Raw genomic sequence first — 144,179 nt, 5'->3', positions numbered from 1 at the left:
TTTTATTTCTTAATTTTAGAATCAAATGTGGGATCACATCATAAATATTCATCAAAGTGAGTTATTAAGCACAAAAACCAAAGAGTCTAGAATAAATTAATCGTAAAAAAAAAATTCCTTCACAATAATTTAAAAAAATGGACAATTTATATTTTATACTTAATAATATCCTTATAACTTTTTTTAAAGAATTAAAAAAAAAATGACTATCAATAATATTTAAATTATATATATAAGAATTATATTATACATCTTATTGTATATCTTTAAGTGTATCTATATATATACATAGGGTTACAAGCTAGTCTATATATATAATAATAGGTGAAACTGAGAGAAACTCAAAATAGAATTCCAAATTAAAGTTTTAATTTTGCACTATGTGTCCTAAATTATTTATTCTTCAAGAGTTTTATTTCTTAATTTTAGAATAAAATGTGGGACTACATTATAAATATTCATCCAAAAGTGAGTTATTAATTTCAAAAACCAAATATTCTAGAATAAATGAATCATAAAAAAAGAGTACTTCACAATAATAAATAAATAAATAGCAGAGACAATTAACATTTTATACCTAATAATATCCAAACAAAATTTTTTAAAGAGTTAACCAAATATAAAAATGATAATCAATAGTATTTAAATTATATATATATAGGAATTATATTATGCATCTTATTATATATTTTTAAGTGTATCCATGTATATACATAGGATTACAAGCTAGTCTATATATATAATAATAGGTGAAGCAGAGAGAAAATCCAATTAGATTTCAATTGGATTCTCAATTTTGCGCCACTTGTCCTAACCAAAACTCAAAAAAAAATTTAATTAGATTATAAATTTGACTTCAATTTTGTGTCATGTATCTTATCTAAATTTTCTAATTGTTGTGCCCAAATAAATGATGCATTAACATTTAACACAGAAGCCAATAAAACCACAATAATAATGCTCATTGGCCTAAGCAAAAACATCTTACCTGCACACTTTCATGGAGATTATAAATTGGACTCCAATTTTGTGTCATGTATCTTATCTAAATTTTCTAATTTTTGTGCCCAAATAAATGATGCATTAACATTTAACACGGAAGCCAAGAAAACCACAATAATAATACTCATTGGCCTAAGCAAGAACATCTCACCTGCACACTTTTATGGGTGATCTCAATAGAGTCTGGAGCTCTTCTAATCCCACAACCAGAACCAAGGAGTCCAACGAGAAAGACTATAAAAGTAAAACATCATCTCCTCCTAATTCCATATCTTCATCCCATGTCTCCTCCTCTCTCAACCTCTACCAACTAGATCCACACACTGCCCTCTCCTCCTCCTTACGGATTTTTTAGAGCAAGGCCGGGTTCAAACACAATGTTCAATCCCACTCTTCCTTGCTTCACACTCTCATACATTAGCGCTTCATTGGCGCCTCCAAGAAGATTCCAAACTCAATGATTAGTTCTTATTTTTTAATAGTTTTTAGTGTGTCTGGATTAAGATTTTGTTAATTTGTTAAAAGTGACAAAAATATAATCATATATATTATATTAAGTTGAAGTTCAATTTTAGAATTCAAATTGAATCAAATTGATTTCTAATTGTAGTTTAATTTTGTGCTATGTGTCCAATTTGATTTTTAAATGTTGGTGTTAAGTTACTTCCATTCATAATGCTCAATGTGAAAATTGAATCTACTAAGATAAACATCTTATCATCACAATTGTTAATATTTCCGTGCGTAAGCACGGACTACATGCTAGTATATATTAATAGGTAAAGCTTAGAGAAAATCTAATTAGATTCTACAATTGAAATCCAATTTTGTGCCATGTGTCCTAAATTAATTATTTTTAGAGAATTTTATTTCTTAATTTTGGAGCCAAATATAGGACCACATCATAAATATTCATCCAAGTGAATTGTTGAATATAAAAACCAAAGAGTTTAGAATTAATGAACTGTAAAAAAATAAGAAAAAAAAGTGCTTCACAATATCAAAAATTAAGAATTAATAAAAAAAATTAAGAATATGGAAAATTTATATTTTCTACCTAATAATATTGTTACAAGATTTTTTAAAGAGTTAACAATATATAGGAATGACTATATATTAATAGTATTTAAATTATACATATAGGAATTATACTATGTATGGGGTCAAAGAACTTAGCAACCCCGACCCACTTTATACTAAGCCCAAGGCCCACGCCGAGAAGGAAGAAATGCCCGAGGACGAACGAAGAAAGTCCAAATTGCCAAGAAACATCATCGAGGACAATCCTGTTCTTGGCCAACCAAGATCATAGAAGGGAAGAGCGGCACGCCATCAAAGGCAGTCTCCCAGGGCATCCCAAGAAAAAAGACAAGTGCAGTAGGTCAGCCATGAGAGCATGGTGGAGGAGCCATTCAATGAGAAACTGTCACCTCTGCATTAAATGCTCACAACTAACGTTCTAGCCACATTAATAAGGAAATGACCCCTGAACAATGCTGCCTTGATTGCTACAACTCACAGAAGGCTTGGGAAGGCGGTTGATGGGACAAGCACTCGAGTAGTGACCTGCATAATCAACAAATGGAGGGTCAAGATCAACTGAAATAGGATATATAATGTAAGAAATCATCCAAGAAGAGGAAAAGGGGGGGGGGGGGGAGAATGAGAGAATACGGTAGCAATTTGTATGATCTTTGAAACTTTTGTAACCAAGCACTGAAGAATAATAAGAACAACAAGTTCCTCGGATATGGGCCGAAGACAGAATTTCATATTTTAGTCCACGTCCTTGTTATTCAATCCGCTCATAACCATGTCTAGTTGTTGTAATCCTCACTAAGGCTTAGTTCTTAAACCCATTCTCTATAAATTTATTGTATTTGGATAGTTGGACTTGAGTCTCCTCATCTAATAGAAGAAGTGCTCAAACCCAATCCCTACACTATATATTTTAATGTGTATTTTTTAAATATATTTATACATATGTATGAGGATACAAGCTAGTTTTATATAAAGAATCACATGTCAATGTTCAAATATAAATTTTAATAAGAAGAGGTGAAAGTTGAAATCTACACTCCAATTTTTTATTTTTGTTTTGAGAGAGAGAGAGAGAGAGAGAGAGAGAATTTGGTAAGGTTTTTTTTTTTTTTTAATTTTTAATTTTTTTAATATTAAAGTAGAAGTCACATGGAAAATTATGTGGCTAATATTGACAATTTTCTGCTTAGAAATTTAAGTTATAAAAATTGAAACGTCAAGACCTTATCAAAATTGATCATTAATCATAATTCGACGCACTTGGAGACAATTCATTTTTCATTTATAAAGTGGTTGATTTTAATCAGCTGTAACAATTCTTTTTTACAGTTGACTTGAAATCAGATTTCATTTTACCTTGGTTGAGTTTGTTCGTAGTGTAGTCATTTTTTTAATCTTAAGAGTTGAATAAATAAATTACATTTGAATTATATCATGTCATTTTGCAACAAGGTAATTAATGTTGTAAAATTGAGATTGTTGTTGTCAATGGTGTTTCGGTATGGTCAAGCAACTATAAAAGAAGGTAAAAAAAACCCATCAGAACCCATTTCTATTGGGTTCGGGTTTGACCAATGCTTTCGTGTAAGTTTTTTAATAATAAAAAAGTTGTCATATCAACAAAAAAAAAAAAAAAATGCCACATTATTTCTCCCATAGACACATGAATAAAGATATTATTGAAAGTAAACTGAGGGACTAATAATGCACATTTTTTAAACTTTAAGGATTAATAATGCTCATTTGAGATTGTATCATCTCTTGCGTATGAAAATTAATACAAATTTTGAGATTGTGGGACGTCTTATTCTAGCTTCTTTAGAGATTGTACTGAAAATTTGAAACGTGAATATTGGGCTCAATTGACTGAGAAGACTTTGAATTTATGGTTAACAAGAGGAATCGAAGTATCCAACACATCTTCCCAAATTCAAGGTGGTTCTATATATCTTGGAAATAGTCGTTTCCATAATGAAATATATTATTAATTGCAAGTCAAGTCTAGAACAAAGAGTATTGTGGTTCTGTCAAGTGTCATCTTTTTCTCTCCTCTTGCCAAATTCAAGGTGGTCCTATATATCTTGGAAATAGTTGTTTCCAGAATGTAATATATTATTAATTGCAAGTCAAGTCTAGAACAAAGAGATTCATATTGTGGCTCTATCAATTGTCATCCTTTTCTCTCTTGACAAATTCAAGGTGGTCCTATGTATTTTGAAAATAGTCGTTTCCAGAAAGAGATATATTAATTGCAAGTCAAGTCTAGAACAAATTCTTATTATGGCTCTGTCAAGTGTCATCTTTTTTTCTTTTTTGATACGTCAAGTTTCATCTTTTTCTCTTTGAAAATAACAAATGTTGATAGCCACTTTACTTCAAGCAGTTGAGGACTTGACTAATAATTTGATTCCCATTTAATTTGATTCCCATTTAATTTGTTGGCTCTGTGTGGTTTAGAATCAACGTGCGTGTTGCATGGCTGTCAGAAAATAGAGCACTCAGTAGAACTCGCTAGATTTGGGTGTCTTTGTAGTTTTAACTCTTAACTTGCATCACAATGTTTAATTTGTTTTGTTCATAATTATTTTTGTTAGGACATATGTGTTTCATATTAAGAATATATGTCATGATTTTATGTAATTGGCTTATCATTTGACAAAATGCACTTTACTTGTATTTGGATAGATTTAGGATGTCTTTAAATACTTCAAGAAACCTTTTTCAAGATCAAGTATTGAAGTCTTCAATTCTGTTCAAGAAAACAAGTTCAGAGTGCAAAATCATTAAAACTCGACAGCTAGCTCGACAACTGCATCTATTGAGCTTAAGGAAGCTGTTCTACATTCGATGTGCTCGACACCTGCTCAACAGCTTCTATCTGTCGAGACTTAAAATTTTCAGAATTTCAATATGATTTTCTTGGAATCCGTGAATGTGTCTTTAGACTTTCTTTTCTCCTAACCCTAGACATATAAAAGGATCAGTTTAAGGGCTGTCAAAGTGTTCACAAGTTGCACAAGCTTTGAGCAAACTATGTTCAAGCAAATTGTGACCGGAGATGAAGTTCTTGCCCTAGTTCATATCTTGAAGAAGTTGCTGTGTATGTGTACCGTAGGGTTTTGTGGCCAAGCATCTTCTCAATCTTCATCGTGTAGATGAACTGAAGAACTTTGCAACCAACAACCTTCTTAGTTGGTGATTGAAGTCGTATACTGGGATCCACGCAATTGGTTAGTCACGTACTGGGAGTCGTGCATCTGAAAAGGGAATTGTCACTACAGAACAAGTCTAATTGGGAATTGGGGTAAGGGTTCAACTGTAGGTTAGTAAGGTACTTGGAGTCCTTTACTTGTAACCGCTTGTTATGATAATAGTGGAGTTTCGAGAGTGGTGACCTGAAAATCATCCGGTGGGGTTTTTGCCATTAGGTTTTTTCTATTCGTAAACAAATCACCGTGTTATTTATTTTCCACTGCATTATTAGTTTATTAGTGATTTGTTTGTACTACCACGCGTTTGCATGATAAATTGATTAATTAATAACTTGACTAATTAATTAATTAATTTCTATTACAATGGGTTATTCAGTTTATGGCCTATCAATTTTGTTGGACATTATGCTTGACAAAGATTAAGTTCAATTCATTTTACAAATTATAATCCTTTGTGAATGCTTATGGTAGGGATAAGGGCCCAAATTCATGTATTGGGCCTTGGGCCTTGGCCAAGAACCTTGGTTTGTCCGAGGATGGATAAACAATAGTGAGAGTGTCAAGCTCAGAACCCCATAAGTAAAATACAAGTAGAAGGGCTGAGAAAGTCGGTCCAAGGAGGATTATCTCCTCGGATGAGCGGACCATGGATCGAATGTATGCCTTATCACTCAAGGTAACCTTCCAGGACGATCTACTAATAGAGACGGGTGATATGAACGTACAAAAGGGATGGGAGCTCAAAGGGATTTAAGGGAAAGCTACTACCACCGCATTGAATGCACTACAGCTACTTTTCTGGCTGCGTTTATGTGGAGAAGACCCTTGAACAGTACTGTCTTGACTACCACAACTCACAGAAAGCCAAAGAGGGTGTCTGATGGGATGGGCACTCAAGTGAGGGCTCAAATAATCAACAAGTGTAGGCTCCAGATGGTCCAAGGGAATCCATATAATGTAAGAGACCCTCCATGAGGAGGGGATCAGAAAAAGAGAGAAAAAATATTGTAGCAATCCAAATTGTATTTGTACCCAACTGTTATTGATTTATATGAAAAAATACCTCCTCAAATAGTGAATTCATTCAGCTCTATTTTCCTTGTTCTTGCTTGATCATCTTTTAAATCCATACTAGCCATTGTCAAATTCTTTAGGGCCTAGTTCTCCGACCTACTCTCTTCAAATTTATTGTACTGGACTGACTAGGCTAAGATTCCATACATCTTGGGCTTGGGTTACAAAACGTGTCCCTAGATTGCTGGACTTATAAATTAATTGGCCAAACTTTTAAATTAGATTGGACTAGCTGAAGCTTCAAATACTCCTGTGTTGGTGGCGTTATCCCTTTCACAACATAGGATGGATCATTGTCTTATGGATCTAATGACTGAAAGTGGTGGTTGTGTTGAAAATGAGATTGATGAGGCTTGTTTCGTGAATTTGGATTTTGAAAGGATGAGGTTTTTGATAAATGGTTGTGATGGCAGTGGGAATAAACCTGCTTGAGATGGATTTTGGGTTGTGAGATGTCAACAAATTTTGGGCAAATGGGCTTCTTTTGGGGGTGTTGGTTGCATTTCTCAAGATCACAATAATTTCTGGATTCTCACAAGAAAGATGACTTGATAAAAGCTATATGCTACAGTGGAGCGTAACCTTGTAAAACAAGTAAACAACATAGGACGGCACCAGTTGTTAGGTTATAACTAGTCAAGAAAATATGCTTAAGATAAGGTATTCTCAAGATATATGATTCTTAGAGCTATCCAAGAATCTAAGATATATATATGCATGATGCGCCAATCTTCAAGGGGATATTACTGAAAAGTTTTATTGTTGTTAATTTTACCTATCATTCCATTTAATCAAAAAAAAAAAAAAAATTCAGACAGAATTTTGGGAAATAATTGATCCCATCTGAGTAACCCGTTTCATATATATAGCATGACTTATAATATTTTGGGAACTAGATTAAATGGAATGAAACGGGATCAATTTCTTTAATACCCTTCTAGTCTCTACACAAAACGGATTGCCTTGTTGGGCTCAGTTTCTTTACTACACAAAACGGGCTCTGTTTAAGTTTTCATTACACAAAATGGACCTTGAGAGCTCTTTTCTAGACAAATGGGTTGCTTAGATGGGCTTAATTTATTCACTATGCAAACTGGACCTTGTGCCCTTATCTTCATTACATGAGTGGGCTTCATGACTTTTCCTCTTTACATAAAACAAGCTGTTTTTGGGGGTTCTTTAATTTTGTTCCAAGGTTAAGCATGAGATTGTAGTATAGAGAAACCTACATTTTCTGACATTGACATTGTTAAAAAAAAATGAAGCTAGCTTCATACGTGGATGTTGTCCTAATTTCTCAATCTTTGGTAAACCGTCTATATGTACCAGTCTTTGTCGACACTTTACTTTTCTTCAATTTCAAACCCACCCACTTCTTTGAAGCCTCTCATTCCTATCTTTCTAAGTCCACCACTGCACTCAGCTTCTGTTGAGAAGATTTTGGGGAGTTTTGGGAGGGTCGTTGCAACAGATTTAAGCCGTGTCGCACTGTCTGTGGCAGCTTTTAATGTGCAGAAGTGTGGTCTTCAGCTTAGTGAATCTATCATTGTAATGTAATGGTTCAAATTCCAATAATTTCACATGAATGAAAACTCGCCAACAATGATAGTATTCATCCTGTAATCCATATATTGGACCATGTTACATGTTGAAATGAAATGCGTGAAGTTCTTAATTTGCTTCTGGTAAATCATTAGTCTCCAATTTAAAAGTGAAGTTGTTGTTTACAATGAAAGACTAGAGAGCATTTTGAGCAAAAACCAGAGCTCGCTAGAGCGAAAAAGAAATTCACACAAAATTTTTTGCCAATCCTTTGTTCATCACTCACTCTGGCGGAACCATTTATGAACGGCTACGAACATACCTAGACCTAGGAAAATTTTGTGGCCAACCCTAATCTCTTCACATTTACTTATAAGTTATTTGAGAATTGTTTATTTTCAGTAACTTATTTGTATAATGCGAAATAAAATGCTAAAAGTTAGCTTATTTCCAAAACGTTGAAATTTAGATTATTTGAGATAAAGGTGAATGAAAAGTAGTATTAGGCCCTTAAACAATATATAATTTAAGTTTAAGTAGAAAACTAGCTTTCAATTGGTTTCCAAACACTTAAAAGCCAAAATATAACCTTGACTTTGAAAGAGAAAAACAACTGTAAAAACAGGAGAAAACCTTGAAAAAAGTTTCCAATTGTCTTCAAACTTCTCCATTGAGTATCCTAGGAAGGTTCTTTGATCCAACAACCATTGATCAACCAAATATGGGGCTTGAAGTTAGATCGATTTAGAAGTTTTAATTTCAACGGACTACTTTATCCCTTATCTTTTTTTCTTTTTCTTTTTTATTTTTTTATTTTTTTATTTTCATTTTTCTTTTAACTATTTGTCAAAATATTATTTTATCCTTAATTTTTGTTCTTAGATCAATCAGTTTGAACTAAATAATAAGGGTAATTTTGAAAATACGAAAAAGTGAACACAAATATACATATGTAAGAACTAATTAAAAAGAAAAAAAAAAAAAGATGGCCACGTTAAAATGCAATAATGTTTGCCTCTGCCTTTGGGATGCAAAGCTGATAACAAAATCCTTTCATTTCCTCAAATATAAATAAGTTTGGATTTCTTACCACGAAGTTAGATTTAGAGAAAGCATATAATTAGATAAAATGGAATTCCCCTCAAAACATATTTTGAAATTTGACAATGTCGTTCATCTCCACTTTATCCTTGTTCATGTAGTGGAAGGGTGTCATTGACAAATTCAACTGTCCTACAAGGGGCCTTCATTAGTGTAATATTCTATCTCCTTCTCTCATTTCTTTGATGAGATATTTTGATGATAGCAATAATTAAGATGATCCTAGCTAGTATGTGATTACATAGCCCACAGGACCCTCCATGATCATCTTTACAACACCAATAATTCACTTTTTTGTGGAAACAATTGCTCGAGATTGGTATTATTATGGATAAAGAAAAATAGTTCATTCCAACAACCAAGTGGACTCATTGATTATTATGAAATATCTATAATGTATGTAGAATTAAAAAAGTTTAACTTTTAGTTGACATCTTAATATTTTTTTAGCTAAATCTTCTATCTCACTTTTCCTGCTGCACCAATAAAAACTTGCCACATGTTCACCTAATTAATTAATTACTACCATTAATTTTGGGAGCCCACATGTTTTTACATCATTATTTTAATAAATATATATATATATATATATATATTAATTGAGTCTAAATTCAATAAGAGTTCCTACAAAAGCTCTTATATTTAAACCATTTATTACAATCTTGTCACCTCATATTTTTATTAAGGTCACATGTGATTTGGTACTGCTTAATGTGAGTCTAAAACCATCAAAGGTAATATTAGCAAGCTATCTACTTGTAAGTATAGTGCCCCAAAAAAAGGACACCAGAGAATTACCTTTTAAATACTTGTTTATTATTTTGTTAAAACCATTTTCACCCATTATCAGTAGACATGGCAAAACGGGTCAAGAATTTTTGACCTGATCTGAACTCGATTTTTTTGATCCGAAGCAAAAACGGGTTGACCCATGATCTGACTCGAGTTTTTTTTTTTTTTTTTTGTGGGTCAACTCGACCTGGCCTGCAGCCCGACACAAACCCGAACCATTTTTTAAAACTTTTTTTTTTTGGTAAAAAAATAATAAAATTAAGACAATATTAGTTTAATTATTTGTTGTGAGTTTTAAGGAAACAATAGAGACATTTACATAACTGCATGCAAATTAATTGAAAGATGAATGGTTGAGCATTCTATAATGAATAAAGATTTTTAAGATATCAAATAGCAAAGTACATGCCAAGATAATCTGGTTACAGTAAAATTAAAAATATAAATTTAAAATTATAGACATGTGAAAAACATTCACAAGTGTGAAAATAATGAAATCAAAGTATCAAATTAACATAAATTATGAATGTTTAACCTATTTTTTAACAATTTATGTCCAAAATAAATGGCTATTTAAAATAAATTATGATATTTCTTAAAGTGTGTGTTACTTAGCAATGATATGATATTCATAAAAGAGGTCATGTATAAATAAGTAAACAATCAAATTTTAATGCATATCTCAAATTGAAATAGAGTGTCAACCATAATTGATAATAGATTATAAAATTAATTTTCAAGATTGTAAATTTCTTATATGTTTTTATTCTTTGTCAAATTAGTTATCCAATAAGTTATTTGTAATTTTGTTTTATATTTGGGATGTTGATAATGTGTAAAAATAAAACTTGTGTATTTGTTTTATTTATCTTTGCGTTATTTGGTCTTAAATAGCAATGTTAGGATTTGTATAATTTTAAAATTATTGAATAAGTATTAATAAGTTTAGCAAAGTTCATTCTTGATATAAGTCTTGAATTCAAAGTAATTTATTTTACATCAAGTAATTTGTTGCATAACTTTTCAAATGGCAAATACATGCTGTTTTCTTTATAACAAATAAAAAATTTTAAAAAAATTCATATGAAAAATATGAGTCAACCCTACCCAACTCGCAACCCGATTGACTTAAACCCATTTTTAACTCACTTAAAATAACCCGTTTTTGACCTGCAACTCGTTTGACCTGCGACCTGATTTGAACCGACCTGCCCGTTTTGCCATGTCTGATTATCATGATAATTTGTTTGATTTTGTCATAAAATTTGTATTAAGTTTAACAATTTTTTCGAAAAAGATAATAGATGAACTGAAATCAACCCAATCACAATTAGGTAAATTAGTCCTATTAAAAAAGGTAAGAATAATATATTTTAAATAAATAAATAAACTTAAAAACTAAATATTATATAAATAATATTTAATATAAAAAGCTCATTTAATGTAATCCTTAATAATATTATATTGAGTCGGTCTTGCTTTCAATCATTAGCATTAACTAGAGTGATCATAAGTTCTTTTTAGCTCAGTCATGGGCTCACTTGCATTATCTGTTAGCCATTGATGACATATATGAACTTGATTATGAAGATTGGGTTGGGTCAGAGTTCAGTGTAGGTAGTGGACTACGAGACACCTCTTGAAATGGACTCTCATGTACGCTTACATTTACATGTAGGCTGGTAGACTGATTTTGAAAACAAATTGTGTTATCGGCTTATAGGTGGACTTATGTTTGGGTTTGCACATTGTTGCGGTCAAAACCCAGTTCGGCATCCTAAATCCTAATCTACGCACCGCAGCGTTTGCTCTGGTTTCCAACTATTTGGAATTCATGAAACCTATTCGACGAAAAGTCTGAACCAAGTCAAAGAAGTTTTAGTCCATCCAGATAACTATCGAAGTTTTAAGGAAATGGGGTTGTAGTGATACTGAAATTTCGAAATTATTTGTAGGCAGGCCTTCTTTACGCAAGGCTAGCATTACATGGTTTCTTAGTTGTCGAATCAATCATTGTTTTGATGAGAGGCTTGAGTTCTTCTGGACATTGTTTATGTCAAGGGATGTTCTTGCCAAAGACATTCTTAGTGATAAGGGTAAAAATATGGTCTGACGAGCCTCCTTTAAATAGATCTGACGGATCAATGTCTGTGGGCCAATAGAAGTAAGCCCAAAACTTGTACAAAGGTCCATACAATAGGAACCCCAGATGGAAATTACTTGCGACACACATCTAATCACTATAGAATCCCTGGGTAAATGGAATTCTAGTATAAAGAGGATTTCGGAAGATACGCATGTAAATGAAGATCTTCTCTACAAGGAAAGTGTCTTGTCCATCACATTTAGGGCAATTCAAGAGGATTCCTAGAAGGAAAGGACTTCTACACCAAGGAAGAGAGGTCAACCTTCTACTACTATAAATGCCACAATACCCTCATAAATCAACGTACGCATAATTTACCATTCTCTAACACTCTAGAGTTGTGAGAATAGTTCTAACTTGACATTCGGAGGGTATTTGGCCGGCACCACACCGGTACTCTCTGTTAGGTCTTCTCTCTTTTCTTTGTAGGTGTCGTTACAAACGTGCGAGGATTGTGTGACTCACTGGTGATATTTACGGCATCATCAGTTGGCGCCATCTGTGGGAAACAAAATGGCATCATAATTGCAGCTTATAAGCCATACAAACGCTACCTGAACAAAGGGCCGCATGGTACTTACACACTCGATGGCGACCACCAACAACATTTAGGAAGACGAGCCACAACCTATTGCCTAGGAGAGACAGATCCTAACCCTTACAGCGGTAGTGGAGCGCCTCACTAGACAAAACTAGACCCTAGAAGAACAGCTGTGACAAAAGAACGCAACGATAGGAAACCAAGAAGAAGATCAAGAAGGTGCCAGTGCTGATCGCAGGAACCAGGAGAGACCAGAGCGACAAAATATAAAGCCTCCTAACCCTCATGGATGTGGCTCCGCCTATTGTCGTGGAGATGCAGGCAATGAAGGAGCAGATGGAAGTTATGATGAACGCCCTCAAGAGACGAGTATCCAGTGACCTTAACAACCTAGTCAACTGGATTGACTCACCGTTCACTGCCTCCGTCAATTGTTTCCCTCTACCGCATAAATTCTGCATGCCACACATAGATAGTTACAACAGAGTCAAGGATCGTTTAGATCACCTAAAGACCTTCAAGACCTTGATGCACCTTCAAGGAGTTGCAGACAAGATCATGTGTAGGGCCTTCCTTACAATGTTGAAGGGTGCTGCGAGAATTTGGTTCAGTTAGTTAACGCCTGGCTCTATCAATACTTTCAAGGAGCTGAGCGCTCAATTCATTTTGCACCTCATTGGGGGACACAGGTACAAGAAGTCAACTGCATGCCTAATGAACTTTAAACAGCGGGAGGACAAGACGCTGAGGTCCTACATAACTTGTTTCAACAAGGAGGCCTTCTCAATTAACGAGGTAGATGACAAGATACTCGTGGCAACATTCATTAATGGGCTACGAAAGGGTAAGTTTCTGTTTTCTCTATACAAGAACGATCCAAAGACTATGTCAGAAGTACTTTACAAGGTTACCAAGTATATGAACGCAGAAGACACATTGTTGGCCCGCGAGGATAAGCCTAGAAAAAGGGAAAGGCAGGAGGACACAAGACAGGAAAGAGGGCTCAAAGTGGCTAGGACCGAAGAACAACGGGATGATAGACGCTCCAAACCCCCCACTGGGAGATTCACAAGCTTCACCCCGTTAACTGCCCCAATAGATCAAGTCTTGATGCAGATTAAAGACGAAGGAACCCTGACATTCCCAGGCAAGTTGAAGGGAGATCCTAGCAAGAGACCAAGGAATAAGTACTGCCACTTTGATCAAGACTACGGGCACGACATAGCTGAGTGCTACGATCTAAAACAGCAGATAGAGGCCCTTATAAGATAGGGGAAACTACAAAGGTTGGATCCGCCTCAAGAGCAGACCCCACGACGAGAGAATGAGCGCTCAAGATCGCCTATTGGAGACATAAGAATGATCGTAGGGGGTACGACAACTTTTAGGTCGTCCAAAAAGGCCAGAAAAACCTACCTAAGAATGGTCCAAATCGTCCAACTCACAAGCACTGTACCAAAGATGGCACAGATCAACAACCCTGTCATCAGATTTTCAAAAGACGATGCCCGAAGGCTGCACCACCCACATGACGACTCGCTTGTTGTCAGCCTAAGGGTAGGAGACTATAAAATGCACTGGGTTCTGGTCGACAACAGCAGTTCGGCAGACATCTTGTATTACCCAGCTTTTTAGTAGATGAGAATCAATAGAGAACAGTTGGTCCCGGTTAATACCCCTCTAGTTAGTTTCAGAGGGATGAGAGTGTTCCCCTTCAGTGCCATCACATTAACGGTAACGGTGGGAGATTACCCCCAACAGATTACTAAGGAAGTAACTTTCCTGGTGGTCGACTGTTCATCTGCTTACAATGCCATTCTCGGATGACCCACCTTCAACTAATGGAAGGTTGTAATCTCGACCTACCATTTCATGATCAAGTTCCCAACGGATTATGGAGTAGGGGAATTGCGTGGAAATCAGGTGGCAACGTGAAAATGTTATATTGCTATGCTAGAGATGGACGATCAGCAGCAAACAATGTGCATAGAAGAACGACGGATAGTAGCCGAGCCAGTTGAAGAGTTAGAGGAAATAATCCTTGATAACTCAAGGCCAGAACGGACGACTAGAGTGGGGACATTGGCAAGCTGGTCGGTGCGCTGAGAGCTCACGGCATTCTTAAGAGACAATCAAGACATGTTTGCCTGGAGTCACGAGGATATGCTAGAGATCGACCCCGCAATCATAGTTCACAAACTGAATGTATCACCCACATTCTCCCCAATCCGGCAGAAGAAATGAGTATTCGCTCAGAAGCGGGACAAAGCTATTGCCGAAGAAGCACGAAAGTTGCTTGAGGCAAATTTCATCCGAGAAGTACACTACCTCTATTGGTTGGCAAACGTCGTCCTAGTCAAGAAGGCCAATGGAAAGTGGAGGATATGCGTAGGCTTCACGAATCTCAATAAGGCTTGCCCTAAGGACAGCTATCCACTCCCTCGGATAGATACTCTAGTAGACTCAACTGCAAGACACCAGCTTTTGAGCTTCATGGACGCTTTCTCGGTCTATAACCAGATAAAGATGGAAGATCATCTAGGCGACCTCTGTGAGACCTTCGACACCCTCCGATTATATAATATGAAGTGGAACCCAGGCAAGTGTGCGTTCGGAGTGACGGTTGGGAAATTCTTGGGCTTCATGATATCCTAAAGAGATATAGAGGTTAACCCACAGAAGGTACATGCCATAATAGAATTAGAACCGTCGAGGACGGTCAAAGAAGTGCAAAGTTTGAATGGCAAAATTGCAACCCTGAACAGGTTTGTCTCAAAAGCGATGGACAAATGTCTACCTATCTTCCGCACCCTGAGGAAATCGTTTTAATGAACGAACGAATGCTAGATGGCATTTGAAAACTTAAAGGCATATCTCTCATCTCTACCATTGCTCAGTCCATCCAAGCCGGGTGAAGAGCTTTACCTATATTTAGCTGTTTCACAAGCCGCTGTTAGCGCAGCCTTGGTGAGAGAGGAAAATAAAACTCAAAGACCAGTCTACTTCACAAGCCGAGTGCTCCGAGGAACAGAAGACCAGTACCCTCAGATGGAGAAGTTGGCCTTCACGTTAATAACTGCTGCGCGAAAACTCAAACCATACTTTCAAGCACACACCATCGTTTTCCTGACAAATAAGCCCTTGAAAAAAGCCATGAATAGCCCCGAGGTAGCAGGAAGAATGGCTTTGTGGGCAATAGAGCTCAGCGAGTTTGACGTACAGCACCGTCTGCGAACAGCTATAAAAGGGCAAGTGCTGGTTGATTTCATCGCCGAATTCACTCTCGGAGACGGCCAGGGGGTAGAAGGTACGTGACAATGGAACATTTATACGGACAGATCTTCAAATAGAGAAGCAGGAGGGGCTGGCATAGTAATCCAAAAGCCGGAGGGGGATAGGATCGAGTGCATGATCCAACTAGATTTCCCCACAACCAACAACGAGGCAGAATACTAAGCTTTGGTGGCAGGGCTAGACCTCGTGAAGGCCGCAGGTGCTGAAAACGTGGTCGTACATTGCGACTCACAAGTAGTGACAAGTCAGATTAATGGCAGCTACGAGTGTAAGAATGAAAGGATGAAGAGGTATCTAGAAGAGGTGAAGAATCGAATCAGCAGCCTCAAAGTCAGATTCGTTCAAATGCTAAGGGGGGAAAACGAATGCGCCAACCGACTAGCAAAAGCAGCCTTGGCAGAATTTATGCTTGTCCCCGAACAAGTATTGTCATTTGTCCAAGTCCCCTCACTTATTGATGACGGAACAAATGTGCAAGAAGTAAATTCTGAAAGCAACTGGACTACGCCTTTGATATCATACCTGAAGACTGGCGTTTTACCAAAAGGGAGTGATGCCGCTGGAAAGGTAAAGGTCCAAACATCACGATTTGTGCTCATAAAAGATGTTTTATGCAAAAAAGGATTTTCCCGGCCGTACCTGAGGTGTCTATGCCTCGAGGAAGCAGAGTACGTAATGAGAGAAGTCCACGAGGGTATCTGCGAAAACCAATCGGGGGCACAATCATTAGTGCACAAATTAATTCAAGCAGGATACTATTGGCCTACGATGATGAAAGATGCACAGGCCTATGTCAAGGCCTGCGACAAATGTCAGAGGTTCAGTAATCTCATTAGGCAACCATCTGAGGAACTAACCCCCATGACAGCCCCTTGGCCCTTCACTCAATGGGGACTAGACATCATGGGTCCCTTCCCAGCAGCAGTTAGGCCGTTAAAATTCCTGATAGTAGGCATCGACTACTTCACTAAGTGGGTGGAAGCAAAAGCCCTAGCCACTATTACGGAGAGGAGTATTCAGAGCTTTTTTTGGAGGAATATCATATGCAGGTACGGGATACCCAGAGTGCTTGTCTCCGACAATGGAAAGCAATTCAACAATAGCGCATTTAGGGACTTCTGCTCGGAGCTAGGTATTAAGAATCACTACTCGTCGCCAGCACACCCACAGGCTAACAGGCAAGTTAAAGTCATGAACCGGTCCTTGCTCAAGATCATCAAGACCTAGCTCGAGGGGGAAAAGGGTATCTGGCCGAACAAGCTGCCAAGCATTCTGTGGGCATACAGAACTACAGCAAGAACACCTACTGGAGAAACGCCGTTTCGACTGGCATACGGAAGTGAGGTTGTCATCCCAGCAGAAGTAGGGCTCACAAGTTTTCGGGTGGAGAACTACGACGAGAATAAGAACGAAGAGGCCATGCGACTTCAGCTCGACCTAATGTACGAGGTACGAATGGCAGCAGAGCAAGGATGGCACGGTATCAGAATCTCATGGCGAAACACTACAACTCCAACGTCAGGCATAAAGACTTTCAGGTCGGAGATCTTGTACTACGAAAGGTAATGGGCGCTACTAGAGATCCTTCACAAGGAAAACTCGGCCCCAATTGGGAAGGACCCTACAGGATTGCATCATGGTAGAGGAAGGGTACTTACCACCTCGAGACACTGGACGGACAAAAGCTTCTGCACCCATGGAACACGGTGCATCTATGGAAATACTATTAGTAGAGACAGCATGAAGAGCAGTGACGCTATTTCCAGTTTTTCTTCCTAGTTTTTACTACAATTATTAGTTTTACTTTAACTTTTTGCTACAATACTTCAATTATCTTTTTAAAGCCCAAGGGGGCAGGTACTTTTTTACTTGCTACAATACTTCAAGTATCTTTTTAAGCCCAAGGGGGCAGGTACTTTTCTACAAATATACAATTGAATATTCACACATAACTATCTTTTTAACCTGAATTCTTGTAAAGTTCACAAGCTGGACGGATCATCCCAAGAAGGATGAAATTCAAAATTCATAAAAGTGGACGGATAATAAATAAAGTCCACAAGCTGGACAAATCATCCTAGATGGGTGAAATTCAAAGTCCATAAAAGTGGACGGATAATAAATAAAGTCCACAAGCTGGACAAATCATCCTAGATGGGTGAAATTCAAAGTCCATAAAAGTGGACGGATAATAAATAAAGTCCACAAGTTGGACGGATCATCCTACAGGGGTGAAATTCAAAGTCCATAAAAGTGGACGGATAATAAATAAAGTCCACAAGCTGGACGGATCATCCTACAAGGGTGAAATTCAAAGTCCATAAAAGTGGATGGATAATAAATAAAGTCCACAAACTGGACGGATCATCCAAGGCGGGTGAAAACTTCTCAAGTCCATAAAATGGACGGTTAGTATACAAAGTCCACAAGATGGACAGATCATCCCAGATGGATGAAACTTAAGTCCATAAAATGGATAGATAACAAATTCCTTAAGTTTATATAAGTAGACGGATACAAGTCTGCAAACTAGACGGATCTTCCCTAGAAGGATGAAAATTAGTCCAAAAAATGGACGGACATAAACTAACAGTCCAAAAAAGTGAACAGATATGACTGGACGGGTCATTCCATGAAAATTTTAAAGTCCCAAAAAGTGGACGGGTACACACCGAAACTTGCAAAGTAGAAAGTTCATGCATAAAGGACGGTGTGTAAAGAATATAACATTTATCCAAAATAGACAGACAACCTAGAATGATCAAAACGACGGACCAATTCATAAACAGCCCCCAAAGGCATTAAGATGGACACATTATAGCACAATGTGGATGGACACAGTGAGGAATGGAATATTAAAAGGCCTCCCATAGTGGACGGATCAAATAAACTACTACATTCATAGCGACAATGAAACAAGTAAAGAAAATACCATTGACGAACAAAGTTATGTAAAACCCTCAAGGGGCAATTGTTCAATATACAAATAATGAATTGTTCTCAAATTAAAAAAAAATAATAATAAAAAAATATAAAATAAAAAAAACCAACAATAACAACAACACAACTACTATTCTTGTGGGTCTGCATCCTCATCATGACAGGTGTGGGGCCCAATAATTTATGGGCCAGGCCCATTTACCCGTGGGAAGTCCAAAGGCCCAAGCCGAGGAGGGCTATGGCCCAAACTCAAAAATATAAAGTATAAGATAGCCTTGGGATACAGCCGAGGACAGTTCAGTTCTCGGCAGACCCAAAGTCCCACTGGAAAGAGGGACGAAAACGGTATAGGACTAAGCTTGAAAGAAAATTTAAAATATCCAGGGAAAGCTGCCCTTACTGCCATTCAATACTCTGCACCTGACAGAGTCGTATTCTTTGGCTTTTACAACCACGCCTAATGACTTTCGGTATGGGCTGATGGGACAAGTATCAGTCTTGGAAAAGTTGACCCTACACGTGGACGAAGGACAGTGAACGCAGGCTGGTATAAAAGGAAAAGTAAGTAATCTAGAGAAGGGGCTGGGAAAAATGGCCAAAAACCAGAACCTCCCAGCCCACCTTCAGGAGAAAGACTCCAGGGGTGAAGACAACTTAACCATGTATGAACACCACGAAAAATCCACCGCCTGGTGACCAAGGCCTAGCCTTTCAAACCCACGCTCTACATGTGATATTGTTTGAGCCTTTTTACGTGCGAACCCAACACTGTTACGGTTCGTTACGAATCGTGTCCTTACAATTGGCGCCGTCTGTGGGAAAGGCTTGTGTGTTGGCATAGGCGGTAGGTCGAGAGAGTTCCTTTGTCATTTTTAGCAACTGGTTATGGAGTTTTAGTGTAAAATTCCGCTAGGGGCTATGCTTCTAAACTAGGGGCTAAGCTTGGTAGCGTTAATCGCACGGATAATTCTAGGGGCTTGGCCGAGGGGCTAACTCCCCTAAAGCCAAGGTCCCACGCAAAGAGAAGACTAGGTTTTGGACAGAACCAAGGCATTGCATGATCCTCGGACTCAAGCCTATGGGGAAACCAACTACTTGGATGAGAAAACTGAGTTTTGGACAGAACCAAGGCATTGCATGGTCCTCGGACTCAAGCCTATGGGGAAACCAACTATTTAGATGAGAAAACTGAGTTTTGGACAGAACCAAGGCATTGCATGGTCCTCGGACTCAAGCCTATGGGGAAACCAACTACTTGGATGAGAAAACTGGGTTTTGGACAAAACCAAGGCATTGCATGGTCCTCGGACTCAAGCCTATGGGGAAACCAACTACTTGGATGAGAAACTGAGTTTTGGACAAAACCAAGGCATTGCATGGTCCTCGGACTCAAGCCTATGGGGAAACCAACTACTTAGATGAGAAAACTGAGTTTTTGACAGAACCAAGGCATTGCATGGTCCTCGGGACTCAAGCCTATGGGGAAACCAACTACTTGGATGAGAAAACTGGGTTTTGGACAGAACCAAGGCATTGCATGGTCCTCGGACTCAAGCCTATGGGGAAACCAACTACTTGGATGAGAAAACTGAGTTTTTGACAGAACCAAGGCATTGCATGGTTCTCGGACTCAAGCCTATGGAGAAACCAACTACTTGGATGAGAAAACTAAGTTTTGGACAGAACCAAGGCATTGCATGGTCCTCGGACTCAAGCCTATGGGGAAACCAACTACTTGGATGAGAAAACTAGGTTTTGGACAGAACCAAGGCATTGCCTGGTCCTCGGACTCAAGCCTATGGGGAAACCAACTACTTGGATGAGAAAACTAGGTTTTGGACAGAACCAAGACATTGCATGGTCGTTGGACTCAAGCCTATGGGGAAACCAACTACTATGGGGAAACCAACTACTTGGATGAGAAAACTGGGTTTTGGACAGAACCAAGGCATTGCATGGTCCTCGGACTCAAGCCTATGGGGAAACCAACTACTTAGATGAGAAAACTGAGTTTTGGACAGAACCAAGGCATTGCATGGTCCTCGGACTCAAACCTCTGGGGAAACCAACTACTTGGATGAGAAAACTGGGTTTTGGACAAAACCAAGGCATTGCATGGTCCTCGGACTCAAGCCTATGGGGAAACCAACTACTTAGATGAGAAAATTGAGTTTTGGACAGAACCAAGACATTGCATGGTCCTCGGACTCAAGCCTATGGGGAAACCAACTACTTGGATGAGAAAACTAGGTTTTGGACAGAATCAAGGCATTGCATGGTCCTCGGACTCAAACCTATGGGGAAACCAACCACTTGGATAAAAAAAAAAAAAAAAAGTGTTTCGTAAGGTTAGCTACTTAATAAAAATTCTAAGTTACTCAATCCTCGGCTCAAGTACTGTAAAAGGTTAATGTCAATAAGAGTGATAAGAAGATGGTGAAACGCCCTACTATTCAGTAGCCTAGCGGGGTTGTTCGTTTTACGGGTGATATGTCTTCGGATGGTTACTTCCTACACCGTATTGGGCATTCAGTTATCATCTTGGCTAGTTTTGGGGTAAGTATCGTTTTCACAGGTCGGCATCGTTGTGCCAAACAACTCTATTAAAGTTATGGTGATATCTTTTTCTTAGCAAGTATTTTGACCCTAGGTGTCATTGATTCAAATACTATATTATTGTGCCGAACAGCACTCGTAAATTCATAATATGGCCTTTTTCTTTGATAAGGGATTATGGCCCCAAGTATTGTACTCTAAGGTCGGCGGTATTGTGTCAGGCCGACTCAGTAAGATCATCATAACGTCCTTTCTTTTCCTGCCTAATGGGGGTTTCAACCCTAAGTATCACTTGTTCGATTCAGTATTATTAAGCCGGACTGTTTTATAAATATAGAGCAAGATCTTTTTATTAACTGGGACTTTGGTCCTAGACGTCGATCACGGTTTAAAAATAAAAGGAATTCACAAGATTGTATGTCTATTCATTGCATTATCATTTCGGAAATATAGAGATAGAACATGTGATGTAAAGTGATAACAATTTTTATTAATATAAAGATGTATTACAACGTACAAAGAGGGGCTTGAACAAGCCTATACAAAAGGTGGATTGCCAAAACAATAAAAAAAAAAAAAACAGCAATACAAATAAATAAACAGTCAGATATCTTTTTAAACTCGTCTCTGAAGTCCTTCCGAACTCCGCCTCAGTAGCGCCCATATTGAGAGAAGGACCTTTTTCAGAAGAAGGTGGAGGAGATGAATGAAGAAGATGGAGGAGATGAATGAAAAGAAAGAGGAGAAGAAGAGGGAAGAGATGAAAAGAAAGAAAAAGGAGCAAAAGAGGGAGAAGGAAAAGTATCAGGATGGATCTGGTGGTGGAAAGAAGGAGAAAGAGAGGCAAAAGGAGGCACCAGTGAACGAAGAGGGGAAGAAGAAGGGGCACTTAGTCCCTGCCTCAGTCCTGACTCCTAACACACTGGTGCCATGTTAGATATGCTCATGAGAGAGCAGTTGGTACTGATAATGGGTGTCCTCGGCTCAGTCACGCCAAAAATTTGACGTGACGAGTCCCTGCTTCGGATTTTGGCTGAAAGGGAAGTGAGACAAATCTTGAGTCTTCGCCATCCTTGCCCTGACCGAGCCATTTCGAGCTTTATTAAAACATGGTGTTTTTGGGAGGGGTATGGTTCCTTCATTGCTTATTACTATGGTGAACGTATCACAATTTAAGGTATAACCAGAGGGTAAAAGTAAACTTTGGGAGGAGTCTAAGAGTTTCAAATTTTGGGGGGATTAAAGTGGTTCATGTATGGGAGAAACAACTCTCGCCTTTTCTTTTTATATGAGGGGTGAAGCGGAAGGTACTTAATATGTTCAGATCTCCAAGGAAATCTGCAAACAAGAATATGCCCGTTCCGCTTCCCCACACCATCAATAACCATTAAATCTGAAAGGTCTCGTAAAGGGAAACTATTAAAGACACGCTTTGGATAGCCAAACGGCATGAGCGCGTCGTAAATAAATTAAGAGGAACATCTCGTAGACCGGTACATTTCCTGGGCAGGTGGAGAACCGCCAACATCAATGAAAGGGTGAATTAAATGAGCCATAATAAAGGCTCGGTATTACCAAAACCCCCCTTTCCAACCAAGACGTCGGACAGCAGGGTTTTGAGGGGCTATTGTGGGGCCCAATAATTTATGGGTCAGGCCCATTTACCCGTGGGGAGTCCAAAGGCCCAAGCCGAGGAGGGTTATGGCCCAAACTCAAAAATATAAAGCATAAGATAGTCTTGAGATACAGTCGAGGACAGTTCAGTCCTCGGCAGACCCAAAGTCCCACCGGAAAGAGGGGCAAAAACGATATAGGACTAAGCTTGAAAGAAAATCTAAAATATCCAGGGAAAGCTGCCCTTACTGCCATTCAATACTCTGCACCTGACAGAGCCGTATTCTTCGGCTTTTACAACCACCCCCAACGACTTTGGGTATGGGCTGATGGGACAAGTATTAGTCTTGGAAAGGTTGACCCTACATGTGGACGAAGGACAGTGAACGCAAGCTGGTATAAAAGGAAAAGTAAGTAATCTAGAGAAGGGGCTGGGAAAAATGGCCAAAAACCAGAACCTCCCAGCCCACCTTCAGGAGAAAAACTCCAGGGGTGAAGACAACTTAACCATGTATGAACACCACGAAAAACCCACCGCCTGGTGACCAAGGCCTAGCCTTTCAAACCCATGCTCTACAAGTGATATTGTTTGGGCCCTTTTAAGTGCGAACCCAACACTGTTACGGTTCGTTATGAATCGTGTCCTTACAACAGGTATTCACATTTACAGGATTAGTTTGAACTTGAACATCCTGTGCTTGGGTCAACTCTCCGTTGCCTTTAGCTGTATCCTCAGCAAAAAGATATTCCATGTCCTCTGAGGCGACAGGCATGACGGAGGTCTGGACTGGATCCTCAACCTTAACGTTAGATACATCTAGGTCAAGGTAAGCCTTCTTGACCTGATGGAGGGCGTCGTCAAAACCCTGAAGGAAGGAGTCTCCCAGCTCTGACAGCAGGGCGTCGAAGTCACGGTACTCACGTATCGCCGTCTCCTTAACCTGACGGAGCTTATCCTTCAGGTCTTGAATCTCTTTTTCCTTTTTCTCCATGGCCTTCCTCGCCTCCTCCATCCTCTGTTCAAGCTCCTTCCTCACCTTCTCTGAGAGGTTAAACTTTTGCTCCATGGTGGACTTACATTTGTGGAGTTGACCCAGTTTGTCCTTCGTCTGCTCCGCCTTTGCCCGTACACGTTCCAGGGCCATCTCACGATTAAGACACCATTCCATTAGCCCCTTCATCATAATCATGGACTGAAATCAAGAGAGGCAGAATGGTTAGATGGGAAGATAAGTAAAATGGACGGACGAAAAGACTACGGAAATAATTACCTGAGCAATTGCAAAGAGACTCGTCTCCCCCATCGCCTCCATGGAATGATTGCCTAAGTCCTCATAGTCCTCAGATGTTATAATAGACGAAAGCTGCTCCAAGGTGCTTTTGGAGTGTTCGCGGAGGGGGACGGGCAGCTTCTCCTGGTTAGTGAACGGGGCCTCATCATTCCCTTTCTAGCCCCATGCTTCACTTGGATGACCGTCTTCACCCTCAGCCATTAGACCCACGACGGGCTCCAAAGGTACTTTGAACTTCTTAGTAGGACTGTCCCCCTTTGTTGGTTGTCTCCTCTTCATGGACGGGTTGCTCGTGCCCGTCCCCTTGGAAGCCACGTCATCAGTCTCCTTCTTATTTGCAGCCTACGACCTGATCAGTTCTCTCCTCTTGGCGTCGTCCATTTCTAAAAAGGTGAACGTGTGAAGTTAAACTACAGATAAAATTGAAGACCGTTCAGATAAAATAAGGACGATAGATTTACGTCTGTGAATTTTTTCCTCGTATCTGACGACTGCTAGAGTTGGCTCAAGATCGTCACAATACCAGTGGATTGTATTGAGTGAGACCAATTTTGCCCAAGTCCTTTCCTCCGATGTCATCTTGGAAAAAATCTTCTCAAGAAAAGTGAACTCCTCGAAACTAACTTGAGGACGCCGTCTGACTGCAAAGAAAGTGAACGGTTAAAATTGTTCAAGTACAATCAACTAAACGATTGTAAAAATTCACACACTAGGACAGGTGCATACGAGACGGATGCAATATGCCCCAAGTCATGTTAACGGGCATGTGTTCCGTCTCCCCTGGATAACACATCCACTCGTCACCTTCTAGGAAGAAGTAACGGCTTTTCCAATCCCTATTTGAATCTGGTGTTTCAAATATGACCTTCAACAATGAATTCCTGGAAGCGAAACTGTATATCTCCCTCGACTTGTCTATTTCATCTGCACAGTAGCAGTGAAGGAATTCCCTCACTGTCAGTCTCTTGACTTCGTCGGTCATAGCACCATACAGGACCTTCATTGCTATGAAGACCCTCCAGGCGTTTGGAGACACTTGGTTGACGGATAGGCCCAAACATTTGAGGAGTTCACGGTGAAGGGAGCTTAGCGGAAACCTAAGCCCAGCCTTCAACATTTGTTAATACACTCCAACACCTTGTACCCCCTCATGGTAACATTTCTCTGACTTATAGGGGAGATGGATAGAGATGTTATCAGGAATTTGAAAATTGTCCCTAAGAGTTTTAAAGTGATTCTTCTTGATGGTAGACATAAAATTGTTCACTGTCCACTCCGGTAGCATGATGAACTCCCTAAGTCTATCAACACCTATAACAAATTTTAATGTTGGTTCCTTGCCGTCATCAGAAACCTCCTTGTTCAACCATCTCCAAATCCTCATTTGTTGAGGACGAGGAAGAGGTAGACGAACTTCTCTCTTCACCCGAACTCTCTTGGTCTTTGTGGTCGGATAGGTATACTTCCTCATAATCCACCCCATCACGAACAAAGGACTGGTTACTCGACGCACTAGACATTGCCTACACGTGACGGCAAAACCTAAGACTTTGACGGATCTAAAAGTGATGACAGGTGTATGTCTAGGAAAATAAAGTATAAATGTATGTCTGTTGGTGAAAGGGACTTATGAAAAAAGAGAGCACTTACCAATTTTTAAAATGAACAGAGGAGTGTTGATGACGGATATAGCGACTGGACGGAGTGGTCTCTGACAAGGATGACGGTTGCGCTCTAACAGTGTGTTTCAGCTGAAAATGGACAAATGAGAAAGAAAGGTATCCATATTTATAGAGGGAGTGCACGGAAGACGAAGCGACGCTTCGATCCGAGTTAAAATCCAATCAAAAAGTGACACGTGTCTTGTGTCATAATGGCTTCCTGACAACCTATCAGGAGTTGATGTAGTTCACGACGTTCGTATTTTAACCGTCGACCCACTTACCTTTGAACCGTCATTCCCCAAAATTTTGAACTGTCACCCCCCAATTTCTTGAACCGTCACCCCCCGGGTCCATCTACTAAAGGATGACAGACCCATGGGGTGAAGGGGGCAACTGATAAGGGTAAAAATATGGTCTGACGGGCCTCCTTTAAATGGGCCTGACGGATCAATGTCTGTGGGCCAATAAAAGGCCAGCCCCAGATGGAAATTACTTGCGACACACATCTAATCACTATATAATCCCTAGGTAAATGGAATTCTAATATAAAGAGGATTCTGAAAGATATGCATATAAATGAAGATTTTCTCTACAAGGAAAGTGTCTTGTCCATCACATTTGGGGCAATTCAAGAGGATTCCTAGAAGGAAAAGACTTCTACACCAAGGAAGAGAGGCCAACCTTCTACTACTATAAAAGTCCCAATATCCTCACAAATCAAGGTACGCATAATTTACCCTTCTCTAACATTTTAGAGTTATGAGAATAGTTCTGACTTGACCTTCGGAGGGTATTTGGCCGGCACCATACCGGTACTTTCTGTTAGGTTTTCTCTCTTTTCTTTATAGGTGTCGTTATAAGCGTGCGAGAATTGTGTGGCTCACTGGTGATATTTACGGCATCATCACTTAGGAACCCTTCACCCTTGACATATAACTTTCACAATACCATCAAACCAGCTATTTTACGGTAACGCGTGTAAGTACGTAGATACAGGACAGGGACCCAAAATGATGAGGGCATTGAGGAGAGGCATTTGCCCACCAGGTGCTCTTTTTTTTGGGCCCTGAAATCTAATATCATTCTCCTTTTTGTGAGCTCTTTGCATGCAGCGGCCTTGTACCATTGTAGTTTTGTTGTTTAAATTATCTGTTTTTAATGCATATCACAGGCAGAAAACTCTCTCTGATACTTGCATGTACACGAGATATTTGTTACCATAATTTAATATGTTCTTTACTATAATATGTCTTAAGAATTAGTGCCACAAAAGGTCATACTCTTGGAGTACATGTCTATCATTCATTTTGTTTTTGTTCCTAGGCATTTAAATTGTCTATTTGTCGTGCTCATAACCTTGCTCACTTGTCTATTATTTTGTAAGTGGGTTGATTCCATCACCATCTCTCCTCTCCCTATCTAGGTTCTTGTCCTGGAGGATGGAGATGGATTGGGACCCTGTTCCCTTCTTTCTCAGTAATAAATTATTCTTAAATTTTTTTTATTTTTATTTTTTAAAAGAAGAGTAGCTAATGAAGATAATATCTTTTGGAATATTCCTGATTGTAGAAAGAGGTCTAATGATTTTATATTTAAAGCAGTTTGTTTATTTCTGTTTGATTGATTCTTCTAAAACAGAGAGAGAAAAAAAAAAATCTATTTAAATGACAGTTAGTGAGGTAGAATTGTTTGCTTTACAAATCCTGGCCATTGCTTTGGGGATTTTGTTCTCATTTTTATCTGTGCATGTCTTGTTGTCACATTCATTACATTTTTTCTAATGATCTCATGCCCTAGTCGATCCTATTTTGCAAGCAAGCACCCATGAAAATATTTTCTTGTTCCCTTGGAACTAAATTAGATTAGGAATTCTCTGTAAAAAAATAAAATAAAATAAAAAATTTATTTGAACTTGGATCCTTGAAGAATCAATTCTAGGCAATGAAAGATGATTTTTCTTTTAACTGTTTGTTTAAAGTCTTATAAAGTAAACCGAAACTTAAACCGATTGCTGTACCCTCTACAACCATAAGATGTTATAATCTTAAGTAAACCTGCGTCCTTCCCTGTCTCTTTCTCTCATATTAATCTTATCTTATGACAGATATCACATGAATGAAATCCAAGCACTACTAGGTTAGTGATCTCAAAGAAGATGACTGGACATCACATTTTCAATCGTTGGGTAAGTAATCCTTGACATATAACAAGTTGCTCTTGTCAAATTTTCACCATTTGATTGTGCTGTCTTATTGTGTGATTGAGGCTATTGGAGCAGAAGTCAAGATATTGGTGTCCATGTTGATATTGGTGAAAAAGTAAAGCGTCCTTTTAAATTCTAGACCATTTACTTGATTAAGGTGTATAAAAGAAGTGTTTGTAGTCATTTACTCCAGGATGTAGTAAATATGTTCCCAATGTTCAAGATAAATGGGCAGCTGCCGGAATTAATGTTGCTTGTGTGGTATCATTTGATGACTTCTTAAGACTATAAGATGTTTATTAGTGTTGGAGATATTTATTAGAAAGATACTTGCAATATGCTGCAAAATTTGTAAATGGTGTAACCTTAATAACTTTAGAAATTGGCTTTGTGCTTTACCCAAAAAGAGAAAGAAATTGGCTTTGTGAGAGAAAGTGTTCGAAATTGCAGAATGATATTTACTCTATGATGACAAAGGCAATGCTAGGGTAATTTTGGCTGAGATGGGAACCCCTGAGGCAAGTATGAATTGCTTCAATTCTTAGCTCTAATTTGTTTGGCTGAATCACCAAGTGAGCAAATGTATAAAAATTCTGCAGGAATTTTTGTTAATACGGATGGTTTATGACAGAGTTGAAATACAAAACAAAAGAAATAGGTAGGATATTTTTATGAAGGTACATCTTATCTTGGTAAAAATTTAATACCAAGTAGATGTTTTTCTCGTTTATTTCAACTTGTGATGGACTATGTGCATGTTAAAGTATGTTGTTTCTCTAGAGCCAGAAGAGTTAGTAATAATATCAGATGTATGTACTATGTGATAAAATCAGACATTAGTCTAAAAACTATAACCATATAAACAAGAATCAACTATATATCATTTGTTGTTTGAGTGAAGCTTGGAATTTAGCGTATAACAAGAACCAATTATGCAGGTGGATTCACTTATAACAGTTCCCTTCCTTATTTTATTGAGTCGTTGACTCTCTGGAAATAAATTTGTTCTTTTGTATTCTCTAGACTCCTCCGTGTCCATTTTACATGGAGTAGTCTTTTTGCAAAAAAAAGGAACTAATTATATATGGTTATCATTTCAATGCAAAAAACATATTGTAGTAGTTAAGAGTCAGAAATGTGCCATGCGGTTGAGGTGCCTCCTGTGTATAGGAGTTCTAAGGTCAGACGCAATAGGCCTTATTTATTTACAATTACATTACTCTGCTTGAGCTGTTTCTCAAAAAAAAAAACATTACTCTGCTTGAGCTGCTTTTTGGTGTATAATATTATTACCTGTTTTAGAGACTTCTTTAAGTAGATTGTCCCAAACTAATCAGAAAACAAACCATAGACAAATTATCAAAATATATATTTTAGACGAGAATTATTACCGTGTTTTTGTATATGTGACTGCATTTCATTATTCTACATAAATCTCTGATTTTCTTCACAAGAGAATGCAGAAACTGTGAAAGAATCTGCAAACCATCTAAAGAATTTTCTCTAGGGAAGTGATCGTGTGGGAACTTGAAGTTTCAGGTCAATTTTCTGTCACTTCTTTGCTTTTAAATGTTAATGTATGATCTGCAGCTAGAACATGTTGAAGTATTCAGGGCATAGATACTTTGGTTTATGTGTATTTTGTGTTTCCTATGATTTCCTTGTACCCACTCAAACTTGTGAGTTTACTGCCACAAATCTTCAAGAGGCTCCTTAGAGTACCGAAGTTCTAGTATTGGTGATGGGGTTCGTTCAAAAAGAAAGTTCTATAAAATAATCCTGTAATTATAAGACCTCTACACTGGGAAGGCAAAATGGGACGTTTTCAGATGTTATAATTGTCTACATTTGCAAAGATTTTGTTAGTAGAATATTTTAATTCTTTTTTTATAGTGAATATTCTACGGAGTTAGATCTCTCATAGAAGCCGTTTGGATTCAGCGTTCAACGCATTGCGTTTTCCTTTTTTTTTTGCACGTGTTTAAGTTGGGAGTGTGGCTACTATTCATGCACTGTTCATAAACAATAGCCACAAAAGTTGACTATTCTACTATGAACAATGCATCCGTGTATTGATTACAAACTTACAAATTCCATTTTTTAGTAATTTTTTCATTAAAAATGAGTCCCACGGTACTATTCACACATTTAAAAATTATTTTACTACAGTATTTTCAGTTTCAATTTTAAGTTTCAACAAAAATAAACTCAATCCAAATAAACCCTAGTAATTTTCTACTTTGTCATCAAATCTGTGCGAGTTTTCATTGTTATAGTGCTTATTGTTACTGTCAGATTTGGTGTTATTTATTGTGTTTGAATTAACTATTTGTACTATTTATTGGAATAAATCACAACCTAGTCATTCAATCTGCAGCTAAAGTAATCAATTTCAATATTTATAATCTATATCTATTTATATTAAATATAAAAGTAGGTCCTTCGTATGGGAGTACATGAGATCCTGTCTTATGGTGCTCTAAACTTGCATTTAGCTTAAAAAATAGGCTGTCATTTAAAAAGCCCAAGCCTAATTAATGAATTAGAACCGAACCAACCACTCCATTTGAGTTCTTTGCTCTCCTCCTAAAAAATGAAACGGCAAAGCCAGTTCATCTCTTTCTCTCCCTCTTAAGTCTTTAGTTCTAAGTTCTAATTTCTAACACACACTTTTGTGTCACTCCTTCTGTTGCTTGCTGACTCTCTCTCTCTGTTTCTTTCAATTCATTTTTTTTATTCCAAGTATTGAGTTTGTGGTCTGCAATGTTTAAGGGAACACAAGCTCGGGAAAATCAAATCTTCAACTTTATTGATTGGGGTACAACATAGTAAACCGAAGGAGGAACAGCCATCAGGCAATGAATATCAAAACCTTCTTCTGTATCTAGGAGGTACAAAATACTAGCTTTGTTTATTCAGTTTTTTGTTGTTGTTTGGTAATGGGTTTTTGCTAATTGGAGTGGTTTGTTTGTTTTGCTTTGATTTCTTTATTGGTTGAGATATTTACTGACTCACACCGTTTTTTATAATTTATAACTTGGTCCTTCATCATGCGGGTACAATGTTGAAAACATGTCACATTACATTTAAAAAATTTCAGCTGCTGGTACATCTACAAGCTCATTAGTTGCTCTATATAATACCCTTATAAATGGGCTCAAGTAGTTGGTTGCAATCCCACGGTGCTTTTGCTTAGCTGTGCTTATTTTGTCTTGGGTGTAATTTTTGGGTGGATTCATGTTGCCAAACATTCATCTCATTCCCATTTGGAACAAGCAAACCATGTGTTTGATAAAATGTCTCACTCACTTTTGCAAGTTCAAGTCAACTTCACACAAACACTAATGTTATAGCTAAGTTAATTATGCCATACATTTGACTTCCAAATTTCATTTTCTCATGTTCATTAATGGTTTAATTTTGCAGGCTTTGAGGATCAGTTAATGGCATGTTGTATCTATGGAGGGCTACAGTACAATTGCAATTCCAATGTCACATGCAGCCAAACTGATTTCAATGTCTGCTTTGAAGAATTAAAATACATAAGCTTGAATGGAGTTCACTATACAGAAGCTGCCAATGCAATTGTTGCGTCCAAAGGACTCTTTATTGGCAGTGACAAAGTGAGGTTTGCTGGGCTGTTTTTCTCTTTCCTTTCTCAATTCTTCTAATAGTATTCGAAGAAATCCTCGAACCAAATTTCCCCTACCTCTGTCTAAAAATTTCTACCTTTGCAAAGATTGTTAACATGGACATGCAATTTATATTGGAGTTACACACGCCAAATGTGTGACATCCAAATTAAGGAGATGTTTTATTAGTTAGTTAGTGCCAAAAATTTACAAATCTTTATTCTTATCTTAATTAGAACGTATTAATGCTGGATTTTTAATGGATTGCAGTGTTTGGGTCAGTAATGAGCTTGAGGGAGGACATCCATTTTATTATATTAACAGATCGTAGAGAACATATATATGGCCCATTGATCATGCTTTCCTAATATATGTTTTCCCATAGAAAGAGATTAAATTTTTATAAGCAAAACTAATTAAGGTTTGTGTTATTTCAATATTGCATAGCGTGGGGTAAGTTTGTCTGATTCCCATTATTAGTCCAAAATTTTATAGAGACTTTGTGGTTGAATGAGTTTCAAGGTTCTAATTTTAATAGGCTGGGTGTTGTTTTTATGTGTTTTAATTCAAGTTGTGACCAAAAGATATTTGAAAAAAAATTTCCCCTAATTTTAATGGTTTGGTTGCATGAAAAATGAGCAATGCATTTAAGCTTCGATGTAGCACAAGCGTCATACTCTGCAAACCATAAACCTTGGTGGATTCTGTTCCATCTTCCCTTTGGTGGAAGAATTGACTGGATCAGTAAAATACTAATGTTTTGGCACACCATATAAACTCCATATTTTTTTTACGTGAATATTGATATTGGAAAAAAAAAAAAAAAAAAAAAGGAGATTTGAGACCATGCATTCTAACAAGTCTAACTCACCCTCTTTTGGGTCTATATCTCTACATCAACAACACCAAGTGAGCTTCTTATATAATGTTTGATTAGCTAATGTCACTGGTATATTAAGCAATTCTAATTGAATATTTAACTGCAATTATTAGAATTAGGTAAAAGGTGTTACTTCATGTTATTACTTTAACATATGTTAAACATTCTATCTAACTTTCTTATATAACAGCTTACAACATTATCCACGCATTGCACAGACCCTTCGGCTAGTTAGATATAGTATTTAGAGTCAGAATGTATGATTCAGTTGAATTGCCTCCCGTGTAGGAGTTCTGAAAAGGTAAATTTTCCTATTATATGCAATTCCTATACTTATATATAAACAATATATATGTTCTATGACAATGGTGGCAGAAGAAAAACTTACAAACCTAGTCATATGCAACCACCTATGATTTACAATCTAGAGTCTTTTATGGGTTAAACACTAATATGCCTTCTTCATTTACAATTACGTTACTCTGTTTGGGCTGTTTTCTGGTGCATTATACCTGTTTCTTAGACTTCAGTTAGATTTTCCAAAACTAATCAGAAAATAGACCATAGGCATATGATTGATATATATATTTTTAACAATAATTATTTACCGTGTTTTGTATATGTGACTACATGTCATATTCTAGATAAATCTTTGATTTTGTTCACAAGCGAATGCAGAAACTGTGAATGTTAATGTATGATCTGCAGATTGAGCTTATTGAATTATTCAGGGCATTAGATACTTGGTTTATTTGTTTGTGTTTGCATATGATTTCCTTGCACTTGTTGTAAACTTTGCTGTATGAATCTTTATGGATATTCTGTTTTTAATATAACACTATTTTGTATTTCAAATTTCGTGTGAGTTACTGTTTTATGAATCTTTGATTTTATCTATTCCTATTTCAGGAAGATAGGTTACATTCAATAATGGCTTTTGAGTCTAATAATATGAAGTAGATCTAGGTTGTAATGAGAGGTTTTGTCATAGAATTTATAAAAGATGAATAATGGTTGCATTCAATTATGACCACAAGTTGAATTAAATTATATCATAAGTTGAATTGATTTTTTTGAATTTTTTTTGGAAGCTACTCTCAATTTGTGATGTTCCATATCTATAATTCGAACTGCACCCCCTCCTCCCCTACTATCTACCTTAAAAAAAATTGTTTGTATTTAAAGCTTTAAGTTCGAATGGAATTAAACATAATATCCACTTTTATTTGAACACCAGAATAATGCTGCAACACCAGAATAATGCTGCATAAAAACATCAACAGTTCTAAACTAACATTACATCTTTGATACATTTCCTTCCCATAAAGTTGTAGGAATTGCATTGATTATTAGGCATACACATAAACACACATTACAATAGTAGAACCAAGCATAGTACATGTAGATGACTCTTGACCAGAAGTAGAACCAAGCATAGAACCAAGAAACAGAAGTAGAACCAAGCATAGAACCAAGAAAATTACTGACTCCTACACTAGAAGAGAAAGAAAATCATCCCTTGATTCATTTCAACAAGTAATATTAAATTAGCATGAGATTATAACACATCAGGTGGAAATGCCAAATCCCATGATTAATCCAGGCATTATTAAAGAGATTTAATCTCTTTTAGTATTTTCATGCTCCTGCAGTTCACAAAAAAGGTTAGTTAGCTCACCATTTTATGCTTTGATAACATTAAAAAAAAAGAGTAACTATTTTGTGGACTGTTAAAAAAAAGAAAAGGCCACTGCGGATAGAATGGTATAGAAACAGTAACTATTACATGAATTATTATAGGATGGTCGTTGGTTTAAATAAGGTGACAATTTTTGTCTAGCGTTGATCATAAATGAAAAATGAAATTTTAATTGTGCAATTAGCTCGGATAATCTACTCAAAATTATTAGAAGGTAAACATAAAATCTTCATGCTTATATGTTTTTTTAAAGTATTTGGGAATTGAATGAAATTAAAGGAAATGACAAGGATACACTACTAAGGATAGTCTTATAATCAAAACTAAATACCTCTGACTTGAGATCTACTTGGCCTGCCTTTGCGGATCCCCAAACCAACAAAAGTATTTTTTATCAATTGTAGTTCCTTAATGACTTCCTCCATGCTCATTCTCTCTTTTGGAGATTCTAATGAACATAAGATTCCAATGTTAAGGATTGAGAGCAAGCACTTTTGCATGTCAGCATCAATTTGCATAGAATCCTCAATGTTATTAGCTTCTTCTACTTCAATTTCATTGTCATTGTCATTGTCATCCTTTTCTTCTATTGCCATCACAGTTGCAGTTGCTGCTCCCATTTCTATAGCTTCTCTTGGCAAAAACATTGGGTCGATAACTTGAACAAGTCTTTTTGGTAATGCCATCTTAACAAAGTTATGAAGATTGAGACCATCTTTAAACATATCATCGATAGGCCTCCTGCCTGTGAACATTTCCAATACAATGACTCCAAAGCTATATACATCTCCCTTAGTTGACGCCTCACTGCCCATACCATACTCTACAGCTCGTGAAATGTACTGAATATTAAGAAATTATTTATCCATAATAAAAATATGGATTTAAAGTCTATAAAATGCGGAGTCAAAAAGTGAAATGAATTTATATAATAAAAAATTTTGACATGTGCTATTTACTTACGAAATGGGAGGAGGGGGTTTATAACCTTTACCCGGAGGGGCCAAATTACATTTTTTCCCCTTCATGGTTCATTTTGATTAAGGAAATATATGCAAACAAAGATAATATGAAGCATAGCAAAGGATTAAAAATTGAAAAGTCCATCATAAGCCAATTTTGGCATATTTTACAATTTAAATCGTATTTTTGTTTAAAAAAATTTCACTTCCATAATAAATAATTTGATCAAAGTGCTTTCTTAAAAAATATATATATTAAATTAAACAATTTCTTGTGTATTCCCACGTGAACATGTGTTCTAACTTTTAGGAGACAAACAAATAGAGAGTATGCTAATATGCTTATGTTGATGGAATGAATATTAAAAAGCATATATGCACTGAACTTCAAGGAGTCATATTTTTGGATAAAGTGAAAAAAATAGAACAAATCTGTTGTGATAGTTGAGGATTTAAATTTGAATAGGAAAGGTAATACCTGGAGCAGTATAGCCGATAGATCCTTTAAACCCAATTGTGCTAGTACACTTCTGGGAAGAATCATTGGTAGTTGTAAGGAGCCTTGCTAAACCAAAATCGCTTACATGAGCCATCATCTCATTATCAAGAAGAATATTACTTGGCTTCAAATCACAATGAATGATTTGTTTCTCACAATGATTGTGAAGATAATTTAATGCAAAAGCCACATCAATTGCAATAATTAGTCTTTGAAGAAAGCTCAATTTTTTTGATTGATTTTCGCTATCTGTCAACGGATATAGCCACATATCTAAACTCCCATTTGTCATGTATTCAAATACTAGAGCTTTGAATTCATCACCATTATAATTTATACTGGAGCAACATGTTAAGATTTTGACAAGATTTCTGTGCCGAACATTTCTTAACACATTGCATTCCGCCATAAAACTCTTGACAGCGCCTTTTGTTTGAAGGTTAAGGACCTTTACAGCAACTAATCTTCTTTCTTGATCAAGAACTCCTTTATAAACTGATCCAAAACCACCAGTCCCAATCAAATTGTTGAGAGAAAACCCACCGGTGGCTTGATGAAGCATTTTGTATGAAATTGATGGAAGGAGATCCATCTTTGAGACTAAAACAGATGGTTTCTTTTTTGATTTTTTTCTCCAACAAATAACAAGAAAGGATGAAACCAGAAAAATACATGTAACCACACACGCAATTGTGAGTGTTAATCTAGAAGTAAGGGACTTTCTTGATTTTATAACTTTGTGGCAGGTTGGTAGTTGCAGTTGTGGAATACCTCCACAAAGCTTATTGTTTCCAATTATTGATATTGTATTTACATTTCTGAAAACACCTTCCGTTGGTAGCTCACCCTCAATATCATTGAACGAAATGTTCAAATTTTTTAAATATAAAAGTTTCTCTAGGCCCTTTGGGATCAACCCTGATAGATTGTTTCGTGAAACATCTAAATGTTGAAGACCTTTCAAGGAAGCCATGGATGAAGGCATGATCCCCTTAAAGGAATTGCCTTGCAGGTATAGGTACTCTAAGTTTATGCAAATTCCAATTGTCATAGGAATTTCACTAGACAGATTATTTTCTGAGACATCGAGAGAATTAACATTTTTCAAATTGCCTACTTCAATAGGTAATTCACCACTTAATGAGTTGTGCGATAAATTGAGAAATAGTGATAAGGAAGAAAGGTCAAAAACCTGTCGGGGTATGACTCCACTCAAGTAATTTTTTGCGAGATCCAACTTTTGCAAACTTTGACAGCTACCAATGCTTGCAGGTATGCTTCCTTCTAAATTGTTCTGATACAAAAGCAGTACAGCCAATCGAGTGAGATTGCCAATGGAGCTTGGGATTTTCCCAGACAATTTGTTTCTTGATAAAGAAATTCCTTGCATCTTCTGAAACTTACCAAAATTAGTTGGTATTGTGCCTGTGAAATGATTATTCTCCATGCCCAAGACAATTAAGTTGATTAGATTCTCCAACGCTGCAGGAATAGCTCCAGATATTTGATTGGCCCCGAAATATAGTCCAGTGATTTTTGTTGACAAGTTGCCTACAGAATTGGGCAAAATACCTTCAAATTTGTTTTCTGCAACTGCTAGCGTTTCCAATTTGCTACAATTGTTTAGAGATGTTATGAAGTCCATGTCCCTTCCTAGGTTATTCGTATCTAGATCTAGCACTCTTAGATCTAGTAGATTTCCCAGATTAGTTGGAACAGATCCCACAAAGTTGTTTTGTCCCAGTGTAAGTACTCGAAGCCGAGACATATTGCATAAAGAACTAGGGATTCGTCCTAATAATACATTCCCATTTACTGCAAAATCTTGGAGATTAGGGAGAGTATGGCCTATGTTGGTTGGAAGAGTTCCACTAAGTTGGTTGTCTGTAAATGTTAACCCTCTAATAGATGATATATTGTAGAGAGAGAAAGGGATCATACCAATCAGTTTATTGACTACAGCATAGAAAATTACTAAGCTTTTCAGATGGCCAATGCTGTCTGGAATTTTTCCCTCCAAATTATTATAGCCTACCGTAACATACTCAAGTGACGAAAGATTTCCCAAGGAAGGTGGGATTCCTCCTGTCAAATTGTTTATGGCAATCCCAAGGACATTAAGCTTGGTCAAAGAGCCAAGCTCCATGGGGATTGTCCCAATAAGTTTGTTCTTTCCTATGTTCATCCCCCTGAGTTCGGTGCAATTGGCCAAGGTGGCTGGAATTTCTCCTCCCAACGTGTTATTTGAAAGAACGAGATGTCGCAGTCGGAACAAATTACCAACTTCCTTTGGAATTTCACCATAAAAGCTGTTGTTTCGGAGGTTGATGGCCCTAAGAAAGGTAAGGTTTCCAATTGCAGGTGAAATAGTTCCATACAATTTATGGCCTTCTAATACCAAGACCGTAACTCTTTGATGGCGGCGACCGCATGTAACTCCATGCCAGTTACAGAACTGGATAGAATCATTCCATGAGCTCAAGATTTCTTGTGGGTCATCAGCAATGGATTCTTTAAATTTGAGCAAAGCCAAACGATCCGTCTCATTTGTTGGAGTGATAGAAGAAGTGGCAGGATGCAAGCATAGTAGGGTTATGGTAAAGAGTAGAATAAAATGAAGGTATGTAGGCCATAAGGCAGGATAATTTAGGTTGCGAAGCTTCATTTGTTTGGACAATCGGGGAACTGGTGAAAATTTAATGTGAGGGAGAGCTAGATACACAAGTTTGTATTATATATAGGCTCTTTTTAGTTATGGTGAGGTCATTAATTATACTCCTTACTAGAAGGCTCTAAGTCTATCCACAAGTCACAACGCTTTTAAAATGATCATATATATATATATATATATATATATATATATATATATATTATATTATAATATTGAGATAGTTTAATGTGTGCTCTTAGAGTTACAAAAACATTTTCCTGCCTTGTTTGACGGTTCGGCAAGGGAAAGTTTGGGTGCTCTACGCTTTTCTAGTTTCAGAGAATTCAAATGCTATTTGTCAAATTAGGTACGTGGTAATATACATACATAGTACTAGCAGGGCCACTCAACAACTTTGGGGCCTTAGACAAAAATTTAAAGTAGGATTTTTTTTTTATATATTTAAAATATATATTTCTTATTTTTTGAGAGATAAAATTACTAATTAAGTTTTTGTATTTAAGTTTCTCTAATATTTTTTTTATTTGATAATATAATGAGAAAATATTTATAGATAAATAAAACACAATTTATAATTAAAAATTATAATTTAACTAAAAATAAAATTTAAAGTATAAAATAATAGAACTTGGTTATTGTAATTTTTCTATAGCCACTTTAAAGTCTAAATCTACACAAATAAAAATTAATTTATTATATAATTTAAAAAATTAGTGTCAATATAATACAAATGAGGCTGTATAATACATATCAAATTATTAATTGATATAATAATTTATAAAGTGGGCAAAACGTGTTGTTTTTAGAACTATGTACAGTGCACTCTGTGTTGCTGTGCGCCTGTGCAGTGCAGATGTGAAATGTCCATCTTGTACTCCCATGGCCAAGTGTAAAAGCAATAAACATGCTCCTATCATAGCAGAAAAGGGCCCAATTAAGAAAGCGGCAAAATTTTGTATCAATATTTTATATTAAGATTTTGTTAATATGTGCTTTAAAGATACATAATAATTTTTATTTTTTAAAATTTTTTTTTTTAAATTAAAAAAATATTAATAATTTTTTTAATTTTTAAGAAAATATTTTTAAAAGTAGATAGTTTAATATATGCCGGGAAGGCACGTATTGACCAGATCCTTTGTGTTAATATTTTCCCAGCCTGTCCTATGACTACAAACCAGGGCCGGCTTGTGCAGTGAAATAAATAAACGTCTCCCATTCCCATCAATAGCTTGTGCAGTGAAATAATAGAGGGGAAAAAAAGGGTCCTGTCATAGTAAAAACGTGTCCCATCAATCAATTGTTCAGTGAAATAAATTTAAAAAATATAGTTTGTGGGTTTTTTTTTTTTTTTTTTTTTTTGAGAATCAATTTAAGCTAAATACATATTAGACCCATCATCTTCATTTTCAGAAAAATATAGAGGGGAAGAAGATTATCTGGTACACTTCCTCTTTTCAATTTTGAATTTGCTGTGAATGGAAGGGGATTAATAAAGAAAAATTTCAAGCTATACTAAGTTTATGAAAAAAGATAAAGAATCAAGGCGAAGATGAAAAAAAGAAAGGTAAGAATATAGATGGAGAGGTAGAGAGATAGAGAGATGATAGATTTTTCTTTTGTTTTTAAAATTTATAATCTCTATTTTAGCATATTTCAAGCCAATTAAGTTGTATTATTAATAAATTTGTCTAGTATTAATTTTGATTTTAGCATATTTCAAGAATGAGTTAATAAATTTGTTTCCTAAAATTTTGTTAACTGAAATTTGACAATTTTTGTTTTTTTCCTTTTTAATCTTCTGTATTTTAGGATATAATGGGATTTTTTTTAATGCATTTTATTGACCAATAAACATGCTTAATTTTTTTTAATTAAAATATACAAATAAATATATTATATATATAATTTTTTTTTACACATGAAGGCCTTCTTTTATTTGGGGCTTTAAATAATTGCATCAATTATATAAATCTAGAGCCGGCCCTTAGTACTAGCAGTATCTTCAATTGATTGATTTTTCTAGGATATAGTTTAATAAATTGATAACGTGCTTCCAGGAATGTGAGTGCAGAATATTTAATTATAGAAAGAAAACAAACCTCAGTTGATGTAGGTGGAGCAGCCGCACCCAACAAAGACACTGGAGTCAAAAATTCTGTCTGATTTGTGTCATTGCTAACAACTTTGATGAAAGCTTTTTGTTTATTTATTTATTTATTGGTGTCAGTGGATTTACGGATCAACATTCTTTAGAATTTTCAGGAAATTCTATTCTATAAAGTTCTTTAAATTTTAACTTTTTAATTAATAAATTGCTCAAATTAGGTCATGTCATTATTGATAGAATAAAAAATGTTCGTGAATTTCCCGTCTACTAGCTGGACGGGCTTTGGGTTCCTGCCAAAAAAAAAAAAAGAACTAGACACTGTGGTGGCGTTTGCCAATGACCCTCTGATACTTAAATCAGGAAACTCTTGTATGACTTAATAATCAAAATGCAAAAGGTAAAAGACTGTCTTACTTTGCATGTCCCTTTCTTTTGGTGGATGATGGTTTATTTATATCCTCTCTTTGTACAGCGGTTGGGAGCCTTTAGTGGCTCCTCTATGACTGTCAGAGTAACATACTTCGGGTCATTCATGGTGATTAATTGAATTATAAATGCTTGTCTCACCGTTGTAATTCGTTGGTTACGGAGTCACGGAGTGACTTAGTTTAGGTCTTTAATGCTGCATGATCAATTTATCTCGTAGACGGTAATAAATATCCTACTCGTCAATTATTTCACTAAAAAAGCCCAGTAAAAGGTGTGTCCAAACACCACTTCCACCTTATGGCACCAAGAATTGAGGTTGTATTTGGTAGGATGGATTTTAAGGAAGATGAAAAAAAAAAAAAAAAAAAGAGAAAAAATAAGAAAGGGAAACTTTTTGGAGGGTGTTTAGTTGAGAGGAAGGGAAGGGAAGGGAAGGAAAATGTGTGGAGGGGTCCAAGGTTTTTTTCCTTGAGCCCACTAGAAAGTTATCTCCCAAAATGGGGAGAAAATTGAGGGAATAGAAGAAAATCATTCACCTGGACTGACCAAAATGCTCATGCCCACAGTGCACATGGGCATTGTTCTTGCCCCTCCACTATCTTCTTCTTCTTCTTCTTCTTCTTTCTCCATTTTTTTTTCACTTGCATTGTGCACACACAATTATTTTTGCTAAAAAAATGTGTTCTTTGTTTGCAAATACACAATTTTTTTGCTCAAAAAATGTGTTGTTTTTTTGTTTATTTAATAGGACATAATTGTAAATTTATACCAATTTTATTTTTTCGTCTTCTCATTTTTCTTCTCAACCAAACAAATAAAATTTCTATTTCTCTACTTTTATATCTTCCAAACCAAACACAAATAGAAGAAATTCAATTTTTTTTTATTATCTCCTTATTTTTTATTATCCTACTTTTTCATTTCTCCAACCAAACCAAACGGATTATAAAGGGAAAGTGTCTTTACACACAACTCTATTTTAAAACCTTATTATGTTGTTGGTCACCTCTTCACATACAATGTAAACTGATAATTGTTTTTTTATTTTATTTTATTTTTTCAGTAGCAAGAAATTGATAAACTGTAGATGACTACGAATCTCTTGTTCTAGATTTGACTTGCAACTAATATTATCTCATTCTGGAAACGACCATCTCCATGAATAAAACTCCTAATCTGTGTTATCAAAAAAAAAAAAACTCCTAATCTGAACTTTGGGTTGTAAAATTCCTAGACCAGCTAATGGGGCCCAATTTAGATGACCCGAAATTACACATTAATTTGTCTTCACTCCTCTTAGAATAAAGATTGTTTAAAGTTCAAAGTGTAAAGTCGTGCTCTGTAGTCTGCACCAATACAAATCTTTAAAGTTTAAACCCGTTGTTTTCAGGAAAGATTTCCATTATTGATGACAGAAATCACACGGTAGAGTAGTTGACCCAGGGGTCTTTGTCCAAGGTAGTACTGGGTCTTTCTTGGAAGCATGTACACTATCGATTTTTTTTTTTTTTTTTTTTTAATTTTTAGATTCAACGCTATCAATATAATGATAATGTACCTAGACATAACTCTAAAAATTAGTCAAAATAAGAACAAAAATAGTTCAAACAATAACAAGATTAGACTAAACAAAACAAATGAACAAAATATTAAACAAAAAGTTCATTAAAAAACAAAAACACTTAGTATTCAAATTCATAACTCAGTCAATCCTTTCCATAATAATTTATAATTTCATTTTTCCAAAAAACACGATACCAAGAGAGATACTATGGGAACGAGTTCTCCTAGGCTTTACAGTTGTAGTTGAAGCTACAGCAACTTTGCCCTCCTTGGTGGCTTGGCTTGCAATATCAGGAGCTATCATCCGTGGCTCACTGCCTCTCTCTCTCTCTCCCCTTTTTTTTCTTTTTTCTATCATCATGATCAGACTCTATAACTTTATCACTCTCATCTTAGCATTCTCATTAATTAATCCATTTTTGCTATTTCATTATGTTTTTGTTTGTTTATTATTTTATAAGATCTTATGCGAATTGTTAAATGAACAATCATCCTTCACTGCCTAGTGTTAATTCTTCAAAGATCCAATTTCAAGTATATTTTGTAGACAATTTGTAGCCTAAATTACTTCTAAGGGGAAATTATAGGGTACTTTCTGGCAAAATAGGATCGAGTCGATTGACTTGGCCTTGAGATCATTAGAAATCCAGAAATAAAAAAATAGAACATATCCCCCAAGATGGTCCAGAATCTGTAAAGCAATCAAATGGAAATAAGCAAACAATTTTAATTTTAAAATCATTAGACCTTTATCTTCCACCAGGAAAGTTCCCAATGATGTTATCTTCATAATGGTTAATTAACTGCTTCCCAGCTTGTATCAAATGTGAAACAACACATTCATTTAATTTGACTAATTAGTTGTAAATGATTTTTAAACCTTCATCGTAAGAGCTACTTCCATGTACATTCATATAGAACCTTCTTTTCCTCTACCAAAATAATAATAATAATAATAATAAGGTAGTAGTCAACCCTTGGAAGTCAAGTCTAACCCAAGTTACAGCATCAACAATCATATTACTTGATGGGTATGGAAAAAAGAGTCCCGTTATTGATGACACAAATCACACGGTAGAGTAGTTGTTTGGGTCCTTCTTGGAAGCTTGCACGCTATCAATTTTATTTATTTATTTTTATTTAGAATCAACGCTATCAATATATTGATAATCCACCTAGACATAACTCCAAAATTAGTCAAAATAACAACAACAACAAAAAAGTTCGAAAAACAAGAAGTTTAGACTAAACAAAACGTATTCTGTAAAGTCTTAGGTTTTCTTAGATGATTCACAAGTCACATCCTGTCGTAAATGCCTTACTAGCTTCTGCCATGGTTAATTAGGTGTTTGTTTAGTCCTTGTTTTTGGTTGAATGGATGTTTGGTCAATGAATTATATTTCTTTCTCATGTATCATATAGTTTGTGGTACATGTTATGGATAAAATTAGAGAGATACATAAGAAATACAACAATGTAACTGTTAGAACTTAGAAATACACATTAACAGTAACAAAGGAGCCCCAACATAGGTAATAAAACACATTTAATCCTACGCAACAAAAAACTAAATGAAATTTTATTGAGTTCAAGCCTGAGACAAAGTTGGCAATGTATGAAAATTAGGGAAGAAAAAGAGAAGATTGTGTGCATTATTAGAATAATCTTCTAAGTCATATTTAGTGTGTATTTGGGAAGCACGTTTTGCGCTTCCCACGTCCACGTATTGCATTTTTCTTTTCCTTTTTTTCTTTTTTTTTTTCAAGCCGTGATTGTTGACTTTTCTCTCGTGAACATTGCACATGTGCACTGTTAACGGGACCTACAAACTTCACTATTCAACAACTTTTTCATAAAAAATGAGTCCCACGGTACTATTTACACATTGTAAAAAAAAATTATCTACAATGTTTTTAGTTTTCAACTGTATCCAAACGAATCCTTAATAGCTTTTCCGTGCATAGCACGGGTTAGCGACTAGTTAATAATAATCTTAAATATTAGGTTTCTTAACATAATACCACAGCAATATTCTGCATCAATACAACTCCTTAATCGGGGATAAGAGCCTTGAATCACCATAGTCAATTCCATACCTCTGTTTTGTTTTTTTGTTTTTTTTTTTTTTTGTTTGGTCTATTGTTAATAGGTAATTTAGGGTGTAGGAGTAGAATTTAAAGGCAGCATTCACTAATACAAAACTTGATGATAATCAGCACCATGATTCAAAATAATCTAACGAAGCATCAATACCAAGCATAGATCCTAAATAAGCCAAAAGGCTTCAATAAAAGTGTAACCAACCTAGAAAAGAACCAATATTCTAAAATCAACTCATTCCTACAACAATCCAAGAATTCAAACAAAAATATAAAAAACATGGTCATGCAATTGAGGGAAACGAAAATAAAAAACTCAAATTGAGGATGTCAATTAATCGAATACCTGCTCTGCTCGTAATGTAGCCAGCGACATCTGGTACGAAGCAAGGACATATGTGGCATGTTCTGCGGTGATCTTCGACCCGCTCCACCTAGCAAACATGGGGTTTCAACAAATGCTCATTACTGAACTTTACATTTAACAAACTTTGCTTTATATTTCACATCCATATACTAAGCATTGATAAGTTTCTTTTGTTTGTTAGTTTGACATATTTTTAATTATAACAAAGAGACAAATAAATAATTATTCCTAAGAGACACTTAGCTTGAATAACTAGAACTTAATGAACATACCTAATGGCAAGGGGCCCTAAGTGCACTAGTGGTAGAAGCGGCCTTGTAATAGGGCATATTCGTGGGAACCTTGAATAGGCCTTTAGCTACACCAACAAGAGTGCTCCTCCAATCTGCATCGCATCCTTCTTCGATGTACTACAAAGTTGCCTGTAGAGCCAGGCCAATGCTGCACTACCCCAACTGTACCATCTCGCATTGCTGATTGGGTTGAAGAACGGCAAAGTAAACAATGAGACTCGGTCCGCTGACTTGTCCATGAACAACAGGGCCCCCATCCGTACAAGTAGGTGGTAGCAGGCACGTTGTTGCACGACTTCATCACTGGCATTCGCAGCTGGGGGAGCGGCAAACTGTGCATCAAGCCACTTGTATTTTATCCTCGCCCCAACAAGGGCAGACTTGTTTGAGTTCGATATCACGGGCGGAGGATCATGGTCCAATAAGTCTCAACACACCATGTTCCATTTCAAGTCTGTGCCCCCAATGACAAGACACCATCCACTGGAATCCCCAGCATCACCTTTATATCTTGCAAGGTGATACCCATTTTTCCATGGGGTAAGTGGAACCAAGGCCATGATCAAAGCATGGTCAATCTCCATATCAAGAACCTTGAATAACCTAGTCAAACTTGTTGCATCTATGTATTGCATGCTACGTGGGTCTGGCCCACCTTGTGGCAATACACATTTATGGCGTCGAACCTTTATGACGCCAGGCACCTCCTGCATATAGACAAGCATTGTGTTAGGTAGTGCACATAAGGTAATTATAAAACTTACATGTATTAATAATACAACTACATACCTCATCAGCAACGCGTCTCCAAAGCGAAGTTGACCAATGATCCGGCTGCCGAGTCAAATGGGTCTGATCTTCGGGTCCAGGCTGCACTCTGTCTAGTGCTTGCATATCTGACATGGTAGCAAATAGATTGTTAGCAATCATTTGAGAAGTAAATCACAATTAATATAAAATAAAAGCATGGACACAGTAAGACATATTATGATCCCAACAAGATTGTCAACATCACTTCTTGCCCTCACCTAACATGCAACCCAAAAGCGATCAAATTAAAACTTAAATAAATAAAATAAGAAATTCCCATAATTTTACATAAAAACACTTTTTCTTTTTCTATTATCTATAATTGAAGTAAAAAAACAAACAAATAACTAATTAATGTGCTAGAAACTTGATTGACACCTAGATGTTCAACATCTGAGCAATACTTAAATGTGATAGTACTTTTTGGTTTATGATGTCTTTGAGAGTGATTTTAACAGGGAAAATATCAATTACAATTATTAGGAGCTGCATATTAGGTTTCCAATTAAATTTAACCATGCAACACACAATATGTGATCTTCCCCCAAGGACATTTAAATTCAACTCTATGGCTTATGACCAATGTAGTGACATAGTAAATATAAATTGCAACAACTCAATGTTTAGCTATTTTGTTCTCAGAACTGTTCAGTCAACCTTGGTTTTTTCAACAAAGTAACACTCTTTACAAGGTCATCCTTGACAACTCCCCATTTTATGTCCTATGCAATTGCCCGTTTACAATGGACCACTAAGATCCCTACAGCTATAGGTCATTTGGTGTCAAGTTCTCAACTTAATATCTAGAAACCTATACTAATTATTCCGCGTTTCTACTCACTAGATATGTAAGCATACCATGACTCAGTCAGCCCACTTCCCTGCTTGTTAGGTCTATTTTTAACATTTTAGGAGTTAATTCTACTCAATTTCCTGCTTGGTGAGTCGTTTTCAACTTTTGGGAGTTAGTTCTAGATCCATTTATATGAGTATGACTCTACCAGACTCGAAACTATACCCAGGTCCAGTTTTAACTATAAGCAATAGTCAGGATTCTACATTAGACCATAAGGCTTAAATTTCATCAAATAAAAACCAGGTACAACAAAATCCAATGAAGTATACAAGATGTATACCCTAAGTTTCTAGTACAAGCTACAAATTACAAATACTATGAGAACAGAAAGCTTTGGAGGTCTAGGCACATTCAATAACATCCAATAATACAACAACCCTATTAATTGAAATTTAAGACTTTACATGGAAAACTCTTGGCATTCAAAATATCCTTCTATTCCTCTCTCTCTCTCTCTCTCTCCATAAAAGGAACATAAAACAAGATAGTACAGAATTCCAAAACACTAACAAAAGCGTGAAAATTGTTTGGTTTTAGCAATAAAGAAAGCATACTTGAAAGATTAATATTAATTTGTGGGATAGCACACTGATGAATTCATACAAAAGCAATTCAATTAACATTAATAGAAACTAACAAAAAGGTACCAAACAAAAGTAAAGTCATAGAGACATCTTATCACCAAAGTGTCTTACTATTTTAAAAGAGATTTTCTAATTTGGTTCAAGATTCAAATGAATGATGGAAGATTTAAGAACCGGCATTTAACAAAAAGATTAAAAAAAAAGTATATGATTCATAGTCAACATAAAATAAATGAAAAAACAAAGATAGATTGAAGTAACAGTCAACATATTATAACTCACACATTAAAGAGAATGAAAGACAAAGATAGATTAACCCCCCTCTAATAATCATAAAACAAATGAAAAACATTGAAGATTAATATAAACAATTGAAGATTAATATAAACAATTGAAGATTAATAATCATAAAACAAAAAATACAAACTTTGATGTGCGTTTAGTCTCTATTTTCAATGTCAGTGCATAGATTAATATAAGAAACTTCACAAAATGAAAATCATGAAATTCATGTCATGGCTTGAACTCTAATGAAAGCAACAACATATTCTCTATTTTCAATGTCAGTGCATACACTCATACTGTTTGCAGCAAATACAAATTCTACAATAAATGATGAAAGGAAACAATATCAACATGAAGTTCAATGTCCACACCTATTGCAGAAATGGAAAATATTTATATAAACTATACTTTCGTATATTAATAAATAAATTTTATTAATAGAACAGTTTATTTCATGTTCATTTGTCTTATGATAAATAATGATAATTTATTAATAGAATAGGTTACTTCATGTTCATGATGATAAGCACACCATAACCTAAAAGAATTATGTACAAAGCTAAGTGATTATGTGAAATCTAGAAGGGGTTGCTATTTGTAAGCACCACAGGCACGAGACCAATTAACCAAAGTTCTAATCAACAATGATTCCAACCGAGTGTTTAATCAATTTGTATCTTCAAAAATACAGCTACTTTACTCCTTCCACAGTAGCCATTTGTTTTGGCAATATGAATTAGAACTTTTTCAACAACCTATTTTCAAATAGTAAAAAATTTAACTAGCACTTATTGTCATCTTTTCTTCCCTATGCAAAATCTAAACCTGCGTCGTATCCATAAAACAAATGAAAAAAATTTGAAGATTTTGGTAATGCGAGATCCCCCTCTAATAAACATCCATTTCCCACAAAACAAATGCAACACAAAACAGTAAAATGGCAAAGCAACGTACCTGTAATCAACGGCGGCGGGTACGGTGAGGGTTCGAAAAGGGTACGGCAGAGCACTAGGGTAGCGACAACGGCAACTAATCAAAAAGGGTGAGGGAGACTGATGGAGGGTAAGGGAGACTGAGGAAGCGTGATCGCAGAGAGCAAGGGAGAGTGTAAAGGGAGAGTGAACAGGGAAAGAGTGAACAGGGGTTGTGAAATGTTGGTTTTGAAAAATGTAAAGCAAACTTGATTTTCTAATTACCAAGTTATGCATTTATAAACGACCATTTTTTAATTGGAAAAGGACACGTCTGCTTTGACAGCGTAGCACAAGGCTAAAGCTAACTCGACAATAATATAATCGAGTTCTTCAATACATCTCAACTTTCGTACTATCAAGTTACAAAAGATGGGTATTTCCCCAATTAGTTTAGGAAAAAGGGCAGAATGCTGTTTTTTTTTTTTTCCCAAAAAGGACATTTGCCAATTTTTTTTCCACAAATTTCACCTAAAAAATACATGCACACAAAAAAGCACATCAGTAAGGACCCAATGTATGACCCGACCTAAAAATTTGAATTTTGGACAGCGTCCACACTAGCATGTGATTACATAGCCCACGGGACACCACACCCCCCCCCCCCCCCCAAAAAACAAACAAATGATCATCTTTACAACATCAATAATTCACCTTTTCGTGGGAGCAGTGGAAGGGTGTCATTGACAAATTCAACTGTTCTAAAAGAGGCCTCAATATCAATAATTAAGATGATCCTAGTACGTGATTACATAGCCCACGGGACCCTCCATGATCATCTTTACAACACCAATAATTCACCTTTTCGTTGAACGATTGCTCGAGATTGGTATTATGGATAAAGAGAAATAGTTCATTCCAACAACCAAGTGAAATTATTGATAATTATGAAATATCTATAATATATGTAAAATTGAAAAAATTTAACTTTTAGTTGACCTCTTAATATTTATTTGCATAAGATTTTGTGAGCCGTTTTAGGTCATTATATAAATATATATATATATATATATATTTGTGTGTGTGTATATTATCTGAGTTTAACCTTCTCCCCTCTTCCCGTGTGTATGTTAAAATATTTAGTATTCTAAAAGAAAAGAAAAAAAAAGAGTTTCTATAAAATTTCCTATATTTAAACCATTTATTACAATCTCATCAACTTATATTTTTTTTAAGGTCACATGTGATGTTGGTATTGCTCAATGTAAGTATAGAACCATCAAATATGATGTTAGTAGACTACATACTTTAGAGTATGGTGTCCCAAAAAAAGTGCACCATAGAATTACCTTTTAAATTCTCATTTATTAGAGCATCCACATTGGTGGTGCTAAATAGCTATATTGCTATTTTTAGCACCACCAAATACCAAAATATGCCCTACAATGGTGGAGCCAAAACTATATTTTTTAGCTTCACAGCTACAATGCACAGTTACTTTTGGCTGTGCACGGTAGCTAAAAGGTATAATAAAATTAAAAAAAAAAAAAAAAAACTGTTTTATTTGTGCGTTCACACTGCTTTTGATTATTTTACTCATTTTTACTCTTTCTTTTATCCTTATTTCTCTTCTTCTACGTTCACACTGTTATTGTTTGTGCGTTCACACTTCTTTTACTCTTATATATATATATATATATATTTATTTATTTATTTATATAGCATTCACACTGCTATATATTGTTTGTGCGTTCACATTGCTATTATAGTATATATATTATTTTATTGTGATATTTATATTATTTTATTGTGTTGAAAACTAAAATAGATCCACTTATGCTGGATGTTTTATAAAGTGAGAAGGTAAAATAGATAAAATATCTTTTGTGGTAACAAATAACTTAAAAAATAACTCCACCAATGTGGATGTTCTTATCTTGTTAAAATTAATCTTATCCATTTTTGTAGTAATTTGTTTGCATTTGTCATAAAATTTGAAATAATTTTAACAATCTTTTTGAAAAACATAATGGATGAATACAAATCAACCCATCACTATTAGGTAAATTAGTTCTATTAAAAAGGTAAGAATAATATATTTTAAATAAATAAAAGAAAAACTTATAAACTAAATATTATGTAAATAGAGTGATCATAAGTTCTTTTAGCTCAGTCATGGGGTCGCTTCCATTATCTTTTTAGCCATTGATGAATTATATGAACTTGATTACAAGACACCTCTTGAAATGGACTCTCTTGTACACTTACATGTAGTCTGGTAGATGGATTTTGAAAACAAATTGTGTTATGGGCTTATAGGTGGACTTATGTTTGGGTGTGCACATTGTTGCGGTCAAGGCCCAGTTCCGCATCCTAATCTCCGCACCGCAGCGTTTGCTCTGGTGTTCCAAGTATTTGGAATTCATGAAACCTATTCGACGAAAAGTCTGAGCCGAGTCGTAGAAGTTTTAATCCATCCAAAGAACTCTATCGAAGTTTTAAGGAAATGGGGTTGTAGTGATACTGAAATTTTGAAATTATTTGTAGGCAGGCCTTCGGGAAAAAATTGACAAATGTCCTTTTCGGGTAAAAATTGCAGCTCTTTGCTCCATTTCCTAAACTAATTAGAGAAATGGCTTAATTCCTATGCTCATGTACACTAATCTGGATGCTGTTTTGAGGCCCCGAGTAATTCTTACTCAGAAGATGAGGGCATTGAGGAGAAGCATATGCCCACCAGGTGCTCTTTTTTTTGGGCCCTGAAATCTAATATCATATATTTATATTGGGATGAAGACGATGATATATGGCTAAAAGTGAACACGTATTATTATTGTAATACTCCAATGTAATTGAACATCTAAATTTTACCACTGCATATCTTTGGTGTGATGGTCACTTTACAAGTATAAGTACTTGTACGGTGTGGGGGAAAGGGGCAGGGTAGAAATTCTATCATGTTAAAAAAAAAAAAAAAAAAAAATCTGAATTCAAGTTTTGTCCTATAAAACAATTTAGATTTTAATAAAGTTAATTGTTGTGAAATTGTGAAATCATATTTCCAAAATACAATTTTACAAGTTTAACATTGCGTGGAACTAATTATTGTTACTTTTTAACACTTAAATGCCTCCGGTAGCAGGTAGGTAGCTAAATCATTGTGATTAAAATGGTAGTGAAATAGAAGCACTCGGTAGTAAATAAAGCGGCTTTATTACAGCGACAGAAGCTCCTTTTTACAGTGATAGAATAATACGAAAATATACAAATAAGCGTCAGGTCCACGTAGCGTGAGAATAACTGCACAGCTCATAGACATATTGCAAATGCAAAACCATGTGACAATATTAACAGTTACCATAGCGCAGAAAATCTTTGATATTTAAATAAGAAATTTGGGATTTAATCTTTGCTTACATTAAAAATTGATTGATGTCTTGGTCTAACAATAAAATTATTATCAGAAGAAGACGTCACAAATTAAAATTAAAAAATAAAATAAAAATATTAAAAAAAAAAAGTTTAAAACATATTCTAAAACTAAAAGCCCATAAATCACTTTCTCTCACACGCGCGCGCACGCGCGCACACCATAAATCACCATCCATAAAAAAGCCCATAAACCCGTCTCTAACCAAACTTTTCCCACACATTCCCCAACCGTACCTCACTCTTTTTTATCTCCTTGAAGAGGAGCAAGGAGCTCTCCTGAACTGGCTGTGAAGTTCTCCAGGTCCCATTCTATTTCTTCCATTTCCTTTTGTTTGGTTGCTTAGAAAATAGGGAATATTAGCCACGAAAATTCACACACAAAATTCTTCTTCTAATCAATGAATGAAAAATAGAAACTCTAATTTCAATTCTAAAAGCCCAGTGAAAGGCCCTGCTTGGTTTAAAGTTTAAATCTTTCTCTCTCTCCTTGCCTCGTATATGTCTGAAGTATAGAAACCTTTTAGTTTCATGTTTCTGTTAAGTTAATACATTCTTGCTTTAGTCTCTGTCTTCTGCTTTTCATTATTGTTAGAAGCCAAGTTATTGGTACACTCAGAACTAGGAGAGTGGTAGAGAATTCAATAGAGAAATTTCAATGCTGGTGATGAAATTTAAAGTCTAGGCTTTTAATTCTTGCTTTGGTCATAGTGTTTATAGGAGCATTTTTAATGGGTTTATGGTGGAATTAGAATTTGGTTTTGTTATAAGGTGGGTGGTAAGAGTTTTTGGCAAGATAATGTTGTTGTTGGTATAGAAATTTGTAGCTTTATTTTTTGGGGGTTATTTAATTTTGTTCCAGGTTTAAGCATGATATTGTAGCATAGAGAAACCTACATTTTTTTGACATTGACATTGCCAAAAAATGAAGCTAAGCTTCATACGTGGATGTTTTCCTTCTAATTTATCAGTCTTTATTAAACCCTCTATAAGTACCAATCTTCTTCGACCTGTTTGCTTTTCTTCAATGTCATCCCCACCCACTTCTTTGAAGCCTCAAATTCCTCTCTTTCTAAGACCACCACTGCACTCAGCTTCTGTTTCTGACCTCCGAAAATGGCATGATTGGGCCAAAAATCTTGCTTCTTCAGTTGGGACAACCTTTCTAGACTCCGACAATGGTCCAGACTTGGACCTATTTTGCAGGGAGCTTAAGTGGCTCATGGAAGATGCAATTGAGGATCACACAGTGTTTTCCCAAATGGGTATTGAAAACAATCAAACAAATGTAAGATTAAGGACAGGCATAGAAGAGCTTTACAATCTGTGGAAGCAGAGGATTGAAGAGAGGAGGCCTTTTCAGTATCTAGTTGGGTGTGAGCACTGGAGGGACTTGGTGTTGAGTGTCCAAGATGGGGTTTTGATTCCGAGACCTGAGACCGAACTCATTGTTGACTTGGTGGCTGATGTCGTTTCAAATAATGAAGGATTAAGAGAGGGATTGTGGGCAGATTTAGGAACTGGAAGTGGTGCACTTGCTATTGGAATTGGGAGGATTTTGGGGAGTTGTGGGAGGGTCATTGCAACAGATTTAAGCCCTGTCGCACTGTCTGTGGCAGCTTTTAATGTGCAGAAGTATGGTCTTCAGGTTAGTGAATTTATCATTTTAATGTAATGGTTCCAATTTCAATAATTTCTCATGAAAACTCACTAACAATGATAGTGTTCATCCCACAATCTATATATTGGATCATGTTACATGTTGAAATGAAATGCAGGAAGTTTTTAATTTGCTTCTAGTAAATCATATATACAACATAGAAAGTGAAAGATAGTCTCCAACTTTTTATTTTTATAGGTAAGATAGTCTCCAATTTCAGATCATCTATTCATTCAACATACGAGTGGATCTTTTTATAATAGAGTGGCTAAATTTTCAATTCCTGTGTACTAGGGCGTCCCCTTTTTGATATCAATAAATCTTATCACTTATCAAAAAAAAAAATTTACTTTAGCCAGCAACTTACAAGTCCTCCATTTTTGCTCGTGAATGTACTGCTACTATATGTAATGAAATTTACTGAAAGATTATGTTTAATAAGATGGCCAAAGCCTTTACAGCATTCTTGATTCCCTTTTTAACCAAACCCTAGCCACTTTTATGCCTCCTATAATAAACTGTAGCCCCAATTATCATGGCTGTAGTAATTGTGTCCTGTGTTCTTGTGGTATTAGAGGGTTCAATATCAGGAATGCAAGGGAAATCTTTGTTGATTACTTAATACGTTTTCTTTAAATTAAATTTGCTAATATGCACAACTCTCATTATTTATAATCTTCAATTGCATTAACAAGTCATCATCTAAGGTTCCTAACGCCAATGCACTTATAATGGCTAAACACAGTCATTGTCCTGGCAAGGACTTTCAAAAAAATCTTGTAGGTGATCAGTAATAATTTTAACTGCCAGACACCTTTTGGATAGTTTTTTTTTTTTAAGAAACCAATGTCCAAATTATTTGGACTTCAAAAAAAAAAGGGGGAATAATTTTCTTTAGTAGTTATCAAATTTTCTTTTCTTTTTCTTCCTTTTTTCCATTTCTTAGAAGGCATTCAGATGTTATAAATGAAAGTTCAAAGAATACTAAATTATTTTTCATTGGGGGGGATGAGGTAAATCTGTGATGTTTATTGTTAAAACAACACCACAAATAGTCAACTGGATATGCAATGAATGCTGAGATCAAAATTTCCTCTAATGTAGCTCAAAGTTCCAAATAACACCCTGCAGGTCTAAGTGCTCTCAAATTAAGAGGCCTGAGAAGAAGAAAAGGCTGAAAAGAGCTTTGGCATATTTTTTCTTCTTTGGGATTGGTGGCACATTGATGCAATAATTTGCTCTTGGTTTGACAGCAATTGGAATTATAGGGAGGCTTTTGGAAATTTAAGTAACATTAGGGGATTAATTGCTCAGTTTTAAACTTTAGTGAGACAATGCAGCTCAGTTGATATGGTAAATATTTGTAATTAGCCTTTTATTTTACTATGAGAAATTAAAGTGTATTAATTTTTTAGGTTTCTTAATTTTCACTCTCATCTTTTTCCCCTCTTTCGTTCCAGCAAAATAGAATATCTCTGATTTCTTTTCTTTCTTCTGCACTCTATTATAAACCACTCAGGATGTAATTGAATTAAGGCAAGGATCATGGTTCAAACCATTGAAGGATGTGGAAGGAAAACTTGCAGGTATTGTCAGTAATCCACCGTACATACCGAGTGACAATATCCCTGGGCTACAAGCTGAGGTTGGTAGACATGAACCGAGACTTGCATTAGATGGTGGTCTAAATGGCATGGATGATCTTCTCCATCTTTGCAATGGGGCTGCTTTGATGTTAAGACCTGGTGGATTTTTCATTTTTGAGGTACTGATCTTTTAATACCTAGAAGCCAGAGTTCAAAATTTTAAATGATCATACTACCTAATTTATATTATTTTTCAACATTTTATCAATGATAATGTTATAGAAATAATTGAAATTGCAATATCTGCAAGGTTTTTTTTGTGTGTGTGTGTGTGTGTGTGTTAAAATAAAAGAATTTACACTAGATTTTACTTTGAGGTTAGATTTGTAAATTACAAGAGGTTGAGCCTTAGTGCGATGGTTAGTGCCTTCCACCAAAAGCAATAGGTTGTGGGTTCGAGTCTGTGAATCAAGCCCTCCTGACAAATTTGGGGGTAAGGTTGCCTACCATGACCTCTTTAGACCCCAAAAAAGTGGGAGTTATGTGCATGGAGTACAACCTTTTTTTGATTTGTAAATTATAAATGTTAAATTCCAGTGCTTGGATTAGCATAAGAAGGGATTTCTAACAAATTTGGGGGTAAGACTACCTACTATGACCTCTTTAAGATCCCACAAAAGCAGGAGCTTTGTGCATTGGGTACAACTTTTTTTTGGATTTGTAAATTATGAATTTAAATTCCGGTGCTTGGATTAGCATAAGAAGGGATTTCAACAATCCCCAAGGAACCTAAACACATCAATTCATAGTATCAAAGTCCCAAATATGGACTCCATCATCAACTCTTGTAGAAATTGTACTTGTGAGAAAATGGGTGCTGCTACACACGGATTGTACATGCATTAGTGTGGGTAAAGGAATGAGATGGAAGCCTGATGCATCTATTGTTGAATGCATACTGACAGAAAAGTTTAACAAAGAAATGAAGCACTTTGGTGAGTTAGGAATGGTCAAATTTGATCCATAAGCACAGGAAGGTTTTTGAATGGGAAGCCCCCTCCCAACCTAGGTTGTAGAGACTAAAACCCTCTGATACATGTCAAGAATTGGCAGACCTGATTATAGGCTGTCATGCGAGGTAGTCACCAAAGATGATATGAGAAAAAAAGGACCTGGGTAAGGTACTAACTTGGCTCTTTGCAAATGATACTGTCAATGTCTATATGACTTATTGGTGAAAAGGACAAGAACTTGACAGGAGACTAAGAAAGTTGATATGGGGATAATGAGAAGTTTAATGAGTCTGGAATCAGGATGGTTGGATGTGCTATTAGGATTCTTATATGGCTAATGCTGTTCTAAAAATACTATTAACAATGGTGTTATTTTATTGACTTTAATATCTAGTTTGGATGAGTTCTGCTGTTCTGGAACCTGACACCTCTGCCTTGAACCAATCCCCAAATTTAATTTGGTTGTGTCTTTATAGACCATATTGGAGTCCTTCATTGGGTCAAAATGGTTCAGAAACCATGTTTTTCTGGGTAATTGCTTGGTGTGCACACACCTCAACCCTTGTCCCTGTTGCATGGCTTCTAGTGGTTTCATTTATGAGGAAGTCTAAATGCTTTTCTTTTCCCTGTTGCATGGCTTCTAGTGGTTTTATATGCGAGGAAGTCTCAGTGTCATTCTTATGCTTTTCCTTTTTTGGGTGGTTTGTGTCTCTCCTTTTTGTCTATTAATGTTACATTTTCAATATCTAGGGGACACAAATTATTTAATTTTACGTTCTCCCATGTTATGCCATATGGTTTATGCTAAAGTATTTCATACTCCTTTACAATACTTGCGTTTTTTGAGCTCATTAAACATAATTTATATTTTACCCCTACTTTGGATTTCTTTTTTTGTTAAGTAATGTCAATTTAGTGAAAACAGAAAATGTATATAGGAAGTATACAGTAAAAATAAATAAATAAAGAATAAAAAACACCAATGAAAAATAGACACTAAGAGGAGAGAAAGATAAAAGCAAAGAAATTAACGGCGAATAAGAAAAGAATCAAAAACTCCATCAAAGAATATGCCTAGAAAGTATAGGATTTTGAACTCCATTCATAAAGGGTCTTCAAAAACATTAACTTAAAATTAGGCAAAGTTAACTCCTTTCCCATAAATGTGGGCCGACTCTTCTCTGTCCAAGTGCACAGCATAAGACAGGCAAGAATGGAACCCTGCACTTCCTTGAATCTACAGAATTTCAAGGCTCCTTTCCAAGACTCCAACATTGGCATAACATACCTTGGCAATTTGGCATCACCCAAGTGATCCTAGGCAATATAAAAAACCCACAGGTCACAAGCAATAGGACAATGTGACAGGAGATGACTTGCTGACTCACCATCAGATTTGCACAGGCAGCACCAGTCTGCTATGATAAAAACCCTCTTTCAAAGATTATCCGTCACCTATATATTCCCAAGAGCCATCTCCCAAACAAAGAATGCAATACTAGGCAGGGTTAGCGTTTTCCATATGCATTTCCAAGGAAATTGGATTGGATTTAATTTACAGCCCTTACTTGAAACGCTCTATAATTACTTTTAACCTGGAATCCAGTCTTAGGTGATAGAAGTGAAACCAATCTGCTGGGACTTGTAGGGGTTACCTTCACTGCATACAGATCATCCAAAAAATTGGGCCATAGAATCTGACTCCCAGTCTTGTGCCTCTAAGATGAAGACAGGTTTTCAATGCACCTGAGCATTGACCCAATCAAAATAGTCTGAAACCAAAGCCTCTTTGTCTCTGGCAAACCTGAACAGCTCAGGGTATCTATCCTGGAAAGTTTCTTTGCTATCCCAATGATACTTCCAAAACAAAACTTGGGAACCAACCCCCACCTCAAAACGAGTGTATGAAGCAAACTTCTCCCAATCTTTCCTGATATTTTTCCATGGGCCTACCCCAGAAGGACCTTTTACCATTCTAGAGTACCTCTGACATCAAGTAGTACTGTACTTGCTCTATCAATAACCTTTTGCTGTTTTGCCACAATGACTTCTGTTCCAAACCATACCTCCACAGTCATTTCCCAAGCAAAGCTAGGATAAAAATCAGCAGCTTTTGAATGCCCGGTACCCCTTGGATTGGATTGCACATAGTAGACTAATAAACAAAATGGAATTTATGCTCCCCATGAAGCCTGCCCCACAGGAAGTCTGTATTTTTTCCAGCTTGTTGGCTACACTAACAGGAATGGGGATTAGGAACAAGGAATAGGTAGGGAGACTTGAAAGTGTACTCTTGATTAAAGTTAGGCTAATAGGCTTCCTCTAGATTATTTCCTCTCATTTCATTTACATTTGGTTTCACTTTTTCCTACAATGGGTGGAATATGAAATGATAGTAGAATGTATTAACTTTAAGTACTCTTATTATTCTCATATCATCATTTAGTACATATAGATACATATTGAATAGATGAAAAAAATTTCTTGTAGCCATTTCTTATAAAAAAAATAATAGTAATAAACATCTTATAGCATCATACGCGGAATAGACTTCTACCCGGTACAGTTTTGACAACATTGATTAACAGAGAATTCTTAAATTAAATTGTGTGTAAAAAAAGGGGCAAACCATGGATGCTCATAAGAAAGACTTTGCTTCTAAAATGAAAAAATGGTGTATCCCATGCACAAGACTCATTTTGTGGTCTAGGAGAGGTAATTGGTAGGTAACCTTATCCCCAATTTCAGAGAGGCTAATTCCTAGACTCAAACTCATGATACATTGCTCGGGGTAGATGGCACTTACCACTGCATCAAGGTTTGACATCTCTTGCTTCTTATCATGAAATGAGCTATAAATCACACCGTGTTTAATCAAAGAACCAACTGTTTTGCTATGATAATTCTTTCAAGTAGGACGAGTACATGAAAAGGCAAAAATTCTGATACAAAGTTGATTTCCTTTTCTTTTTTTGGGTCTTGTTCTCTTCCTTTGAGTAAGTAAACTTGATGTGTGTTTTATCATAGATTTCCATATACTGCACATATAATTCATACCGTTGCCTTTTCCTATGGATTATGCAGGCACAGAAGTAATAAAGAATTTGAAGTAAAGACTGTCATGAGGAAAGAATACAGTTCCTCCATTTCAACTCCCCCTCCACCCTAACCCCAAAACATTGCACAAGCAGAAATGTTTTCTCATTGACAATATGAACTCTTAAATATTTTAGTTGGAGATGACTAAGTAACACTGTAATGAATATTTTACAATGTTTGTGTGCGTGTCTGTATATATATACATATATTGTCAACATATAATTTATAAAACTCATACCTGTAATATGGTTGTGACTTAACCATTCACCCTTATTTCTGAGGAAAGACGCCATTTGATCCAAAGATTATTGATATCGCATCCTTATATTTATTTCATTACATTCATATCTTATGCAAAGCCAAATGTGACAATCTTTTCTCATGGATTCTTGACTTGTTTTACCCTACTCAATTTCAGCTATTTCTAGGCTTTTGACCCCAACATAATTAAATCAGATATGAAGTCACCAATTTTTTACTTAATTCTTGCTCTTAGAAGTGCTTAGCTGTGGATTCATGTTATAAAAGTTCATGGTTATTCTTGATCTAATATATTATTTGTATTTATTTTCATTCTTTCCCATCTTTGTAGACAAATGGTGAGAAGCAGTGCAAGTGTCTTGCAAAGTACATTGAAAATGACATTAGAGGGAACTTCCACAGTTTGGACATAGTATCTGATTTTGCTGGCATTCAAAGATTTCTAACTGGATTCCATCAATGACCAATTCGATTTGTGCATGATCTTGTATATCAGCCATCAACTAGGAAACAAGGAGAGGAGGAAAGCAATCTTGGAAGCTCTACCATTGATTTTCGGCTACTGTGTTTGAGGCTTTATATTTTGGGGAGGCGGTGGGGGGGGAGGGGGCAGGGGGTGGAATTTTTTGTTGAAACTCTATCGAGTGACCAAAAAAAGGAAAACATAAATGTTGTACCCTTGGGGCATTGACTCGGGTGGTATAGAGGTAGATAAATATGCTTTGTTTATTAGCAATGTGATATCAATACAATAATTGGAAGCATATCCTATTGACTTCTACATTTCCTGTCTCACTATCTCAAGAAAATTGAAATCAAGAACTTCTCCAATCCAAACATTTCTGTTTTGGATGAATAAGTTAGATATACAGAAGCAAAATCATAAAACATGCAGCATTCAAATGCAAATACAATCTTAACCACATCAACCAAACAACTAATAAAAGCATATTCAATAAAAAGGACATGGTTTAGGATAGAATTACTGATATGAATATGTTCCCTAGTTATTACTTGGTTTTATTGAACTCTCAGCATTCCTTTTTAGCCAAGTTGGACAAATTGTGGCTTCCCATGCAGTCTGCAGATAATGTCACAGTAGTACTCAGTCTTCTCTTTCTAAGGAACTAAACACCCAACTGGATTATATCATCACATTTTCTTACATCCAGCAACAACCACTTCCACTAATTATTTCACGTGTATGGGAATTGATGAGGGAAATGTTATAAATCATGCCACAAGTTGAATCCTAGAGGCAAAATATAACCAGCTTGGGCTTGTAAACAAAGCTGTGTTTTATGCTACTTGTTATATACATGAACGGAAAATAAGGCCTGGTTGTTTAGCTGACATGGCTAGGGAAATGCATACATTGACTAATTTTCCCTCTTAGTCTTTTCTAATGCAGTTTTCTTTATTTCCACTTTTCATTATGTTAGTGACAACTGATAAGGACCACAGCATGAAAAAGCAAATATATGTATTTGATAGTAGACATAACCAAAAACAAAATGCAATAGAACTCAGGTAGTAAAAGAGAAATGATGAATATCTATAAACCTAAATAGCATTCAAAATGTACGTACAAAACCTCAATCCACTTGTATTTATAAAAAATTACTAGAGAACCCATCTTAAATTCACTTCACTCAACCTATAGGTTCCCTAAACTGAAATCAAATCAAGAGCTCGCATATTTCTCAGTCCAAGCTCGAGCAGTAGTCTCATACTTGGCTTTGTCGGTCTTGTACATATGAGCAATCTCGGGGACAAGAGGATCGTCCGGGTTTGGATCTGTCAGTAGTGAGCATATCGACAACAGCACCTGCAACCAATTATTGTATTGATCAAATAATTTTTATCTTGAGTGAGGCACTAACTTATGCTTATATATTTATCACTTTTAACACTGCCAAAGTGAATGACCAAGACCACTCACAAAAGTTAAAGAACTAATGAATTACATTAAAATGATACCTTAGATATTGTAAGGGCAGGGCTCCATTGTTCTTTAAGAATGTCAAGGCAAATGCTTCCATTGTTGTTGATGTTAGGGTGGAAAACTTTTGTTGTGAATGAAACCTGCCAAATGACAATTAAGTTTGTCAATTGAAATGTATCCCCTTGACTAGAACTGAAAGAACAGTCTGTAATTTCGATAAACAATGCAACTTGAGCTAACCTTTTAAATTCAAGGTATATATATAATATTTATATGTCAATTCATGGAGACAATTTTAGTAATTTGTTTTTTCATTCTTTTTTTTCTCTTTTGAAATGGACATCTCCATGAAAGCACATACATATGTATATTTCTGTGTAACAGCTTTTTCATAAAGTCTCCATTTTCAACCAGTTTTGATTGGAAAGCATATTCACAAATAAACTGGGAGAACTAAAGGGTGGTAAGATGTCTTAGAAAAACAAAAGAAAAAAACCATGAATATTCAGACTGTTCACATTGTATTTTGACCTCTTGGTAGTATCAATGAGACAATGACCATGGTGTCAACACAATCAAAGGAATGCCACATATATAATCATAACATTCTAAATTGAAAATTAAAGTTCTATTGTGTTCTATCAATGAACAGATAAAAAGCTTGATTACAGGAAGGATAAAGATTATGCTCTACTTGATCTATCTCTTATCATAATTAATTTACATCTTTCAAAGTAAAGTTACAATTAACTAGTTCAAAGGTTAAGGTACATCCAAACAAGAAGACACACGAATTGACGGGGACAGATACACCTTAAGAATTCTACAAGCATACAAAAAGATTTAGTCATTACCTTTGGTGGCTTAAATGGGTAATCTGGTGGGAAGTGTATGTTAACCAAAAACACACCCCCATCATAAGGACTGTCTTGTGGACCAATTATTGTTGCTTGCCAATGAAACATGTCTTCTCCAATGGGACCTAAAAACATGTGAAACTTAGATCTTGTAAATCAAAAACATTATAATTATTAGTCAAATTTATAAAAGTCCTTCAATGTAACTAAGTCAGCTTGTTTTTGTGAAAAAAAAAAGAGTCAATTTTGCTGGTGTTTTGGCATGTATTCACAATATGCTTAACTCTGACAGTGATGAAAACAGAAGCGTGGAGCCTCAACATTTACCACAAACCAAGAAAATATTTGAGTACTCCATTAAGTAGATTAACAGATAAATTCCTTCAGCACTCGGAAAGAAAAAGTGGCAATCAAAGTAGTTCTGTAATGCAAATCTAACCAATATTTGACTTCCAAAAATTTTCCACTAAGGCTACATAAGAAGGTAGACTGTTATAAATCCAAAAAGAAGTAACATTATTGACAATGTATAACTAACACTGTATATGCAGATAAATCTTGAGAAATATAATTACAGACAATGCAAAGACAAAGTTTTATAACAAGGATATTATTAAAGTTATACATTGTCAAGTGTATAACATATGGTAACATAGTAAGAAAGAATGTCATAAGGGAAAACAATGAGAAAGTTTGGCAACAAACCAGCACTGCAAGAAACTGGAGGATCCCTCTTCAAATCCTTTAATTCCTTAAGAATACGTTTTGTAGCCATCACAGAATCTGTATATTTAAACACACAACAGCATGACAACATGAGTAAAATATGTTACCAATTCTCATAAGATTACTCAATAAATGGAGAAAAATAAAACCAGAAGTAAAAGGATCGGATAATGGAAATATATAGAACATGTTCTCAAATGGTTAGGTGTAAAATCAGCAAGACTATTATAAGCATATAAAACCAAAATCATCAATAAAGGTGAAAGCCGGGCACAATTACACTGAGTAATATCTTTTGACAAAGAACAGATATATGAAGTGATGAACAACAACAATGCAATTGTAAATCTATAATAAATCCACTAACTTAGATAGGTAAAAATCAAATGATTATCTATTGTTATAAGATATAGTAGGTGCATTTTATTGAAATATGTATGTATTGATTGTATTCCTTCCAGATCTATTTTTTGTATTAATGTCAATACCTCACCCCCCATAGTGCTAATGAGCTATATTATTACAACAAAGAAAGTCTCAATTGAGCTATAACCAATAGCTACTACCTAGCTTTAAAGCCATTCTACATATATTCATATATCTTCTACAACCAAACTTTTATAAAGTTTTCCAACTTCAATTGATTATCTATTATACATAAGAACGCCTGTGGAATCTAACTCAGCACATCATCATTAAAAACTGAAATCCTAATAAAAACACCAATGCATCTGTTAAAGTGCAGACATCTTCAAAGGAAATCAGAAAAAAAATTTCCTGGTCTAGAATCTGAAGGTTACATGCATACAAATTTGACCTAAACAAATATGCTAAACTCCCTTTATATCCGTGCCTATTGCCCCCAAGCAATCAATTCCACACTCAAAATTATTAACATATATTCAAGTGCATATATAAATCCACATAAACTGTGCAAAACAAACTTCAAATTTGTTGGGCCAATCAATGTCATTCTTATCAGACAATAAGATTGAATAGAGAACACCATGACCCTCAAATTTTGATCACATCAAGAACCAGAAACTGCAGTACTTCAGTTCAAACCTGGACATCAAAAAATCACAAGCAATCACACCAAAAAAAAAGAAAAAAAGAAAAACTCTTTTTACAATTTCAAGACGACCCACTAAACTCAAAAGTAAGGATTTTTTGTTTTGTTTTTTGTACAGCCAAAGTTAATTTAGTACCTCAACATACTCGCAAATAATTAATTAATCCTATGTATATATCATAAACAACAATACTTTTTTTCAAAATTAGGAACCGAAACTTTGTTAACATAGTTCCGAGGATTAAAAAGGGACTCCTAAAAGAAAAAAGTACCAGTGAAAAAAAAAAAAAAAAAAACAAACAAACAATTCATGGAAGAAAAGAAGAAGTTTTCTAAGAATTTGTAGAGAAAATATTTGAAGTCAAAACAAACAGAAGACAAATTACAAAGTGTCAAGAAGTAAATCTTTAACATCAAGTTCAAGGTCCACCCAGTAAACCTATGACCATATAGTAAGAGAAAAAGGCCATGAATACGTATATAAGCAACCAAACAGCTAACCCCCATAAACCCTAATAGTCTAAAACAAAAAGAAAAGAAAAGAAAAAAACGAAAACAGTATTTGCAGAGAATCTAGAGAGAGGATGTAAAAGTGGGTATATACTTACATTGGGACTTGAAGCCTAGAACTGAATGAGTGTGAGAGTTTGTGCCAAGGAAGATCTGGTACAAAGCTCAAAGTTATGGAGTCCTAGGGTTTGGACCAACGTGCTTTTATAGACTTTAAAAATTCCGAGTTGTACTAGAAGTATTAGAGGTCGGCTTGGTAAGTTTTTTACAAGGACGAATATAACCCCAAGAATTCTAGAAGTTACTAGTTTTTTTCTTTTTTCCACTCTATATTTAAAAGTTCCTTATGGCTTTTAATTATGTGAGGAGGTTGATTTGGTTTGAATGTAATTAATTAATTATTATTGGCTAAATTGCAAATTTTACTCTTAAAATTTAAAGGTGTTTAAATTTTATACTATGAATGAAAGAATTTTGATTTCACCCTCTTAAGTTAGAATAATGCTTTTTTTTTTTTTACTAAAGATAGAATAATGCTAAAGATATAAATTATCTTATAAAAAATTTTACAAACTGCTGATATAATGAGTAATTATTAGTAAATGAAAAAGTAATATTAGTGGTGAACCTAGATGAAAACCAATAAAAAATTGGTCACATCAACATTTTATAAAAATGTTGCAAAATAGTATATGGTTGTAGCGTTACTTCTTAAGTTATATTTCGTTTGCATAAGTCGTCTTTTCGTCTATATTTTCTGCTAAATGTTACATAGGCTTGCCACACATGTTTAATTCATCTAATAAAATGATGTCATGATATTTTTGTTTCCTAAAAATTTTAAAATATGTTTTAAATAAAATGATATGACATCATTTTATTGGACAAATTAAACACACGTGGAAAACTTATATAACACTTAACAAAATTATGATTAGAGGGGCTGTTAAATGTTAATGCAAATGAAATATAATTTCAAACGGTAAAATATAAATTCTAAAATTTTAAGGTGTAAAATCCAAAAAATCCCAAACTTTAGTGATGTAAATTGTAATTTACTTTTAATTATTTCTATATTTTGTTTAATTGAGAATCTAATAATAATCTTATGTTGATTCACAGCAATGTATATCACCATAGAAATACATGGCTACATGATCCATACACACATTCTCATGCTATAATTGCTCCCACACAAACACTACAAAAACCTCACATTCTTCAAGCAACAACAGTGATTCTTCATCACCACAGCACAAACACTACACCACACAGCATATACATTAATTCTATACTTTTACATACATGGAATTCACTTTTTCTTTTTTCTTTTTTCTTTTTTCTGCTGAATTATACATGGAATTCACTTACCCACACATGTTTCAGCACAAACCCAAACTCTGTGAGACTGTGACTGTGTGTATATAATTATATATCAACAAAACACAACTGATTCATTCAAGACATCCAATGCCTTTTCATACGGACACTATAGAAAATCAGACCTTTTTACATCAGTTTTTAGCTTATTAAGTCGAAAAGTTTGGACAGTATAGAAAATCAGACCTTTTTAGACAACTTTACAGCTTAGGATGAAGCCGGGCCTTTTTAGACAAGCTTGGGTTTGCAATTTTTGCTTTATTTTTTCAGGCCCAATCATCATTCTTTTTTTTTTTTTTTTTTTTGAGAATCATCATTCTAATATTATGTTTTAATTTGGTTTCTAGATTTACAAATAACGCTAAAATATGTTCATTTAAACTAAGTAAAATTCACCATCTTTTTTTATTGAACAACCCAAACAACAATCAAATCTTTGATTAAATTTCTTTAAACAAAATCTAATTAAATTGATATTTTATTTCTATAAATTCTCTAATTAGAATTTTTATTTATTAATATTTACTAATTAAATAAGTATATTGAGAAATTCTACAATATCTCTTACTATCCCTTGTTATAACAAATCACCAAAAAATCACATTTGATGATTCTAACTCTACACTAGGCAATACAAACATCACATATAACGGTATCATATCACATTTAGTGCTTTATTTATTTTTTAAGTCACATTTGACGGTTCTAACTTCTAACTTCACATTGGACAGTATTAACATTACATATGACTACATTATTATCACATTCTGTGATTCTCTTATTTTTTTTAGTCACATTGGATGGTACAAACATTGCATATGATTGTACCATTGTCACATTTAGTTGTTTCCTTATTTTTTTTAGTCACAATAGATCACATTTGACAATAGAAACATTATGTATGACCATACCATTGCACATTTATTGGATCACTAATTAGTTACATTAGTCAATACCAATTTCACATTTTGTGGTTTATTTATTTATTTTTAATCTCATTGGATGGTACCATTGTAACATTGATTAGTACTATCCAATAAGATTAAAAATTGACATAGCTAACGGTTAAAAAAAATGGTTTTTATGCCACTTAGTATGTCAAGTATATTGCTAGGTGACTTAAACAAATATCTCAAAGTTTTGCATATACACACACAAAAAAGTGGGTTCAAGTTAGTTCAATTAGTAAATTTTTATGTCTTCAAATAAGAGATTAGGGTTTCAAATATTGCCTACAGGTATCTTGGTTTGATAATAGAAAGCAATTATTAGGAGCAAACACCATAAGTTGAAATTGTCTTTTAAAAAAAAAATACACAAAAAAAAAATTCCAACCTTCCACTCTTTTACTAATTCAAACACATGCACTTGACACAAATTGGATAAAAAATCACATTCACATCATCACATGTTGAAAATAACACATAAGCATAAAATTAGGGTTTCAATCATTGCCTATAGGTATCTTGGTTTGAAATAGAAAGTAATTATCAGGAGTAAATACCATAAGTTGAAACTGTCTTTTTAAAAAAAAAAAAAAGAAAAAAAAAAAAACATACACAAAAAATAAATTCCAACCTTCCACTCTTTTACTAATTCAAACACATGCACTTGACACAAATTGGATAAAAAATCACATTCACATCATCACATGTTGAAAATAACACATAAGCATAAAATTAGGGTTTCAATCATTGCCTATAGGTATCTTGGTTTGAAATAGAAAGTAATTATCAGGAGTAAATACCATAAGTTGAAACTGTCTTTTTAAAAAAAAAAAAAAAAAAAAAAAAAAAAAAACATACACAAAAAATAAATTCCAACCTTCCACCCTTTTACTAATTCAAACACATGCACTTGACACAAATTGGATAAAAAAATCACATTCACATCATCACATGTTGAAAATAACACAAGCATAAAATTTCATACCCAAACACCACATGCCTAAAACACCACATACCCCCATAACACCTCTTGCAACAATATCACATTCTCTCTTTTTATTTTTTTGATAATCAACAATATCACATTCTCAATCACACTTACCAAAATAGGTTTCGTTTATTATGTTCCATTCTCAAAGTCATACACAATATAATATACTCACAAAATCATACATACTTCATAAGATAATGGTGGCGGTAACGAGAGGACCAAACAATGGTCATGGCGATGAAAAGACCAAATTGTGATTGCTTCAACAAGAGGACCAAATGGTTGATGCAACAATTGTTGTGGTGGTGAGAGGAAAAATTATGGTTTGTTGCGGCGGTTGTTGTGGTGACTAAATGGCTAATCTCTCTCTCAAATACTATGAAATCAAATGAGTCCAAGAAAGAGAGTAAAATTAGATTAATTAAATCGGTACAATTTAATTTTGTGTATTGGCATTAGATTTGTCATTGTTAGCCATGGTTAACAATGTTAGGCTGGGTCCCTTCAAAAAAATTCGAGTAAGTGGTCTCAATAACTTAAATGACGTGTTATAAGCTCAAAAGTCCCAAATTTCATCCATCATACTTGTGGTTCATGAGATTTTTGAGGAATTTCATCAGCAATGAATAAAATAATCTAACTAAAGATTGGGATAACACTTTATATGGCCAAAATGGGGATATACCCCTTTCAATCAAACTTTCTAGCAAAATGTCCTCAATCTGAAACTATTTAGGGATATACTCCTGTTTTAAACTTGATTTTCTAAAAATCAAGTTTCAATGAAAAACTTGATTTGGCAAAAATTAAGTTATAGGCAATCAAACTTAAAAAAAAAAAAAAAAAAAAAAAAAAAAAAACTTGCTTTTCTTCAAGTCGAGTTTTTTTATTGAAACTCGATTTTTTTTTCCTAACAACTTACTTTTCATCAAATCGAGTTTCAAAACAGGGACATATCCCTAAATAGTTTCAAACATGGGGCATTTTGCTGGAAAGTTTGTCTGAAAGGGGTAAAACCAATTTTGGCCCGCTTTATATATATATATATATATATAAACAATTAATGAAAAGTATATGGTTTTAATTTGTCTCAAATATAAAATTGTAGGTTTTTTTTTTTTTTTTTAAAGAATCTCCCCAAGAATTTTAGAGATAACCATGTACAATGAATAAATAAAAAAAATTGTGAAACAATTTTTGGAACAAAGTTTCTCTCCAAACTAGTTTAGAGAGAAACTCTTCAAACTTCTCACATATCTTTTTTGGGTGTGAATTTTAAAAATCTAACTGTTGAATTCTATATTCCTTGTATTGTTAACATTCATATTAACATTCATATTAACATTCAAATCAGATGTTAAATACTATTCGATTAATAAAGTTATGTTTTATACACAATTTTAGATTATAAAAATTTAAAATTTTAACATTTCAAACATAAAAAGATATAATAAGAACATTTAATTCAACAGTTAGATTTTTAAAATCTACAATCAATATAAAAGATATCAGATGCGTTTGAAGGGTTTCTCTCAAAAAAACACTTTGCTCCAATTTTTGATACATTCTATTTTATTTTTTATTTTTTTTAAAGCCAAACCCGCAACCAGTAGAAGATCCTTTCTATTTGTTCTTATTCCTGACCTATATTTTTGTTCTAAACTTGAACGAATCCACCTTATGTGCATTGAAATAGTCTCACCCAAACAGTCCCCTGAATGTAAGGTATAAAAAAACAATTTAATATTTATCATTAGGAGACAACATCAGTCTTGCAAACTACAGCTACTGTAGATACGTCCCACACCAGTTTCATTCACATCACACAAAAGCTCTCACTGAAAACTGACTCCAAAAGTGTCCAAAAGCCACTCTTTCACTCTTATGGTCTCTGAGTAGATGGCTTCGACCGTTCTAACAAGGTCTCTCTTGACTCACCGTTTTATTCACTCTTCCTTCTCTCTCAGTACTCACAAGCCCAGACTTTTGTCTTCCCTATTCAATGTAAGTATGGCTTTTTGTGTTGAAAATATTATCTGGGTTTGTTTTGAATGTCCAAAACATTGATGGGTTTTGGTTATTTTGGCCTAATTTGTGATTGTGTTTGTGTAATTCTTGTTCTAATGCTTGATTTGATCGGTTTTGCCATCTGGGTATTTCGTTTTTATGGTCCTTTGTATATAAAGATTGAAACTTTCTTTAATGGGGCTTTGAATTTTGTTATTGGTGTTGAGTGTGAGAGATGGGGTTTTGCATTTATCAGTGCTTTTTACAGATCATGGGATTCATTGGTAAAAGTCGTGGACTTTGTTCTGAATTCTGATATAGTTTTCATTGTTGGTTTTTGTATGTGGTCTCTATTTTTTATTATGTGCTTCAATTTAAGTAGTATTGTTTAGTTTATAGCAATTGTTTTTGTACTCTTGTATTCAAACAAAACAGAAAAGGAACTGTTTTGGACTCTATGAGTGTGTTATTTTCTCTCTTTTTCCTGATTGTCGTTATGATTGAAGCATCTGATACGGAGTTAGTTCAAAATATTTCAGCCAGTGGTGTATGTTATGTACAAAATCTATGCACTGAAAGCATTGACAGCTGTGTAGTTTTTTTGGGGTGCATTTAAAGCTTTTCCTGTACACATTCATGTAGTGATATCATTACAAATCCTATAATGAAAAGTATGTTTTTCATGCTTTTGCTATATATTTCTTGGCTTAAACTGAATTGGAAATTTTTTAAAGTATTTTTGATCGTGGGATTTTTTAGCAATTATTTGTATAGATGTTGTATCTTCTAGCATATTTTCTTAAGATTTTAGTTGGATACCGAAAACCTATCTGTTTCAGTGTTCTTAGTGAGTTGAAGCTACCTCTCCAACTGTATTATTCTCTTTAAGACAAGATCATATGATATGTTATTCATGTTACTTGCAGAAGAGACAGTTTCACTTTCAATCAAGTCCCTCTTATACAGCATATAAAGCATCTTCTCGGGTTCCTTGTGTTATGGTGTCCTCAGTGGTTGGAAGAAGAGCTAATTTTTCAACACAAACTTTATCTACAAATGAGCCTGTTGTTTCTGTTGATTGGCTCCATGCTAACCTAAAGGAACCTGATCTCAAGGTACCTGCTTGGGCTTGTTCCTACTGCCCCTCTTTTCTTGCCTTTGGTTGAATATTGACAAAAACTGAATTTGGGAATTATGTAATACTTCGTGTTCTTTAATTTAGCTGTCTGTTTGAGAGTTCTTTTGCTTGATTTTACATTTCACATGTTCTTATTTATGTGTATGTAAGCACACATCCATTCCAGGTTTTCCAGCATATATGCTAATGCACGCAAATACACAAGAATCCCTCTCTCTCTCTCTCTCTCTCTAATCCATGAGAAGTGTTGTTAAATTTAAAAGCATGCTTTAGGTACGCTTAAGCTCAAAGCCCCAAGATCTCAATGCTTCACTAGGCCAAAAAAATATCATTTAATGAAGCGCTCTTTAGGCACGTTTTTAGGAGCTTTTTGAAGAAGCATAAAGCACACCTAGGCATGCTTTTTTATTCTGTTGCTAAAAAAGATATGGATCATCAAAATTAATTGCTTAGTCTTGAAAGAAATGACATGGACTAGTGATTTACTACACAACCACTATCCTTAGGGTGTTATATTACACAGATTTTTTTTAATTTTTTTTAATTTTATTTACATGTCATAAGAAACAAACAAGGTTAATTAACAATTCTTGTGCTCTTTGGCCTTTGACTTTTAGTTTTAGATGTATATTGATTGAACCATTTATATTATTTGATCATAACTATCATGGTTATGTACTTTTATAAAGCACAAGAGAATTTTTTTTTTTTTTTTTTTGATAAATAACGTAAGAATATTATTAATAATAAAAAGATTGCCAAACCGAGTACATTGGGGATGTACTATGGGGGCACAAGTCAAGAAACAAAAGAACAACGGTCAAGAAACAAAGAAAAGGAAGAACAAGAAAAATGAGAAAAAACCACACTCCATTCAAAGAGAGTGTGTAGGAAAAAAGACTTAAGCTCCAGTAAAGAGCGTTCACAACCCTCAAAACTTCTATCATTCCTTTCACGCCAAATGCACCAAATCAAGTAATGAGGCACCATTCTCCAAACATCAATGTGGCGATGTCGCACAAACTTTCCTTGCCAAGCCTCAAACGACTCAAGAACAGTATGAGGCATAACCCATTGAATACCAAACAAGCAGAAAACCATGGACCACAACTCCCAAGCTATGGAGCAATGAAGTAGAAGATGATCCACCGACTCCCCACTCCTCTTACACATATAGCACCAGTCAAGCACCATCACTCGTCTTTTACGAAGGTTATCTGTAGTTAAGATCTTACCCAAGGAAGCAAACCAAGAAAAGAACACCACCCTTGGGGGAACCTTTGATTGCCATATCATTCTCCATGGAAAAGAAACAAAAGTAGGAGGGTAGAATGAGTTATAATAACCTCTAACCTCAAAACCTGTATTCCTTGCAGGTTTCCAACAAACCTTATCAGGACCAAACCCCCGCACCGTCGAAGAATAGACCAATTCCATAAACCGGTCAAAGGCTTCTTCTTCCCAATCTTGTGGTGGACAACGAAATTGCACATTCCAGTGAAACCTCCCAGCAGACCAACCCATAACTTCAGCCACCGAGGAACCCTTTGACCTACTAAGACGATAAAGCTCTGGAAATGCCTCTTTGAGAGTACCATCCCCACACCACAAATGCTTCCAAAATTTCACTCTAGTACCATCCCCCACATCATAAACAAGGAATTTAGAGAAGTTCAACCAGCCACTTCTAATGTATCTTCACAGGCTGACTCCATAAGGACTTGTCACCTTTTTCATACACCAACCACCCCAAATATTCCCATATTTTGCCTCTACAACCCTCCTCCATAAAGCATCAGTCTCCATGCCATACCTCCACAACCATTTACCTAGCAATGCAGAATTAAAGTTCCCCAACCGTCGTATACCCAACCCCCCCTCCTGCAAAGGCCTACAAACCTTGGCCCAATTAACTAAATGTATTTTAGGTTCACCACCAATCCCATTCCACAGAAAGTCTCTCTGTAATTTCTCCATACGTTTTGCCACCTTCCCTGGTAAAGGAAAAAGGGAAAGAAAGTATGTAGGTAAAGACGAGAGTGAGCTTTTAATGAGAGTCACCTTACCCCCTTTAGATAAATACATTCTCTTCCAACCTGCTAATCTCCTCTCCATTCTCTCTAGGATAGGATTCCAAACAGATAAATCCTTAAATTTGGCACCTAAAGGAAGACCCAAATATTTCAAGGGCAAAGAAGACTGCCCACACCCCAACAAACCCACCAAATCCTCCAAATTGTGTACTCCACCAACAGGAACCAGCTCAGACTTCCCCAAGTTAATATGAAGCCCTGAGACCTCCTCAAATCTAGCAAGTATCGCCCTCAAATTAGCAATCTGAGAAGGTTCAGCATCACAAAAAATCAGAGTGTCATTTGCAAATAAAAGGTGAGACACCATCACTGATGAACCAGCCGTACTACCCACAGAAAAACCTGAGAATTGCCCAGCGGAGGCAGCCACATCCAACATACGGCTTAGTGCCTCCATCACAATATCAAACAACAATGGAGATAAAGGATCCCCTTGCCGAAGCCGCCTAGAGCTACCAAAGAAATCAGATGGGCTACCATTGATCAGAATAGAAAACTTTACAGTTGAAATGCAATACCATATCCATTTTCTCCATTTCTCAGAGAAACCACAACGTTGCAGCATATACATTAAAAAATCCCAGCACACATGATCATATGCCTTTTCCACATCCAATTTACATAACACACCTGGAACTCCTGACTTCAATCTACTATCAATACATTCAGAAGCAATTAGGATGGAATCCAAAATCTGTCTACCCTTCACAAAAGCATTTTGTGAATCTGAAATAAGCCCATGCGCCACCCTACGAAGGCGATTAGCCAACACCTTAGAGATAATCTTATAAATCCCGCCAACTAAACTAATGGGCCGAAAGTCCTTGATCTCCACAGCATCCACTTTCTTAGGAATAAGGGCAAGGAATGAGGCATTAAGACTCTTCTCAAACACCGCCTGAGTATGGAAATTGTGGAACACAGCCATAATTTCTGTTTTCAAAACGCCCCAACAAGACTGGAAGAATGCCATTGAAAAGCCATCTGGACCAGGTGCCTTGTCACCATTGAAACCATTAATCACCTCAACCACCTCTTCTTCCTCAAAAGGCCTATCTAGCCAACTTACATCTTCCACCGAGATACTAGCAAACTCCACATCATCTAATACGGGTCTATTAGCCACATTCTCCAAATAAAGCTGCTTATAAAACTGAGAGATACAGTCTGCTATAGCAGCTGGGTCTGAAGACAATACCCCATCCACCATAAGCCTCTCAATAGAATTAACTCTCCTATGAGAGTTAGCTATGCGATGAAAAAATTTAGTGTTCCTGTCACCTTCCTTAACACAAAGAACTCTAGATTTTTGCCTCCAACTTATTTCTTCCAACAGAGTAGCTTGTTCTAACTCATCACGGATTCTACCCATTTCTACCCTTTCCTCTGCTGATAAACCCCGACTCTCCTCCATATTCTCAAGAACACTTAGGTCCTTCCACAATTTTTTGATCCGAACTTCAACATGACCAAACACCTCCACATTCCATCTTTTCAAATCATTTTTTAAGAGCTTCAATTTATTGGCCAGAATGAAACTCGGTGCACCATGAACCTGATAGGAATCCCACCAAGACCGACCCCTATCCACAAAACCTTCATCCTTGAGCCACATATTCTCAAATCTAAACGGCATACTCCCTCTCTGGAAGGATCCACCCTCAAGAAAAATTGGAAAATGATCCGAGCACAACCTAGACATCCGTCTTTGAGAAACTGTTGGAAACCTATCCTCCCAATCTGCAGAAAACAAGAATCTATCCAGCCTAACCTTTGAGACAACTTCTCTAGAATTTGACCAAGTAAAAGAACCCCCTTGCAATGGCAAGTCAATGAGACCCTGTTCTGAAATAAAATTGGAGAACTCTCGCATAGCAGTAGTGAAAGAATTAGATCCCAATCGTTCGGAAGGGAACCTAACCACATTGAAGTCCCCACCCACATACCATGGGACACTCCACCAGCTATTCAAGCCACAAAGTTCCTCCCATAAAAACCTCCTGTCTCTGTGTAAATTAGGACCATAAACACCAGAAAACGCCCAAACAAACTGATCTGACACATTTGTAAACTTACAAGAAACCGAAAATCTCCCCACTGCTTCCTCCATTTTATTCACAACCCGAGTGTCCCACATCACTAACACCCCACCAGAAGCTCCACAAGAACCTAAGTAAGACCAATCAACATGTTGTCCACCCCACAAGCTACGAATCACCGCTCTATTAATCAACCCCATTTTGGTTTCTTGAAGACAAACCACATCTGGCCCCCACTTTCTAATCAAGTTTCTAACCCTGAGCCTTTTATCTTGCTCATTCAACCCTCTTACATTCCAAGAAATAATCTTCACATTCATTGATAAGACACTAGAGCTCGCTCAGAACTTACACTCCTTGCTTTATTTGGATCATACTCAACCTTCAAAGATGTCAACAGATTCTTCAACTCCCGTTGCCCTTTCTGTCCTGACTTGACCAACTTCGTCTGATCACCCTCCTCACGTTTCTTTTTATCTTTCTTTTTAGCCTCAATGGCTAATAACAAACCAGTAATCTGCTCCTCAAAACCTTCCAATGAAGTGCCCACAGATTTCTTGAAAGCCTTTATCCTATTGGTTACCCACTGTGATAGCTGGCAACTATCCACACTCTCCTTACACCCAATCTCCTGCACTTGACTAGAATCCAACTCCGTCGGACCTTTCATGGCCAAAGGTAACACAACTAATGGCTCATCACCATCCTCACACAAATTCAACGTTTCACCAACTTCCCACAACTCACTCTCTGACCCAGGAAAATACTCTACTAGCCCCGCACAGTCATCTGCCCAACTAACCCTCTGCCCTTCATAAGTACAAGAGTCATTACTTGGTACACAATCTCCCTCCAAACTAGAGTTGACTGGCATACTATCTGGAGAACGATACAGAGACAATGGGAGCACTAATCGCCTGCCATCACGTAATTGTAAAATCCAGTCTCTGGAATTACCCCAAGACTTATCTAATCTAAGTCTCCCACCAAATCCTTTATAGTTGGGCCAGCTAATTGAGCTCCCTCAAAAACAAAATTACCCGGACCTTCCAAACCCACAAAATCCTCCTCCCCAACCACCGATGCCTCTGGAATATCCAAAGAAGCTTTCGCCGGTACTATCGGATTTGTTGCCGGTTCCGATATCATGCCCGATGGCCCAACCGGCACCAGTTTTGACCCACCCAGCTCTTTGATCGGCGACGTCAGAACGTGGGAGGCTTGAGCCACCACCGCTGGTCCAGTCGACGCAGTGGGTGGCTGGGCTAGAGGGATCCTGATGTCCTCTTCTGCCTTGCCCACCACTTCCGTCATTGCTAAGGATGGATTCATGTCCACCGATACCCACAATGGCGTCGCATGTTGCTCCGATGCGGTGGGTGTAGTCCTTGAGCTCTCAACTTCCTTCGTGGAACTCCTACCTGAGCTCGGTATACTTAATCCAGTCTGATATGAAGCCTCCAGAGCCTTAAGTCCAGAAGTTGAACTCTCGCCAGCCTCAAAGGATAGTGGGCTTGACAGACCCAGGCCCAAAGTGGGTTCTTTTTTGCCCAACAAGGCTTGGGCATTCTGTTTGGCTGAGCCCAGACCCACACTAATATTATGGGGAGTCTTACTCACCCATTTTCCAGCCTGTTTAACACCTTTAACACCATCCCAAGATACCCGCCTCTTTCCAACTTCATTCACATTCACAATCAAACCTCTCCCTAACCAACGTCCCTTCCTCTTATCACATAACTTTCCAAACTCAAACATATTTGAATTCAAATTAGGCTTCAAGGAAATATTGCATTTATCACCTTCCGGGATTTTCTCCTCAAAATTATTCTTACCGTTAATACCATCTTTCCATCCCTCACCACCACCCACGGCTGACTGGGAACAACTACCAGCCTGAGTTCCAGAAACTGCTACCTGTGTGCAAGAATAATCACTTGGAAACTCCACAGAATTCATCACAGTACCAGCCTGAACTATTTCTTTGCGGAGGGGCTGCTGAACCTGCTTCAACCTTGCCTGTATTGGAACTTTGACAGCCTCCACATAAGACCTGGCAGGTTGATATTTTGGGGTTTGCTTAAACCTGAACGGTACAAATTTCGATCCACCCAACGCATATTGAGAAGGTTCCAGTAGCCTTCTTAATTCAATCCCAAAGGTTCTCCATCCTTGTTGTAATTTTCCGGCAGGAATAATAATAGTTTGCCGCAGCCCACCTACCTTAAGCTTTGTCACTGATAAGTACTGCCCATACGAGTTGGACCCCCGCTGCATCGTGTAAGCAATATCCCCTTCCCTGAACGTAAAGAATTGTTTAGGACTAACCCCACTCACGGTGTGTTCCAGATTCCGCATTGTCCAAAGAGCTGCACTCTTGCCCATAAACACCGATTGCATGTAGTATTTACCCCGTTCAAGAATCTTAAGGGAGAAAAAATTCCCACCTTCCTCAATCACCAACTGGAACAGCTTAGATTCAATAAAGAAACTACGAAATCCCCCCATACTATCCCTAAGAAATAAAACTAAAACAGGATTTGTGGCTAATTCGAGGTAGCCGGGCCTCCTCTCAACTCAGAGAGAGAGAGAGCATTTTCCCCGCAGACTAAATGTATAAAAAATCAGTCTAAAACTGTTATTTAAGTTTGCATTGCTTAAAGCACAAGAGAATTATATAAAATATTATGTTTAAACTTTCTATAACTAGAAGCTTTGAGGGTCGCGAACGGTCCATTCTTGAGTTTAAGTCTTTTTTCTTTTTTTACTCTTCTCGAATGGTGTTTAGTTATACCATCTTTTTCTTGTTTTTCTCTTCCTGTTTTGTTTGATCATTGTAATTTGGTTTCTTGATGTTTTTGCCTTTCTAGTACATTTCCTATGTACGGGGCTGTGTTCTTCTTTAATATATATTTTCCGTTACTTATCAAAAAAAAAAAAAATTGTTTTCAATTTACTAAATAAAAATTTTAAAAATTAAAATAACTTAGGTAAAATTTGAATTTACAAACATTATACAATTGTACTTACCCAATAGGTAAAATATACAAATTTTGAGTTATTATTATTTTTTTATTATATGTTACTAATATTTCTATTAGAATTTGTGAGATATTATATTGGAAAACAGTGCGCTTTACTTCAATCAGGCGCGTGCTTGCACATTGCACCTAGGTGCCAAGAGGCCTATGTGCTTAAGTGCGCTTGGCACTTTTGTTCATGAGCTCACCATTTGTTCCATGTGACAAAAAAATTTAGACATGTTCTCTAAACCTCCTGTTTAGTTCCTGTCAGATCAAATGAATATTATTCTTATTTTAAATTTTGCAGTAAGATTTTTGAACTTAGGTCTCTGTATGCTAGTTAGATACATATTTATTCCTTTTTAAGTTTATATAGTAGGTAGGCCCAATAAGAAGAGATCAACTACAGTAAGAGACAGTATCTTCACAGTGGTCCATTCTCTTTTTCAACCCTTTTCAACCAACTATTATTTATTATATACGCTGCATGTGGATCCAAGGAATTACAATTTTCTTTTTCTCAAACACAAATGGCCCAATTGAATTCTTTGACTATGCTTCCCCATTATAAATTAACTAGGAACTAAATAGTTAATTGATCATTTCACTTCTCTTCATGCCATTTTTATTTGGGACTCAGTCTATGGGGTTGGAGAAAATACAATAATAAAAAAGTTCCAACAAAGCTTGATTGGGGTTGATGAATAACAACGCATAATATACAAGCATACACACCATTGGTGCCTTTGCATTCTTTTCCAAACAAATTATGCAAAAAATATCTAGGAAGGCACAAAAGATTTAGGTGGAGTTTATTATCATCTTAAATGCAGAGTTTTCTGTCAGACAACAGATTTAGACACTTCTCTCAATTTCTTCTCTACTGATACATTTTTCAACAACCATTGGATTACTAGAGGTTGCTTTGAGATGCATCTTAGTTCCCAATACTGTGAGAGGCTGACACAACTTTGGGAATTTGTGATGTTAATTGCCAAGAGCCTTGTAGTTCAACTGGCACCTATTGTTGCTCCTTTTTCTTTTTTTATTGTGAAATCATTGATATTTTATGGGATCAAATTTAGAAATTGTTTGTAGTTCCATAATATCCAGTAATATGCATGTTGTAAATCCTAGAAATCCACAACTAAGTAGATCTGTTTGATCTGTGATTCAAATTGGGTTCTGATTATTGCTCACGAGATCAATTTTGGATATAATTTATGTATATGTATATTTGACCATATTTTAGTTACTAAGGAAAATATCAAGTGTGCATCACACCTTTTCCAATCTGTTGGCTCCTGTATCCCTTTTAATACCTTTTGAGGTGATTATAGTCCCACATTCATATTGAGAAAATTTTTGAATACTTCTTGGTTGCTATTGGCCCAATAGGTCGTTAGCATGAACATACTTAAAGTTCATTGGAATCGATTTGTTAGCAGTCATATATACTGTGTAATTAAGCATGTACTCTTTAAGGTGAAAATTGATCAACTATTGTCCTTAATGATTCTAAAGGCGGCAATACTAAAAGAAATTATTATTTACATAAATTATTACCTCACTTATAAAATTTTAATGTAAATAACATTTCTTTAATTAGGCTCCATGTGCAAATCACTTACTCTAATACTAGTTTAATGGACATTTGTTGATCTCTGAAACCAGTCAGATATTAGTAGCATTTCACATGTATATTTCCTGCGAGCATTAAGCTCTGCATTTACAGCTCATTAACCTTGACACACCCTCATACAAGCCCCAGAAATGAGTCAAGTACTACACGCATGTTACTCCCTTAAGATCCCAACAGTTGGTTAATATTATATTTTTTATATTCAGGTGTTGGATGCATCCTGGTACATGCCAGATGAGCAGAGGAATCCAATTCAAGAGTATCAGGTAATTACTATGATTATGTTGAAATCTCATTTTTGAATTTCTTTCATAAATTTTCTTTATCCTAAATTCAGAACAGTTTGGGTATATGGTATCCTTGAGATATGCTCTGCAAGTGTGTTTTGTAAGATTTTCAGCTCTGATCCATTTTCATCTATTATTCCCTCCAACAGGTTGCTCACATCCCTGGTGCCTTGTTTTTTGATGTAGATGGAATATCTGACCGAACTTCAAATGTGAGATGGTTTCTTCATTTGCTATATTTATATTTACATGTGTGTGTGTATATATATATATATATATATATGCATTTACCCATATATATACACAAGTACATATGTACGTACATGTATACACACACACACACATTTGGGTTAGGATCATGCACCACCTTTTTTTATATGTATTTTATGTATTTTTTTTGCCCTCTATTTATAATATAGAATTGATGACTTGTTTCAGTTGCCGCACATGTTGCCGTCAGAGGATGCTTTTGCTGCTGCTGCTTCTGCTCTTGGAATAGATAACAAAGATGGGTTGGTTGTTTATGATGGGAAGGGGATTTTTAGTGCAGCTCGTGTCTGGTGGTGAGTTGTGTTGATAATAAATGTTCTTATTCACTAGAATTCATGTTTGAAGCATAAACTAATATAGTTCATTCCTTACTCAAATAATAAGGATGTTTCGAGTATTTGGGCATGACAGAGTTTGGGTATTAGATGGAGGCCTGCCAAGATGGCGTGCATCTGGATATGATGTTGAATCTAGTGCTTCTGGTGATGCTATTTTGAAAGCTAGTGCTGCCAGTGAGGCGATTGAGAAAGTATATCAGGGACAGGTGGTAAGTTCATTATTCATTCAGCTAGTTTTTTATTTTCCTTTTTCTGGTTCCTTTTTGTGGGATAGAAAATTAAATATTGAAATCTGCAGTATTTTAGGTTTTTTATTCACCATGCTCAGTGCATTGGTTTGCTTTGTAAATCATTTATTCTTATAATAAAATATTTTAACCTAAATATTTAAGAAAAAAATTATCTATATGCCATAGGGTTTCATATTGACATTGAGTTCTCAGGAGCTACTTTATACATCTATCAGTTTCTTAAGTTCATGCTTTTGACAACTGAGCTAAACTTGTCTTTATGATAACATCATCCTCAATTGAGATTTGCTTTTGGAGAAGACTTTTATTATTTGATTACCTGAACTGGGGAAAATATAAAGGTTAGGATTTCAAAGTCAAATGTTGGAGGAAATTAGGGGCTAAAGTATGGTACTATTGCATTGTCACTTTGCTAAAATGGTAGGCCTGTTATGCCATTTTGTTTTCAATTGGTCACGCCAAAGGGAGCTGAAGATCTCTTTCTTTTGCGTACTTTTATAGCACGGATCAAAGGAGAAAAAAGAAATGATATAATGTTTGTGCTATTCTGTTTCATAGCTTAATGCAGTTAATATATTTTAGTAAGAAATATATTGGAAATTGGATATAGAGTTTGATATATTCATCTAAGGCTCAGACCTTAAACGATGTTGTTTTTCTATGCCTTTTTCTGGCTTTGACATACACCAAACTATGTGCCCAGTAATTTGATTATTCTCTCCCCACCTCCCCCTCAATATTGCTGTTTGAATTTTACTTTTGAAAACTTATGATTTGTTCCAATCACATGCACTATTCTTCTGCAGGTTGGGCCAATCACATTTCAGACCAAATTTCAGCCACATCTTGTCTGGACCCTTGATCAGGTTGGTTTTCTCTCATCTTAATCCTTTTTTTTTATTATAAATACACTTATCTTAATCCATTCTTATAGTAATAAAATAATTATCTATGCCTCATTTTTCAGTTCTGAAAGTGGTAACCAGACTATCATTAAATTTTCCAAGTGGACATATTATGATAAATAATGCAATGTATATCTGTGGTTTAGTACTGATGATACATGAGCATGGACCTGTAATGTTCTTGCTAGTGAATTTTTTGTATGTGATGTACAAATTAATGTGTTCTAGTGGGTCAGTTGCTTCTGGTAGTAAAAGTTCCTTTAAGCCTGACTAGAATATACAATATATACTTAGTATTTATCAATAATAAAAAAAAAGAATATACAATATATGCTTACTAAAATAATGAGAATATTAAATAGCAAAATTATTTCTGATTGACATTATACGTGTTTTATTTGAGTAAATAGAGGTTTTACGAGCATACAAGTTAGTTACCTTTTTTCTAGTGCAAGTATGGGCAAAAGTTTCCCATGTAACTTAGGCTATGATTTGAGTATTCTAATTATATATATCTTTTCTGTGTATTTTCCAGGTTAAAAAGAACATTGAGGACAGGACTCATCAACAAATAGATGCCCGATCAAAGGCCAGGTATCCAATGTTTTTCTTTTTCTGTATTTCTGCTGAATATATGAATGTGATATCTTCACCTAGATATGGTAATATAGTGTTCTCAAAAAAAAAAAAAAAAAAAAAAAAAAAAGATATGGTAATATAGTTGAAAATTTACAGAATATTACCAGTGATTCTTGTACTGTTGGTTTAAAAACCTTGTGTTTAGTTTTCAGTGTTTTTTTTTTTTTTTTTTTTTTGGATAAGTAATAAGATATATTGATATCAAAAGGGAAACACCCTAGTACACAGGGAGTGAACAAGGGGACAACAAATCAAAAACAAAAATTGCAAGAATCTACGAAAACAAAAAAAGAAGGGAAAGATTTGTTTTGCAAAGCAAACAACCAATCCGACAAAGTTCTAAAAAAGAAAAGCTTGAGGTCCGGAATAGATCTCTCAATATCTTCAAAACAACGACTATTTCTCTCCCTCCAAAGACACCACATTAAGCCATGAGGAACGATGGACCATTTATAAACATTTCGATGACAACCAAAGCTGCCTTGCCAACACCCTAACAGCCCCAAAACAGTAGGTGGCATAACCCAAGATACTCCAAATAAACCCAAAACCATAGACCATAGATCCATAGCAACGAAACAATGAAGGAAGAGATGGTCAACCGATTCACCATTACTCTTGCACATGTAGCACCAATCCAAATAAACAGCGTTTAGTTATTGTTGCTATCTTGATTATGCACAAGTAGTATCCACTGAAAGGTGTTCTTATAGGCAAAGGGTTCGAAAAACTTGTGTTTAGTTTTCAGCATTCTTTCATCACCTTTGGTTTTATGCTAGGGCGATTTATTACGGAAGCTATTTTCTTGCTTAGATGCCTAATGGAAAAATATAGAGAGGCAGGTAGAATTAATGTGAATGTAAGTTCAGCAAAAGTAGAAGCAGAGATGAAAGGGTTGTAAGATTTGATGGTCAAGAGATACGACTTATGAGAGAGTGAGAGCTTTCAATATATTGGATCAATAATTCATAGAGAAGCATATTAGGGGCATTGTGTGATCATATAATTCCTATTAACTTAATTTTTTTTAAGACTGCTATAAATTCTATTTTTCTCTATGACACGAATGTTGGGCTATTAATAAGTAAGATATTCATAAAATGAGTGTAGATAAAATGAGAAGGCTAAGATGGATAAATCAAAATACACAGAAAGATAGGGTTCAAAAAGGGGAATGTTAAAGGTTGTCCCTTGTTGATGAAAGATGAGAGAGTTATTTGAGATTGTTTGGTTGTGTTTAGAGGAGAGAGGAGAGCAATTAATGCACCTAAAATTGTGAATTGATTTAAGTTGAGGGAATGAAAAAAGTTGAGGAAGACAAGACTTCAGTTAAGGAAGTAATAAAAAGTATGACTTTGAATAAAATAAAATAAAATATTTGTGTTCTTAATTGTATTGATCTCCAGCTGTATATGTCAGGTATGCTTGGCTGTCTCTCTTTTTTAATGTTTGAATAAATTTTTTTATTACTTATCAAAAAATGACTTTGAATAAAATTGTATAGCAAACAAGAATGTGTGGCCGATCCTAATGAATTTGTTGAAGATCTAATCAATACCCAAACCCAAAAAACTTGGGACTAATTTGTTGAGGAACCATAGCTTAACCCTAAAATTTTTTTTGTTGTTGCTCAAATGTTCTCAGTTCAGTTTGTTCATTGTTTCCTCTCTTTTTTCTTACAAATTACCCATCCTTGTCCTCATGTTTTCTTTTAGTAATTTCATATTTGTTACCACTAAAATGATAATAAGCTTGATAACAAATTAATTAGAAGATCTTGCTCTGCTAAACTTATCAAGTTCTATACCTATCCAAAAAAAAAAAAAAAAAAAAAAATCAAGTTCTATGTAAAACAGAATAGACAAAGTCATACTCACTCCACAAAGCTCCCACTTTTTTTGCGGGGCCTTGGAGAGGTGATTGATAGGCAGTCCTGCTCACATTTTTTTCTTAGAGAGGCTGATACCCAGACTTGAACCCATGACCTATAGCTTTTGGTGGAAGGCATCACTCCATGGCCTGATCTCTATGCAAATAGAATATAGCAAATAAAATTGCGTAGAGAGGTCCAACATGCCTTAAATCAGTATAGCATATAATTGGGAGTATCAACTAACAAAAATATATGTGAACATTTTGTTCTCCTAACATGCAGTAATTTTATCACCAATATTTCCCGTTTATGGTCTGTGCAAGCCAGACCTTGGATGTTTCTCGTAAGAGTTCTGCTTAATGAAGTTGGTTGTTGGGCCAGGTTGAAGTTTACAAACATGATAGAATGTAAGCTTTCCTGCATCTGTTTAATTTTCCCTGACATAGCATGGTTGATTCTAATTGCTATACCCGAGGAACATCTGGAATTCTGGATATGATTGGATATGTCCAACTCACTAGCTCATGATTTTTGTAGTCTATATTGTTTTTCCTTAAGCAAATGTAGAGGGATGAGAAAGAATGGTCCAGGTCAAAAGGTCGCTTTTATTTAGTAATTTTGATTGTTTTCCAGAGTGCCTGTTTTTAGTGCAAAATTCTTGGAGTTGATGGTTGAATACTTTTTCAGGTTCGATGGAACTGCAGCAGAGCCTCGAAAGGGTATTAAAAGTGGTCATGTACCTGGCAGCAAGTGCATTCCTTTTCCTCAGGTGAATGACCAAATGTTATATGGTTTCTGTTGTGTTTTGATGACCTGATAGCTTTTCCATCTGTTATATTGAATCCACTTCTTTCCCAGGTTGGATTTTGATGTCAAATTTAAGTTCTAAATGCTAGGCATCATTTTAGATGCTCTTAGATTCATGGTTTTTGTGTAGTAATTTCTGTCTGCAAATTTTGCCTGCCTTAAATGTCTAAATTAATTTCTCCAACTCTTAGTAGAAACAGTGGATTGGATTTAGCAATAGTGTATATATAGGATTTAGCAATGTACAAAGTGATTGCATTCCTGGAGTTTTGTATAAGCTAGACCTGGAGAAAGCTTATAAACATATTTATAATAAAGCCTCTGTATTTGTTTCTAGTACATTCTGTTCATCATCATAAACATGACGTACTTTTTTTAATGAAGATATCTATTACCTATAAATATATATATATATATATAATAAAGCCTTTATATATAAACTATTGCTAAATCCTTTCCAAGATGGACTAGGGCTCCTAAATAACTTTTTTCCTAGAAAGACTAGGAGTCTTAGACTACTAATAACAAAGAAAAAGTACTTTAGAATTTCTAAACCATATAGAAAAAGAACTTAAAACATAAAATGAGAACAAGCCCTTTACAGCCCCTTCTGGGAAATTTTGAAATTACCAGATTTCCCTGATTTTAGTAAAACTTAATTAAATCTGAATCAACAACTTGTAAAATGACTCAATAATAACTAAATTAGCCTATGAAGGTTGCCAAGTAGGGCCCACATCAAAATTAGACCACAATTCTTGAATCATTTGGTATCTGAACTTGGTTTTCCTTGAACTCTTTATTATCTGCGTTAAAAAAATAAACAAAAAATCTTGAAAGTGCCCGATTATGGTGATGTGATCTGCAAAACAGAAAAGAATTGGGGGGGGGGGGGGATAAAAGTGCTTAAAAGCTATTTAACTTCTGAAGAAGAGTCTAGTTTATGGTATAGTTGTGATTTGGGTTTTTTTGGCGATAAAAGTAGTGATTTGGTTATCTTTAATATGTAAGGACAGGAGAGTCTAAAGCTGGTTCTTGCATGATTTCATTTCAGGGATCTTTTAAATTTCAAGAGTTCGACATGACAATGTTTTTTGATTTATGACTGAGAGTCATCTTAGTTGTTTCTACAGTGTTGTAGAAGCAGTGGATGAGGAAACAAAAAATTTGATTTATGACTGAGAGTCATCTTAGTTGTTTCTATAGTGTTGTGGAAGTAGTGGATGAGGATGCAAAAAATCCTTTGAAAGCTATGCCTCATAAACAATTTATTTATCAACGTGTGATGTGTCTTTGCAGGTGTTGGATGCTTCACAGTCACTTTTGCCTGCAGATGAACTAAAGAAACGATTTGAAGAAGAAGGTAAGGAAACCACCCCCCCCTTCCCCGATTCTCTCTTAATATCAGTCATATTCTTGTGAAACATTCTATTCCTTCAGTATTGGTTTTGTTAATATCTTGTTGAACTATGGCAGTTGAGAACTAATTTTTATTTATATATTAATACTATGTGGATCTGATCTGAAAATTTTTGGATCAATACAAATACAAATAAATATGAAATTGTCAGCATTAGTCATGTGACACAGTTTTAACCCATAGTTTTTAAAGTCAAGTCATATAGGAGTTTAGGGTTAAAATAGTTTGTGTTTATTTTGCAAGTTATGGTTAGTTTTGTGGTGAGGGTTAGATCTGTAATTTTCAGAAACTCCTACAAATTAAGGCTATTTTGAAAACATAGTCTATTCTTGAACTTTCTGGAAGTTTTCATTGTATTTTCTCAGTGTCCAAATTAGACTTTGATAAATTCAATAGTTACAACAGAGGAGAGAGAATTTGAACATTGGATATCTCTGTCGGAAACATTAAAAGGTGCCAACCAGTAGAACTACAAGACTCTTGGCAGTCTCCAAATTAGTCTTTGTAACTTTATTAGTTAACAGTAAACTAGTATGTAAACAGTTCTCTCTAAATCTATCCTATGTCAATTTAACAATTAAATGAAAAAGAAAATGTTTATCATGCAAAAAATTTTAATTAAAAAAGTTTGTACCTTTTGGCAAGATAACATAGAAGAAAGGAAAAGTAAGTTTATTAATGGCAGCCTTGGCAATGACTCCCTATACCTCCCTCCTTCCCTCCTCTCTCTCTCTCTCTCTCTCTCTCTCTCTCTCTCTATGACACACACATTTCTACCATCACTTGGATTCCAATAAGGGATAAAAATAACTGATGAAAATGACTAATGTTATGATGTCAAGCAAAAAGTATAAAAGAGAGAAGACGCTGTCATGAAGCAAGTATAAAATTGTTTCCTAATGGCTTTTTCATTTGTTCATATGGGACTTTGCTTCAATTGGACATTACACATGGACCCCATAAGAGATATATCTTGAATTATAAAATTGCACTGTAGCAGATTGATTGATGTTCCATGACTGCATCATAAGTGAGGCTATAATAAATTACCAACAATAGATATGCAGATATAAATTATAGCAGAGGTTTAAAAAAGGTCTATGTAGGACGTTGTGTGTTTTATTGAAACATTAATAGGAAAGTCAAGTCATGCTTGGTAATTGCTATCTTATTGTTTTAGGCCAGAGAGTTTAAAGGTCTGCATTCCATGTATTTGTTTCCATGATAGCATGTGGGTAATTTTGCTATGAGCAAAACTTAGGTATAGTTCCGTTGTTGCAGTATGTTAGGTTTTACCCTTTTGCCATTGCTATCTTATACTGAACTTGATCTTGTTACTTTACAATCTTAATCCCAAATTCTTCTGCAGGCATATCTTTGGAAAAGCCTGTTGTAACTTCGTGTGGCACTGGTGTAACTGCATGTGTCCTTGCATTGGTACCCCTCTTTCTCTATCTCTCTCTCTCTGTCTCTCATTTTGTATTGTCTTGATATTTAGATGGGTGGGTAGTTGGAAGGGAAATGGAGGGATTGGCATATTTCTTGTTTGGTTGGACAGAAATAGAGAAGAGGAAAAGGGGAAGAGGTCCCTTTTTGGGCATTGGGATAGATAATATCTAATTATCATCTTGTTTTACATTCCAATAGTAGAAAACAGTTCAAAATGAATCATTATACTTTAGAATGAATCATTACATTCCACAAAGATGATCACATGCCTATAAAGCTAGTTTTCTGCTGGGCAATGATAATATTGGCAGTAGAACAACTTTGAAAGAAAGTTTTGGGAGGATGTATGGTGTGGGGATTGTTCTCTTAAAGAAGTATTTCCAGAGTTGTATAGGATTAGTCGGGCAAGGCAGTTTTTTTTTTGTCGGAGGTCATGTGTTTCTCTCGTGGGAGGATTCATTGGGACATCCAGTTCTATCGTCCAGTGCAGGATCGGGAGGTGGAACCATTGGCTATGTTTTTGGATATGCTTTATTCCATGGATGTACAGGGCTATGGTGCTAACAAGGTTTGTTGGAAGCTAGCAATGAGGAAAAGGTTTTGGGGTTCAAGGCTTTTATCACTCTCCATCTCTTCCTTTTGTCATCTCATTTCCTTGGAAAAGGTGTGGCAATCAAAGGTTTCTCCTAGAGTAGCGTTCTTTCCTTGGACTGCTGCTTTAGGTAAGATTTTAACTACAGATAATTTTCAGAATAGGCATATTGTAGTGCTTGATTGGTGCAAAAGATGTGGGGAATCAGCGGAGCATCTTGTCAGATAGCATATGCCTTGTGGTCTATGGTATTCGTTGGGTTATGCTGTATAAATTTATTGAGTTGTTAGATTTTTGGCAGGGAAAGTTTGAAAAACATAGAAATATAGATTTCTGGAGGTTTGTCCCATATTGTTTGTTTTGGTGTTTTTGGCAGGAACAGAATGGTAGATGCTTTGAGGACTCTGATCAGTCGATACTTGATTAAAGTCATTTTTCTTCCACTCTCCTTGAATGGAGTTCATATTCTTCCTTGTCTCTTCTTGTTCTAGCTGATCTTTGTAATCTGGGTTCTTAATTTTTTGCCACTGCAGTACATCCTGTGTACTTGGGTTTGCTAATTTTTAATAAAAAGTTCTGAAGATATTTATATATAAAAAGAAGAACAATCTTGAAAGAAAGGTCTCATGCTTCTATTTTTTCAGGGTCTCCACCGACTTGGGAAGTCCGATGTTGTAGTCTATGATGGATCTTGGACTGAATGGGGAGCACATCCTGACACACCTGTTGAGACTTCATAAATGTTTGTGCATCATTATTGGAAGCGTTCCGGCAACATGTGCAGCATGAGGTTTGTCAGTCAGACGAAAGAGGTTGTATCTAAAACGGTTAAATATCACCAAGCCTTATAATTCTAATAAATATTGAATTACAGTTTGTGTTTGTTATTAAACTCTCATTACGCAAACAAAGCAGGTGGAAGAGCATCAGGGATACGGGATAGTGGGTTGGGATCTAAGGTTTCACATTTTGTTGATGATGAAAAATAAATAATTAGCAGCATGATTCTTCTCTAAGTTCTCTTTATCTTATCTAGTTGCTATTGTAAAGATGAATTCACACGTGCCATATAAACAGCTCCCCCTTTGAAAAAAAAAAAAAAAAAAAAGAGAGAAAGGAAAAAGTCTTACTGCCCTTGGTAGTGAGACATTGCTATGATATGACATGGCAGCATTGACTACATGTGATTTGTCTCCCTCACACATGATATTATCCTCCTAGTGTTTGATGGATTTTGATGAAAGTCAATTATATGTTTCACTAGAGTTGATAAATTGATTTCCTTTAATGAGCTTCTGCCAAATTGCTTTGTATATGTAATGTTGACAAGGCATACATAATGTTTTGAAAGTCACATTCTCTCTCTTATTACTTTCTGAGAAAAGGTGGTGAAGTTATAGACTTATAGGAATTTAATTTTTGAGCTCGATTTTGTATCTAAGATTTAAGATATTATGTTTGGGAAGACAGTATGAAAGAAGATTGAAATGGAGGAATTACTATGGTTTTCAGTTATTCCTCTTTGGAGATGATTGTCAAAGAAAAGCTCCTTTGGGAGGAAGGAATGGGATGGGATGAATATAAAGGTATTGTCTAGAAATATTCCATTCCATTCCCTAATAACTGAGAAGAACATTCATTACATTCAGGAAATGGAGGTGAAATCTCAATTCCTCAATTCTATCCTTATCCTGAGAAAAGACAAATATAAAAGGCAATCTTATTCTTAAAAAAAAGAAAAGAAAAAGAAAGCCTTTATTATTATTTTAAATTCCATCCATTCCTTTATAAACTTGTAAACACAATAGAGAAAATACACCATATTCATTTCCATTTCATTCCATTATTTTATCCTCTGCTCATTGCATTATTGTACAAACTACCAAATATAATGTGAAGGAAAGAAATTGAGGCTTCTTATTATATATACCCCTGCATTTTCCAGCTGAACAAACATATATTCTGCACCAATTTTTTGGATGAGAAACTTTCAGGTGGAAAAATATTAACCATCAGATGAAATGGATAAAGTACTTTTCACGAAATTTATTTACAAAAAGCATCACTATACACAACTAAATCACATAAGGGTAACATATTTATCACTTGTTAGGCCTTCTTGTCAACCCTCTGATTTGACCAGGCGATTTTGATCATTAGAAATTGAAGGTTTAGATAGAATGTCATGCTCTTTCACACACAATTTGGAAAGCTCCTTTGGGACCAAGCACTTATCCTCCAAATATAGCTTCTCTTGAACTCTTGGAGATGCAAGAATGACTTGCATTTCTGTGGGACTGACTGCATATGTTCCCTGTGCAAAATAATTCCTACTTCTTTCAAAACCAAGTAATAAATAACTTTGGTGGTAATGACAATAAAAACAAATAGAAAAGGCTAAATCTTGTCGAATTGTGTTGTATAATTTTGATATTCACCAATTGTTCTTTAAAAGTTGGTACGATTTGAGGTCGGATATAGATTCTTGAAATGAACCTGACCAAGATTTGGATAAAAATTTTAGCTACACCAAACTCAGAAATTTATGGGCCACTTTTGTGTGCATACTACTTTGGGCCGAAAGTTTGATATTAAAAAAAGGAACAGAGAAAACATGAGCTGAATTTTGATAGGTAAAATTTATACAAGCATTTAGTTGTAGGTCACAATTAGTAAAGTTCATTGTCATTAAATAAGGGACCTATGTTTAATTTTGTATAGGAAAAAAAAAAAAAAAAATCACTCTCGCACAACTATATTAGTCATTCACCAGGGAATATGACCAGACCATTAAGCAGCTCTCTAATATTGTCTGGCAATGTTAATAAGAAAATTATGGCCTAACATAGTATAGAAAAATATTTTAAAAAATGAGTTTGGAATCACAGGTTTGAAGTTGGTTGTAGAAAAGAGAAATTAGTCATTTTTGAATGAGTAACATGAAAAATTAATCTAACTGCATAGATCTGTAAGAGTTTCTCCATTTCATGGTAAAACAAAAACAGAAATGAAAACACAAGTGATGAAGTGAAGCTATATTTCTTTAACTACGTACATTTTCCTTCTATTTCAATAGTAGTGGGTTAACCATTGCGCACCTTTGGTACGGTGGTTACTCCACAAATATAAATGCTTATGGGGTGTGGGGGGTAAGGGTCGGGGTTCAAGTCTTCAGGAAAGAGTTTCATACAGATATACACTTAGATTAGATTAGAGTAGAAATTCTATCTTGTATCAAAAAATAGTAGTGGGTTAAACCTCACAAAAATAGTGGTTTAAGGTTTCATTAAAAAAATTTAAAATAGAAGATTAATTGGCTAATGAAAGCACGTGTATCATTGGATGATTAGCTCTCGGAGTCTCTCCTACTTTCATGCACGTCTTTCAACTTCCTCCTAAAGTCTCTCATGCATGTATATCGCTTTAACTTCCTACATTCTTCTTTCCCTTCTAACTGTCTCCTAAACTCTCTCGTGAACCATTCTTATGAGGATTGTTTTCTACTTTTTGGTATCTTCTGGATCATAGTACTACTATTTTTAGCCCTTATTGGGTTAATTACATTACATGCCGAGAGCAATGTCATTCTAGTTATAGACTTTCTCAATTGTATACGTTAGAGCATTTACAACAAGGTTATCAAAAAATATAGCTTTTAGCAACTTTATCTTTTTTAACAACTCACTTTATAATACATCTAACATCAAAAGTTTTATTTCTTCTAAAATAAAAAAAATAAAAAATAAAATCAAAGGTTTTATTTTAACAAACAACACATTAAAATGATATAAACAAACAAATATAATAAACACTACACATGGAGAGAGAGAGAGAGGAACTAATTTTATAATGAAAGAAGAGAAAGAAAATAATTTAATATTTGTAGCAACTTGTTACAAAGAGCTATTACTACTAACAGTGAGCTACTACTACAGTGAGCTACTACTACTAACAGCTCACTGTAGCAAGTTGGTAAAATATTTTAAGTTTAGCAACATTGCTGTGGGGTGTTTTTGTTTGCTTGAAGCTATAAAATAACTAAAAAGCTATTTTAAGAGCATTGCTGTGAATGCTATTAGGGTTTTAGCATTAAATCTGATAAGTAAAAAAAAGTAAATATTATACACCAATAAAACATTAAAATAATATAAAGGAAAAGATTTTAAAAAAAAAAAAAAAAAAATATATATATATATATATATATATATATATATATAAAGGAAAAGGCAAAGGAGAAGAAGCTTTAGTACATATATAGTTGGGAGTTTTAATCCTTGTTATAGTCATAGACAGCAAACCAAATAGTCCAGCATGTATTGAAACTTTGGCCATGCATTATCATTAAAAGATATATAAAAATCCACTGAAATTCTCAAGTTAAATATACTTTGTAGTCTTAAAATCTATTCCATTTATTTTGGAATATAAATGATTAGATTTTGTTATAGTCTAATTTAAATAACATATATTGACTAACACTATTTAAATTATTGATAATATGACAAAAGTTAACACATTCATTTTAAAAATAGATGGAAATGATTTTAAGACCGTGGAGAAAGGTCACACAAATTAGCCAATATGAGGTGAACTCGAATTGGACACCAAAAAGATCACTTAGCAGAAGCTAATTAAAATGGACAATTTCAAAGAAATTATTAAATGTACTATAAAAAAATATATAAATAAAAAAGCTTAAAAATTGACATGTCAATTAATATAACCAGCCTCATGGTATGATATACAAAATAAATTTTTTTAATTATATTTTATTTTGTGTTAAAAAATTAACACATTAATTTATAAATAAAATTGTAACGAAATTTATAATATCTCTACGGTTAATGAAAATTACCTGAAATGCACCCATGAGTTCAAGAATCCCAACTTGTGCCTGCAAGTACTTGACATACTTGGAAGCAGCTTGAAGCATCTCAGCTGTGTTCATTTTAGAGCAACCCGGAATCAGCCTCCCTAGCTCTTGAGTCTTCTCAGTGATCTTCCTTCTCCTTTCTCGAGCCGCAATGCTCTGTGCCGACACACTTCTTTCATTCATTTTCTTTGAACTCTCAACATTTTGAGTGCAATCAACCTGTGGAATACCATACTCAGGCAGTTGAGAGAAGAGTTCAGGAAAAACGTCGGCCACCATACAAGGATTTGGAACAAGCCCATCAAAGAAAGTTGGTGAAAAATCCAAGCTAAATTGATTTTCATGGCATCTTTGGCGTTTTGGGAATGAGTAGGGTTCAAAATCTTGAGGTGGTGTTAGCATTTCAGAGAGGGAAATGAAAGGTTCACAAGAAGATGATAAGTATGGAAGCAAATGGGTGTAACATTCTTCAGGGTTTAGGAAACTTTCTTGGTCATACAGTGGATGAAGCAGAGTTTTTTGAAGTTCAAAGTTGTTGGAATAGCCTAGGATCTCTCCTGCTAGCTCTGCGTGTCTTTGTTGGAAACTAATCTGAGTGTTAAGGTGTTGAAGTGTTCCCAACTCTGTGTATGTACTCAAGGCCATGATGGTAAAACCTGCAGAAGAGAAACAATGTATATATTATCATTTAAACTTTGAACAATTACATAGCAAGCTAATTAACACAAAGTGAACAATTTTAGTGCTTAGTGGTTGCAATTCCTCTCTGTTCAAAATAATTTGTGAAGTGCCAAAAAAATAAAAGTCTTTATAAAATTAGCAAGAGAGAACAAAAGTGGTAGCAGAAGAAAATAGTAGCAAAAGGGCTGTGTAATATGTAGTATATTAAGAACTTAGATATAAAAGTAAGAAATAAGCATGACCCAGTAGGTATTATAAGTGAAAAAACTGAAACATAGCTAGAGAGAGAGAGAGATACTGTGTAGGGAAGTAGATACTGTTTGTTGACGCAGACACAAGAGCAGAACTCAGAAGACCTTAATTTATTTGCAAGTACAAAACTAGATAAACTGAGTAACTGACATTAACTTCACTGCCTCAGTGTGTCAATTATTGTACATTTGTTGTACTCTGATAGAGAGAGAGAGAGAGAGAGAAGTGGGTAATGGGTTGGGTTGTGGGTGGGTTGAGATAAATCCGGAAGTTGAGGTTTGGAGCAGTTAACTACTTGCGAGGAAAGCTAGGACTTTGCTTCTTCATCTAAAACCGCCATGTGCTTAGTTTTCACCTTGGTATCCTAGGTGCTTTTTTTTTTTTTTTTTTTTTTTTTTTTAATGCTTTTAAAAATATTCTCTATTTAAATATATACAATTAGGCATTATTTTGGTATAAATCCCAAATCTAAAACTCTTGGATATAAAAAGAAAATATAATCCAATGATGAATTTGTCAAAATTCACATTGAATAAAAAAAATAATTGAATGGAGTTGTAAAATTCACATTCAACTAAATTTTTTGCCAAACTTTTTGTGATCTAACATTCTTGATCTTACATTGTTTTTACTTATTTGAGTTGATTATTCAAGATTAATTGTTCTTGTTTTTGGTATTTTTGGCAGGTCCTAATTTATTTATTTATTTTTAAATCCCAAACTTGCAGGATGGTCTTTATTTATTTTTTATATTTCTTTTTATCCAATTTTTTTTTTTCTATTTGTTTTAACAATTCAATTAGGAGGCATACCCTAACAAGTAGCACCATGGAATTTTTCTAACATCTAAAATTCATACAACAAATGTTTTTGGTTAAATTTATGGTTTACAGAAATTAAGCAAAGATAGTAAAATTAAATAACAAAAAGCTAACTAATGAAATCTATATAGTTAGGAATACAAGAAAATTCATTTATCTTAGACTATAATCTCAATGTTATAGTTAGTGATTTGTCCATTTTATTTCCGTTTGTGTTGAAATTGTCAAAATTGCAAATATTCTAGACAAGGGTTTTTTTATTAAAAAAAAAAATTTATTATGCCAATTAATTTCTAGCCAAGTTCGTTCAAAATAAATATTGTCCTTAGGTATAGAAGATTCTCGATTCTCAAAAAAAAAAAAAAAAAGTATAGAAGATTCTCTATTTTTATTTGAGCGAGGATGCATTTATGGTGTCCAAACCTGAATTTTCAGTCCACATTATTTGCAAATTATAATAATAATTAACAAAAATAAACCTTACATTATATGTTCCCGAATTCTTAGAGCTCTGAGGATTTTCCCTTCATAGGTCCAAATTCTAATTTTTTTGGCATCACATTTTTTTATTTTTTATTTTGATAGAAGGCATCAAATTTGATATCAATATCATTAAAATTATGAATCTATTTGTACAAATAATACTTTTTTTTTTTGTTGTGAAAAATGTAAAATTTTTAAATAATTACGGAGTCTAGATAGTTCAATTAGTAAATAACAATATTAAGTTGCAAAAGTTATATTGTTGTAAAGGTATTGATGATTTTTTCAAACTCAAAAATATAACCATTAACTAGGTCTCTCTTTTCATACCAAACAAAGGAAGAGAGAAAACATAGGAGTCAAAAAGGGAGAGGTTTGAGGTCTGTGTTCTTCCACTCTATCGTCTCTACATTTATCTATCCCATATATATATATTCCAAGTACTTTCTTCTTTTTCTCATTTCATTGCCAGAATTACTAGGAATTAAACTCTTGAATTCAATCAAACAAACTTCAAAATGGCAACAATTACTGAGACCGATGGAAAACATGTAGAGAAAAATTTATCTAAGGATGTTGAAAATAAAGATGTCACAGTGGCAAATGTGAAAGTTGTAGAAGAAAATGGAGAACCAAAGAAAGAGGATGTGCATGAAAACGATGGGGTGGTGACTGAGAATACAAAGAATGTAGCTGAAGAAGTGAAAGAGGTGGTGAAGAAGGAGGAAAATGGAGCTGAAAAGGGTGATGTTTCACCATCTCCTAATGTTGAGAGGAGTTCTTCTAAGAAAGAGAGCAACTTCCTCTCTCATTTGAGAGTGCATGAGAAGAAGGCTTTGGTCAAGCTGAGAATGAAGATTGAGGAAGTTATTCGTGGGAAGGCAGGGACTGAGAATACGAAGAAAGATTATGAAAGATTGGAGAAGACAGATGAAGCTGAAAAAAAAGCTGATTCATCACCACCTCCTACAATTGAGAAGAGTTCTTCATTCAGAGAAGAGAGCAACTTCTCTTCTGATTTGAAAGAGAGTGAGAAGAATGCATTGTCTCAGATGAGAATGAAGGTTGAGGAAGCAATTCATGGGAATACTTTATTGAAGGGGAAGAAAGAGAAAATTGAATCACAAGCAAATGCAACATCATTGGAAAAAGAGAGCAAAGATAAAGACAAACAAGAAGAAGAGAGTGACAATAATGTTAAAGAAGAAAAAGCTGACAACAATGATGCCAAAGAGAGCAAAGAGTCAAAGCAAGATACTGAAGAAAAGAAGAAACTCACAGAAGAGGCCGCAAAGGAAAGCACCCATGTGGCTGTTGAGGAAGAAAAGGTTATTGTTGATGAGGATATTGCTCTTTGGGGTGTACCATTATTGCCTAGCAAAGCAGACACTGCCACTGATGTAATACTATTGAAGTTCTTGAGGGCTAGAGAGTTCAAGGTCAATGAGGCATTTGAAATGTTAAGGAATACACTTCAATGGAGGAAGGAAAACAATATCGATTCGATCTTGAATGAGAATTTTGATGCTGATTTTGAATCCCTTGCTTACATTAATGGTGTGGATCGCCAAGGCCACCCAGTGTGCTACAACAATTTTGGGTTGCTTGGAGATAATGAGATGTACAACAAGATACTTGGGACCCAAGAAAAGCGTGAAAAGCTTTTGAGGTGGAGGATTCAGCTGATGGAGAAGGGGATTCAAAAGCTTGATTTCAAACCTGGGGGTGTGTGCTCAATGCTCCAAATCATTGATCTTAAGGACTCTCCAGGTCCCTCAAGGAAGGAGTTTAGGCTTGCTGCCAGACAAGTGATTGTGACCCTCCAAGACAACTATCCTGAATTTGCTGCAAAAAATGTAAGGTTTTCTTCACAATCATTAGTTTCATTCATGGTGATTTATGTTTCACAAGTTTTTGAAGTAAATGCTTGTGAAAACCTAACAAGATAATTTGCATGCATTCTTCATAATTTTTTTTATAATAAATACATATGAGTGATGCTATTGATCTTAAAAATTCTACTGTGTAGATTTTTCAAATTGATATGTCAATTTTTAAACTCTTAAAAAAATAACTAAAAATTTATTTATTATGTTATTGATATGAAACCAATTAAATTAATTGTCACTTCACTTTGTAAGATTTATTCTAGTAAAATTATTAATAAGTTTAGCACTGAATATATACACCTATGTATCCATGTATGAATATTTCATTCGTCTCTGGCCTGTTTGGATTGCCGTACCTATGTATGCCTGAAGATAAACATGCTCAATTCTTTGGATTTTGCTAGAACTTGTTTATTCATATATAACGTCACAAATTTTTCTTTACCAACTATATGTTATTATATTAAACATACACATTTTCTAAAAGTTTTCCAAGAATTTTCAACTTTTTGTTTGACTTCCAAATTCTAACGTGGCCGTTTAAGTTTATCCTCATATTAGTTCTGCTGAGTTGCATCTAGATAGTTTGTAATTCTTTTACAAAGCTGAATTTGCATATCTCAATTTACTCTCAATGCTACTAATGACGAACCACTTATCTTTGTCATAGGTATTCATCAATGTCCCTTTCTGGTATTACGCCTTTAGTGCTCTCCTCTCACCCTTCTTAACCCAAAGAACCAGGAGCAAGTTTGTCTTCGCTCGCCCGGCTAGAGTTTCAGAAACCTTATTGAAGTAAGAACCCTACAAGGTCTCTAATATCTAAGCTAACTTAGAGATGGGTCTATTTAGAAATATTGGAATTAACTAAATGCTTCATTGCAGGTACATTGCTGCTGAGGAAGTTTTTGTCCATAATGGTGGGCTTAAGCAGGAAAATGAGTCTGAGTTCTCAGCTGAAGATCCTGTTAGGGAAGTTTTCGTCAAGGCAGGATCAAAAGAAATTATTGAGATCCCAATATTAGAGGTTCACACTGAGACATTTCTCTTTTCTATTTGGAAGCCATGAAATATGAATGCCTGAACCAAGTATATTACTAGGTGGAGTCTTGTTTATTACATACACCTTAATGCACACACTTTTACAAACGACTGAAAAAGAAATTGACATTCTGACTTGAAATCAAGATTGTGCAATTATATTTATCCTACTCTATATCCATTAGATGCACCCAGATTCTCAACTCTACGACATACTTTTGCTCAAGTTAGAAAAAGCATTAGAAACAACTTTGTTAGTTTTTTCATAAGATCAATTCTATGACTTAGCAAGTAATTGTCCGACTTTGATAAAGGTTATTGTTTGGTGGTATTAACAGGCTGGAACTACTTTAATCTGGGACGTGATTATCTTGGGCTGGGAAGTGAATTACAGGGAGGAATTTTTACCAAGCGATGAGGGATCATATGGCCTTATCATTCAAAGAGACAGGAAGCTGGGTGTACAAGAGTCTTCGATTCGCAACTCTTTTAAGAACAACGAACCAGGAAAAGTTGTGATCATTGTTGAGAATTCATCACTCAAGAAAAAACGTGTTCTCTACCGATACAAGACCAAGAATAGCTCCTCTTGAACTGACTATTCTCGATGAAGTTAAAGCGAAAATACTGTGTACTTCATTATCATCACTATTATTATTATTATTTTGCTTCGTTTAGTATATTTCTCAAAGATGAGATAAGAATATTTGGTATTATGTTTGAGGCTTGATATTGCGACTCTTGTATACTATTTTACATGTATAAAATATAAATTATGATGTGATGAAAGGGAGGCTCTTTCTCTAGATTTAACCATCTTAGATCACTAATATACCTCTGTGACAGATCTACTAGTTGAGAACTTTTTTTGGCTCCTCAATGTCAAATATGACCAGGGTGTAATATATGTGTATTAGCTACTACATGTGTTTTTTTATAATAATAATAAAAAAATAAAAAAAAGTCTTGTAAATGAGCATTTTTATTTTTATTTTTATATATATACTAGGCTTTTGACCTATTTAAGAAACTGGTAGATTGAACACGTAACTTGTGACAGAAAATATTGTTCAAAGAAGTAGAACGACGGTGAAAATCACTAATAAAGGAGAGGAATTCTCTCGTAAGATAGGACACTACAGAAATGAATTCCAAGATCCTAGCTCTAATGTATGAAAATATTAAGAAGTAAATTAAGATGAGAGAGGGGAAAAAAAAATAATATAAACCCTTATTCTGATTGGGTTTTAAGTTTTAACAGCTTACATCTATAATCTATAATGGAATTGACTACATCTCTACTAATTTGGCTATTATATAAGACCTGTTATGGTAACTAGTCTCATCACATGTGCTTTGTGCATGCGATTTTTTTTGTAATAGTTTTTCATTCATTTCAATTTAAGGTTTACACGTTTTCTCATTAATACTATGTATTTAGAATTTATAAGTAGATAAAGCAATTTGAAAATCAACAAGAGAGTGGCCCTATTTTTTAGGCAATATTTTAGTAGGAGTTAAAATTTTATTTTTATCAGATTATCATTTAGTTTTGTCTTCACTTAAACATAGGGATATAAGAGCATTTTTTAACCAAAAAATTAAGGATCCCAAAGAGGGGAAGCCCCTTAAATAGTAGTATAGATAAACCAACAATTATGTTTAGGTTTTCCAAATACCATCCGAACAAAACAAATTTAGGCTTTGTTTATTTGGGGATGAAAAAGTTGGAGGATAGCATTCTACTAAGTTTGAGGAGAAAACACTAAGCCCCACCAGTTTTCCTTAAAATATGATTGTCAACCTAAAAATACAGATTTTACAATCTCCTTCTTTGGCGATTCATAACAAAACCACAATATATTAAATCATAATAAAAAACCACATCAGAGGTTGATTGGCCAAAGAATTGGTTTACTAGTTTAATCATCATTTGCTGAATTGTAGGTTTATTAATTAATTAAATAATATATATTTATAATTATAAAAAGAAAAAAAATGCTCCATTTAGGTAAATTAATAAATTATAACAATAACAAATTACATCATATGACATAAAGTTAGAGAATAAAAAATAAAAAATAAACACATCATTCACATAAATCATCCAATAACCAAGTTATGTAGTTCAAAAGTCTTGAAATAACATATCTCATAGAAAATCAAAATAAATTTTTGGCTTAATCATTAAACCCTAGAGATCACACATATATAAGATGTATTTTGACTTTTTTTAGTGTAGTTCTTCTATTTTTGTCTCTCTATTTTTTTTTTTTTTTTTTTTAAGTTCATCACTTTATCACTTGCATATATAATTTTATCAATATCTCTTTATCTCTTTAGGTCTCAAACTCTCATCACTATCTCTTATTGTCTTTAATCTCTACTCTCATCCCATGGCAGTTATTGACTTTTACTTTATCTATTTAGTATTTTAGTCTTTAATGTTTATCACTTTATGTCTTTATCAAATTATCTTTTTAATCTTTAGTAGTTTAGTAAATACACACGCCTTTTTATTTTTTATTTTATCCACAAGTTAAAAAGATTAACTCGTGCAATAGGTGTGATAATGGGTTTTGCATATTCAGTATTTTACACCGAACCATTCCAAATAATGCTTTGGTTCACATTTTAACTGTTGGTTTGGTACAGTTTTTATAATTATGCATTAATGACTTAAATACACCCCCCAAAAAAAAAAAAAAAAAAAAAAACACACACACACACACATTTTTAAAATCAACCCAACAAAACACCACAAAATATTATTTTCTCTCTATCTCTCCCCACTAAAATGTAAAATCCACGCAATCAAATCAACCCTTAAGCTTTCTCACTTGTTTAGTCCAAGAAAAAAAAAAATATATATATATATATATATATATGAAAAATGATATGTGCACAACATTTTCACAATAAATCTTAAGTGACAAGTTTTTACTAGTTATTATTGGGAAAAAAAAGTAATCTTAGTGTTAGGTTCAAGTTTAAATCAATAACAACTAATTATCTATGATTTGTTATGAAAATGTTGTGGAAGCATATAGATGCTACATGGTTCCGAATATATAATTAACATCGCAGCTCCTGACCATATGATCGCGTGGCCTAATGGATAAGGCGCTCGCCTCCGGAGCGGGAGATTGTGGGTTCGAGTCCCATCGCGATCGAATTATTTGTTTTCCACTTTTCGTCTTTTGTTCAGTGTCAATTACGGACTCCTCCTTTTCCATCTAGGAAAGCCCAACCCAATCACTGATTCTTTATAATAACTTAATAAAATCATGAGATTGGTTTTGTTCTTATTTGGTAAAATAGTTTACTATTAATTTCATAATTGCTATTCACATTTTTATCAAATATTATCTCTTCAGATGTCAAAGATTCAACTATTTGTAGAGAAAAGAAATGGGTAACAATATCTATTTGAAGCTATTGTCATGTAGTATTAGAGTCATTATTTTATTTTTATTATTCATAACCAGTCTCTATAAATAAGTTATTATATAAAATAATTTTGCTAGCCTTACAAAAGTACCACATAGAGTATTTCATCTCATATCCTACGCAATAAATTTCATAACATCGAAAACGTTGTGTGCATAATGCAAAACAAAACATAAGAAAATTTTGATACACTGTTGGTAATTTTCCTAGAGTTGATTAGTCTTAATCAGGATGTTATCATGATTAATAAGAGTTTACTACTTAACCAAGGTCCTGATTAGCCGACTAGGAGTTGGCATCACCATTTGGGTCGTGACAAATTTAGTTTCTTATTTGAAGATGAAGTTTTTCACTTCAATAATTTATTTAGATAGAGGGCAAGACTTCTGTCCAGTGCATTGGACAAGATACGAGATTGATACATATCATGTTTATGTCATGTTTAATGCTCTAATGCATTGAATACAAGCCAAACCTTTGAATTGACTAAAAGAAAAAAAATATATATATTCTATTTAAATGACTTGAATAGAATATGAAATGATAACTCTTTCCTATTGATGAAATTTTATGAATAAATTTGAGCATTGTAAATAAATGGATTTGAAATGAGTAGATGTAATATATTATTTCAAAACAATATTGTTACAAGTCTTTGTTTGAAAAAAAAATTAAAAAAATCTCCAAAACTCAAATTATTATGTGTCATTAAGGGTCCGTTTGGATACGGCTTATTTTTGCTGAAACTAAAAATTGAAACTAAAAACACTGTAGCTAAATAATTTTTAAATGTGTAAATAGTACTGTGAGAACCATTTTTAATAAAAAAATTGCTGAAAAGTGTAATTTGTGAGACCTATGAATAGTACATGGGTGCACTGTTCATAGTTGACTTGTCAACAATTGCAGGTTGAACCAAAAAAAAAAAAAAAAATTGAGAGAAAACACGTGAAACGCGAAACACAGCCATGGACGTGGAATCCAAACACATACTAAATTTATATCTAGCTATTTAACTCCTTTTTGTATGTGGATAATTCGATAATTGGGAGAAGGATTTGAACCTAAATGTCTCCCTTAAAAACATGAGAGAACATATCTAGCTATTTAACTAGAAATTGTTTTTCAAATCCATTAGATTTTAAATGCATCCCAAGTGCACTTAACATCCATTGACTAAGAAAGATTTACATGTTGACCAATATTTCAAGTTGATATGAAGTTATTATAAACTGAAGAAAATATCAGGGATGAGAGAAGCATTGTGATTCAATCGATTGTATAATATTTACATAAAATAAGAATGAGAGCCTGTAGGAAATGGTTAAGTACAAAAATCCTTAAAACTAGGAAAACAAAATGACTCATCTTTTGAATAAGAGAACAAGTATGGGAGCCCATGGTCGGTTTAACATCTGGAACTTGCAGCAGACCCAATTGTTAACTGGTAATTTAGAAGCAAAAGTGTGTACAGTCTCAGATTCTGCCCTGGATAGCAAAACCCAATATGTATCTATTAATGCATATTCAACCATTAACATTCTAAGAAGTTCATAAGCACCAAAGTCCCTTATTGGGGGGGAAAAAGAAGGAAAAATTTCCTAAATAATAAACAACATCAAATATTTTAATCATTATATATTTATATGGCTCATGTGGAGAGAACCTATGATAGGATAATACCGAATCAATCTTCATGTAACCTCACTCATTTTACCTATATATTGATTAAAGTTTATAACAATGAAACTTTCACCAAAATCATACTGATCTAAGGGACCTTAAATAGAAAGGCAAGCCACTAAGTTGGAACTTGGAAGGTTGGGGATGGAGTGCCAGAAATTTGTTTCTTTGGAATTCGTGCTTAAACTTAATTTGGCTAATAAAAAGAAGGAAAAAAAAAAAAAAGTAACTTTGAATTGTTCATTCTGCTAATTGGGAGCAAAATTACGCATGAGCTTTAAAATTTGGCCTTGACTGACCACATTAGCATGTTACAAGCTTCAGTCAACCAGGTTATGATAGGTGAGCCAGATAAAGCACAGATCATTCATTGAAAACTAGCATAGTGAGCAAAAGAAAATTAATAACCATAAGAATCAACAAGAGAAGAAGTATCACCAGCCGCCAGGATGCCCCACATAAACCACCAAGCTGATAAGCCCTCCTGGCATTAGGATTCCCTTTGCAGCTTCCAGTGCAAGTAGTGTTGTTTCTGGCTTTGTAATTATTTTTTTGTCACCACCAGGAAGGTAACCTAAATTGAATGCAACAAGCCTAAAAGCACCCAGGTCATCAATTTTTTCCTGGTCAGAATGCATGTGTTGTGGTTCTTGATAAAATACAGCAATATGATTTACAATATCCTTTATATGAATCCATAAAAGGTTACAAAATAATTATAATAACTAAAATTAAATATAATAGCATAAATACAAAAATGGAACCAATTTTATCTTCTCCTTGCTTGTAGAATAGATACCACAGTTTTCTTTTTTCATTTTTCATTTTTTTTTTCTTTTTTTTTTTTTTTATAGGAAATAGATAACACAGTTAATTGCTATAGATGATTGGATGTCTTCTTTCTAGATAATTTTTCAACTACATGATCATAAATGCAGTCACTATTTATTTATTTAATATTTCCCAGTTGATGTAAATATTTCCACTGCAAACACGGAATTAAATGACCAAGTGAACGTGCTATATATATTATATATATCAGGGACGCTATTTGTGGCAGCTACTCATGTGCTAGTTGTACCAATATTTATACCATGTTATAGCATTTTTATGTGTTCCCTACAAATCTTGGTTCTAAGCGCTGTCTTAAGAGCTTGGATGTGAAAAGTTCATCTACTGAAGCATAAAAGTATCTTACAGACCTCCACTATGAGTTGGATCAGAAAAGAATAAAAAAGGAAAGCTAAGAAGATGTGCTGGGGAAAAGGAGAGGGGGGAAAAAAGGAACTAGCATGTTTACTCACTAATATAAATATACCCATTTTGGATCACTGCCTTTAAAACAAAGTGAAAGTGCTATGGACTGTAAACACATGGTGTGTGTGTGTGTGTGTGTATATTGAAGCATCAGCCATTAATTTCCCTTTAATAACTCCATCATAACTCTTCAATTTTGAGAAGCCACCTCTAAAGCCTAATGATGCAAGTGAGATGGCCTGAAGTTTGAAACCATAAGTAAATTCTTCTAACTCATATTGTTTCAATAAACGTGTCTACTAAAGTTGGAGTATCTCATATTTTCAAATAATTGAGTATTCGTTTGAGGTCCTTATGAAAGTAAAGATTGTAACAAAGTTTCAGTCGGAAAAGGTAAAAGCAAACAGAAAGTAAATTTGTATTTAATCAATTGGAAAACTTAATAATTTACATCATTTCATTGCTTATAAACACAGAACATTTAAATAAAGATTGTAAGAAACTTGAGTCATAGTAAGTACCTCACAGAGGCCTCTGGAACAACTTTGTCCATTTTACTGTGGCACATGGGCAAGAGTTTAACAAGCTCTTTCTGCACATATTTGCAACCCATAAGCAATTGCACTACAACTTAAAAATTACAAATGCAATTACTTTTTGATAAGTCCTAAAAATATACAACATGTCTCCAATTCCTAAAGACCAGTAAACTATATCATATGGTATAAATGGTGCAATTATGATACATTTAGCAACGGTTAAACAGTTTGATCAACAATATGTATGTAAGCTTTGTTGTTCATAATTACATATTTGACACATGAGATGCATAAATAAATAAAAAGAAATCTCAAATAAACAATTCTAAGTTCTAGATTAGATATCTAAGTAGTCCCTCAGGGTCATCTGATGAAATAGGAACGATATAAATTAGATATTTAAAGGGAATTTCACCATGTTTGCATCTATATTAGCAATTCCACTATTTTTTCCCCTATTTTTGGATATCTAAAAACCTTATCTTCAATTTCCTACTCAACTAGAAAGAGTTCACATTTCACAACTCTTACCTGATCTGATATCGAGGGAGACGACAAGTGAAAATAAAAAGGTGACACACAAAGGCCAAATTCTAGTCTTGTTCTCCAGTGAACTCCACAAAAAAATAAAAGGGAGATCAAGGCCAACCGGTACTGTTATGACACCATCTCTTTTTTTATAAGTAAATAAGTATTTTATTAAACAAGACTACTTTGTGTACATGAAAGTGAACACAAAGAAGTCTCAAGGATTAGAAAGGTCATGCACAGAAAGACAATTATTCTAAAAACTCAAGAATGGAGTTACTATGAGTAAAGCCCCACACATGAGATCAATCAAACAACGATCTAGCAAATAGCTCTATCAATTTTATCCATGAAATTTTTTATATCCTCAAATGTATGACGATTTAGTTCCCACCACAAAGTCCACATCAAATATAACGGAACCAGACAGGAGTCAGGGTGGGGGGGGGGGGGGGGGGGGGGGGGGTGTGGGGGGAGTGGTTGCTAAGTTCCACATCTCTGATTAAACTCAAGTAGAACAGTTGCAGGAGTCAGAAGGCTGTTAAAAAATTCTTAGAGCTCCCAAGACAAGCAATTTTATCCTTTTATCAGAGAATTTACTTCCCACCAAATGGCTATTGACAAATGAAATTATACAAATAAGGAATTTTAATATATCTGATCGATATTTAGTAGAATAATATATCTAGTCAGCATACTACATCAGGCCTTGTAACAGAACATGCAGTCTTCCAACATGTGAACTAAGGTTGAACACATAAAAGAACAGATCTTGGTAATCTCCTTCATTACTAAGTATACTGAATGCCTCATCAACAAGAAAATCGACATTCTAAAAACACTGAAAGTAAGTTTAGTGGCCCATCAGAGCATTATTACGTTTGGTATCTCCTTCAGATACAGGTAATAAAATTGACTTCTGCAATTATTCACCAAAAACAAGCTGCATACATACATACATACTTAGCACACTAAATGATGCTTATGTGCTATGGAATCAGAAAAATTCCAGCTCTGGCACTCATGCACTATGGTCTATGGATTAACATTAGACAGTGGTAGTAATGTAATTTAGAACTGAAGTTCCATATATGTTAACTGAAAACAGATTACTTCCAAAAAGTAAAAAATGTTGTGAGATAATGGCACCTCGTTTGGATTAAGTGACTCTTCTAGCAAAGAAGAAGCACTTTCTAAAGCATCATTCTGAATATCCATTGCATAAACACATCCCCTGGCTGATTCATCAGCGACCATTTTGACCATTGCTAAAGTATCATAACCATTGCCACAAGTGGCATCAATGACCATATCCCCTTTCTGGACAACATGTTTCCAAACCCTGGTAAACATAGGCAATAGAAAATATTTGATGCCTGGTCACAATTGCCTGAAATAATATGCAAAATACAAATGTAAATGCCCCAATCTAGAAATGGCACAGAACAAATTGGACAATATTTAATTCAGTTATCAGTCACAAACAAATATTGCTCACTGACTAAATATCAATGGGGTTTTTTAATAGGTCGAGCCCGAGCCTGAACCCAACCCCAACTTGAAAATGGCTCATCAGGAACCTGTAGAAGCTCATTGTAAACAGAGTCAAACAAAGTCCATAAAACAAGCTCATTTCATGGACCCACCAAAGCACAAGCAGCATTCAGCTCATAAACTTAAGTATAAAGACATTTTAATTGCAAAAGAGCTCTGCAATCATCTGTGCCAGTTTACAAAAAGACATTTTAAAGTTCACCACTAAATCTAGAATGTGGTATTATTTCCTAGAAAGGAGCAGTTAGTCATAAATGACAGCATGACCAGGTGCAACTTAATCTCCTTGTAAAGGATGAGCAAATCACTTGCAAGATAGGAAGTGAAGTAAGCATGGAATATGCATGGCAAGCCTCTCATCATTGAGTATGCCAATAATTATTCAACGAAAGATATATTGGAACCATAAAAATGGCTTCCACGAATTGTTGATTAACAGAAAGATAAGATACTTGTAGAGAGTAAGCCAACAAACCTAATGCTCCTATTTATGCTTACATGAAACAAAAATTCATTAAAAACTTTATACACACATGCACATGCAAACACACACAACCCCAAAAGCTAAATCGCACATCAGGTGCTTTGCATTCAATTTCGTACAGAAAAGAGATTCTTACAGAAGGTTGGTATTTATCATTGTAAAAATTTTATTTTCTCCCGTATTTATAGTGCACTTATATATTTATTTCAGTTTGTTGTCTTCTATAGGGTTTCCACCATAACGCCAATAATTAATCAATTCGCAATTTTGCACTTAGTCAATAAAGGTTTGGTATTTTGAACATCAAAAATATAACTTTACCACATTGATCAATGTAATTCTCTTACCATGACATATAATATCCCATGAAGTGATAATATATTAACATAAGCTCAACCATTAAGAATGTCACCACTATTTATATCCAACAGAACAATTGCAGACTAAGCATCACAAAAGAAAGTCTTTTAACCATAGATTGTTGTGGCCAAAGTCATTACACTGCAGCAGTAGCGAACCACAGCCACTTGAGAACAAAAACAAAGAACCCATTTTCAATTTTCCAAAAAAAAAAAAAAATTGTCATATAAGTTTCAAATCAAGTACAAATTAATCCAAACTTAAAAGGGTTTTTATTTTGAGTAAAGAATCAAACAGAAAACCAAATATACAACCAAATAAAACCAATATTTCAGGGAATCCAGTGTATAAGTACTTACAAGTGAGCAACTTCTGTTGCCTTCTTCTTCCCAAATACATAGCTCCCAAGAACTTCCTCCATTCCTACATCACACCATTCACATTACAATTACTATATGCCTAAAGTTTTATAACAATTGCTCATCATTTTACAAAAAAAAATTACCAAACTTACTACAAAACCCAGATTTTATAAGTACAGTTTCATGCAAAAATCCATCAAAATAGAAGCAAATATTGAACTTTAGCACAAAACCCAAATGGCCAACCACCACTAATATTATGTTTTGTCCTTGAAAAATTGAAACACAAAGTTAAAAAAAAAAAAAAAAAAAAAACCATTTTTGTCATATTTGAAAATTTTTCTCCATTAGAATCACTATCACAAAACACAGAAGGAAGTGAAAGAGGGAAATGGGGTACCAGAAAGAGGAGAATCATGTGGAGTATGATTTTGAGAAGAAGTGAGTCCATTCGGCTCAATGGGCAGCTTCGCACAGAAGCAGAGGTTTCTGGTGCTACTCTGCGAAACGTTTCTTCTCGAAGAAAGCGAGAGTTTCTCCACGAAACCAATAAAGGGTTTCGAAATTACAAGCGAACGTGAACAACAAAGTCTAAGCGATAGCATATCTCTCTCTGTGTGTCTGTGACTACAAATTTGGACTAACAAAGTGATAATTTGAGGCAGATATGGCGCGTTCCGACTTTGACAGCGGTTTTTTTTTTTTTTTTTTTTTTTTTTTTTTTTTACGTAATCATGGTCCAAATTCAAAACAATAAAATAAAATAATAATAATAAAAATAAAATCAAAATCAAAACATATATATAGCTTGCTGTACTATTTTGGTCCCTAAACAGTATTAAAAATTTACTTTTTAGCTTTAAATTTTTGGAAGTATATTTTTTGGCTCTAAATTATTGAAAATATTTTATTTTTAAACTTAAAACAAAAAAAAAATTTAAAAACTTATCACTAAACTATTTTAAAAAATGTTCTTTTTTTTTTCATTTATATTTTTGTCCCTAAACTATAAAAAAAATCTATTTACAAAACTTAGGGATGGAAAATGAACTTTCTAAAGTTTGGAGATGAAAAACAAACTTTTGGTAAAATTTAAAGATTAAAATAGTATTTTAGTTTATATGAAAATGATTGTCCATTTCTCATATTTGACCAATTCATCAAGCATTCCTAATAAATTGAAACTATCTCTAAAAAAAAAACTTTTTTATTATTTTTTTTGTTTTTTTAAAAACGAAAAACACACTCACACACAATGAAGATGAAATGAGATTCTACCACATGCACAAATATTTGAGTGAACACTTTGCTCATAGCATGTTTCATAGTTGTCGAGGTGATAAAGTTTTTAATAGCAAACAATGGACAAAATTGGCCTCTGCCCTTTTCGGGCAAAATAAGTAACATTCTACTTTCTTTTCCATACTAATTAGGGAAATGTCCTTCTTTTGAAACTTGATTTTCTCACAATCGAGTTTAAAAAAAAAAAAAAATGGAGCCCTATAGTGGCGTTTTAAGGAGCTTATAGTGACGTTTTAAGGACCTATAGTGGCGTTTTGTAACTCGAGTTCATGGAACTCGAGTTTTATGCAAGTTTTTTACCTATAACTCAAGTTACAAAACGTTACTATAGGTCCTTAAAAACGTCACTATAAGGCTTAACTTGATTTTGAGAAAGTCGAGTTTCAAAAGAGAGACATTTCCCTAATTAGTTTGGAAAAGGGAGTAGAATGCTACTTATTTTGCCCGAAAAGGGTAGAAGCCAATTTTGTCCAACAAACAATAAACTAGTGTCAATGAGCTCACATAAGATTCAATAATAATTTACCAACTCAATTGTTGTAAGCCAATATTTTGTGCCTAATATTAGAGACATTGCTCACATTCTTTTAGAGGTATGAGTGATTTCTATAATAATAATAAAAAGTTTTGAAATCAAAATGTTTCAACTTTCAACCTACAGTTTGATTTGATTGTGAAGAATTTTGTGGCATGGTGTTTATACGTTTTTCAATTCGAAAAATCTGAAGTTTCAAAATTTTAATTTGTACCGTTTCAAAGGGTAAATGAAAACAAGATTAAGGTTATAAACATTTCAAAATTTCATAAACTAATTTTTAAGATAGGATAGTATTTCAAATCTATTGCATCCATTCTATAATAATTGTTCTTTATCTTTAAGCCAAGACATCAATTGGATTTTAGAACCATATATCTTTTATTCAACAACAAAATATTTTATCGGTTGAGTTAGCTAGAACCTACAAAATATTTTACCAGTTGGATGTGCATTATTGCGGCTGAATTGAATTCTAGGTAACATGTTATCTTTTTGCAGATGCATCCATAATGAAGGATGAATGTACACATGTATACTTTGTAGGCAAAGGTTGCAAGCGAAATCTGGTGTGACATTTGGGCACATTCACAAGGTAATCTTCTTTGAGATTACTATTTTAGCTTTATATATAATGGAAGACAATATCAATACTTCTAAAATTTTCAATTTTCAAGGTATCATCCACTTCCAATGAACTGTGACTTGTCATTCATGAAGTAATAATGATCTCCTAATAAGAAATAAATTTTAAAATTAGAACTGGAGAGATGTAAACCAACTTTGAACTTATAGATTAATCCATTCCTATTCAAGAATAATAGTAGCATAAGTATAGTGATGATCTTTTTTTTTTTTTTTTTTCAAATGGTAATTAGTTTAAGCTTGGACATTATTTACAGGGAGTCAAGCTTCAGAATAATAGAATTGTCAGATTGAGAAATGAAGACATTAAAAAATGATTACAACATAATAAGTTTTACTTGGTTTTTGATTTAAATCACACACTGCTAACTTCTACTGAGCATAGAGATATGACATTAGAAGAAGAAAATTTAAAGAGCCAAATAGATTCTTTGCAAGGTATTTTTGTCACCTTTATATTTGATTATTCTTTGGAAGTGTACTTAGCATTTCTTATATCAATGTTTTCAGGAACCATGGTGATTGACATTGCTTCTCTGTTTGTATGATGATCTCTAATAAGCTTGACTAGATACTATTGTAATGTCATCATGTTGTAGAACTTTTAGAAGTCAACATGAATGATTACTGTTTGGTTCTGAATCTGTTGATGGAAGTTTTATTGGGGTGCTTTCTATTTGTCAATAGAATGTTCAGATTTCAAACCAAAAGTAGGTAAAACTTCCAAAGAAATGAAAAGGATATAGTTTATTGCTTATGCAGTCTTATGTTGTTAAATCACCATAACCATGAATCACCCGCAGGTTTTGAGGAATTTGTTGGCGGAATATTTTGATTTTCCTGCAGAATATTGTAGCCCTTGAAGCACTGCCCTTTCCTTTTCACTTGCTGCACCTTTTTTTTTTTGCCTATTTTTAAAGAAAGATTAGCAGGATTTATATTCTATGCTTAGGCAAGCTTAAATACTATTCAGCAAAAAGAAAAAAGAAAAAAGGAGGCAAGCTTAAATACTGTCTTTATTTGTAACATCACAAAAGATCTTTTATGTTCTGTAAGGCATGAGGCGAACTGTAGGTAAGAAAGTTTTGGTAGTTATAGGGAAAAATTCCTGTCATGGAATGGGATTCATTTTGCACGGATGTGGTAAAAACATAAAGCATTTGGCACCCAACAATTAAAAAGCAAATTCAAAAAAAAAAAAAAAAAAAGGCTTCTACGCTGCTGGGGTCCTTGTCCCCTATAGGCCTTGTAAACTAATTAGAGAAAATATAAAGGAAATGCTTAGTTACCATCAACTTTATAACAAAAAGAACTCGCAAATTGATGTAATAATGAATAAAATCAGCCACATTAATAAAATAAAATGCTAGAATTACTATAAATTCTACTACATATTTCTTACAATATGATTGATAGACTTCAAGAGCAAAATAAATGAATGACACAATAACTTTTATTTAATTGATGTCATATCAATTTGTAAGACTTGTATAGTTGTAGCATTGTTAGCATTGCACATAATTAAATGCCTGAATTAGTTTTTGTGATTTACAACAAATTGTTTGTAAGCTTATACAAAAAAGTGATATTAAAGATACTACAAATTTTATTACATGAGCCTTTAAACCTTTGTAGTAAAATTAATAATAAATTTAGTATTTTCCTATACTTTAAATATAGAGATAGTTATCACTAGAGGTTTTAACTCAATCTAAAGTTTATGAGGTTTAAGGATAACGGGAAGACCATGAACTGGAATGGAGGATAGTTGGTAAGTAATTTTTTCATCTGGAATTGCTTTCTCCCACTTGAATCTTGTCACCACATTATGCATATACACTAGTATTTGTAAACGAGCATACTCCCTTCCGGCGCACATTCGAGGTCCTCCTCCAAATGGTACAAAAGTGTAAGGTGCTGGGCCATTCCCTTCAAATCTTGATGGATCAAATTTCTCAGGATCTGGAAAGTATTTAGGATTTTTGTGTGTCGAATGTACAGTCCAAAATGTCTGCAAAAATATGGATTCAGAACTCTAAGCATTACCATTAAATTATGGATTCAGATCTCATTACACTAAGTATAATTTGGCTTATGTATTGTTAATGAAAAATACCTTCCACCCTTTAGGGATGGTAAAACCTTTGTAAGTAAAGTCATGTATAACCTCTCTGAATGCTCCTTGAGCAGGCGATAATAGCCTCATTGACTCACATGCTACATTCCAAGAGTACTTCATCTTTTTAATGTCATCCCAATTCAACAAATCCTTTGGACCTTTGGATCTTGCAATCTCCATTTGCTCTGCTTAACAATATACTCCACTTTTTCATTAGATTAATCTTTCCAAATAGCACCATGTGTCGCTTGTGCGAAGAGCTACATGCAGCATACTAAATAAAGTTTTTGAATTTCTTATTATTAGCTATTGTATAGCCACTAAAAGATTGGGGCATTATAGTAGATTAACCTCACCCAGCAATTATAAGGCATCTGTGATGAAGTCAAGATTTTTGTTTGGAGGCAAACTATGAATTAAAAAATCCTTAATCACAAACTTAAAACACAAACACAGACACATTGAAACACATACTTTTTGCTTGTTAGAGGTATTAGGTTTATTTGTGTAGGCCCAAGAAGCTCAATTCTATTGTAAGCCCATGTATACCTAACCCAAACTATCTCTCCCTCTATAAACCCCACTTAAGTAAATTGTGGAATCTAGCATTTGACTATTCACATAAATATTAAATCATATGAGTTATTAAATTATTTAAACAAGGAATGTGATGTATTAAATTGGTCATGTGACTTCCTCTAAAAAAAATTGGTCATATGACAAAAATTGGTCATATGACAAAATACATATAAATGATCGTTTGAATTGTCATGTTGTGGGTTTGAGGTACCTCCAATCCAGTTTGAAGGTAAACTCTTATCATTTTTCCGATATACCCTCCGCGTTTGCAAAATTTCAAGATTAATAATTGTCCATAAAATATGTGTTATGAATCGAATAGTAAATAAAATATAATTAGTACAAAATTTAGCACTTATGTTTTTAGAAGATCCAGAATGTTTAATCTAAATGTGAAAATATTAAAATATTAATCTAATAAAAAAATTATTGAGTAAAGTAAAATTAACAAAGAGCTACACCAGTGTTACTTCATATATATTTCTGCAATTAATGGTTAAGTGGTAGAGATAGCTAGCCATAGCAATTGTAGATAGCATGTTTAGAAGAAGTACCTTGCAAGACCAGATTGTAAACATGAGGGAACTCTGCTAGATGCTTCAACACGGATGTGATAGCAGAACTAGTGGTATCATGGCTAGCAATAAGTAAGCCCAAAATGTTTCCAGCAATCGCTATCTCATCCAAAGCTCTACCGTTCTCATCTGATGCAAGGAGTGTACGAGTCAATAAGTCATGAGCAACTGTCCCTTTATTCTCTGCTAGCTCTTTCTTCCTCTCTTTGATGAGTGCTAAAATCTCTTCGCGAATAACTTTGCCTCCTTTTAAGGCACGATTGTAGGCTGTACCTGGAATATTTATAGGCACAGACACTGTACCAGCTTTGACAAGGTTAAAGGGATCAGAAAATGTTGTCACATGGTTAGGATCTGTGATACTCATAAACAACCTACAAGCCAATGCAAAGGTAAACTTCAATGACAGTGACAAAATCTTGACTTGTTTGTAAGGACACCAATCCATCTCCAAGTGTTCCTTTGCCATGGAGTCCATGATAGGTATGAAATGTTGAAGAGCTTCTGGCTTTAAAAATTCAACCACGAGGCTACGCAATTTAGTAGAATCATTGTTGTCATAGCTTTCTTCAGATTCAAACACTACTTTCTGTATGCTTCGTGGCCACCAAGCAGTGACATATTTTTTCTCGTTGGAGAACAAAAACTTGTTTCCTGAAGCACCACACAACACAGCCAAGTTCTCCCCAAACAGTGAGGTTTGAAAGAGATCCTGAGAGTATTTTATCATTCTTTCCCTAATGAATATCTCTGGGGTTCCCCTTTGTCCAGCCGTACCAAATTCCAATGTTTCTCCAATGATTGGCCAACCCTTTTTACCAGGTGGTAACTTGGAACGAGTGGACTTGTGTCTAAGTATGAGGAAAACAAGGCAGAACGAAATAGAAAGGACCACAATGTGAAGCAGGTTTGGAAGGATATCCATTGCAACTTCAACAATTACACCAATGAGCAAGACTAGAAAATAAGGTGAACAAAGCACTAGAAAGTATAGTTAGGATAAATATATATAGGGAGTGGCAAAGCCTAAAATTTTGTCAACGAGGCCAAACCTGCACATATTTTCAAATTTTTGTGAGAATAACACGAATTAGTTGCTTGCATACATTTTCAAAGGTCTATTTGCTTCTATAGAGTGAATGTGCACATGAAAATGCTTTGTGAACTACTATAATTTGTGCAGTTCTTTGTGGTCCATTGTTGAATTAGATTTTGACACTGACGAGCATGTGAGGTATAATATCTTATTTGTTATGTTAGGTTTAGAAAATTGTTAAATTACCAATTGTCCCAAAAGTTTAAACTATTAGTAAATGGTGAATTTAATTAAGTGGGTTCTAACAAGTGAGAATTTAACATTTTAAATGGGAGGTAGAGTAAAGTAAGGAATCGAACTTAGGATCTCTGATACCATGTTAAATTATCGATTGTCACAAAAGTTTAAGCTATTAGAAAACAGTGAATTTAATCACTTAACCATAATTCTAATAGAAATTTCACATGGTCAAAACATTTAATGTGGTCATCATAAGTTTAAAAACTTAGTATTTGATACATTAAGGAAAATCAAACTCGGTCAACTAATCTAGTCAGTGGCGGAGGAGACGAGCTAAATGTATTTTCTATAGAGGATTCGAGCTAAATGTATTTTTAAATTTCAGTATCATTAACTCTCGATATCTTTAAACTTTTAAATATAAATGCGTATCACTTTAATTTTTTAGAAAAAAAAAAAAAATTCAAAAGATATGTATTTATGTATTTTTATAAACTTATGTTTTAAATACTCCTAAAATGAATGTCTTTTATATGACAAAAAAAATTCAACATTAAACAAAAATAAATAAATAAAAAATATATATATATTAAATGAAGGGGGCATACCTAAAATTTAACATCTACTTAAATTTGAAACTTAACACACATTTTGGTAAAAAGATTTTTTTGATTTCTTAAAGCAAGACCAATACTATTTACCAAACAAGTGGACGGTAGAAAACAAAGTAGTCAAACATTAAACATATTTACAGAATTACAGTCCTTTTTTTTCTTCAAATCTAACACACAGACCAAAAAAATAGAACCAACCTAAACACAAATCATTCCAAAAACTTAACAAAAAAATAAATAAATTATTAAAAAGTTTACCAGTTATGGTTCCGGTGGCATAATGGTGGTGGTAGGCCGAGCAGACGGCATTGGACCCTGAAAATTTTTTCACTCTGCACAACGGTTCTTGAAGTTTTACTGTTTTTAAATTTTATTTGAAGGAAAAGAACCAAAGAAAATCATTACTGGTGTTGATGATAAGAAGAAAAAAGAAAAAAAGAAAAAAGAGCTGGGATTTTTCAATGTAATTCAAATAATGAAATCGTTGGATAAGCAAAGTAAAAGAAAATAGAGAGAGAGAGAAAGAGAGAGGGAGAGACTCAGGTGAGACTTGAGACTTTGCTAAAAAAAAAAATTGGTGGGACTGGAGATGAGAGTAGCCTAGAGCAGAAAGAAAACAAGAGGGAGAGAGAGAGATTTGTGTTGAGTTGGTAGGGTAAAAAGTGATGATATGACATGACATGACATGTGGGATGGGTATGGAAATGTGTGTAAACAGATTTAAAAAAAAATATATATATATATTCTTGGAACAACTTATTTAAATAGAGTTGAAAGCTTTTTCCCGAAGATATAAAAGAAAAGGTTGAAAAATAAGTTAAGTGTTTGTTTGGCTGTGGTTTAATAAGTTAGTTTATTTTACTATTTAATTTATTTTTACTATTATTTATAAGTTTTATGGTATTTTTTGATATTAATTATAGATTTTACTGTATTATTTTAGTTAATTTTTATATTTATTTATAATATTTTCAACAACAAAATTTTAGTTTCAATAAAAATAAGTTGATCCCAAACTAATCTGAATAGTTTAATAGGACTCATAGATAGTATAAAAAATATAATAAAACATATAAATAATAGTAAAAATAAACTAAAATTACAAATAAACCGAAACCCAAACAAACACTAAAAAAAAAACAAAAGAGAAATGCTAGGACAACATTGTTTTACACAACTTTGATCATAACTTACCATACAGTGAATTATAAGTAATAAAAGTATGATCTCACATGGACTTACCATCATATCTCTATCACTCATAATTTATCATATGAGGAGTTGTGGCCAAAAACTTGTCCTATGAGAAGTTGTATACTTCTCATATGACAAGTTTTTGGCCAAAATTAGCGATTCTAGCGTCACTCAAAACAAAGAGCCCTGGAACTGAACATGCAGTCTGCCTGCATGTGAACTGAGGCTGAAAATGTAAAAGAACAGATATAGATATTCTCCTTCATATCTGGTGATGTGATGTATTAATGTGGTGGATGGGAAACGTGTAGCATATCGGTGATGCGAAATGAGGATAGGGTGGGGCTAGTTGGCTCACGTGTAGCATAATTATTTTGGAGAAAAAGTGTGGCATATGTCATGTGATGAAATGCATTTATTTATTTTTTTTAAATATAATTTTTTTAACTTTACAGTGGATGCCAACTTTACATTTTTTTTTTCTTTTTATTTATTTATTAAGTGATATCCACTAACTTAAGGGTGTGTGATCCACTTTCCTCCGCTTCCATAATTTATTTATTTTTTAATATATATTTTAAGAGTGATATATATAATAATTATTAATTGATATATTTTTCATTATATAAAAAAATGTTTAGCAATATATAAAAAATATAAATAAAAATATATTTAATAATTAATTAATAAACTCATTCTACTGCACTTGTGTCCTAATTTTTAAAAAATTGCCAAGTCATCGTATTGCATCTACGCCTGTATCTTTTTTTTTTTTTTTTTTTTTTTGGGTTAATGGGGAAATATTGCATTAACTAGCCATAAAAGGCGAAGTGTTGGCTACAAGCCTTAAGGAATACATTCCAAGAGCATCAGAAATTAAAATATTACAAAGATCTTCCGAACTAGGAATGTCCAAAACAACAAAATTCCCATCAAGGGTGCAGCCACCTTTAGCAAGCAAATCCGCACATCTATTCGCTTCCCGAAAGACATGGTTGACCCTCACTTGCTGGAACTGGCGGAGGAGGAATCTGCAATCATTAAGTAGAGAAGAGAAGGAGTTATTGCAAGTTTTGGAAGAGTGCAGCAAGTTAACCACAACTTGAGCATCCAACTCCACAAGAAGCTTAGAAATGCCAAGTTGGGAAGCAAGCAGCAGCCCATCCTTCAAAGCCCAAAATTCAGCAACAATACTAGAAGCAAAACCGATCTGCCTCATGTACCCTTTAACCCACTTCCCTTGATCATCACGTATTAGGCCTCCCCCACCCGCCTTGCCCGGGTTTCCAAGTGCAGCACCATCCGAATTGAGCTTAAACCAGCCAATCGGTGGACTGAACCAGCGCACCTGAACAACAGAATAGTGTTTGGACATTTGGGATTTGCTTACACAGTAGAAATATTCTCTCACAGCCTGGATACAAGACAAATAAAGCTTTGGGTTGGCTGGACAGTTATCAAAAACAGCCCTATTTCTATGTTTCCATAACCACCAGACAGCAAAAGGAAAGATGAAACACCAGGGGAGACCTTTAGCTTGGATATTTCTGCTGCACAAGCAGTTAATTTTAAGCCAAACCAGCAAATCAACACTAAGAAAATCAGTAATAACTTGAGGCACCCCAATGGATAACCAAAATTTCCTAGCAAATGGGCAGTCTCTGAGTACATGTAAGATTGACTCCTCTTGCACATTACATAAGGGGCAGCAAACAGAGCAATCAATTCCCCTAAGTTTAATCACCTGCCTAGTGGGTAAGCTAGCATGGTTGCACAACCACAGAAAATGCCTTATTTTAGGCAGAGTATCTAAGCCCCAAACCCAGCCGCCAGAAAAGGGGAGCGGTTTAGGTTGATCGGCAATAGCTAACCGGTAGGCTGATTCCATACTGAATTCACCATCCGCTGAAAATTTCCACATTAAAGTATCCTCCCTTTCACCGAAAGATTGAATAGGAATGGCTTGAATTTTATCAATGACCACCTTAGGAATATCAAAAGAAATTTTCCCAAGGTTCCACTGCCCATTAGGATGAATGTCCGAAATTTTAAGCGACTCCTCATGTTGGGAAAGAGGGCCCTCAATTAATTCTCTCATAGTATTACCCTTCACCCAATTACTTTCCCAAAAACTCAGTTTCGACTTATTCCCCACATTCCAGCAAATACCTTGCTTAAATATAGGAAACCCCATTTTTATTGCAGCCCAAATAGAGGAGCCAGGAAGCTTCTCCGGATTCAAAGAAACCCAACGCTGCTGGGAGCAATACTTATTTAATAAGACTTTTGCCCACAAGGAATCTTGGTCATAGTAGAGTCTCCAATTGAGCTTAGCAAGTAAGGCAATGTTTTTTGCCCTTGCTGCCTGGATGCCGAGCCCCCCCTCATCTTTGGGCCTAATTATTTTGCTCCATCCAACAAGGTGGAGCTTTCTCTTCTCAACAGATGAACCCCACAAGAAATCTCTATTGACTTTATCAAGTTTTTCACAAACATGACTCGGCAAAGCAGCCCCCTGCATAACATAATTTGGGATTGCAGCCATGACAGATTTGACAAGAACCGTTCTTCCAGCGAAGGATAGGAATTTAGTTTTCCACCCCGAAAGCTTAGATATGACCCTTTCCACAACAAAATTGTATCTATTCCGGGCTGCACCTTTATGATTTAGGGGAAAGCCTAAATATTTTCCAATATTTGCGGTTTCAGCAATGTCCAGAATACCACAGATATCCTCTCTAATGTTTGGGGAGACATTGGGCGAGAAATAAATGCGGGACTTATCAGCACTAACCAGCTGCCCCGATTCCTTGCAAAAGATATTCAGTACCTTCTTAATGGATTCAGCACCTTCCTTATCAGCTTTGGCAAATAACATAAGGTCGTCTGCAAAGAAAAGGTGTGAAACACCCACGTTTTGCCTAGAAGCTTTCAGTGGTGTCCAATTTTTCAGCCTACAACTTTCATTGATGAGAAAACCGAGGTACTCCATGCAAAGGATGAAAAGGTATGGAGAAAGGGGATCGCCTTGATGAATCCCTCTAGTGGGCTTGAAGGTGCTTGATTTACCTCCATTAATGAGAATAGAGATGGTCGTGGTTGACACACAACTCATAATCAATTTAATCAACTCATGAGGAAAACGAAAGGCTTGGAGGATTTTTCGGATGAATGACCATTCAAGACGGTCATAAGCCTTCACAAGATCCACTTTAATGGCCATGAAGCCCACTCTACTCTTCTTTTTATCTAAAGAGTGAATAAGTTCTTGTGCAACAATAACATTGTCCAAACCCCTTCTTGCCGGGACAAAGGCAGTCTGATTTGGTGAAATAAGTTTATCCAAAAGGGGTCTAATGCGGCCAACAATGATTTTAGTAACCACCTTATAGATGGTGTTGCATAGACTAATCGGTCTAAAATTACCCAAGCTTTCCGGGCTGGCGCACTTAGGGATGAGAGAAATCAAGGTTTCATTAAGAAAATCAGGAATCACCCTAGAATCAAAAATGTTAGACACTTCCATACATACTGAGTTTTTAACATCATTCCAAAAATATTGGAAAAACCCCGCATGTAGTCCGTCTGGCCCAGGAGCTTTAAAAGGCTTTAATGCCCAAAGGCCAAGTCTAATCTCATCTTCCAGAGCAGGGCCAGCCAATATGGATCCCTCTTCCTCAGACAGAAAGCTGCAACTGGAAAATAGGGCCACAGGATCAGCGGGGGAGAATAGAAACTCCGCTGATCCTGTCATGTGATGAAATGCATTTATTTATTTTTTTTAAATATAATTTTTTTAACTTTACAGTGGATGCCAACTTTACATTTTTTTTTCTTTTTATTTATTTATTAAGTGATATCCACTAACTTAAGGGTGTGTGATCCACTTTCCTCCGCTTCCATAATTTATTTATTTTTTAATATATATTTTAAGAGTGATATATATAATAATTATTAATTGATATATTTTTCATTATATAAAAAAATGTTTAGCAATATATAAAAAATATGGATGCTTCCTAGCCTAAGGCCCATCAAATATTTATTTGTAATAGATGAAAGAGTTACTATAATTACTTTGGAGTCCCTCATGTCCTCTCCTATTTTTCACTTAAAAAACTAATCAATTTTTGGAAAAATTATATTTTAAACCCTATGATTTTAAAGGTGTAACAAGTTAATAATATCATTTCAAAAGTAACAAATTAAACTTAAAATCTTTTAACGAATTAAACCCAATAGTCTTAAAAGTAACAAATTAAATTGCAATATCTCAATTATTTGTCAATATCTAAACTTATGATCATCTTTATGCTTATGATGGACCCACCACTTTCATGCATTTGTGTTAAAATAACTTTTTTAAGAACATCATTGGACTGGCTCAAATATTTGAGGGGGCCGAGTCCCATTTTTGTAGGCTAATAATTAAAATGTTAAATATTTATATGTAGTATAAAAATATTTTTCACTTATACAAGTAGCTCCGCCCCTGCGGCTATTGACGCCACTTGTGGCAATGTTTATGATACTTTAGCAATGGTTAAAATTGTAGCTGGTGAATCAACCAGGGTTTGTGTTTATGCTAGAGAATACGTCTTTGCTCTAAGAGAAGCTCAATCTAAACGAGTTTCCCTTACCTCACTGTTCCATTTTTTTTTTCACTTTGTCTTCTAAGGAAAGCAGAAAAATTAATCCATTTTCAGTTTTAGCATATATGGATCTTTAGTTATAATCTGAATTCTTTTTTCTTTTTTCTTTTTTTATTCCAGGTCCGGATGGTACAATTCCAAGGAAGTCTTTAGCTATTACAGCTATTTGGTCCGACCAAAAATAATGTGTGGAGGTTGGAGGAGTTTGATTCACGTCTTGCTTGTGGTAATTCCCAGCCAAATGAGGCCAGGAACAAACTTGGACTACAAGCTCCATTCCTTGCTGGCTTCAATTGTTAGATATTTTGCTTCCACCTCTGTTCTATTCCTTTAGTGTTAGTGAGGATGACAAATGGGCTGACTTTACTTTGGGCTCACAATCTATTTATAATGTGGGCTTTGGATTTTCTACCCTGGGTGATTCTTGCTTAGAGGTCTAGCAGCAACTCTCCAACCTTTGTATTCTTTTCCCTACTCTCTTGTGACTCTATATTGCTCTCAGTTCTAAGCTCCACTCAGAATCTTTCAACAACCCCCACTCTTCCTTTAGCTTCTCATATATATAGCCAAGCGTTAGTGGAGGGATTATGATTGCTTTTAGAGTTAGTGCAATAGGAGGTCCAATATCGTTGATCGTAGGTGGGTGTTTAGGTGGGAGTGGCTTTGGAAATGGTTCCCACTTCAAGAGGTATGCTTAGCACTGCTGAGCAACTAAGGGACAATACAACTGAGCAATCATTTTCTTGTTAGGGAAGCAGATCACCGAATGGGATCTTGGAGCTGTAGCATGGTACAAATTGATGAAGATCCTTTTGTTCAATGGGCTTAAAGGTGACTTGAGGCTTGGGCCTAAGGGCAATATGGGCCATGTTGTTAGGTTGAAGCTCGAAGCCCAAATGTGTCCAAATATCACAGGGCCATACAAAATTTTGTTTAAAGTTTTTTAAAAGGCTAAGTTGTTTGTTTTTGGTAAAATTGGTTGATTAGTCTCAAATTTTTTTTAGCTTTGCTATCGCCTATTTGTAATTTTTGCGATTAGTGGTTATTAGTAAGTAAAAAAGTGATTATGTGATGGACCCAGATGCAAACTAGTAAGAATTTGCTATCTCAATAGTTTGTAAAAATGTTGTAAAAACATTTGTAGCTATAGCATTTCTCTTATAATGATCAATAAAGGGGACAAAATGTAATTTAATTGAATGAAATTGCTAAAATTAGTACCTAAATATATAGTTATATAATTATATTATTTTAAAAAAAAAATTGGGGGGGGGGGGGGGTGGCATTGCCCCCCTAGTCCATGAATGGCTCCGTCCATGTTTATCAAGGTCTAATGAATCTTGACAGCTGCTCGACAAATACTATCTATCGAGGTCTCGACAGCTGCTTGACAAATACTATCTATTGAGAATTACGAAATTAGAATTTTCAAATCTGATTTTCGGCCCATGCTGACTTGTATGTGTAGGGTTTCTTTTTTCACAACCCTAGAAATATATAAGGCTTATTTTAAAGGCCATCACATAAGAGAATACAAGGAGAACACATGCAAAAAGTGACTGAAACCTTATTCTCTCTAAAAGAAGCTACTGCGTCTTTGCGCCTTAGGGTTTTGTAACCAAGTGTTTCTTGATCTTCATTGTTGATGAAGTGAAGAACTTTGTTGCCAACAATCTTCTTCAAGTTGGTGCGTTAGTCATGTATTGGGAGTCGTGCATCTTTGGTTAGTCACGTACTGGGATCTGTGCAAAAAGGGTGGTATCATATATTGAAGAGTTCAAAGGTTCTGAAGCGGTAGAAGGTTTCTACTGTAAGTTCATTTATGGGGATTGTAGAGTCTAGGGACAAAGGTTTTGTACTAGATCTGAAACTTCTCTTTACTATAGTGAATTGCTTTTCGGGAAGATTTTCCTTTAAGTTTTTTTACTGTGAAACTAGTTTGTTTTATTGATTTTCTTGGGTCATCATATCTTATCTTATTTATTTTTTCCGCTGCATTATTTTGACATGATATTGATGTTTGTTTGTTTTAACGAGTTTTATTCATAATAAATCTAATTAACAACTTAGATTTAAAACTTGTTAATTCTATCAAGCGGGGTCTAAATTTTCCAACAAAAAGGGTGTGTGTGTGTTTATGGTTAATCGTAAAAGAGATTTGCAATCATCTGCACCAGTATATAAAATGGCATTTTATAGTTCACCACCAAATTTAGAATGCAGTACTATTTCCTAGGAAGGAGCAATTAATAATAAACGGTAGCATGATCTGGTGCAATTCATTCTCATTTTAAGGATGAGCAGATCACTTGCAAGATAAGAAGTAAGCATGGAATATGTATGGCAAACACCTCATCATTGAGTATGCCATTGAAGTGTCAATAAAAGATATCCTGGGACCTTAAAAGTGGCTCTGTCAATTGTTAGATTGATAAAGAAGATAAGAAAATTGTAGAGAGTGATCCAACATGCATAATGTTCCAACTTATGCTTATATCAAACAAAGATTCATAAAAAACTTATCCACACATGCACATGTAAGCACACACAACCCCAAAAACTAAAACTCACATCAGGTGCTCCAATTTCATACAGAAAAGAGATTCTTATGCAAAATTGCAATCTATTTATGTAAGAACTTATTCTTTGCTGTATTTGGAGTGCACTTATATATTTCACTTTGTTTAATTCTGTAGTTCCCACTATAATGCTAATAATATATTTATCAATTTAGCAATTTTGCACTCAGCCAAAAGAGGTGGTGAAGTGACTTTTTCTGTTTCCTTCTAATCTTAATTTGAATTAGCAAGGTTTAAATCTTTGTAAAGAATCAAATATGCAACTATATAAAATCAATATTTCAAGGATTCTAGTCTTTAAGTACTTATAAGTGAGCAACTTCTGTTGTCTTCTTCTTCCCAAACACATAGCTCACCAGAACATCCTCCATTCCTACATCACAACATTCACATTACAAATATTCATAACTGTAGGGGCCACTACAATTTGACTCCCTATGACCGCTTTAAAAATGGGTCTGCAAGGTGAGATGTTAAATGCCATAAAAGACCTAAGAGTGTCTTTCTCATCACTAATTGGTTTTGAGGCAGAGTGACACGGTTTATGGTCCAATAAATGATATTAGAGCCAACGTCATAAATTTGAGTTGTGGGACCATCATCATGGGGATTGTTGAGAGAAACCACAATTCCGCTCCCAATGACTACTCTAAAAACAGACCCATGAGACGCAGTGTCAAATACCAAATTAAGATTAAAGAAATTAACCTTCAAGTTTAAAGCAATTAAGCTTCATTTTACGAAGAGTTATCAAATTTACAACAAAAACCCAGATTTTTCTATGTTTAGTTTTCATGAAGCAAAAATTGAATTTTTAGCATAAAACCCAAATGGCCAACCACTGCACTACTGATACTCTATTTTGTAAGGTAGAACAAAGAAAATGAATATAGAGTAATTTTTATCACATGGGACACTTCAAAAATTAACGATTCCACTTAATTAGACTCCAAAAACTTCATAGCCTATTTGAAATTCTTCTTCACTACCATTAAATTATCTTATACATAACGATTCTCCAAAAAAAAAAAAAAAAAAAAAAAACCTTAAACATAAACATGCACACAAATACATAGGAAGTGAAAGAGGGAAAAGGGGTACTAGAAAGAGGAGAATCTCGTGGGATATGATTTTCAAAAGTAGTGAACTCCATTTGGCGGCTTCATGAAGTTACAAACAATTGTGAACAAAAAAAAAAAAAAAAAAAAAAAAAAATCTAAGTGACAACCTGTTAGAGAAAATATAGGGGGGGAAAAAGCATTGTAAATCCATAACACTTGAAATAAATAACACCACAATCTCCAATATCCCACATCGATAAAATACAAATAAATTATTTTATTTATGAAGTGTTGCGATAACCTAACTTAGTGCCGAGCTTAGTAACATAAGCTTATAACCAAGTTGGGACATTAAAGTGGTTGGATATATGTTAGGATTGCTTAGGTGGAATGTGGTGTTAATATGTTGATTTGTCCATTATGTGGAGTCAATATTCAGAATGCCCCTTGCCCTTGGGTTAAAGGGTACCCCCACCCACAATGGATGGGTAGCCCACACATCTCAAATTGAATGGTTAAGGATTGGGGTATCCCACAAATCAACACACAACAACCCCTCCCAGCATGCTATCTAGTTCTTCTCCATACAAACAACCACTTTTTACTCCTTTATTTTTTTTAATTAAAAAAAAATATTGTCAATCTTGGTAATATTTATTTTTCAATTACCTTTATCAATCTTATACCTTTCCTTAAAGAACTCATAAGGTAGGGCATCTAAAACACTAAACTAATTAAGTTTTATTTCTGTATTGATAAAAAAATCATAATACTTGTTACCATACAGGCACTCTTATATTGTTTGGCACAGACTACATGTGTACTTGGAAGTTCATCTAAGCCAAGTATCCAACGATTGGCAATTATCATTTCTCAGGTAATACAGATTCCAGAGGTTTTTGTTTATTTATGGGAACACAAAATCTTGTTGACAATGAAAGTAACATGGAATATTATTGCGGGACAGTAAATTCAGGCTGTGTATCATAACAAAATCCGTTTTTATCTAAACAATAGCACAAGTTGAATGTTCCAGTTGGATCTTTTACTGGGTTTAGTCCAATGGCCTCTTTTACTATAGCTTCCTACATGCTGTAAGAAGTATATTCTGACGTAAGTGTGGTACTCGAGTCAATTTCAACAAATCCACCCCCCCCCCCCCCCCCCCTTTTTTTTTTTTCCAAATTTTGGTGAGCAACATTATTGATCTAGTACTGTGTAATCTTTAATGTATTTAAATAATATTAATTATGATCAATACAATTTAAAGGATAATTACAAATGACTTAATTATGAATGAAATACTTGTCTTGAAGTATATAAATTTCCTTGATGAATTAATTTTTGTATACGCAAAAATAATATATATAATAAATCATATTGAAGATATGTTTTAGACATGGAATTCATATATGTGTGTGCTATTTTGTGAACTAAAAAATTTATTGATATAATTATATTGGATCTCTGAAAAAAAATTATTCCTTTGCCACTGAGTGATACAATAAGGCATTGCAGCCCAAATCGTCTCCAAGGAGACATGGAACCAAATTTGGAAGGTTAAATTTCCCTAGAAAATCTAAACCTTTATGTGGAACATTTTCCATGATGCCTTCCCAATTAGAACAATCCTCTGTCAAAGAGGACTACAGATCCCAAGCCTTAGTCCTTTTTGCCACGAGGGGGAGGAAATTATATCACATTTCTTTCTGTACTGCAACTTTGCTAAGGCAGTATGGCTAAGATCAGAATTATCCATAAATGCTTCTGAGTTTCAGCAACAACCTCTAAAACAATGGCTGCAAAATTGCATTCTGTCCAAGCAGATAATGATTGAGGACAAGATGCACTTCATGCAACTGGTCTTTACAACTCTGTGGACCCTCTGTCTCCACCAATTCCAACTAATCCATGAAGGGAAATAGCCAAGCCCAACCTCGAAAAATTTGATATGCAGGAACCAAATAGCATATGTAACAGGACAAGGGGAAAAACCTAATAGGCCCACCAACACATAAGGGTGCAGGCCTATGACACCACTAAAATCTGGTCCACATTTATAGCCAAGCAGATTGACATATAAAATGCAGTCATGAAAGCTACACAGTTGGGGGTTCACAAGCATTATCATCCTCACTAATCAGTGAAGGAAGAGAAGAGAGGTGGAAGCAAAACAAGGAATTCCATTGGTATAGCAGGGCACCGTTTGCAGACATCCAACACTTAAGCCTGCAAGGAATCAAGCTCATAGTCCAAGCTGTTCCTGGCCTCATTTCGCAGGGAATTACCTCAAGTTCAAGATGTGCATCAAGTCTCCCATACATTGTCTCTGGTTGGACCAAATCTTTTGCAATAGCCATATTAGCTAAAGACTTCCTGTGTTTTGTACCTTCCGGACCTGGAATTAAAAAAGAAAAAGAAAAAGAAAACTAAAAGGAATTCAATTCAGAACTAAGGATACATATATGTTAAAAGTTAAAATGGATTACTTTAGAAGCTTCATTAATCAAAATTAGTAGGTGACATCCCAAAAATAACAACTGCATAGTTTTCTGCTTTCCTTAGCAGATATAGTTAAAAAAAATAAATGGAACTTTGAAAAAAGGGCACCTCGTTTGGATCAAGCAACTCTTCTAGCAAAGAAGTATTCTCTAAAGCATCATTCTGAATATCCATTGCATAAAAACAACCCTGGCTAATTCATCAGCAAGCATATTGACCATTACTAAAGTGTCATAACCATTGCCACAAGTGGCATCAATCACTGTATCCCTTTCTGGACAACATGTTTCCTAACCCTGGTAAAAATAGTCAATACAACTATTTGATGCCTGAAATAATAGGCAGGAACGTAAATGTCTCAATCTATCGATGGAATTGGACAAAAAAATGCCTTAACAGGAGACTGTAGAAGGTCATTCCAATATAGCATTAAACAAGGTCCATAAAACAAACTCATTTCGTTGACCCACCAAGCAAAAGTAGCATTCAGCTCATGAACTTAAGTACCAAGATGAGTGTGTGTGTGTTTATGGTTAATTATGAAAGAGTTTGGCAATCATCTGCACCAATGTATAAAAAGGTCTTTTAAAGATTACCACCAAATCTTAGATTGTGATCCAATTTCCTAGAAAGGAGCAGTTAATCATAAATGGCAGCATGATCTGGTGCAATTCATTCTGTTTAAGGATGAGCAGATCACTTGCAAGATAGGAAGTGCAGTAAGCATGGAATATGTATGGCAAGCATGTTATAATTGCGTATGCCATTGAAGTGTCAATAAAAGATGGGACCTTAAATCAATTGCGGATTGATCAAAAAGATTAGAAAATTATAGTGAGTAATCCAACATGCCTAGTGTTCCAATTTGTGCTCATATCAAACAAAGATTTATAAAAACTTTATCCACACGTGCACATGCAAGTACACAAAACCCCAAAAACTAAAACTTGCATCAGGTGCTTCAATTTCACTCAGAGAAAAATTCTTATATATTGATCTAGGAACTTCTTCTCTGCTTTAGAGTGCGTTTTCATATTTTACCTTGTTTTCTTCTATTGTTCCCACTATATAATGCCAAAAGACGTTGTGAGGCGAATTTTACTGTTGCCTTCTAATCCAAACTAGCAAAGATTAAAATATTTGTAAAGAATCAAAATAGCAAACCAAATAAAGAACGATATAAAAAATCAATATTTCACGGAATCCAGTATTTAAGTGCTTACAAGTAAGCAAATTATGTTGTCTTCTTCTTCCCAAAGACATATCTCATCAGAACATCCTCCATTCCTACATCACAGCATTGACATTACAAATATTCAAAACATACATATATACCTATATACATACATTCGAAGAAATCAGAAGAACTAGAGTGAACTGATTCATCAAATTCTTCGCCTAGACTTAGCACATGTACTGTAGATGGGGAAGAAGCAAAAATTAGAATAGTTACTTCATACTTACACAATTACATTTGGATTAAATTAAATCGAATCTAATCTAATCACATACATACCTGCAAATAACAAATTAAGTTTATAGAAACTAACCTACAAGTTTAAAGCAATTAAGCTTCAGTTTAATGAAAAGGTATCAAATTTACAACAAAACCCAGATTTTTTTAAGTATAGTTTCACAAAGAAATCCATCAGCATAGAAGCAAATATTGAATTTTAGCATAAAACCCAAATGGCCAACCTCTACTAGTACTCTGTTTTGTTATGTAGGACAAAGAAAAAGAAAATAATTTTTATCATATGGGACACTTCAAAATTTAAAGCTTCCACTTAATTAGACTCCAAAAACTTCATTGCCTATTTGAAATTCTTCTTCACTACCATTAAATTATCTTATACATAACAATTCTCAAAAAAAAAAAAAAAAAAAAAAAAAAAAAAAATCTTATACTGTTATACATAACAAACATGCACACAAATATATAGGAAGTGAAAGAGGGAAAAGGGTTACTAGAAAGAGGAGAATCTCATGGGATATGATTTTCAGAAGTAGTGAAGTCCATTTGGATCATTGGGCTTCACAAAATTACAAACAAATGTGAACCAAAAAAAAAAAAAAAAATCTAAGCAACAACCTGTTATAGAGAAAATAGAGGGGGAGAAAAAGACATTGTAAATCCATAACACTTGAAATAAATAACACCACAATTGTCAATATCCCACATTGATAAAATACAAATAAATTATTTTATTTATAAAGTGTTACAATAACCTAACTTAGTGCCGAGCTTAGTAACGTAAGCTTGTAACCAAGTTGGGGCATTAAAGTGGTTGAATGTATGTTTGGATTGCCTAGATGGAATGTGGTATTAATATGTTGATATGTCCACTATATGTGGATTCAATATTCAGCATGCCCCTTGCCCTTGGGTTAAAGGGCACCCCCACCCACAATGGATGGGTAGCCCATACATCTCAAATTGAATGGTTAAGCATGGGGGGCATCCCCACAAATCAACACACAACAACCCCTCCCAGCATGCTATCTAGCTCTTCTCCATACAAACAACCACTTTTTGCTCCCCTTTAAAAAAAAAAAAAATATTGTCAATCTTCGTAAATTTTTTTTTTCAATTACCTTTATCAATCTTATACCTTTCCTCGCTTGGCCCATTGGATAAAAAAATTTAAAGAACTCATAAGGTAGAGGGCATCTAAAAAAGTTTACTAATTAAATTTTATTTCTGTATTGAAAACAAAATCATAATACTTGGTATCATACAGGCACTCTTATTGTTTGGCACAGACTACTTGGAACTTGGAAATTCATCTGAGCCAAGTTTTCAACGATGACAAATCGCTAAGGCAATTATCATTACTGTGGCAATACAAATTCTATAGGTTTTTCTTTATTTATGAGAACACAAAATCTTTTTGACTATGAAAGTAACATGGATTGTTATTGCGGGACAATAATTTCAGGCTGTGTACCATAACACAAGTTTTATTTTTTTAGCTAGACAATATATAGCATAAATAATAGCACAAGTTGAATGTTCCAGTTGAATCTTTTACTGGGTTGAGTCCAATGGCCTCTTTTACTATAGCTTCCTACATGCTGTAAGAAGTATATTCTAACGTAAGTGTGGTACTCGAGTCAATTTCAACAAATCTTTTTTTTTTTTTTTTTTTCCAAATTTTGATGAACAACAAGCTCGGTACCATTATTGATCAAGTACTGTGTAATCTTTAATGTATTTAATGAAAAACCTTGATTTAAAATATTTGAATAATATTAATTGTAATTAATACAATTTAAAGGATAATTACAAATGACTTAATGAATGAAATACTTGTCTTGAAGTATATAAATTTTCTTGATAAATTAATTTTTGTATATGCAAAAATAATATATATAATAAATCCTATTAAAGATGTGTTTAAGAAATAGAATTCATATTTGTGTGTGCTATTTTGTGAATTATAAAAATTTATTGATATAATTATATTGGACCTTTGAAAAAAATTTATGTCTTTGCCACTGAGTGACAAAGTTACTATCATTCATTGAGATTAAAAAAAAAGGAAAAAAAGGAAAAAAAAGCTACTATTATGAATTGTGTAGTAAATTTTCCATACTAAAAGCAAAATTGTGTAGTAAATTTTCCATAAATCAATGTTTTTTTTTGGTTGAGAAACTATGATTCTAACACTACAGGGGAAGGGGAAAACTATGTAAACTGTAAAGCCTTTAAAGCAATTATATAACCTCAAAAAGCACTACAGAAGTGCCTAACTCTTGTAGTGATAGATGTGGATACGAAGTACCACATCGGTAGTGTTTGAGTCAAAATCAATGTGTGTTTGTTCTTCACAAATTTGGCCAAAATATGCACTTGGTATTGATAATGCGATGAACAACAAGGTAAAAGACTTAGGCGATAAATCTAAATCTATTTACTTCAAGAAACTCTAGTATTGCTAAATATGTGTACATCCATGTTTTGGGACTAGTAGTTATTTTTATTTAATCAACAATAAGCATAAATATGAAGTTGGAGACTCAAAATATAAGCAAATGCCAAAGATTTTACCTATTTTGTTCAAAAAATATTATGAATTGATGTGAAACTAAATGTAATAGTGTTGTTGTAACCTCATATTAATCAAATTTATGTAGGTTTTTGTTAGCTCGACTGATAAAGTTTTTGTTATTGAATAAGAGATCTGAAATTTAAACTCTGCCTACACTTAAAAACCATCTGGTATCTGAAATTCAAGGCTTTAGGATAACTCTACTATAGAATTCTTTCCATCCATCGTGAAATGAGTAAATTGAATTTTACCCTATCATCAACATTTAAAAAAATGTTGAGTACCATAATTTTATTATTTAATTTAAATATTGATAACATGATAAAATACAATAACTCATTTCAAAAGAATGAGTAGAATTTTAGAAACTTCACAGTCAAGTTCTTTAAAACTCTAGAGGATCATAATTTGGTAAAGCTTTACAAGGTCCTAATCATTGGTAGAAGTTTTTCCAGGATCAAAGAATGAAGGGTCTTGATGATAGCATTGCACAAAGGGTGTACATTGTACATGTTTTGATTTGCTTCAAATAAATGATAGATGGTTGATGCAATAACCTAAACTACTTGGATTTGTGCCTGTGGATGATTTCTCTGATAATGTACATTGGATTGTGTACCGTGAAAAGATGCGTGTGACGAAAATATATATGTAGAGGAAAAAATTATAAAAATCATGGCTAGGGATGTGGCTGAGTAAACTAGTGCTCTAAAGGCTCACTAATATACTGTAAACAAAAATTTGGACCTCTTTTCAGTTGAGATACTTTTTGCATTTATAGAGATATTTATTTTGCTTATTTTTAAGGCTATGAGGTCAAGAATTGGGTGGAATTACTAGAGTGTTGATTGGCTAGGTGAGACTCACTTATTGTATTTTTTTTTTTGATTTTTTCTTAATTTTACTTATTTTTTATGAGAAAATTCACTCTTTCTAGCAAATTCAGACTCTCTCATGATTGTGTTTTAATTTTCCATCATTCAAACCCTAATTCATTAATTTAAATAACTGCGTCATTTGATAATATAAATGCAAAAATTTTAAAATTAATAAAAATATAATATTATTGATATGGAGTTTTTTATTGCTTGCAGGTCTACCATAATTAAAATTTTGAAACAATAGGATCTTAATTATATCTTTCAATTAAAATATCTATTAATCATTTTGTGGACCAATAAAAATAAACATAGGATAATCCTATGTACGCATTTGTATAATATATATGATCATGGATCAACCAATCACATTTAAGCATTCATAAAACAATTATTACGGCAATGTTTCAATATTGAAAAAGACCAATTTATTCTTTATTTTTCTATGACCGCTTAGAATATGAATTTTAGGATCAGAGACATTTACTACATATTTTCACTTCCATAAAATTTCCTCATTACGACTTGTGCTAAGAAAGGGTAGAAAAATATGGTATTAACAGTTGTAACCCTATGAAACCAACCACAAATCAAGTGAACTCTGATAGTTTTTAGACCCCTTAAAACAATTGATTTAACCTAGGTAATTAGCCAAGTTGTTACTTAGTCCAATTAAACAAGTCTAGGTTATCACAATAACAAAGATCAAATCATGCAAAGCAGCGGAAAATAAATAACAGAAGATATGATCACCCAGGAAACCAAACCGGTAAAAACCTGGGGGAGGATTTAACCTAGCTATTCTCAAGGTAAACTTGAATCCACTATCTTGAAAGAATCGAAGTTCATATAATAAGACTTACAAGCCCCCACGCTCGACTTCTTATTGTTACCAACCAGTAGAACTTATTGACACAACCATGTGCAAGCTCCAAATCCATGAACTCCTTTTTTCTTGGATTCACTACCAAATACAAGCACACTCGCTTGTGTTTTCTTTAAGCTTCAATAGCAGCAACTGAGTTGATCATCAAGGTATAGATAAATCTTCTCCTTGAAAACCCTAAGCTTGTGTAAAGGAAAGTTCCTCTAGATCTCACAAGAGATTTACACAAACTGCAATATGAGCAACACTAAAACGTGGCTACGGTTTGCCTTTTATACTTAGGACAAATAAGAAACCTTAAAAACGTTTTAAAATAACTATGGCTGAGTTGGAAAATTCTGCAGAAAAACATTCTGCCTGAGCTTCGATCGATCAAGCCTAAGCTTCGATCGATCGAGCCAGGCCGAAATGCATTAATCTTTTCTGCATTAAGCTCGATTCCAACTTTACATAAATGCACAACTTTGAGCAAGACTAAAACACATCTAAACACATTGTTTTGATCATGGTTTGCCAACAATACAAATTAGAGTTCTAAACACATAAAATCCTGAGTCTTTAGAATCTAACAAACTCTCCCTTTGGCAATTCGTGACAAAACACAACTAGAAGCTCAAAGTTTACAAAATAAACAGCCCTTTACAAAAATAATGCTCATAAAAAAAATTCAATCCTAACTACTATCCATCAGTTGCAAGTGTAGACAGCAGCTCAATTGAATCAACCTGTATATTTCCTGAAACACTAAACAAAATGCATAACTGCATGTGTGGAAACAATACAAGTAAACAAATTAAATTCTTGATTTCAAACAACACACAATAAAGACATATATCAATGAATAACTCATAAATATAAATCAATAAACAGTTTGAAACAAGAAACATATAAAGTACCAACAAAAAAAATACTCACTCCCCTTAACATGAATAACCCATCAAAAACATGGTAAGAGCTAAAAAGGTAAAATACAATGTGAAACACCTAGATACAATCTAAACTCCACAAGCTCCAACCAAACAAAAAACTCTCCCCCTAAAAACAAAAACTCTACAAAGTACTCCCCCTTTTTGTGACGGAATGCCAAAGGGCAAACAAAATCCATCATCAAAAGGGAGGTGGTCTAAACTGTGCCAACTTCGCATGCAAGGCACAAATCTCATCAAGCACGTCCACCAAAATCTGTCCATGAGCCGCCTGAACAGTCAAGACATATCCAACGTATGTCGAATGTCTGAATCATCCGAAGCAGTCGGTGGAGGAACATCAGCATCAGTAGCAACACCCGATGTCTCAGCAGTATCAGCACCTATAGAAGAGGGAAGAGGGGGAACAGCACTAGATGACGCACCTCTAGGACGTGAAGGAGCAACTTTCAAGTGAGTAGCCCTTTGCCTAAGAAAGGTGGCACCTATGGGAGCAACAACATGCACAGGCTCACCAGACGGAAAACCATCTAGACCTAAAAAGACCAAAATCCTATGAATGAAAATAGAATGAATAAGCGCATGCCCTACGGTAGAACTCCTATGAACCTCGTTCAAAGAACGAAGGAACAAATGAGGAAAACTGGTAGACACTCCAGAAACAAAGGCATACAAAAACACACATTGTTCTAGAGGGATGGTGTGGAAGTGAGAAATAGGCCACAACGAATAACACGCTATCCTAAAGAAAAGATAGGCAGTCTCGGTAAGCTCAGCGGATGTGATCCGAGGATCAGAACCCCACTGGATAGATGACCCAGTGATGTATGACATAACAACATCTAATGAGGGTGACTCATCATAGGGATAGTCAGGCTCCCGAACAACCGGAACCCCAAGAGCCTCAGCCACTACCCGAGGGGTAATGGTGAACTCAACACCTCGTATCCAACTCCTAATAAGGGTGTCGGAATCATAGACGTGGCAAGAGAGGTTCGAGAAGAACTCTCTAATTAGGGCGGTCGGGGGTGGATGATCTATCTCTAAGAGAGACAACCAACCTCTAGACTCAAAGTTAGCCCTAATGGCTGGATCAATCTCATCTAAAACTACAGCTCGCTCAGCCCATACCTTATGCTTACTGTTCAAAGTATCAAAGGCCTCTCTGCATTTATCATTCCTAAACACCTCACTCCTAGAGGGAGACTCAGAGGAAGTGGAAGGGGTCCTATAGGCTCTAGTTTTCCTAGGCATGGTGCTAGGATAAGGACCAAAACACAGAGCAAAGGAACAAAAACACAAAAAACAAAACCAAGGGCAGACTGCAAGTTAACAAAAAAAAATATAGAATAAAAATCTATATGATGCATGAACAAATTAAATGGTATGATGCATGTCCTAATGCAGTGCAATTAAGTCCAAAAAGTTCAAATTCACAAAATTGGCTTGAACATAGAGGTATTAACACAAACATCCCAAAATTTGGAAAACCACTTGATCAATTTGAAAGATATTGACGAATTGATCATCATACATGATAGAGTTAAAAAAATAATGACCAATTTCATCAATTAAACAAGCCAATTTCATCAATTTAACCCAATTTGACAAAATCCCCAATTCGGAACAATTTCAAACCCTAGAATTTTCAATATTTCAAAAACCATAAAATTGATCAAATTAAACTACAAGAATCATAATAATACCATCCTAGAACAAAAACCCAATGATCAATTTCATCAAAAATGGTTTGAATCATCAAAAACCCCAAAATATGAAAAGTGCCGAAAATACCCAATGAATATGCATGAAAAATGCATGAAATCATGAAATAAAATGCAAAAGGAAGGGCAAAAAGGACTTACCGGCCTTAGAAGACAAAAACCTTGCAAAAATTTCGAAAGAAATTGACAAAAAATCTTTGGTGGAGCCTTAGCCAAGTCGAAGAGAGAGGAAAGTTTGAAAAACTTTTGAAAAAGTGTCTTTGAAAAAGTCCAATCTGACTTTTAAAAAAACATGATTCATGAGTTTCGATCGATCAAAAAATAGCCTCGATCGATCGAAACAGACAGAGGCTTTAACAAAATAATTTGAAAAATGTTCGATCGATCGAAACAGACAGAGGCTCTTTCTAACATATTTAAAAAATTTTGATTGATCGAAAAACAAAATGGATCGATCGAAATGAGCAGAGGCTCACTAAATTTGAGGAAAAACACAGTTTTTTGAAAAACAATTAGAATCAACTCAAAGCATTGAAATTTAAGAACAAAATGCATGAGTATGTGATGATGTGATTTTCAAAAACAAGAATTTTAAGCCCAAATTCCCCAAAAACAAAATTTCTTGTATTCTTCATAAATTTTCAAGCAACAAATTAATTTTGCACAAAATTCAAAGCATTTGCAAAACATGGTTGGTCAGACCATAAACACACACAATAACATGTACAAAGTTTAGCAAAGAGTAACTTGTGTAGTGTGTGCAACTAGCAAAAACTTGATATACATGTGAGGTGATATGTGAATAGCAATCAATCACAAAGTCTACAAAATTCATTACAAAGAATTTAAAAGAGACTATCACTTACAAAGTTACATCATATAACTCCCACGTCTCTTAGATCATAAGCTTGCAATCATGTAAGTTTCTTAAATTTATGCCTCATAATATACATACCAATTTTAAGTCATGTGAGTTTGGCATCAAGCCTAATAGTACACACCAATTTTAAGTATTAAGCAATTTAAATCGAGGCTTCACCTTATGTTCTTTTTATGCATGTGCTACACTTTCTCGAGCACAAAATCTTATGATATGCACTAAGGTGTTCATGATTGGCTAGTGAACAGTGGTGAGATGGTTATTTATGCATTTCTCTAAAAGTTCAAGTCCAACATTTAAAAACATGTGACTTCAAGATTAAGACAGAGTAATCAAAAACCATAAACATCTTTCCCACACAACATGCACTACAAAGCTTCAACTAGTAAACTGCAATAAGTAAGCTCATCAAAGCTAAACAAGGTACAAACGACATGTTATGTGAAAATAAATTGACCAACCTTGTTCATTTCATACCACTTCCTCTTTAATTCATTTCATACCACTTACTCTTCAGTCCAGAACGTTCCACCATAGCTCTCCTTTTTTTTTTTTTTTTTTTTTTTTTTTTTTTTTTCCTCTTAGCACTTCAAAACGAACGGAGGATTTTTTTTTTCCTCAGTCCTTTTCTTTCTAGAATTTTTTTTTCCTTCATTCGTTCTACAGTGAGCTGAACCAAACTCACCCAACTCATCCAACTCTAGAGTAAATCTGTATCCTTTTCTTTCCAAAAATTTTTTTCCGTCCTTTTCGTTCGTTCCTTTTCTTGTCAGATTGGCTTCTATTCCGGAGATGGCGATGGCGGGGACTGTTTCGGTGCCGGTCGCTTTGATGATTGCGTTCCCGGCGTGTTCTAAGAGCCACTGGAACTCATCCGTCCTCTTGGAGAGACTCTTCAACTTCTTCTCCATCGGAATTCATCCACCGCAAGATGGGTACAAACTCCATTTGAAAGATTTTGCTATATTCTGATTTTTTTTTTTTTTTTTTTTTTTTTTTTTTTTTTTTTGCATTTTGAGGAATCCTAATTTGCAAGGGATTGATTTTTTTTTTTTTTTTTTTTTTTTTGTTTTTTTTTTTTTTTGTTTCCTTAGCTGATTTGGGAATTTGCTATAGATTTTTTTGTGTTTGGATTTGGAAATTTGTTGGGAGAGCAGAGAGATGATTTGGGAATTTGTTATAGATTTTTTTGTGTTTGGATTTGGAAATTTGTTGGGAGAGCAGAGAGATGAGATGAGAATTGATGATTTATCAAGGATAATTTCGTAATTTTTGGAAGAGCCCAACGGATCAAAATCAAAACGCGCATAAGTTTTTGTTTATGGACCTCCAGAGCTCCATAAACTCAAACGCGCATTTCTTCACAAATATAAAACGCAACTTTTTCCAAAAAGTTGCGTTTTATACTTACCAAACACTATTTTTGGGCTGGCTTTTTTGAAAACGCGTGTTTTGGGTTGAAAACGCTGAAACAAACGAGCACTAAATCTAACCTTACTTAAACCAGATCAAACCCATTAACAAGCACAAAAATGATGAGACACGCACATAGAAATACAGACACTTATTCTTGTGAAGGTTGATAGTGTGCTCTCTGGTGACAACCTCTTCCTTTGCTGCCCTTGTCTACCATTATAAAAACAAAATCCTCTTTTTTTTCTTTTTCATTTTTTCTTTTTTTTAACTTGTATAATTCTAGCCATTAAAAAATATGAATGAAGACGATTTAAACTCATGGCCAATAAATAATTTGAGCAAAAATATTCTGATCTGAAATCAGAAAATTTCTAGCTCTGGCACTCATTCACTATCATGCACTATGGAATAAAGTTAGACAGCACTAGGAATTCAGTTTAGAACACATCCCCATCAACCACCCAGTGTGGCACAATCACAAACCACGATTGACCCCATGGCCATGACAGTAACTGATCTCATTGATCATTCCACTTGCTCATTGAAACCAGACTTGGTTAGTGTGAGCAAATCCTATTCTAAGACCCCCGCGTCCCTCCCAAGACCAATAGTTTACAAGACTCCATAGTGTGGCCTTTCTCTAACTCGGGAGAGTACCAAGTGAAACAAGTCTACCAATTAATACATGTTCTGTCCTAGGAGAAAAGGAATGAAGACAATGCAGCCAAAATCGTCTCCAAGGATACATGGAACCAATTTGGAAGATTAAATTTCCCCAGAAAATCCAAACCTTTATGTGGAACATTTTCCATGATGCCTTCCCAATTAGAACAATCCTCTGTCAAAGAGGACTACAGATCCCAAGCCATAGTCCTTTTTGCCATGAGGGGGAGGAAATTATATCACATATCTTTCTGTATTGCAACTTTGCAGTATCCCAAGCCATAGTCCTTTTACCTTATTTCCATATTGCTTTATATTTGATATGTCTTGTTTAGCCTAGCTCTTGGTATATGGAAATTAGTTAATCACTTACACTTGAACTAATCTTATTAGTTTTGCTTCACAAGTGATTTAGCAATAAAAGCAAAATTAAGGGTTCTAAATATTTGCTAAGGTTGTGATAGCATCTTTCAAGAATTATCCATAAATACTTCTGAGCTTCAGCAAAATCCTCTAAAACAATGGCTGCAAAATTGCATTCTGTCCAAGCAGATAATGATTGAGGACATGATGCACTTCATGCAAGTGGTCTTTACAACTCAGTGGAGCCTCTGGCTCCACCAAAACCAAATAATCCATGAAAGGAAAGAGGCAAGCCCAATTGAAGCCTTACTAACCTCAAAACATTTGATATGCAGGTACCAAATAGAATATGTAACAGGGCAAGGGGAAAAACCAAATAGGCCCACCAACGCATAATTCAGACATAAACCGCGTACAAGAAGTGGAATTTCATTTGAAGCCATAAGCAGGGAGGGAAGTAGAAACTTGGAAGCCTATGACACTGCTAAAACCTGGTCCACATTCATAGCCAAGCAGATTGACATACAAAGTGCAGTCATAAAAGCTACACAGTTGGGGTTCACAAGCATTATCATCATCACTCACAGTGAAGGAAGAGAACAGAGGTGGAAGCAAAACAAGGAATTCCATTGGTATAGCAGGGCACCGTTTGCAGACATCCAACACTTAAGCCAGCAAGGAATCAAGCTCATAGTCCAAGCTGTTCCTGGCCTTATTTCGCAGGGAATTACCTCAAGATCAAGATGTGCATTAAGTCCCCCATACATTGTCTCTGGTTGGACCAAATCTTTTGCAATAGCCGTATTAGCTAAAGACTTCCTGTGTTTTGTACCTTCCGGACCTGGAATAAAAAATAAGAAAACTAAAAGGAATTCAATTTAGAACTAAGGATACATATATGTTAAAAGTGAAAATGGATTACTTTAGAAGCTTCATTATCCAAAATTAGTAGGCGACATCCCAAAAATAACAACTGTATAGTTTTCTGCTTTCCTTAGCAGACATAGTTAAAAAAAATAAATGGAACTGTGAGAAAAGGGCACCTCGTTTGGATCGAGCAACTCTTCTAGCAAAGAAGAAGTATTCTCTAGAGAATCATTCTGAATATCCATTGCATAAATACAACCCTGGCTAATTCACCAGCAAGCATATTGACCATTACTAAAGTATCATAACCATTGCCACAAGTGGCATCAATCACTGTATCCCCTTTCCGGACAACATGTTTCCTAACCCTGGTAAAAATAGTCAATACAACTATTTGATGCCTGGATACAACTGCCTGAAATAATAGGCAGGAACGTAAATGTCTCAATCTAGAGGTGGAATTGGACAAAAAAATGCCTTAACAGGAGACTGTAGAAGGTCATTCCAATATAGAATTAAACAAGGTCCATAAAACAAACTCATTTCGTTGACCCACCAAGCAAAAGTAGCATTCAGCTCATAAACTTAAGTACCACGATGAGTGTGTGTGTGTGTTTATGGTTAATTATGAAAGAGTTTGGCAATCATCTGCATCAATGTATAAAAAGGTATTTTAAAGATCACCGCCAAATCTTAGATTGTGATACAATTTCCTAGAAAGGAGCAGTTAATCATAAATGGCAGCATGATCTGGTGCAATTCATTCTGTTTAAGGATGAGCAGATCACTTGCAACATAGGAAGTGCAGCAAGCATGGAATATGTATGGCAAGCATGTTATCATTGCAGTGTCAATAAAAGACATCTTGGGACCTTAAATCAATTGCTAATTGATCAAAAAGTTAAGAAAATTGTAGTGAGTAATCCAACATGCCTAGTGTTCCAATTTGTGCTCATATCAAACAAGATTTATAAAAACTTTATCCACACATGCACATGCAAGCACACAAAACCCCAAAAACTAAAACTTGCATCAGGTGCTTCAGTTGTTCTAAGAACATATTCTCTGCTGTAGAGTGCATTTTCAAATTTTACTTTGTTTTCTCCTATTGTTCCCACTATATATAATGCCGAAAGACGTGGTGAAGCGAATTTTTCCTTTCATACTTACACAACTAAATTTGGATTAAATTAAATCTAATCACATACATACCTACAAAAAAAAATTTAAGTTTAGAGAAATTGACCTACAAGTTTAAAGCAATTAAGCTTCAGTTCAATGAAAAGGTATAAAATTTACAACAAAACCCAGATTTTTGTATGTATAGTTTCTCAAAGAAATCCATCGGCATAGAAGCAAATATTGAATTTTAGCATATAACCCAAATGGCCAACCACTACTAGTACTCTGATTTCTTATGTCGGACAAGGAAAAAGAAAATAATTTTATAAGAAGTGAAAGAGGGAAAAGGGGTACCAAAAAGATGAGAATCAAGTGGAATAAGATTTTCAAAAGATGCGAGAGTTCATTTGGCTCAATGGCTTTCACGCAGAAGTGAGTCCATTCTCTAGAGTTACAAAGGAATGTGAAGCAGAACAAAGTCTAAGCGTAACATGTTCGAGAAAATAGAGGAAAAAAAAAACAGTAACACTTGAAATAAATTACACAATCCTAAAATATCCCACATCGATAAAATATAAGTAAATTGTTTTATTTATAAATTGTTGTTATAACTTTGTTAATTGCCGAGCTTAGTAACGTAAACTTGTAACCAAGTTGGGGTATTAAAGTGGTTGAATGTATGTTGAGATTGCCTAGGTGGGATGTGGTTAGTATGTTGATTTGTCCAACATGAAGTCAATATTTAGCATGCCCCTTGCCCTTAGGTTAAAGGGCACCCCCACCCTCAATGGATGGGTAGCCCACACATTTCATATTGAATGGTTTGTTAAGGATTGGGGTATTCCCACAAATCAACACACAACCCCTCCCAGCATGCTATCTAGTTCTTCTCAATACAAACAACCACATTTTTTAATTTTAAATTTTTTACATTTATTTCTTGTCAATCTGTGTAAAAATCCATATTTTTTAGATGAGCTTTAGCATTCTATTTTCACTTTTTTTTATACAATTATTTTCTTGTCAATCTTGGTATTTTTTAATAAGTTGAACGGCCATTCAAACAACCACTTTTTTCCTTTACTAATATAAGAAAATAATCGCTTTTTTTTAAATGACCATTATCAATTTGTTTTCAATTTTTTTTTTCTTCCCTTTTAAGTACTTTCCTATCTAATCTTGAAAAATATATATATATATATATATATATATATATATTTTTTTTTTTTTTCTATAACGTGATAAAATCTAATCACTCGTTTCAAAAGAGTGAATAGTATTTTAGAAAATCTATAGTTTAGTTCCTTAAACCTCTAGCGGATCATAATTTGGTAAAGCTTTACAAGGTCCTAAATCATAAGTAGAAATTTTTTCAGAATCGGAGAGTGAAGGTTCTTGATGAGAGCATTACACACAAGGTGTATATTTAAGTGTATTGGTTTGATTAAAATAAAGGATAGATGGTTGATGGGGGAATTTGGGCAAATGCCCTTTTCGCACAAATTATACAGCCTTTTGCCCCATTTCTCAAACTAATTAGGGAAATACCCCTATTTTGTAACTCGATTTTCTCAAAATCGAGTTTTAATGTAAAACTCG

At 34.7% G+C, this 144,179-nt stretch overlaps 10 protein-coding genes and 1 non-coding gene across 13 annotated transcripts; 5 read left to right on the top strand and 6 right to left on the bottom strand.

Moving 5' to 3' along the window:
- Positions 1-12,736: 12,736 nt before the first annotated feature.
- Positions 12,737-13,723, top strand: LOC115986099. The gene is made up of 2 exons (XM_031108960.1): positions 12,737-13,056; positions 13,141-13,723. Exons 1-2 carry the CDS (start codon positions 12,737-12,739, stop codon positions 13,721-13,723), a joined length of 903 nt encoding a protein of 300 aa, XP_030964820.1.
- A 19,111-nt stretch (positions 13,724-32,834) lies between these two features.
- LOC115987772 (putative receptor-like protein kinase At3g47110) lies at positions 32,835-38,468 on the bottom strand. The gene is made up of 3 exons (XM_031111368.1): positions 35,666-38,468; positions 34,557-35,048; positions 32,835-34,172 (listed from the first exon to the last, which is right to left on the bottom strand). Exons 1-3 carry the CDS (start codon positions 38,349-38,351, stop codon positions 34,165-34,167), a joined length of 3,186 nt encoding a protein of 1,061 aa, XP_030967228.1. The 5' UTR covers positions 38,352-38,468; the 3' UTR covers positions 32,835-34,164.
- A 13,826-nt stretch (positions 38,469-52,294) lies between these two features.
- LOC115984968 (release factor glutamine methyltransferase-like) lies at positions 52,295-61,443 on the top strand. 3 transcript variants are annotated; one of them, XM_031107947.1, is made up of 3 exons: positions 52,295-53,741; positions 55,273-55,518; positions 61,376-61,443. In XM_031107947.1, exons 1-3 carry the CDS (start codon positions 53,019-53,021, stop codon positions 61,382-61,384), a joined length of 978 nt encoding a protein of 325 aa, XP_030963807.1. In that variant the 5' UTR covers positions 52,295-53,018; the 3' UTR covers positions 61,385-61,443. The 3 variants fall into 3 exon arrangements, with proteins under 3 accessions (XP_030963807.1, XP_030963805.1, XP_030963806.1); XM_031107945.1 differs by lacking the exon at positions 61,376-61,443 and adding an exon at positions 60,044-60,504; XM_031107946.1 differs by lacking the exon at positions 61,376-61,443 and adding an exon at positions 59,437-59,711.
- Positions 61,244-65,115, bottom strand: LOC115984969 (ubiquitin-conjugating enzyme E2-17 kDa-like). The gene is made up of 5 exons (XM_031107948.1): positions 64,921-65,115; positions 63,220-63,297; positions 62,512-62,639; positions 61,693-61,797; positions 61,244-61,540 (listed from the first exon to the last, which is right to left on the bottom strand). The coding sequence occupies exons 2-5, from the start codon at positions 63,287-63,289 to the stop codon at positions 61,397-61,399; spliced, it is 447 nt and encodes a 148-aa protein (XP_030963808.1). The 5' UTR covers positions 63,290-63,297; positions 64,921-65,115; the 3' UTR covers positions 61,244-61,396.
- Positions 65,116-69,844: 4,729 nt separating this feature from the next.
- LOC115984229 (thiosulfate/3-mercaptopyruvate sulfurtransferase 1, mitochondrial-like) lies at positions 69,845-90,281 on the top strand. Its single transcript, XM_031107199.1, has 12 exons — positions 69,845-70,144; positions 71,074-71,262; positions 80,289-80,348; positions 80,519-80,581; positions 80,808-80,932; positions 81,024-81,186; positions 82,035-82,094; positions 82,669-82,727; positions 85,333-85,414; positions 86,752-86,815; positions 88,242-88,309; positions 89,558-90,281. Exons 1-12 carry the CDS (start codon positions 70,040-70,042, stop codon positions 89,651-89,653), a joined length of 1,134 nt encoding a protein of 377 aa, XP_030963059.1. The 5' UTR covers positions 69,845-70,039; the 3' UTR covers positions 89,654-90,281.
- On the bottom strand, positions 89,672-94,857 carry LOC115984230 (transcription factor bHLH52-like). Its single transcript, XM_031107201.1, has 3 exons — positions 94,766-94,857; positions 93,769-94,442; positions 89,672-91,227 (listed from the first exon to the last, which is right to left on the bottom strand). The coding sequence occupies exons 2-3, from the start codon at positions 94,429-94,431 to the stop codon at positions 91,036-91,038; spliced, it is 855 nt and encodes a 284-aa protein (XP_030963061.1). The 5' UTR covers positions 94,432-94,442; positions 94,766-94,857; the 3' UTR covers positions 89,672-91,035.
- A 1,649-nt stretch (positions 94,858-96,506) lies between these two features.
- On the top strand, positions 96,507-99,826 carry LOC115987866 (patellin-4-like). The gene is made up of 4 exons (XM_031111471.1): positions 96,507-97,879; positions 98,583-98,707; positions 98,798-98,939; positions 99,292-99,826. Exons 1-4 carry the CDS (start codon positions 96,542-96,544, stop codon positions 99,544-99,546), a joined length of 1,860 nt encoding a protein of 619 aa, XP_030967331.1. The 5' UTR covers positions 96,507-96,541; the 3' UTR covers positions 99,547-99,826.
- A 2,227-nt stretch (positions 99,827-102,053) lies between these two features.
- Positions 102,054-102,126, top strand: TRNAR-CCG. The gene has a single exon. It is a non-coding gene; the product is annotated as a tRNA-Arg (tRNA).
- Positions 102,127-103,618: 1,492 nt separating this feature from the next.
- Positions 103,619-109,818, bottom strand: LOC115983733 (putative rRNA methylase YtqB). The gene is made up of 6 exons (XM_031106497.1): positions 109,571-109,818; positions 109,168-109,231; positions 107,560-107,752; positions 105,865-105,935; positions 104,525-104,680; positions 103,619-103,891 (listed from the first exon to the last, which is right to left on the bottom strand). Exons 1-6 carry the CDS (start codon positions 109,773-109,775, stop codon positions 103,768-103,770), a joined length of 813 nt encoding a protein of 270 aa, XP_030962357.1. The 5' UTR covers positions 109,776-109,818; the 3' UTR covers positions 103,619-103,767.
- A 3,343-nt stretch (positions 109,819-113,161) lies between these two features.
- On the bottom strand, positions 113,162-117,446 carry LOC115987079 (beta-amyrin 28-monooxygenase-like). The gene is made up of 4 exons (XM_031110529.1): positions 117,074-117,446; positions 114,905-115,977; positions 113,769-113,956; positions 113,162-113,663 (listed from the first exon to the last, which is right to left on the bottom strand). Exons 2-4 carry the CDS (start codon positions 115,848-115,850, stop codon positions 113,364-113,366), a joined length of 1,434 nt encoding a protein of 477 aa, XP_030966389.1. The 5' UTR covers positions 115,851-115,977; positions 117,074-117,446; the 3' UTR covers positions 113,162-113,363.
- A 10,954-nt stretch (positions 117,447-128,400) lies between these two features.
- Positions 128,401-130,206, bottom strand: LOC115986098. The gene is made up of 2 exons (XM_031108959.1): positions 130,027-130,206; positions 128,401-128,699 (listed from the first exon to the last, which is right to left on the bottom strand). The coding sequence occupies exons 1-2, from the start codon at positions 130,064-130,066 to the stop codon at positions 128,401-128,403; spliced, it is 339 nt and encodes a 112-aa protein (XP_030964819.1). The 5' UTR covers positions 130,067-130,206.
- Between the last annotated feature and the right edge of the window lie 13,973 nt (positions 130,207-144,179).

The sequence above is a fragment of the Quercus lobata genome, chromosome 4, assembly GCF_001633185.2.
Source record: "Quercus lobata isolate SW786 chromosome 4, ValleyOak3.0 Primary Assembly, whole genome shotgun sequence".
NCBI classification, from domain to species: domain Eukaryota; kingdom Viridiplantae; phylum Streptophyta; class Magnoliopsida; order Fagales; family Fagaceae; genus Quercus; species Quercus lobata.
The sequence above is the reverse complement of the archived record's forward strand: the minus strand, read 5'-3'. Positions and strand labels throughout refer to the sequence as shown.

Coding starts and splice junctions, on each gene's coding strand:
- LOC115986099 (XM_031108960.1), top strand. CDS start 12,737: ATGGATGTGGCTCCGCCTATTGTCGTGGAGATGCAGGCAATGAAGGAG. Junction 13,057..13,140: donor AAGGGTGCTGCGAGAATTTG/GTTCAGTTAGTT, acceptor TGGGGGACACAG/GTACAAGAAGTCAACTGCAT.
- LOC115987772 (XM_031111368.1), bottom strand. CDS start 38,351: ATGAAGCTTCGCAACCTAAATTATCCTGCCTTATGGCCTACATACCTT. Junction 35,049..35,665: donor TATCGGCTATACTGCTCCAG/GTATTACCTTTC, acceptor CACGAGCTGTAG/AGTATGGTATGGGCAGTGAG.
- LOC115984968 (XM_031107945.1), top strand. CDS start 53,019: ATGAAGCTAAGCTTCATACGTGGATGTTTTCCTTCTAATTTATCAGTC. Junction 53,742..55,272: donor TGCAGAAGTATGGTCTTCAG/GTTAGTGAATTT, acceptor TAAACCACTCAG/GATGTAATTGAATTAAGGCA. Junction 55,519..60,043: donor GTGGATTTTTCATTTTTGAG/GTACTGATCTTT, acceptor CCATCTTTGTAG/ACAAATGGTGAGAAGCAGTG.
- LOC115984969 (XM_031107948.1), bottom strand. CDS start 63,289: ATGGCTACAAAACGTATTCTTAAGGAATTAAAGGATTTGAAGAGGGAT. Junction 61,798..62,511: donor ACCCATTTAAGCCACCAAAG/GTAATGACTAAA, acceptor GTCATTTGGCAG/GTTTCATTCACAACAAAAGT. Junction 61,541..61,692: donor CTGCCCTTACAATATCTAAG/GTATCATTTTAA, acceptor AATTGGTTGCAG/GTGCTGTTGTCGATATGCTC.
- LOC115984229 (XM_031107199.1), top strand. CDS start 70,040: ATGGCTTCGACCGTTCTAACAAGGTCTCTCTTGACTCACCGTTTTATT. Junction 82,728..85,332: donor GATGCCCGATCAAAGGCCAG/GTATCCAATGTT, acceptor ATACTTTTTCAG/GTTCGATGGAACTGCAGCAG. Junction 85,415..86,751: donor AGTGCATTCCTTTTCCTCAG/GTGAATGACCAA, acceptor GTGTCTTTGCAG/GTGTTGGATGCTTCACAGTC.
- LOC115984230 (XM_031107201.1), bottom strand. CDS start 94,431: ATGGCCTTGAGTACATACACAGAGTTGGGAACACTTCAACACCTTAAC. Junction 91,228..93,768: donor AACTCATGGGTGCATTTCAG/GTAATTTTCATT, acceptor TATTTTGCACAG/GGAACATATGCAGTCAGTCC.
- LOC115987866 (XM_031111471.1), top strand. CDS start 96,542: ATGGCAACAATTACTGAGACCGATGGAAAACATGTAGAGAAAAATTTA. Junction 97,880..98,582: donor CTGAATTTGCTGCAAAAAAT/GTAAGGTTTTCT, acceptor TCTTTGTCATAG/GTATTCATCAATGTCCCTTT. Junction 98,940..99,291: donor TTGAGATCCCAATATTAGAG/GTTCACACTGAG, acceptor TGGTATTAACAG/GCTGGAACTACTTTAATCTG.
- LOC115983733 (XM_031106497.1), bottom strand. CDS start 109,775: ATGCTATCGCTTAGACTTTGTTGTTCACGTTCGCTTGTAATTTCGAAA. Junction 109,232..109,570: donor ACATGATTCTCCTCTTTCTG/GTACCCCATTTC, acceptor GGTGTGATGTAG/GAATGGAGGAAGTTCTTGGG. Junction 103,892..104,524: donor GTGGGGCATCCTGGCGGCTG/GTGATACTTCTT, acceptor TTTGCTATCCAG/GGCAGAATCTGAGACTGTAC.
- LOC115987079 (XM_031110529.1), bottom strand. CDS start 115,850: ATGGATATCCTTCCAAACCTGCTTCACATTGTGGTCCTTTCTATTTCG. Junction 113,957..114,904: donor TTACAATCTGGTCTTGCAAG/GTACTTCTTCTA, acceptor ATTGTTAAGCAG/AGCAAATGGAGATTGCAAGA. Junction 113,664..113,768: donor CCATCCCTAAAGGGTGGAAG/GTATTTTTCATT, acceptor ATATTTTTGCAG/ACATTTTGGACTGTACATTC.
- LOC115986098 (XM_031108959.1), bottom strand. CDS start 130,066: ATGTCTTTGGGAAGAAGAAGACAACATAATTTGCTTACTT. Junction 128,700..130,026: donor ACAACATAATTTGCTTACTT/GTAAGCACTTAA, acceptor TTTTAATTCCAG/GTCCGGAAGGTACAAAACAC.